This window comes from Lepus europaeus, chromosome 8 (assembly GCF_033115175.1).
Source record: "Lepus europaeus isolate LE1 chromosome 8, mLepTim1.pri, whole genome shotgun sequence".
Lineage (NCBI taxonomy): Eukaryota > Metazoa > Chordata > Mammalia > Lagomorpha > Leporidae > Lepus > Lepus europaeus.
In genome coordinates this window covers 74,298,802-74,407,692 of record NC_084834.1, presented here as the reverse complement: position 1 = coordinate 74,407,692, position 108,891 = coordinate 74,298,802, and the positions used below count along the sequence as shown (strand labels likewise).

The window sequence follows — 108,891 nt, the reverse complement described above, 5'->3', positions numbered from 1 at the left end:
AGGGCAATTCCCACATCTCTCTCTCACTAGTTAGCTAAGCTAGTCACTTAGCTCTCTAAACTTCTCAGATTTCTCCACCTGTAAGAGGAAGAGGGAGTGCACCTACCTGGGGTTGCCTTGAGGAGGAAGGACTCCGCTTGTGACCCCATAGCACAATGTATGCTGCGATGGTAGCGATTATTATGGAAGACTTTGTCAAAGAAATTCCGTTATAATGGATGGTAGAAACTGCTTTACAACACTTTTTACAAAGCATGACAGTTTCTGCATGTGTTCACAAAAGGTCTGCACTAAGATTGCCCTTGCCTTTGCCGCCGCAGCTTCTACCATTGGGACTAATTCCCCCATGCACTCCTTGATTTATTAGCACCAGCCTTCCTTTGACTTTTGAGGTGTTTGGAACAGACTTCTGTGAATATCGAGAGTTCTCTCATGGAGGTTAGCTCCAATATTCCTTCTTTTTCCCCTTTAAAAAATATTTCAAATAATACAGGGAAGTGCAGAGTCCAATAAACACACAGATTTAATAATTTTTAACATTTTACCACATTTACTTGATAGCAAAACATTATTCCTATACATACATTTTTTATTTGTATTGTTTATTTTTCCCATTTTATTTGAAAGGCAGAGAGACAGAGGCAGAGATCTTCCATCCATTGGGTCACTCCTCAAATGACTGCAACAGCCAGGACTGGTCCAGCTCAAAGTCAGGAGCACAGAAATAAATCCAGGTCTCACACGACTGGCATGGATCCAAGGACTTGAGCCATCACCTGCTGTCTTCTACGATGCACATTAGCCAGAAATCGGATTGGAAGTACAGGACCTGGAACTTGAACTAGGCACTGTAATATGGAATGTGGGCAACCCTAGTGGTGACTTAACTGCTGCACCAACCAAACAATGGTGTCTACTTTATTTCTGAAATCAGGGGTGGACATATTAATATCACATCACATGTGGTTCATGGCAGATTATGAGGGAAGAAAGGAATATTATTATATAAGGGTTATAAATCAATGAAAGATAACATTTATAAATATACTTAACAATATGGCACTCAGTTTTATTATGTATATATTTATTATACATATCAACATCCATATATGAGAGAAAATGTGCTATATCTGTGTCTTTCTTATTTCACTCAGAATAATGATCTTTAATTCCATCCATTTTGTTGCAAATGTCAGGGACTTCATTCTTTTTTATGCCTAGGCAATATTCCATTATGTATATATGTCACATTTTCTTTATTCATTCATTGATTCATTGACATCTTGGTATTCCACATTTTCACCACTGTAAATTGGACTGCTACAGATAAGGGAGTGCAGGTATTTCTTTCATATACTGGTTTCATTTCTTTAGAATCTATTCCCAGAAGTGGGGGAGCTGGGTCAAGTGGTAGGTATACTTTTAGTTTTTTGATTAATCTCCATACTGTTTTCTATAATGATGTACTAATTTGCATTCCCACTAACAGTGTACAATGGTTCCCTTTTTTCTGCAACCTCACCAACATTTGTTATTTTCTTTTGATAATAGCCATTCTAACTGGAACGTGACAGTAACCTCATTGGGGCTTTGATTTGCATTTCTCTGATACTGATACTAGGACACTGAGGAAGTTTTTCATGTTTGTTAACCATTTGTATTTCTTCTTTTCAAAAATGTTGATGTAGCATTCTTCAGTGATCTTCAGCAATGATGCTTCTTCTAGAAGAGGCCGAGTCTTCTGGTGTTGCAAATCTTTGCTTACTCTTTTGTATTGCTACCAGATTAAATGTCTTCCAGGGTAGGGGCCACGTCTTCATGCCCTTACACTGTGAATAACTCATATAAAACGCATAGTAGCTATTTGCTTGCTTCCCCATCCATAATTTGAATCCCATATTGTTAGTACCTTTCAGTGCCTGAAACAGTATTTGGCACAAAGTAGATACAGAATGAATGGCAGGCTCTCAAAACTTTCTTGAATATAATCCTGACAGGATCTCAAGAAAATGTTTGCAATTTGTAGTTTCAGGTGTCAACGACTGGATTAAGATACATCCAGAGAGATGGCAAGGCATTATTTCTGGGTGTGTCTGTGAAAGTGGCAGTGGGGTCAGAGGTAAGGAAGATTCAGATTATTCAATGTGAGCTGACACGTTCTGGTTGGTTGAAGGCATGAATAGAACAAAGGGGGCAGAGAAAAGGTGGGTTCTCTCTTGTGACATTGGGATACCCATCTTCTGCCCATGGACATTGGAACTCCAGGTTCTCTGGCCCTAGGACTTCAGAACTCAGATTAGGACCCTGATGGATTCACAGGCTTATGGCCTCAGGCTGAGAGTCACACCATACACTTCCCTGATTCTGAGGCTTTTGGACTTGGACTGAGACACACTAATAGTTTCCCAGCTTGCAAATGGTCTGTTGTGGAACTTCTCAGACTCCATTACTGTGTAAGCCAATTCTAACAAATCCCCTTTGTTTATCTTGTCTTATTGGTTTGTTTCTCTGGAACCCTTGACTAACACACTGTAGGCTTGTCAACAGAATATTTTGTCTTCTCTGGTCTGATTTTAGTTTTAAAATCAATTTTAGTATTGTCTGTCCACATTATTGCTTTTTAACACTCTTCTATTTTCATTAATGGTTTTCATCATCAGCCTTCCTGAGCTTTACTCCATGACTTCGATATGGGATATGGGTGTCCCAAGTGCAGTGGATTAAGCTGCCATGCCACAATGCTTTCCCCCAAAGATTTAAGTTTGATTTCATTTCAGGTTTTGCAGTTTCTTAGCTTTTGTAGGTTGCCAATATTACACTGAATGTAATCTGCCTCACTTTTTGATTTAAAGGTGAAGATGTGCTCATAAAAAATTCTTTGGGACATACTCTAAAATAATGATTTATAAAATCTATAATTTCTCCCTTTGAATGAATCTTCTAAAAGTCAAGGATATCTTGAAATCACTAACTGTTCTGTAACTGTATGCAATTTACTATTTTAAGTGGCTTTTAAAAATCATCTGATATAAAATAAAAACCATAGTTTTTAAACTTTTATAGGGTCAGAGAGTCCTCTGAGAATAGGATCAAAGCAATCTTAGACCCTAATATCCCAGAAGAATAAATCCACACACAATACTTCACATATATTTCAGAAGTTTCACAGATCTCATGAAGCCCATCTATATACATGTCTTAGATAGCTGATGTCTTAGACCTGTGGTCTCCAGGTTTAAAATGGTAGAAATTGTAGTGCTGTTTCCTCACATCAAAAAGGAAGAGTAGAATAAATAATCTCTGAGGTTTTTGCAGCTGGGAGTAACATACATGGAGAACAAAGTCTGTAATAAACCAACCAAGTTGTCTATGGCCATACCATCCTGAATGTGTCTGATCTCATCAGATAAACCAGCCAAGTGTGCTTATATAGAGAATGGGGTGGGTGGCTTACCAGAAAACATGAAACAATTTACAGTTATTAAATGTGAATAACTACATTAATAAAATTGTATACATTTTATGTCTCTGTGGAAGGATTGAAAATTTCCTTCAATAATTTTATTCTTTATAAAACACATAAATAAATAAAAACAATTCAACTATTAAAAGTATTTCCACATGCAAGAAGGTATTGCTAGCATCACTCTAAATTACTGGAAGCATTAACTTTGTGTTCCTTCATCTCCAAACACTAGTGGTAAAGTGAAAACTAAAATTAAGTTGGATTATGACATCATTTCCAGGGATAGACATATAAAGTCATTTCCAAACCAGAAACGCTGAGACCCCAGAGAAATGACAGAAGAGGAGTCTGCTACTGAGTTCTGCACTCAGGCCCATCTTTCTCTGAGGAGGTGTGCCAGGGAGCCGGCTGAGGATCTACATTCTCTGTTCCCACAGTTTGTTCCTCTGAGAAAGAAAATAAAAATCAAAATTAATGCTATTAAAAATATTCAAAAACCACACACATTTGGAAAGAGGAAGGTGTTAAGGAACAGGAAAGATGTAAGGAATGAAAAACAACAGCATAGTTGCATTACATTTGGTCATTAAAAAGGTATATGTATGTCACCTCATCAGAGCTCGAGAACTTTAATCCCCTGTTTGAATTGTTAGAAAAACCGTATTATACATTAACAGTATAAGCAGTACAGTTTTATTTGGGATTCATCTATTTGAGAGTCAAAATGAATCAAACATGAACTTATTTCAGTTTTTCAAAACTGTTTTCAGTTGATCTTCTGTCTAGCTGATCTGTCCATTGAAGAAAATGGGATGCTGAAGTCCCTTATTACTATTGTGCTGGAGTCTATGTCTCCCTTTAGATCAATTCACATTTGTTTTAAATAGCCAAGTACCCTGTAATGGGTGCATATATGTTTATTACAGCCACATCTCCTTCTTTAATTGATCCCTTAAACCTTATATAGTACCCTTCTTTATCTCTTTTAAGCTTTTTTGTTAAAGTCTATTTTGTCTGCTATTAGGATGGTTACACATGCTGTTTTTTGCTTTCGGTTAGCCTGGAATATCTTTTTCCATTTTCACTTTCAGTCTGCGTGTATCTTTGTTCCCTGGCCCTTGCTTAAACTCTTTCTAAGGCTTCCTCTAACGCTTTTTCAAAAGTCCCATATGTTGACTCTTGTCTCTGGTCTCACTGACTTCACCCACACAAGCCTGTTATCAGTGTGCTCAGGAAATACCACATCTCTCTCCATTCTTCCCCTGGCCATGGTTCCTCCTACTTGGAGGCTGAAGTGTTCCATCTGTCCAAAGTACTTTTCCTTCCCCCTCTTCAGTAAGCTAACACACATAACCCTTATAGATTTTAGGGAAGACTTCCTTAAAATTCCTAAAGCAAATACCTATTTTAAGCCTCATAATCTTCCTTTCATTGTTTACTTGCACTGCTGCAATTTTGCTTATTGTTTCATTTTTACTACAGATGTTTCTTTACTAACAATGGGGTTTCACCTCCAAATTCCAATGAGTCTACCTTAAGTTGAAGATCTCTTAAATTGAAAGTGTATTTAATATACCTAACTCACCCCTACTGAACAAGGCCTATTTTACAATAGTGTTGAATATCTCATGTGTCATGCTGAATACTATACTGAAAGTGATTATCAGAATGGCTATCATAGTATGCTTTCACATCATTAACTGGGGACTATCTACACTTGATTATTATCCAGACACTTTTTTAGATGGTAAGCTCTAGGAAGGCAAGGACCATGTCTGCTTCTGCTTATCAATACACCATCAGGGTCTAATATCTACACATCATAGGGGTTCAAACAGTTTTACTGACTGAATGAATGAAGTAAATGATGCAACTCTATGATCTGGCTTGTACAAAATGAATATGTTATCAGAAATACTAGCCTATTGAATTAGTAAGAATTTTTTTTTTAGCCAAAGTTGTTTTGTTTATAGGGTAGTATCTTTATTCCTTAAAAAGACTGCTATCTTTGGGGAAAGCTAAGAGTTTAAAGGGCAGAATGAAGACTTCACGTGGGATAAAGAGTGATCAGACCCTCAGTTCTATGCCTTTGAGAAATGGACTTTCTTAAAAATGCTGAGTAAGCAAACCTGTATCCTTGGCTTGCTCAGCTAAAGCATTTCTTGTCTACATTTGCCTTTTGGGACCACATATGAAAGGTAAATTCCAATCCTCATCCCCTGATTTCCGAGTATTACCTACCTGGGCAAAGGCCTAAACCCGAGTTATCAAAATAGCGAGCTGGATGAGGTGATGGTAAAGACTTTGATCTGTTATCAAAAAACCAAGATTTTGGTGACTCTTTTGGCACAGGATCTTGTAAATTCCGCTCCTTGCATTGAGAAGGTATATTTGGTCTCCTTTTACAGTCTGTTGCAATCACTTTTGGAGACTTCAGAGAATTTTCACAAGTCACATCTTTATGAGTCTCTCTCTTAAACGTTCTTTCCTTCCAAATTTTGACCTCATTGTTAAGATGATGATTGTTGCTTAAATGTAAGGGGGGAAAAAAAGAGGAGATCATAAGACTGTTAAATTCTTGAAATGTATTCACATTCAAACCCCAAGGAAAAAAAATTGTGGTTTTAATAGATACATAAGATCATTTTTACTACTTTATCACATTGACGCTTAATTTCAACCTAATGCTTCCTGTTTGGACTATTCTATAGTTTGGGAAATGCAATGGGCCTATAAAAAGCAAATAATAGGGGTAAAATTTTATGATCACGCACGGAGTCTTGAAAACAAAGTTCAAGGTAGGACATCTGAATTTGTAGTACCATGCAGAGTGGTTTATCTGTTGATACTTTATTGTAATAATTTGATACATTGGTCTTCTGGAGAAATGATCTGTTATTTTAAGAGAAATATCACACTGCTTTTCTAGGTTAAGTCGTTATAGTCTCACTGCTTCAAGGAAACACCACAAGCATTTATCTATTTCCTCCAGAGAGAAATCTGGGAAGCACCCTACAGGCCTGCTTTGTTTTCATCTCTTCCAAGTGTGCTAAAACCATCTCACACCTCTCTCTCAAATTCATTTCCTTACTGGTACCACTTAAGTTTGTGTTAAAATTATCGTTTGCCTAGACTACCACAGATTCCCAAACTGGATTCTCCTACAATACTGTAGCAGTAAAGACATCATATGGCCTAATGAGGCCCCAGTATAAAACCCTCAAGTAGAGGTAATCCTCCCATTACATTTAGGATATCACCCAGATTCCTCAGAATGCCCACAGAGCCTGTGTAATCTGGAGCCAGTTATCCCTGGTATCCCACCTTGTACCTTGGTTTCACTGCCTACACACTGGCCACAGTGAATGCCTTTCAGGCCCACCAGCTGGCTATTTTTGCTGACTCAAAGCCTGTGCATAGCTACGTCCCCATGGCCCAGAAGCCTTCCCTCTTTTTTTCCATCCACTTTTCTATTCATTTGTCAGCTCTAGTCTTAGCTAGCAGTTTCCTGATCACCATCCCTCTACCTCCAACACCTAGATAAGGTTAGAGCCCTTTTTCATAACTGAGTCTTTTCAGAATGTCCTCTTAGGGTATTGTTTTTGTCTTGTTTTACTCCAATTTTATTTGTTTTTATTTTTTATTTACTATAAAAAAGTAGTTATTTCTACAATTACTTAACACCTATTTTCTTTTCACTACATTAGCAGAATTCTTGGCACAAAGATTTTAATCATCCGTGATGGTAGAAACTACATAAATCTGTAGGATTGGTTTGTAATTCAAAAACAGGCTACAACAATGGGCTTCATGGGATCTCTGAGTATACCTCATTGACCTGTGTTTCTGGACTTGCAATGTATTTCAGCTGCCACTCAAAGGTCTTTGTTTACTTTCTTTTTTTGGCTGAGTTAAAAATATATCAGTTGGTAGAAAACAAACATTTGGAATGGTGCTATCCTATTTTTATTTCTTTTCAAAAAGACATTTGCAAAAATATGTGCATGTATCCAACCCACCACATACAGACATAAGCATAATAAATGAGCAGATCTTTACCTTAATAATTCATTCTTTTGCTTTATTAGCTGTTCATTTTGCTGCTTTAACTTAGAAATTTCCTTTTCGAGCCTTATATATTCACTTTTCAAAATAAGCGCTTTTGTGCTTTGTACAATGCCGCTGCCACCCCCACAGGTTAAGGGTTTATTTGAAGGCTGGGAATCAATATGTTCTGAAATCACTGTGGGAGGCAAATACACGCATGCGGGGGTAATTCAATTAGCTCCAAAGTTCAAAATAATGGAAACACCACTAAGTACAATAAGCACTATAACTCAGAAGACCTCAACCACCATTTTCCTGGAAGTCATCTTTGATTTCTGTCTTCTGCCTCATTTCCCCTGCCTATTCAATCATCAGTTCCAAATGTCTCCCACATATCTGGCTCACCAATATCTTTCAGCTTGACGACAACCTTTCCCTGTTAGAGCTGTCTTTTGTTGATCTAAGTTCCACACAGTGTTCACCTGGCGCTCACGATGACACAGAGATCATGTGTCAACCCCCTTTCATTCAGCCTAAGTACTGAACACATACTTGTTACACTAGATCTTAGCCAGAAGGCCAAGAAGCAATGCACACATACTTGTTAACTAAATATACCTTACAATATACTAAAGCATATACCAATGTACACATATCCACACACTCTCTCTCTCTCTATATATATATATATTAAAGCAACATAAAAGACTGCGTTTTGCAAAACGCAGGCAAAGTTGCATAAAACTGTCAGATGCTTATAAAGTAAAATCATCTATTGGATCACCAACAGTTCACAAAACAGGGATAGGGCATTTGTGGGGGAGAGATTCTCAATGTCCATTTTATTTAGAATTCAGGTGTAATTATTCATGTGCCTTAAGTTACCCAGAAATCAAGAGTAGCACCCTGACTCTTCTGTTACAAAGAATCCTTGCTTGTATTTTCATCCCTTTAAGTTTTTCAGCTAGGAGCTGTGATTATCCTGCTGTAAGACACTTGCAAAGTTCAAGCTACAATAGGTCCTAGGCAACATCTTTAACATTATGTCTAACATTTTATAAATGAATGGGACAACAATACACATAACATCATCTTATGTATTACTTAGCATTTAGAATTTTCAAACTAAGTGCTTTCACAAATTTGCTCTGATCCTTAACAACAAGTATATATATATGAGAAGGTCAGGTGCTGTACCTTTGATCTCATGTAAGTGAGGACAGTCAGTCTAGAAAAGTGTCCATTTTAGTTCAGTGGTTATTTTATTATAAAGTTGCCCCAAGTACGGGTCAGCATTCACTTATTTTTACTGTGTACCAATCATCATTTATTAGTTGCATATGGTTTTGCATCTATTAACACATGTTTGATTTTTATTGGGAAGGGCACTTCTATCATAACAGTTAAGTCATTCTTTTATAGTGAACATTGTAATACGGAAACAGCTGATGATACAAAAGTAAAATTCATATCATTCAAGAATCTACAATGGATTACAGATAACTGAGATTATAGTACACTACAAAAAGATATTACAAAATATAATCACGATTAATTCATTCTAAAACAGATCGGTGGTTAACTTAGATTTAGTCTTGAGTATCACATGTGTAATATAGGCTGAGCATCCCTTATATGCAAATTCGAAATCTAAAGTCTGGAATTTTTGAGCAGCAACATAGTGCTCAAAAAGTTTAGGATTTTGGAGCACTTTAAATTGGGGATGTTCAACAGGTGAAACCTATGCGAATATTCCAAAATCCAAAATATTTGGAAATCTGATCCAACTCATACTCAATCAGTAGTGGTCTTCAATGTCTGTGTGTTAAGAAGAAAAATGGAAAGGATCTGAAAATATGCATTTTCTACTTACTTGAGGTATCTTGGTCATGTTGATTTCTTCTTAGATTTTCTCTCAATACCCTTATAACTTCTTTTTGATATTCTACAGTGGCTTTTGTAGACTTAATTCTAGCAAGAACAATAATTAAAATATGTAAAAGTCCAGAAACTAATGTATTATTTTTAAAAATTTTATTTTTCATTTTATTTGAAAGGCAAAAAGAGAGAAACACAGAGATACAGAGATCTTCCATCTGTTGGTTCACTCCCCAAATGCCCACAACAGCCAGGCCAAACCCAGGAGCCAGGAGTCCAGAACTCAATCTAGGCTGGTGTGGGTGACAGCAACACAAGTATTCAAGCTGTTATCTGCTGTTTCCTGGAGTGTGCATCAACAGGAAGCTTTCTGATTGACATCTGGGTGTTCCAAGTGGCAACTTAATGCTGTGCCAAATGCCTGCTCCCCAGCAACTACTTTTATATGGAAGAATAAATAGGACTACTGTTAAGAATTCCTTAACATACTACATACAGACTGATGCAACCTCCATAAACCACAGTCGACGAGCCCTCAAAATATTTCTCTGGTCTCATACCCTTGCTGGCTATAACGCCATCAAATGGAAATATTCTGTTTGGTTGCAGGGACATTCCAATTTTATTAAGGCTGAGAATCATGTTCTCCTAAAATTTCTGGAAGTCTAAGAGCTACTAATTAGGTACTCAATAAAAGTTACAGGCTTCTAGAAACATAGTGAAGACAGAATTATCAGACCATGAAAGAGGAAAGTGGTTTCATTTCCACATTGTCATGAAATTAAATCCTGACTGTAACTCTGGTCTAAGATGAGAGTCAAGGGTCAAATTCTGATCACTGTTATCCAGTAGAAAGAGACATTTTATGAATTGTTGGTTTAGGTACTAATGAGCAATGAGAAGCTGTTAAACATTTTTTGCCTTTTTTCAATATTATGAATGTTTCTGCTGACTCTGTTAGCAAAACTGCTTTTTATAGACAAGGACCCAATGGATATAAGTTCTACTGAAACCAGTAGGCCTTAGCAATGGAAGGCTAGTTGACTGGCATGAAGATTCACGGAGTCCTACATTTCTGGCAGAATTAGAGTTTGTCATTAAATAGTCATTTAAGATTTATAGCAAGAATGAAGAGTTAGGAGATGGAAGACATTTTAACAAATCCTCTAAAATAAATTTCTGCTTTTACTGATTATGGACCATTTTAATTTTTTTGTATATGACTGAGAAAAAAGCAAAGATATTGTTTGTCAGAACTGTATTTTTTAGAATTTTACATATGTAATGTGGTGTATTTTTTAAAGCAAAAACAATATTTTCATGAATTGTATAGAAAGTTAACTAATTCAAAGAAACTTAGTTTAGAAAGGAAAGTTCAACTATTAAATTCATATGCAATTAAAAGACATACTCTTTTGGGGCCAGCACTGTGGTGCAGTGGGTTAAAGCCCTGGCCTGAAGCACCGGCAACCCCATATGGGCGCCGGTTCTAGTCCCCGCTGCTCCTCTTTTGATCCAGCTCTCTGCTGTGGACTTGGATAGCAGCAGAAGATTGCCCAACTCCTTGGGCCCCTGCACGTGCGTGGGGGACATGGAGTAAGTTCCTGGCTCCTGGTTTTGAATCAGCGCAGCTCTAGCCATTGTGGCCATCTAGGGAGTGAATCAGTAGATGGAAGACCTCTCTCTCTGTCTCTACCTCTCTCTGTAACTCTGTCTTTCAAATAAATTAAATAAATCTTAAAAAAAAACATACTCTTTTTCAAATTCCTTGGCATTTTTCACATTCTCTAGGTCTATTTTCACCAGCTTTGTTTTGAGATCTTCAATTTCTTCTTTATAAGGTTTAGCTCCTAAAGCAACTTTATCCTAAATTTTTCAAAAAAAAAAGGAAAAATTACTGGAGCAGTTTCAATTTCTCCAATTATAAAGAACAGTTACCTTCTTTACCTTTGATAAGAATATTTAAAAATGTAAACAACTCTAAATACTAAATATTTGAAAAACAGAAAGGTATAATAACAATTAGATATTTGATATGAAGTACATCTGAAGTACATTTAAGCTAATACGTAATTGGAGACATGATTTTTACTTCTTAAAACCATTTTTTTCCAATTAAAAAAGTAATATATTTATGAAATGAAACAAAAAAAAGTTGAACATAGTAACATGGTGGAAAAAGGAAAATCAGGAAAACAAAACAAGAATATGTTGCAGCCTCAATGTAAACATAAAGCTAGAATTGAATTTGAACTACAAAGCATTATTGAAAACATTGAAAATATTTTTTACTGAAAGATACAACCCATTGATAAAAATATGTCTATTGTGCATTCTCTTGAGTGGAAAGTAGATCTAATGGCATGCAAATTGAAAAACATTTAAACTACTATTCTTTTTTTTTAATATAAACTTTTTTTAAATTTTTTATTTGATAGGCAGAGTTAATACAGTGAGAGAGAGAGACAGAAGGAAAGGTCCTCCCTCTGTTGGTTCACCCCCCCAAAACGGTTGCCACGGATGGTGCACTGTGCCGACCCGAAGCCAGTAGCCAGGTGCCTCTCCTGGTCTCCCATGCGGGAGACTCCCTTCCTGAGCCACAGCAGAGAGCTGGGCTGGAAGAGGAGCAACCAGGACCAGAACCTGGCACCCATACGGGATGCCGGCGCCGCAGGCAGAGGATTAACCAAGTGAGCCACGGCGCCGGCCCCTAAACTACTATTCTTTCCAAACAAAACAGGTCAGATTTAGCCCAGAAAACATCAAGAGGCACCAGGTAATGGAGACCATAGATAGAAAAAGAAAACAATAAAATGCACTTAATCTAACAGTGTTATATATTTAAGCAAGAAGCACTTTTTTTTAAATTAAAGAAATGGGCATTTTAAACTATAAAGAACATTTTTGTCTTGAAAAAGTACTTTTCTAGCATGATAAAAATAATATTTTGCATGAAAATATAGTCCAAGCAATTCATTTCTAAATCACTTTTTTATATTTAGGCTTGATTTTTGAACTTCAGACACAGATAGGTAATAAAAGGGAAAAACAGAGTACCGAATTATGTTTATTCTTAGCAGGTTTTTTTTTTTTCTTTTTTTAAAAAATACTTTTATTTATAAAATGAGTTTAAGTTACCTGAAGTATTTGAACCATTTCTTTTGTTTTTTCAAGGCATTTATTTGATTCATTAACTTTGGCTTGAAGTTTTGCTATTATTTCATTCGTCATGTCAAGTTCTTTCTGCATCTTTACAATTTTGCCTTCCTTATGTATAGCACTTTCTTTAGCTTCACGTAGTGAAGTTTCTAGCTCTTGAATTCTCTATAAAAAAAAAGCACATATTCATTAGGTCAACCATGAGGAAAAAAGTACAGTACAGAAATCTGAGACAGATTATCTTATTTAGTTAATCTTTCACAGGTTACATTAAAAATTGATAGAAAAGAATTCAATCTATAGATATGTTATTTCTTTCACTTAGACTATGGTAATTTTTGGATTAAAATTTACAAAATAAATAAATTTTTCTGCATAGGTGGAAAGAGCAGGGGTTACCTTATCTACTGGTCAGCACAATGCTGAGCATACTGAACAGGTGCTTACATTTTAAATTAATTCTACTTAAAGAAAAGCATACTTGTTAACTGAAGTAATGCATGTGACATATCTTTTCCTTCAGTGTTATTAATTGGCTTTGAAATTAAAAAATATAAATAAGTGGAAAAAATTCAAAAGCATACAATGAAGAGTAAGTATCCTAATCTCAAACCTAAGTTGACTGTGAAGCAGTGACTACATTACTTTTTCAAGTGTATTCTTTCAGAAATTTCTATTTGTATCTAAGCATACCTCTTCATAGTTTATAAAAACAGTAACAGTATCATACACAGTTCTTTTTGTTAAAGACAACTGGACAGTATTTTTCCCACACCTATCCATTATCAACACATTCAGACTTTCACATTTTTTGTTTTCATAGGTACATGGCATCTCATTTCATGAGGTAGCACAAATTATTTAACCAGTCATTTATAAATGAACATTGGGGCCATTTCCACTCCTTTTTTCCCCCCAAAATAAGTTAACTTAGGATAAACTGAAATATCTGAATGTTCTCATGTGTATAAGATCATACATATACATACACTTCAAAGTTTTATGTGAAGTCTGTTTTGTTAAAAATAATTTATTTGAAAGGCAATGAGAGAGAGAGAGAGAGAGAGAGAGAGAGAGAGACAGACTACTCATCTGTTAGTTTACTCCACAAATGGTGCTAACAGCTGGGGCTGAGACAGGGTGAAGCCAGGATCTGGGAGCTCAATCCAGGTCTCCCATGTTGGTAGCAGGGACCCAATTACTCGAGCCATCACCTGCTGTCATCCGGTGTGTGTACTAGCAGGAAGCAGGCATGGGGAACAGAGCTGGGACTTGAACTCAGGCACTCTGATATCTGTGGGCATCCCATGCTGTGTGCTAACCGCTATGCCAAATGCCCACCCCAAAATCTGGTTTGTGTGTGTGTTTGTGTTTCTCATTTAGAATTTACGTTTAACAGCTGAGATATATCCCATATGGACACGATTCATTTCCTAGCTGCCCCATTTTTGATGCAGCTCCCTGTTGATGGACTGTGAAAAGCAGTGGAAGGTAGCCCAAGTACTTGGGTCCTGCCACCTATCTGGGAGACCTGGAAGAAGGTCCTGGTTCTGGCTGGGGCAATCACAGCCATCTGGGGAGTGAACAAGTGGATGGAAGATCTTTGTTGGTCTCACATCTCTCCCTCTCTCTCTGTAAGTCTGACTTTCAAATCAATCAATCAATCAATCGATAAAGAATTACTTTTCTCAAGATGGCTAGACTGTTTCAAATACTGCATTAAGTAAACCATTTTGCCCCACTGATTGGATGTTACTATTTTCTTATATTAAATTCTCATACTTCAGCAGCTGATCTTCTGAACCCTGTATTCTGTTTCACTGCTGTACTTGTTTATTTCCACATGATTATCTGATTATTCGGATTGATGCACATATTTTATTATGTTAGGACTTTCTTGGGTCTCTGAAGATGGAATTTCATCTGCTGCTCTAAATTATTGATTTCACAGATGGGTTTCATCTTTTCTCTCTTTTACCTCTACCAGCTGACTACGTTCTGTAATGATCAGAAAATCAAAACAGAACAAAGCTGTATACTGGTGATCTTCTAGTTTCCACTGGTGGTTAATTATTCATCCAATGGCTGATGTTTCATTATATTTATATTGGTAAAAATTATAAATTTCAACTTACTCTTGGGTTCCCCACTAAGTCCTTTTGTGTGCTAATAAAATAAAGCAGCATATTCACTCATGTTACAGATTCCCATGTAAGGGCAGTTAATAAAGCAATGGGTTATTAAATACATTCAATACTACAATTTTGCTCTGAACTCTGTGAGGAAGCTGTAAATCAGAAAACACCTTACAAGAAATTATATACCTCTGTGCTTAGTCGTGTAGCTCTTGATGTAACATGAGGATTCTTATAGTCTTGTGTAATAGGGTTAACATGGGTGTCAGATGCCAAGGTGACCTTCAAAGTCTGGTAGTCTTTAAACAGTTTTTTATTTTTCTCCTTTATTGATTTCAGGTCATGTTCCCACTGTTTAGATACGGTAGCACTTCTTTCTTCAAACTCTGTTGATTCATTTATTACAGCCTATTGAACAGTAAAACATAATTATATAAAAAGGTAAGAATAATTGTAAGACAATGTGTATGCTGAAATTTGTTAGTTAGAACATCCTAGTACAGCACTTTAAAATAATGTGAACACTGGGGTTCCAAGATGGTGGAATTGGAACAGGGCAGTCTGATTTATGCTGGGCGAGACTGGTGTTGGAAGAGTGGAGAGGGTGCACCCTCAGGGTCAAGCTACAAGGGAGCTGCAGTGGGAGATCCTGCGAAGGCTGTGGAAATGGCCTGGACCTGTGCAGGGGGAGCAGATACACAGCTTGGATCCTCTGCCGATACAGTGGGAGGGAGAGCTTAGTGAATTGCACCTTTTAGAGTCATAGCCAGATCCCCAAGACAGCAGGGCAACCACTCATCCAGAGATGGGGGAAAAATAAAGAAGCATGTCTCATTCCCTCCCCTGCCCTCCCTGCTACAACAGAGACCTGCAGCCAGCAGTGGGAGGGCTAATGCCATTTTTGGACACAGGCAGGGAGTGGCTGCCCCTAGCTCCTGTGCATGCATTCAGCAATTGTTTGGTTCACCCTCCACCCAAACGGTAACCACAGCAGTTCAGGAAATACTGAAGGAGACTGCCTCCACTGCACCAGTTGTACCCACCGGCAATGGGAGGGGAGGAGGAGCCATCCCCATGGAAGGGAAGTGCCACCTGTGGGACATCCCTACATGCCCAGCACAATTGGAAAGCAAGCGGGTCTGCAGTGGGTGGGTATTTTGCATGCCTGCAAACCACAGATATAACCAGAGAGAAAAAGCCGTGTTCCCCACTGACATCGAACCTGGTTCAGAGGACCGGACTCGATCCAGCAGGCTGAAACACACACAGACAACTGCTCTGGGAACACCTTAGTTTCCTTGTAGACAGGACAATTTAGTGGGGTAGAGTGGTCCCGCTGGCACTCCTCGACCCTGAGAGCCCTGGAGCTGAGACTGAGAAAACACTGTGACTGCATGAGAGGAGGCAGGGTGTGGCTGGGTTCTAGGCAACCACAGAGAGCTTCCTCACACTCTCAGAGCTCCTTGGTTACCTGCACCAGCTCATAGCAGAAGGAACTGTGCTCCCAGGAAGGACTCCACAGATCATATGTGTGGTTTGTACAACGGTGTGGATGAGTGTTAAGCACACTGGGGACTAACACCTGGACATCCTCAGCTTGGAGGAGAAGGGTTGGTCGCACCAACAGAGGTGACAATTCCTTTCCATCCAGTTAATCAGAGGAGAGATACCACACCCAACTAGGGTGTTACCCTGGATACTTGTGCCATCCTGGTACTGAAAAGAGCTCCCTGGTCATATCTACCACACACCTCTTGGTATTCACTGGTACTATAGATGTATCACTAAGCAACAAGAGCACAGTTGAAAGATAAAAGCCATCAGACAAAAAATTTTTTACCAATGCCTAAAAATAAATGTAGAAATTCCAGAATAAAGAATAAGTAAGACATGATGAGTCCCCCAAAGGAACACTACAACATTTCAATATTAGAATGTGAAGATGAAGATTGAGGAAATGCTGGAAATGGAATTAAAAAAAATAATCATCAGATTACTCAAAGGCATCCAACCAGAAGCAAATCCACAAACTAAAGAAAACTATATATGGATAACAATTTTTCCCATGAACTTGAGATCTTAAAGAGAAATCAAAATTAAATATTAGAAATGAAGAATTCAATAGATCAAATAAAAAATACAGCAGAAAGCCTTAACAACAGAGTGGGTGAGGCAGAAGAAAGAATATTGGAGCTAGAAGTTAAATCTATGGAAATTTTACAGTCAGACCAAAAACAAGAAGAAATTAGGAGACTAAACAACAGTGTTGGAGATATGTGGGATACTATCAAACAACCCACCATCTGGGTCTTAGGAGTGCCTGAAGGTGTGGAAAGACAGAAGGGCTAGTGGGCATGCTAAGTGAAATAATTACAGAAAACTTCCCTAACTTGGAGAAAGAAAGGAATGTCCAAGTACAGGAAGAACACAGAACCTCTAACAGATATGAACAGAAAAGAACTTCACCATAACACACTGTAATCAGACTTTCCATAGGAAAGCATAAAGAAAGGATTTTAAAATGTGCATGAAAGAAAGCCAGATTACCTTCTCAGTCACCTTAGACTCACAGGTGATTTCTCATCTGAAACCCTACAGGCTAGAAGACTATGGCAAGATATAGTCCAATCTTAAGAGAAAGGAAAACTGTCAACGCAGAATACTTTACCCCACAAAGCTCTCATTTATAAATGAAGGTGAAATAAAGACCTTCTGTAACAAGGAGAAATCAAAAAGGTTTGTCACCACTTGTCCAGCCTTACAAAAGATGCTTACAGATGTGCAATACGCAGAAACACAGAAAGAAAGCCATCATCATGAAAGAATGTGAAGACAGAAAACCTCCCAGTGAAAATACAAAACAAATCCAAAGCAAATGATAGGAACGTTCACGAAAATATGGCAGGGCCAAGTGGTTACTTATCAATAGTTACCTTGAATGTAAATGGCCTCAACTTTCCAGTTAAAAGATACAGACTGGCTGAATGGATTAAAAAACAAGATCCATCTATTTGCTTCCTACAAGAAACACAACACACCAACAAAGGTACATGTAGACTGAAAGTGAAAGGATGGAAAAATACTCCATGTTAATAGAAAGAAAAAAATGGCAGGTGTAGCCATCCTAATACCAGACAAAATAGACTTTAACACAAAATTGTTAAAAGAGACAAAGAAGGACACTACATAATGATCAAGGGATCGATACAACAGGAAGACGTGACAATAATAAATGTATATGCACTAAACTACAGGGCACCTGGCTAACTAAAAGAACTATTAACAGATTTAAACGGAGACACAGACTGACTCCAATACAATAGTAATGGGGGACTTCAACACCCCACTTTCATCACTGGATAGATCAATCAAACAGAAAATCAACAAAGAAACAACAGAGCTAATTGACACTATGGACCAAATGGACCTAACTGATATCCATACAACTTTGCACCCCCAGTGGCAGAATAACCTTTTTTCTCAGCAGTGCATGGAAGTTTCTCTAGGATAGACCATATAGTAGGCCATAAAAGAAGCCTCAGCAAGTTTGAAAAAAATCAAAATCATACGATGCACCTTCTCTGATCACAATGGATTGAAGCTCAAAACCAACAACTCAAAAATCTCAAGAACATATGCAAAAACATGGAGACTGAACAATATGCTCCTAAATGAAGTGAGTCACAAAAGAAATCAAAACAGAAATAAAAAAATTTTGGGAAACAAATGAAGGTAACAATATCTCATATCAAAACTTATGGGATACAGCAAAAACAGTGTTAAGAGGGAAATTTATAGCAATTAGTGCCTCCATCTAGAAACTGGAAAATCACCAAATAAGTGAGCTGTCAATACATCTCAAGGACCTAGAAAAACAACAAGAAACCAAACCCCAAATTAGTAGGAAGATAGAAATAATTAAAATTAAGGAAGAAATAAACAAAATTGAAACAAACAAACAAAAAAAACAACACAAAAGATCAATGAAGTGACAGGCTGGTTTTTTGGAAAAAAAAAAAAAAAAGATAAATAAACAGAGAACTAATCCCAGTTCTTCTCAAGCTATTCAAAACAATTGAAAAGGAGGGAATCCTCTCACACTCCTTCTATGAAGCCTGCATCTCCATAATTCCTGATCTAGAGAAAGATGACAGAGAAAGAGAACTACAGACCAAATTCCCTGATGAACATAGCTGCAAAAATCCTCAACAAAATACTAGCCAGTTGAAATCCAACAACACATCAGAAAGATCACTTAGCTGTACCAAGTGGGATTTCTCCCTGGCATGCAGGGATGGTTCAACATCCTAAAATCAATAAATGTGATAAATCACATCAACAAACTGAAGACCAAAAACCGTATGATTATCTCAATAGATACAGAGAAAGCATCTGACAAAATTCAACACCTTCATGATGAAAACCTTAAGCGAACTTGGTATAGAATGAACATTCCTCAACATAATCAAAGCAATTTATATAACAAACCCACAGCCAGCATCCTACTGAATGGGGAAAAATTGGAGGCATTTCCATTAGGATGTGGAACCAGACAAGGATGCCCACTTTCACCACTGCTCTTTAATGTAGTTCTGGAAGTTCTAGCCAGAGCCATCAGGCAAGAAAAAGAAATTTAAGGGATACAAATAAGGAAGGAAGAATTCAAACTATCCCTATTTGCTGATGACATGATTCTATATATAGGGAATCAAAAGACTCCACAAAGAGACTACTGGAATTCAATACTTTACTTCATTGGGAAAGTGGCAGGAAATCAAATCAACACACAAAAATCAGCAGCCTTTGTATACACAGATAAACCATAGCTGAGATATACATTTTAAGATCAATCCCATTCACAACAGCTCCAAAAATAATTAAATAACTTGGAATAAACTTAACCAAGGATGTCAAAGATCTCTATGATAAAAATGACAAAACATTAAAGAAAAAAATAGAAACATAAAAAAGTGGAAAATCTTCCATATTCATCTTCAACATCTTCAAAATGTTCATGTTATTGAAATCAAGTTATAGATCCAATCAAAATACCAACAACATTCTTCTCAGATACAGAATAAATGATGTTAAATTTCACATGGAAACACAAGAGACCCCATGTAGCTAAAGCAATCTTAAAACAATAAAAATAAAGTTGGAGGAATCACATTACCAGACCTCAAGACATACCACAGAGCAGTTATAATCAAAACAGCCTGGTACTGGCACAAAAACAAATGTGTAGACCAATGATAATAGAAATAGAAACTCCATAATAGAAACTCCAGAAATTAATCCACACATATACAACCAATTTACTGTTGACAAAGGAGCAAAAATAAACCCCTGGAGTCAAGGCAGTCTCTTCAACAAATGGTGTTGGGAATACTGGATCTCCACATGTAGAAGCATGAAACAAGACCCCTACTTTACACATGACACAAAAATCCACTCCAAATGGATTGTAGACCTGAATCTATGACATGATACCATCAAATTACTAGAGAACACTGGGGAAACCCTATAAAACACTGGCATAGGGAAAGACTTCTTGGAAAAGACTCCAGAAGCAAGGCAATCAAAGCCAAAATTAACAAGTGAGATTATTACATCAAACTGAGAAGCTTCTGGACTGTAAAATAAACACTTAGCAAAGTGAAGAGCAACCAACAGAATAGAAGAAAATATTTGCAAACTATGAAACTGACCAAGGATTAATAGCCAGAATCTAAAAAGAGCTCAAGAAACTCAATAACCACAAAACAATCTAGTCAAGAAACGGGCAAAGGATCTGAACAGACATTTTTCAAGAGAAGAAATTCAAATGGCCAATAGACACATGAAAAAATGTTCATGCTCCCTAGCCATCAGGGAAATGCAAATCAAAAGCATAATGAGGTTTCACCTCACCCCTGTTAGAATTGCTCTCACAGAGAAATCAACAAGCAACAAATGCTGGTAAGGATGTGGGGAGAAAGGTATCTTAATCCACTTTGCTGGGAATGTAAACTGGTACATCCAATGTGGAAGACAGTATGGAGATATCTTAGAAAGCTGAATACAGACCTACCATATGACCTAGCCATCGCACACCTGGGAATTTATCCAAAGGAAATGAAATCAGCATATGAAAGAGTGATCTGTACCTCCACGTTGATCCCAGATTAATTTATAACAGCTAACATATGGAATCAACTCAGATGTCCATCAACTGAAGACTGGATAAAGAAATTATGGCATGTATACACTATGGAACACTACAAAGCAGTTAAAAAAAAAAACTGAGATCCTTTCATTTTTTTTTTTTTTGACAGGCAGAGTGGATAGTGAGAGAGAGAGACAGAGAGAAAGGTCTTCCTTTTTGCCGTTGGTTCACCCTCCAATGGCCGCTGTGGGCGGCGCATCATGCTGATCTGAAGCCAGGAGCCAGGTGCTTCTCCTGGTCTCCCATGTGGGTGCAGGGCCCAAGGACTTGGGCCATCCTCCACTGCCTTCCTGGGCCATAGCAGAGAGCTGGCCTGGAAGAGGGGCAACCGGGATAGAATCTGGTGCCCCAACCAGGACTAGAACCCGGTGTGCCGGCGCTGCAAGGCGGAGGATTAGCCTGTTAAGCCACGGCGCCGGCCATAATTTTTTTTTTTTTTTTGACAGAGTGGATAGTGAGAGAGAGAGACAGAGAGAAAGGTCTTGAGATCCTTTCATTTGTAAGAAAATGAATGCAACTGGAAACCATTACACTTAGTGAAACAAGACAGTCACCATAAGACAAATATCATATGGTCTCTCTGATCTGTAGTAACTAAATGAGTATCTAAAATGTAATCTATAGGAGCAAAACTAACACTTTGAGATGTGATGATTTTGAACAGCCCTTGTCTTGGCTGTTAAACAGTTTTTTTTTGGTTTGTTTGATTTTATTTTTTCCTTCATTTTATCCAGTGAACTCTCTACTTAGTGTAAGGTCAATTTGATGAATATAAAAATTAACTGAAAAACTGATCTCTGTAAAACAAGAATGGGAAAAGAAGAGGGAGGACAAAGAAAGGTGGGAGGGAGGCAGGCAGGGGGGAAGAATCACCATGTTCCCAAATCTGTATATATTAAGTGCATGAAGTTATATTCCTTAAACAAAAACAAAAACAAAACAAAAACAAAAAAAAGAATGTGAACTTTTTTTTTTTTTTTTTGGTGGTTTGCACTGTTTCTGAAATTTGAGATGCTGGATGTCAATGATCACAAGAATAAGGACTGGCAAGGATTTACACTGATCTGCAGGATAATCTCAATTGATAAGATTAATACTAGCATATGGAGAACTGAAGAACTGTCCAGGTTCAAATCATTATATACTTCATGGCTGACAACGAAACACTGCATCTAACAGCAGAGCATAGTTAGTAAACTCAACAATTATCTATTCCTGCTTCATTCCAAACTTCAGTGTTTAAGGGAAAACAGCAGCTCACTGACTTTTAGTAGTTAATCTGGTGATCTGTATTTCTGTGCAGGGAATAACAGTCAATGAACACTTTTTTTACTTCCTAATTCTGGTGGGATGTACCTAATGCTCACCACAAGTGTCTTACTTGTCTCATCCGTAATATCTTTGTGACTTGACAGCTGCCTGAGGATACCTGGGGAAAGGGCTCAGTTCATATAAAACAATGAGAAGGAGCAGGGAAAGAGAGTAAGAGGATTCAGTGGAAACTGCGTATTACACACCAATATGGTTAAATTGATAAACTTAATTATCTTAAGGGAGCACAATACACTAAAGAATAGGTTTTACAAAAATCAGCTTTTTCTACAGAGCATATTTAAACAAATTAAATACCCTTAAATTAAGTCATGCTAAGCCCTCTGAAGAATGAGACAGAAAAATTAAAGCAAACAACAGAAAGAATGAGGCACAATAAAAATCAATACTTACAATTATTTTATTATTATAGAAGTTATTTACTTGACAAATGCTATCATTTTCTTTCTGGATGCCATTTTTAAGCTTTTCTTCATCAAAGTGAGTATTTAACCACTCTTCTAAAAACTGAGTCATTGCTTTCCTATTACTTAATATTTGTTGAAATTCAGCCTTTATGCTAGGGAAGTCATTTTCTGAAAAATCTTTGAGAATTTCCTGTGTGAAAAATAAACATCAAATCGCCTAAAAATTAAGGAAATTTCTATCCAAGTATCATACAAATATCAGAAAAGGGGAAAATATCTATTGGATTCTTAGTATTCTGATTTCACAGTAGACTAAGAAATACAATTCTAATTTAATACTTCATTCTAACTATTATCACAATAACATTTTAGCAGTATATGTAATAGGAGTACATTTATAAATTCTGTTAGAGTTAAACCTTGTCAAAATGAAAAATATGTGACTTACTATCACAATCAATAAAGGCTTCTGGAGGAACGTTTTCTGCCACATATAGAAGGCCTTACATCTATCTATGTTAGGAATTGGATGCCAGCCTTATGTTGCTGGCTGAGAGCAAGACATTCTATGTGGAGTTGGTAGAATAAAAAGGTTTCTGACTCCCAGTCACAGATGGACAAAGTTTTAGGAGGCATCTACAAATTTATTCTGGGGTTCCAAGAACTCCCACTTGCTAATGTTAAATCTGTTTTCCTGTGTTTGTGGAGGTCTGAAGAGCTGGTAATCTATTACTTGGCAGTCTTTATATCTGGCCAGTTGTCACTCTGTCATCTAGTTTTCATTTCTAGTCAATGACAATGGCTTTAAGTACATGGAAACATTTCTTTCTATGTGACATAAAAGCTTAAAATTTGATTAGATTTCTTTAAAATAAATTATACCTCAATATGTAGATCCAGATTCTGGTTCAATTTGAGGATCCTTACGTCTTTGGATGGGACATCATAATCTTGTTGAAGATGCTGTATTTTAATTAGCAACTCATTGTGCTTTTCCATTTCATCAATAAAAGCCATTTCAAATCTATTGGTGGATTCATGTTGTTCTTCTTTTATCTTTGCAACATGGCTTAACACATACTTGCAAAAAATAAATTAAGCAAATTAGAAGATGAAAGTTTCATCACAATTACAGGATGTTTTAGCCAGGTGGAGATCATGAAGTAAGACAAGGTCTTTCATTTTTCAGTATCCTCCATCAAGTGGGGAAGACTTTCCCCTCTTAGCATCTTGAGAGAATAAATTCCAGATCTCAACTTCTATATTTCTGATTTTCTGCTGGGTGTTTCTGCAGTTGAAAATTCAGTGCCTCCCCCTTTTCCTACCAACTTCCCTTTTACTAGTGTTCTTTTTTTATTGTTGTTAACTATACCGCTGATCACAGAGGTTTCCTACGTAGATACCAGGGATTCATTTTCAACATCTTTTGCTGACCATGACTTGGTAACTGATAAAAAAGGGTTACATGCTTCAAGATTTCCTAGCCAAACATATTTAGGTGTTCAAGGTGACAATAATTTCAACGTCACGTGTTCATGGATCTCATGAATAGTTTCTGGGTATCTGACTGCCACAATGTACGAAAGAATCGTCAGGACTTGAGGGGCTATCTGTCTAGGTGAGGCAGGAATCTGTTTCTTATTTCTTCAACTTCCACCATCCCTTAACCTCTTATAATCTGGTCTCTCCCATAACCTCTTATCTAAAATTGTTCTGGCAATGGTCACCAATGAGCCTGTTTATCACCAGATGGAGGGGCTATCTTCAGTCCATTATCTAAGATTTCTGAAACATCTGCCACTCCTGGCCACTTCTTCTTTGACATACTCTACTCTATGGAGAGCACTTGTGTGGTTCCCTCATCTCTTTGCATTTTGTAACCTTGAACTCAAGTGTTGTTTCCTTTCTGCTCTGCCTCTTGGACATTAATCTTGGTCTGAAATTCTCTTCTTACCCCAAGGCTCTTATGCTTCTGTTATGTATGTCACTAATATGTGTTCTATTATCTGTCATCTGCATGCTGATAAATCCCAGATCTTAGCCTTGACTTTTCTTCTGCCAAATGTGACTCACATCTAAATGCCTCATTTTGTTTTCTTGGATGTTTCATCATGGGTTTTCTCACCACAAAATTATCTCAAGCTAAACACCTGATTTCTCCTGCCTTACCCACTTTTCTTCACTTCCCTTTTTTCTTTATTTCTCTTAGTGGTACTACAATCTAAAAATTTAGTTAAGGACAAATCTTAGGACTCAGCCTCTCTCCCTGTCCTACACTATCAGGCACAAATCAGGCAACTACCATATTTAAGCCACTAAATATTTCCTAAATCCCTTTTGCCCTCTCCATGTCTATGAAGCTTTCTCTAGTGCCATAGTCACACATAATGTTATCTGAACCACTTAACTGCCTGTTGCCTCTGCCACTAGGCTTATCTCCCTCAAACTCATTTCTTTATTTTGTAGTGAAGCACTTAAATGGTAACCTGATCCTGTTACTACCACCAAGGAGAGTTACCTATCCATAGGCCATTATGTACAAAATGAACTCTAACCTGAACTGGTCACATTCTGGCTTCCATCATAGTACTCATCTTCTGCAATTTCTTATTGGTATATCATGTGGATAAAACCCTCATCCACTGGTTATGAGATCTTTACCATGGTGCTTGTATCAAACACCATGACACAGTTTCTGAACCCCTCAGCAGAGCTCAGATTTTGCTGAACAAATGGGTATAAGATGCTCAGAGAATCTTGCTCATACTATTCTCAGAACCATGCAAGCTTTGGTACTAAGTACATTAAATAGTGATACGCCAATTCACAAAGCAGGACTTAAATATATTGATGTTTGAAACTGAAATGTAGAGCATATTTACAGGTATATTATTAAAAGAAAGAGGTACCTTAAGTTTCTTCATGATTCTATGGAATTCCATGGAACATCTCTGGTTTGCAGTAAGAAGTTTTTGAATCTGTTTGGCTTGTGGATATGGAAGTGGCAGGTTTGCTTTTACTCTAATTGAAAGCTCTTTTTGGGTTTCAATTTCCTTCTCCAAATCAAGAGACATTCTATTCAAGTACTCATAATGATTCTCCATTTCTGAGTATCTTTTTAGAAGCTCCTAAAGGAAATTAGAATCCATTCAATGTAATAATTCATTCTAATTTAACAATAACTAGTTCTAACCCTAGAATTGTAATGAAACTTAAAACAATTTTGGTGGGCAAGAAATAAATTAAGATCTTTGTGTTTTTTTTTTTTTAAAGGGGAAACTGTAATTGATTTTGAATTATAGAAATAATATATATTTATTGTGGAAATTTAAAAAGTTTAAGCAAATACAACAAAAGAAAACCAGAAACAATCATTATCATTTTGATGCTTTTTCTTTCAGTCTTTTGAACATCCAGGATCTAAATGAGCTCTGACCAAGTCTGAAGAGAAATTTGGGTGAATTCAACCTGCTGTGTATTGTAGCTTCTATATAGTTATAGAGGGCTGTGCAAGTGAGTAAATTAAATAAGAGAAAGATTCAAACTGTATACCTGTCATTTTGGTATAGCCGCTTCACTGCTATTGTTTGCCTAGCTGTTTTCTATCCCTGTATCAGAGCTGGCCGTTAGGACCTAACTATTTCACTTTTTCACTGGGGAAATCACTGAGCTGTTTTCTCAATGACAGTAATTGCCACAAAACTTTTTAGGGGATCAAATAAAATGTGTAATGTATGTGCAATATTTAAAGTGGTATAGACACTACAGCTTGAAGGAAATAAAACTGTATAAATGTTTCTGTGTCTATGTTTGTGTCCAAATTCAGATTCTGCCAATTTATGAGCTGTGTAACCTTGGGCAACTGCTGAACAAGTTCTCTGAGCCTCAGTTTCACTGTTTACAAATGGAGCAATAAAATCCATCTCATGAGGGAAACCAACTAGCATATGGTAGACAGGCACTAAGTCTGGGCTTTATGCTTGAATGACCAAGCAGGTGGTATCCTGGTCAGAGCACAGGTAGAAGAACATGTTAAGTTCAAGTTGCTGCAACTGTGTAGTAAGTGATAGGTTTAGTCCAAGAGCTAACCAGCAGAAGAAAGAGTTTCTGTTTTCAGTAAGTTAAGTAAAAACTAGATGGTGGTCTATGTTGGAAGGGATTCCGGTCTTTGGTCTTCTGGTGTGTCACCGTACAGTATGGAGGAGCCTCTGGAATAATGACTGCTGTCAGGAATGCTAAGTGATACAGCCAACAATCCAAACACATCCTTAGGGATCATGTAGTCTAACAAGGGTCAGAGTAAATCCTGTTCTTACCTTTAGAAACTGGATACTTCTTACTATTCCCATGGCTACCTGTGTGTGCCAAGCCACCATTGCTTCTGCCTGGATTATTGAAACTGATCTTTTAAATGGTCTTCCTGCTTCCACTCTATTTTCAATGCAACAGTCAGTAACCTCTTAAAATGTAAGGTAGAGCACGTCTCTCATCTCCATGGATCTCCATCCCCTTCCTTATTACCTCAACATCCTCTGAAGGCCCCACAGCCTGCCTCCTCCCATTAACTCTCTGATCTCCTTTCTTAGCTTCCCCGCTGCCAGGCAGGATGACATTTCAGGAGCACTGGACTCACTATTTCCTCTATCTGTGATTTGCCAGACACCAGAATGGCTCAGTCGTTTACCTCTTTCAGGTAAAATCAGACTCCCATTGCTTTGTTCGTATATGTAAGTAAATATGCACATCCTTAATACCTGAACCAGATATTATTTAGAAAAATACTGAGCAGTATTTACTTGTTCCACAGAGGTTCCTTTGATTCCATTTCAGGCTTCAAAAAGCCTTTGGAACGGTTCTAATATTCATATGCTATTTTCACATGGGGCACTTACTTTTATCCTAAAGCATTTTTCTCTCAGGCTTTCTATAGGGTGTTGTTGTTGCCCATCAGCCATTAACACTTTCTCATGTTCTACTAGCTCTTTGCTGTTCTGTTGGTCCTGGTGTGGTACAAGAAATAAACAGGGTTTCAGCTATAATTATATTCACATATAATATATAACCAAATACTCAATTACATCTTATATCCATTCAGTAGTAAATGCAATATCACATTTTTAACTCAAATACAATGTTAAGATGCTCAGAAAAAATTCTGATGAGTGAAATTAAAAAATTCACTCACTGGGGGACATGGTAGGAGGAAGAAGTAGAATTGTATATATTTTAGAGGTATGATCGCTTCTTTGTAGTTGCTAATCAGTTTTAGATTTATTTCTGGTTTCTTTTCTTCAAACAAAATCTCTACATTAGAGTTACTGCTACCAACTAAACACTCTAGCAAAAACACCTGGCTTTCCATAGCATCCCAAGCCCTATTCATATATATTCTTTCCAGCATGTTGAAACAGGAAATTCATTTACTGTTTATAGTTTGCATTTCAGATCAAAAGTACGAAACATTTTCTCTCACTTGCTTATACTATTCACCACAGTATAAGTATTTGTTGAGTGAATTAAACCTGTTTATAGATTTAATTAGGGCTGATATAAAGATGATTCCCAAGGGTTAGGCATTTCTGGTGAGACTGCAAAATATTATTTTTCAAATATGAAAAGCAAAGACTTTCACAAGATTTCATACAGCTATTGTCCGAACTTTTTGTTATTTTTTAGAGGATTCAATTAGGTTTAAGACTTAGTGGGGCCAGTGTTGTGGCATAGCAGGTTAAGTCACCACCTGCAATGCTGGCATCCCAGGTGGGTGCCAGTTTGAATCCTGACTGCTGTGCTTCAGATCCAGCTCCCTGTGCCTGGGAAAGCAGGGTAGGATGGCCCAATTATTTGGGTCCTTGCACTCATGTGGGAGACCCAGATGAAGCACAGGGCTCCAGGCTTCAGCCTGACCTAGCCCTGGCCATTGCGGCCATCTTTGGAAGTGAACCAGTGGATGGAAGGTGTCTCTCATCTCTCCCTCTCTTTATGACTCTGAATTTCAAAATAAATGTAAATCTCAGAAAAAAAGTTAAAAACATAGTATTAAGGGAGACAGTCTGCTTTAACATCATTCTTAAAGATGAAAATTAAATTGTATTTTCTGAAAAACTTACTTTTTAAAATTGGTTCTTATTGTGTGAAAATTATAGTTTTCTCACTATCCTTCATTAGTTGTAGAAGCTTCCAGAAACAATCATTATCATTATTTGCAAAGTTTGATTCTTATAACTAGTTACTAGATAAGTGAAGATTCTGAACTCATTCTAGCTATCATTTTTTTAATGATTTCTCTGAACTGGTCTCTTTCCATTTTGAGAGACTCTTTTATCCTCCTCAGCTCAATGCTTTCCTTAGCTATGGTTCTGATTTTTTCAAGGTTTTCATAAGCTTTCTTAGTGAAGTGCAAGTTATCCTTATCCACACTTTGTACAGATAAATTCTGAGCCTCGTATTGCTTCTTCAATTGTTCCATTTCACTCATTTTTTAATGAGTTTTACTAACATCGTCTTTCATTTTAAGAAGTTGAAGTTCTTTTTTCTGAATTTCTTGAATCTTGAGATAATTATAAAACAATTTAGAATGCAAATAGAATTCTTTCAAGGAAGGAAAACAGAGTGTATTTGTTAGTATATACATAAACACATGTTGAATATTCCTTATAGGAAATATTTGGGACCAAGAATATTTCAGATATTGGGTATTTTTGGATTTTGGAATATTTGTACAGATTGCATTGGTCGAACATTCCTAATCTGAAAATTTGAAATCTGAAAGTTTTTGAGCATGATGTTCTTGCTCAATAAGTTTCAAATTTCAGATTTTTGGATTAAGGATGCTGAATTTGTATTTGTATCTATATGTCTATACCCTTTCTCTTTCCACAGATAATTCTGGACACAGTTACTCCCAAAAGAACAAAACAAAGCATACCTTTTTCTGCAGTTCATCGTTTGATTTATCTAAATCCCTCTGAATATTTGAAATCTGAGTTGTCCTTTCTGAAAATTTCTCTTTTAATTTACCAATAGTTTCTTGCTGATCTTTCAAATGCATATGAGCAATTTTTAGTTCCTCTTTTGTTGCCAGATCCTTTATGTTTAGAAGAAAAAGAAAAATGCTAGGATATAAAAGCATATCAGCTTTTCTTAATCATTAGCTTAAACCAAATCTTAAACATGTGGGCTCCGTTAAAAACAATCATTTAATTACCACAAAATGATAAAGTGCAGAAATAAAAAAAAAAAAAAAAAAAAAAAAAGAAATCTCCATGCTGTTTTCCACCATGGCTGCAGCTTGAACAACAGGATATAAAATTTTCCCCTTCTGCATATCCTAGCCAGCATTTAGTGCATCTACAACCAATTTATCTTTGACAAAGGAGCTAAAATCAATCCCTGGAGCAAGGACAGTCTCTTTTGGGAGACTAGGAGGAAGCACCTGGCTCCTGGCTTTGGATCGGTGCAGCATGCTGGCCATAGTAGCGGCCATTTGGGGGGGGTGAACCAATGGAAGGAAGACCTTTCTCTCTAACTCTGCCTGTCAAAAAAAAAAAAAAAAAAAAAAAAAAAAAAAAAAAAAAAAGTAGTGGGTTTACAGGATATGAAGAAGGAATACAACTCACTCTAGCTATGGTTTCCTGTAGGTTTTCTTTGAGTTGATCTCTCTCCAGTTTGAGACTCTCCTCTATTCTCTTTAACTTATCTCTTTCTTTCATTACAGATTTCATTTCTTCAAGGTTTTCATGAAGATTTTGGGCCAAATTTAAATTCTCCATTTCTATCTTATTGAGAGTTAAACTTTGGTTCTTGAGTTGTTTCTGCATCTCACTGATATCTTCTTTTAACTTAAAAAGTTGATGGTCACTTGTCTTAAGTTCTTGAATCTTAAGATAATCATAAAATAATATGTTAGGATACAGACTATTTTTAGGCAAGGATAAGTAATAGTTTTTAAATGGATTAAGACAACAGTCTTTCCATGTCACTCTCATAAGTTCAATTATTTTTGATATACCCATGTATATACATTTATAATCCCATAACCCAGATTAAAACAGAACATTTCTAGCATCCCTTTCAGTACCCATGCAACCCTTTCTGGAGGTAACCACTATTCTGACCTTTACCATCCTAGATCAGCTCCTGTTTAATCTACTTATCACAATGTGTTTATCATTGTCCTGATGAAAGGCATCTGCATTGTTTCCAGTTTTTCGCTGTACTATAGGAGGCTGCTATGGCCATTCTTCTATATGTTCTTTTATGTTAGTTAGTATGCATTCTTTTCTCTTGGGTACATACCCAAGGAGTGGAAATGCTGAGCTTTTAAGCAAGTATATATTCTGCACGAGTAAATACTGACAAGCCGCTTTCCAATGGGGCTGAGCCATGTTACATCCCTAAAGGTTTCAGGAACAAATAAATCAAATATGCATTCAAACAAGTTCCCCACAAAGTACCTTTTCTTGTAATTTAGCATTTGACTTTTCTAAATCTCTTTGCAGATTTGCAATTTCATTTGTCTTCTCAGAAACAATCTCTTGGAGTTTATCGACAGTTTCTTGGTGCTCTTTCAGATCCTTGTGAGCAATACTTAGTTCCTCTTGTTTTTTCAGATCCTTTATTATTAGAAAAATTTAAGAACAATGATATAGCTTAATGTCAATTAGTATTTTTAATCAAGAAATATTTTCTTAAAAATAGTAACATAAATTTTTCTCTTCTCATCTCCAGATATGCTACTCCTACTTTCCTGGGACAAATATATTATACAAACACTATTTTATAGCTTATTTTCCTCCTTAGAAGTTATGTTGGGCTTCCAAACAGGACATTAAAAATCTATCTATTTCTCTCTCTCTCTTTTTTTTTTGTTAAGAGTACACAGTATTTTGACATACCACTCATATATACCTAGTTTCTGTCTTAAGAACATTTAGATTGCTTTCCATTTGTAAATTACAAACTACTATAAAGAATGACCTTTTGGGAAACTTCAGGTAAGTTTATTTTGGAGCATGAAGATAAGGGCCTACTAATTTGGCCTACATAATTTGATGATTATGGAATATATTACCTTGAGAATCACATGCATATTATGTGCATTATAATACAGACTTTTCATGAACTTTTTGAAGTATCTTTATATAGTTTTCTTTATTGTAACAACTGAGTCAGTAGACACTGAATAAAATCCATAAAGTGCTGGTTACAGACTAGTAATTTTGAAAAACAATACTAACTTCTCCATTTGAAAAGTTACACTGTTTTATTCTTGCAACAATACCACTTGTTTCAAAGCAGGGTTCACTGCTATAAGGAAGTATCACATTCACTTGCTAGGAAGAGACATAGTGTAACTTACTTTAGCTTCTGTTTCTTGAAGGCACTCCCTAAGTTGGTCTCGTTCCATTTTGAGGGCTTCTTTTACTCTTTTCAGGTCATCATTTTCCTTAGTAATAAGTCTTATTTCTTCAAGATTTTCATGAAGTTTCTGAGTCAATCTTAACTTCTCCATTTCTGTACTTTCCAAAATTGAATTCTGGGACTCTAATTGCTTCTTCAATTGCTCTGTTTGATACACAGTTTCTCGGAGATCATTTTTTACTTTAATAAGTTGACATTCTTTCTCCTGAAGTTCTTGGATCTTGATATTAATCATATAACAAGTTAGAGTAGTAATAGATACAGACAAAAAATTCAACAATACTTTCCAAACTGAACAGGCACATCTTCACCTGTCTTCAATTTTAGGGTGATTCTTATCCTGTTTCATTAACAAAGGACCCAATTCAAACTCTCAGCTGCTCAGATTACAACTAAAAACAAATACATACCTGTGCTTTTAAGGCAGAATCTGAGCTTTCTAAATCCATCTGTATATTTGCTATTTCATCTGTCTTCTCTGAAATAATCTCTCTCAGTTTATCAACAGTTTCTTGGTGCTCTTTGAGGTGCATGTGTGCAATTTTTAGTTCCTCTTGTTTTTCCAGGTCCTTTATTAGACAAAGAAAAATAATACATAGAGGATAATACAATTCAAACAGTACAGAAATGTAAAGGATAAGAAGAATCATTCTACTCCTTTTCTGAGGCTTTCCTGTCCTCACTCTCTAAGCTACTTTCAGCTGTCAATTCATTCTAGGTAGACTTTGCAACTAATCCCTAACATGTCATGTGAAATCAGCGCTGCAGTTCTATCCTACTCTATATCCATGCCGTAGAACTCTATGATTGATGGCGCATTTAACCAGTTCCCACTAAAAGATAGTTAGAAATTTCCCTATTTTGTGGTTTGCTTTATTTGGTTACTGCAATTTGCTGCAATGAGTATGCTTCTATAAATATCTTTGTCCAGCTACCCAAATGTGTATATGACTGGCTACAATTGGACGTTTTAGGTTAAAAACTTAATGAAAAATGTGGAAAGTCTTAGCAAATATCCCCTACCTCCTCATGACCCCCAACCTTCCTCAAAGCTGGAACCTTTTACATTCCCATGACCCCTGCGGCCCACCGTTCCCTTAGGACACACAGTTGCAGTACTAGATGGGGAAAAGATGGTAACTCACTTTAGTTAGAATTTCTCTTAGGTATTCCTTAAGCTGGTCTCTCTCTGCTTTGAGAGTCTCCTCCATTTCCCTAAGGTCATCTCTTTCTTTTAATACAGATCTCATTTCCTCAAGGTTTTCATGGATCCTCTGTCTCAGCTGTACATTCTCCATTTCTACGTTTTCCAGTGTTGACTTCTGGGTCTCAAATTGCTCTCTCAAGTGTTCCATTTCACACATTTTTGCCTGAGATTCATTCACAGCTTTCACCTGAATATACTGCTGTTCTTTTTCTTCAAGTTCTTGGATCTGAGAAAATAAAATAAGTTAGGATATGGGCAGAGCTTTTTTTCTCTTAAGCATAAGAAAGAATTATTCATAAACTAAGGCAATCATCTTTACATTTTAGCCTACTCTTCTCTTTCAGAAAGGATATGAGAAACACAATAATCAGATGTCAATTTCCAGCTTAACAGAACCAAGCCTACTTTTGTCTACAATTTAGCATCTGAATATTCGTTACCTGGTTTGTCTTCTCTGAAATATTACTTGTACTCATATTATCTTGGCACTCAGATATGAATGCAAATAGCTTTTAGTATTTGTGTTTCCAGTTCTTTTAAGATTACAGGAAAATTAATAAAACTTAACAATGAATACAACTTAATCCTATTTTTGTATCCAAAAAGCAACAAAAGAGGGAAACTTACTTTAGCTGTAATTTCTTTCATGTTTTCTTTCAGTTGGTCTCTTTCTATTTGAAGGGCCTCCTGTATCCTTTTCAACTCATCTCTTTCCTTAATTATAATTCTTATTTCTTCTTGACTTTTTTGAAGTCTTTCGGTTAACTCAAGTTTCTCACATTCTGTATTTTGTAGTGTTGACTCCTTGGCTTCGAGAAGCTCCTTGAATTGTTCCAGTTCACTCATTTTTCCCTGAGGCTCACAAACTTCCTTTACACTAATCAGTTGTTCTGGTTTCTCATAAAGCTCTTGGATCTTAAAAATGGTAAAATAGCCAAAAATGTTTATGTATACACAAATAAACATATATTTTAAGCAAAAAAAAAAAAAAAGTAGGTTGATTTCTAAAACAATTTAGTGCATAAACACCAATCTTTATTATTGATTTATTTAAGCAGAGAGTCAGTGAGCAGGGAGGGAGAGTTAAGACAGCACGATAGTGAGAGAGCTTCCTTGTTTGCTGGTTCACTTCCCAAGTGCCAGTAACAGTTCCAGGCTGGAGACCAAAGTCAGGAGCTGGAAACTCAGTGTAGGTGGAGGAACCCAACCATCTGAATCATTACCACTATCTCTCAGGGTCTGCATGAACAGGAGACCAGAATCAGGAATGGAGCTGGGTAGAACCCAGACCCAGATACACTAATATGTGATGCAAAGGTCTTTTTATTTTTTTAAAAATGATTTCTTTATTTATTTGAAAGGCAGAGTTATATATATAGAGATGGAGAGACAGAAAAAGGGAGAGAATGTTCTATCCATTGGTTCACTCCCTGACTGGCCACACAAAGGCTGGGGCTGAGTTAGGCAGAAGCCAGGAGCCTGGGACTCCATCTGGGTCTCCCATGTAGATGGCAGGGGCCCAAGCACTTGAGCTGTTTTCTGTTGCCTACCAGGCACATTAGCAGGGGGCTGGATCAGAAGCAGAGCAGCTGAGACTTGAATTGGTGCTCATTTGGGATGCTGGCATTGCAGGTGGTGGTTTAACCCACTGCATCACAATACTGGCCCCTAAAGTTCTTAATAGGCAACTCAACCAGTAAGCCAGATATAGTTTTTCTAACCCAATGGGTCACATCCCTCGGGTATCATCTCACTGTTCCTTCACCCTCACTTACCTTTTTCTGTAATTCAACATTGGTCATTTCCAATTCCTTTTGCATGCTGGATATTTCAGTTTCCTTTGCTGAAAGATCCACTCTCAACTTATCAATAGTTTCCTCTTGTTCTTTTAGGCAACGACGAACAACTTTAAGTTCCTCTTCAGTTTCTAGGTGCTTTAAGAAATGGATAGAAAAGTTATAACCATTGTAATTCTACTTCCTAAAGTTCTCATGAAAATATACTTATAAAAAGTAAACATTGTTAAAAAACGAAAATTACTTTAGCTATGATTTCTTGTATGTCGTCTTTAAGCTGCTTGCTTTCTGACTGAAGAGCTTCTTGCAGCCTCTCCAGGTCATCTCTCTCCTTGGCCACAGATTTCACTTCATCGAGACTATCTTGAAGTCTCTCGGACAACTTCAGTTTTTCCATTTCTATTCTTACTAGTGCTGAATCTTTGGCTTTGAATTCTTCCTTCAATTTTTCCATCTCACTCATGATTTTAGTAGTCTCATCTTTTTCTTTCATACTGAACCACTGTTCCTCTTTTCCTTGAATCTGTTGAATCTTAAGAGAATCATAAAACAGTACAGTTGAGATCCAGAGATATTTTAGCGTAGGGAAAAAGGAATCAGGACATTTTCTCCAACTGTCAGGGCAGGACACAGCCATCTTTCCACCTCTCCCACTCTTCCATTATTTGGGCATTTAACTCTCCTTTATTGAAGACTCAGTGTTGTCAGCATCCTTACTAGCAGTTGTAGATAAAATAGTAAATGAGACTTATGTGCTCTCTGTCTTTCTGAGACTTACAAGTTAGGGGGAAAGACAGACATAATGCAAAATCTTACCAGGGCGTTAACATCAAATCTAGTTATTGTGAGTGATTAGGAAGGGTTTCCTAGGGATACAAAGCTTCAGTTGTGACCTGGAGGATAAGAGCATTAGATAGGCAAAGGGAGGCATGGAAGGACTACAAGTGGAGAGAGCAGAGCATCTGATGGCCATGACATGCAGAGAGCAGATGAGTGTTGCTGGGGCATGAGCAGGAAGTGTGAGCTGAAATAAGGCTGTACAGCAGCAAGGTCTGGGGTCCAGGGCTTCATGGGTCACATGCAGGACTCTGGTCTTTATTTCCATTTTATTATTGAGACAGGAAAGGAATTAAAAAAGAGCACCTGGGCTCAGAATGGGGAATGGATAAGAGAAGTGTGAATATGAACGTGGGAGACCAGTTAGAGAAAAAATCACAGTGTGAGTTGGATTAGGGTAGGCGGTGGTAGCACAGTGAGAAACAAAGTGGAGGGATTTTCACATGTGTGTGTGCACACACATACACACACAAAGAAAGAGTGGGAGAGGGAGAACTGGGAGAACTTTAACACGCAAACCCACTGATGTCAACAGGGTTGGTCACTGAATTAAGGAGTGGGTGAGAGGAAGGGATATTGGTAAGGATGACTCTCAAGTTTCTGAGTGAAGCAGTGAGGAAGACAGTAATGCCTCATGGGATGTTAGAGCAGCAGGTTTAAAGGTGGGAAGAAAATAATTCATTTTTGGCTTTCACCTTTCCTGCAATTTAGCACTGCTTTTTCTAAATCATTTTTGAATATTTAAGAAAACAAATGCCTTCTCTGAAACCTTGTGTCTCAGTTTCAATAGTTTCTTAATATTCATGAGTACTTTTAATTGTTCTGTTTCTGATCTCTTCATGATTAAGTGACATTTAAAGAATGGTAACTGTACTTTAACTATGACACAAATGCCCCCTCTCCAAAACCTTGATTTTTGTAAAATAAAATGCTAACTACATGGGAGGAAACTTACTTTAGCCAAATTTTCTTGCATGTCTTCTTTCAGTTGGTCACGTTCAAGCTGAAGTGCTTCTTTTATCAACTTAAGGTCATCTCTTTCCTTAGTTAGAGATTTTATCTCTTCATGACTTTCTTGGAGTTTCTCAGTCAACTTTTCCATTTCTATGCTGGCGGGAGTTGTGGACTCCTTGATTTTAGATTGTTCTTTCAGTAACTGCAGTTCACTCATTGTTTCCTGAGCCTCACTGACTTCTTTAACATTAGGAAGTAGCTCCTGCTCCTCAGGAAGCACTGAGATCTAGCAATATTCAGAAAATACCAAGGTTACTATGTGGAGAATATTATTGTGATTGCTAAAGTTTTATTTGAAAGGCAAAGAGGGGTGGGGGTGGAGGGAGAAGAGAACGTCTTGCATCCACTGATTTATTCCTCTAATGCCCACAGCAGTTGGGGTTGGACTAGGCTGAAGCCAGGAGCTGTGAATTCAATCCAGGTCTGTTCCTGGTTGTGGGTGGCAGGGACCCAAGTAACCTGAGCTATCAACACTACTGCCTCTAGGGTATGTACTGAAGGAGCTGCAATTAGAAGCAGAGCTGGAACTCAAACCCCAGCATCAGATATCAGAGGTGGAAGTCCTAAGTGGTATCTTAACCAGAATCACAAATGCCCACCTGTTTCCCAGCCCATCACACCCCAGCAAGTTTTGAAGGGAAAAGATCGGGGTACATTCTACAGCAATGATCTTGAACCCTCAGAGCCTACTCCTACTGTTTATTCCTTTTCCTTTGATTCTCACTGAAGCTATTCACAACTTCTCTTTCTAGTCACATTCTGTCATAACTTTCTTTCCAGCTTAGATTCAAAGTGAACCAATTCTTATTCTTTACTAATAAGGTGTTAATTCAGTCAATTGTTAGTTCCCAAATGCTACAAGTTGAGCAGATTATATATATATTTTTTGGCAGGTAGAGTTAGACAGTAAGAAAGAGAGATAGAGAGAGAAAGGTCTTCTTTCTGTTGGTTCACCCCTCAAATGGCTGCTACAGCCAGCGCAGCGCCAATTCAAAGCCAGGAGCCAGGTGCGTCCTCCTGGTCCCCCATGCAGGTGCAGGGACCCAAACACTTGGGCCATCCTCCACTGCCTTCTCGGGTCACAACAGAGAGCTGGACTGGAAGAGGAGCAACCGGGACAAGAACCCAGGGCCCATATAACCCAGTGCCCATATGGGATGCCAGCACTGCAGTTGGAGGATTAACCAAGTGAGCCACGGCGCCAGCCTCAGAACAGACTATATTCTAATATATGTAGGGTCCCATCTTCAGATGGGCCCCACTACTACTTGTCAATTTTTTCTGTGTGTACACATAGAATGCTCTTTCCCATGATTATAGGAAGTTACCATGTAATTTTGCCTATCACATTTCTCTATGTACTATACTGGAATTGAGAGATTTAAAAATTATTTATTTATTTATTTTAGAGGCAGAGATATAGAGAGATCTTCCATCCACTGGTTCAAGAGCTAGGAACTTCATTGGGACTTTCCATGTGGGTGCCAGGCGCTCAAATACTTGGGTCATCCTCTGCTGCTTTCCCTGATATATTAGTAGGGAGCTCGATCCGAAGTGGAGCAGCAAGGGCTCAAATACGCAACCATATGGCATACCAGCATTACAGGCAGTGGCTTACCTGCTGTGCCACAATGCTGGCCCTGAGGGACTTTTTTATGTGCCCACATTGGGGGAAAGAACCATGTCTTGTTTAATATCCACAGTATCAATGCTTGGCATAGTCTTTTTAAAAATAACAAAGATATATATTTTAAAGGTTTATTTATTTGAAAGGCAGATTACAGAGAGAGGAAGAGAGAGAGAGAGAGAGAGAGAGAGCTATTACCACTGCCTCCCAGAGTTTTCACTGGCAGAAATCTGGAGTTAGGAGAGCTGAAACTGTGAATCAAACCCAGGCACTTCAATGTGGGATGTTGGCTAAAGGCCTAGGTTAAATGCTCCCCAGAGTAGGCTTTTTAACACAAGTTGGCTCAGTCATGTCCAAGTCTCACCTCTAGAGCATCTAACATTATCTGGTGTTACCTAGCCCATTGATTACTTATAAGCTACCTCCTTCCACTTCAAATAGATGGTAGGATTTTAGGAAACTTGTCTACCTTGTTCCCATATTTCTATAACCTAGGACTGTGCCTGCCATATTCCACATTCAACAAATTTTGGTGCAGCAGCTGAGAAGCCACTTGGGACCTCTGCACCTCACACTGGAGGCCTGGGTTCAAGTCCTGGCTCCATTTCCAATTTCAGTTTCCTGCTAGGTACACCCTGGGAAACAGCAAATGATGGCTCAGGTACTTGGGACTCTGCTGAATGTGTGGGAGACCCAAATAATTTCTAGGCTCCTGCCTTCAGCCAGACCAAGCCCCAGCCATTGCAGGCATCTGGGAATTGTTATTGTGAATGGAAGATTTCAATCTGTGTCTCTTTGGCTTTTAAAATAAAATGAATATAAAAAAAAAATCCCTTAATTGAATGAACCATAACTTAGCTACTATTTAATGTTTATTTTTTCTTCAGCGGAGAAAGGAAGAGGTGACAGAGTACAGAAGAGAGAAAAGACTTACCTTTTGTAATTTGGTGTTGGATTTTTCTAAGTCCTCCTGAGTAATTTTCATTTGAGCTGTCTTTTCAGAAAGGCTTCTTCTTAGTTCATCAATGGTTTCTTGCTGTTCTTTTAGATTCATGTGAGCAATTTTTAGTTCTTCTTTTGTTTGTAGGCCCTTAATTAATGAGAAAGTGAAATTTAAAGAGTATTACAACAACATTATCCCAACGTTGTCTCCCTCTTTCCAATTATCTCAGTTTTTAAAGAAACATTTAATAGATGAAAGAAAACAGTGTAACTTACTGTAGCTTCAATTTCTTTTATGTATCCTTTAAGTTGGTCCCTCTCTATTTCAAATGTCTCCTGTAATTCCTTTAGATCATTTCTTTCCTTGGTTATAGAGTTCTTTTCTTTATAATTTTCTTGAAGTTTCTGAGCCAACTCAAGCCTCTCTGTTTCCATTTGTTCCAACTTTAATCCTTGGTTCTTGATTTCATTCTTTAAATTTTCCATTTCATTCATCTTTTTCTGCATTTCACTCATCTCTTCTTGAACTCTAAGAAGTTGTTGCTGTTTTTCTTGGAACTGTTCAGTCTTAAGATTTATAGTTTTTATAATTACTATTTTGCCTATATTTTCTCAAAATTCTTATGTAAATCATTAGCACAGGCCTGCCTATCACCCCAATATAAACAGGCAAGTAGCATTTATATTAAACGCACAGTGTCTTAGTGGGTTGAATAATGTCCCACACAAAACTCATGTCTACAAAGAATGTCAGAATGTGAATTTACTGTGATGAGGTAAGGACTGAGAAAACATCCTAATGGATTAGGGTGGCTCTCAATGTAACAAAGAGTGTATTTATAACAGACAAAAAAGGACACAGAGAGACAGAAAGGAACATCATATGAAGGTGGAAGCAGAGACTGCAGTGACACAGGTACAAGCGAATGAATGACAAGGTTAATTGGGAGACACCAGAAGCTAGGAAAAGCAAAGGAAGGATTCTTCTCTAGAGCCTTAAGATCATGGTACTGATGACACTTCAACTTTGAACTTCTAGAATCCAGAACATTAACAGAATAAATTTCAGTTGTTATAAGTCACCAAGTGAATGCTAATTTGTTATGACAACCCTAGGAAACTAACACAGGTTGATCAAGGAGCAAAGGTGAAAATGAGACAAAGTGAAAAAAGCAGAGACTAATATATAAAAGTAGCTACCAAATAACTATAATTTTTCATCTTTTAAAAATGGTTATCTATTGGAAACGGCAAGAATGTGAGAGAGAGAGAGAGAGAGAGACAGAGAGAGAGAGAGAGAGGTATCAATCTTCCACCCACTGGTTCATTTCCCAAATGTCTGCAACAACTAGGACTGGACCATGCTGAAGCTTGGAGCCAGGAAATTCATCCAGTTCTCCTATGTGGGTGGCAGGGACCCACGTATTTGAGCCATTATCTGCTGCTTCCCAGGTATGCATTAACAGGAGGCTGGATCAGAAGCCAAGGCAGGGCCCACACCCAGGCACTCCAATCTGGGATAGAAGCCTCCCAAGTGGTGGATTACCTTGCTGTGCCACAAGGCCTGCCCTGATTTCTTACCTTAATAAAAAGTTTAAAAATAATTTACTTTCATTGTTAGTAATATGCTTAAGGGGTGGCCCAAACAAATACTGAGGCATTACATTTCACAGGCTGTGATTTCTTTCACTTCTTTAGGAGGAGTGTGAAACAGAGACAAGGTTTTGTAAATTCAATTACATGAGAAGTGAAGGTGAAAAGAATGCAAAGAAAACACATTTTAGGAAAAAACACTATAGTGCACATGGCAATGCCCTTAGCTTATAGTGAAAATTCTCTGTGAGTAGACCTCAGAATCTCTTGGGCAAATCAGTTGGTACAGGGGTCTTTGCTCTGAAGCAGATATTACAGTATATCTTACTTCAATAAAAGAGTCTGGAAAATATAAACATCTAAGAGTTGACAGTAATGGTTAATCCTATATTTTAGAGAATGACTAATGAATCCCCACAAAGGAAGGATCTTTATTTCCTTGACCAATGACTCTCAAGTGCCTAGAACAGTGTCTAGCCATGGTAGTTCTCAATATTTGATGAGGGACTGTACTAAACAGGTTGAATGATACAAGGCTCTTTCTCACTGAATGAAGTCTCTGGAATCATATAATCCTCACAGGGAATATTACTTAAGACCACGGTATGAGTTGACAAATTTTAAAACATTAAGATCTGTACATGTGGGGATATATGTGTTATTCCTGGATTCTAGTCTACGGGCATCAAAATTTATTATCAAGAAAAGTTAAGTCAGGGAAAACTAAAAATTCACCTTTTCCTTTAGTTTTTCTTCAACTTCTGCCAGCTTCTCATAGGCCCTAGAGAGCTCTTCTTCCTTCTTTATGGTACAGTTCTTTTCTTGTACAACAATTTCTTGTTGCTTTTTTAGTTCATCGCCAAGAATTCTTAACTCTTCCTGGTTTTCAATGGTCTAGAATTAAAAATAAAAAGTTGAGATTCAGATAAATATTAGATCATATTTATGAAATCTATTAAAAATCAGTATTTGCCTCAGCCTGCAGATGAAGAAATTAAGACAAATCATATAAGCAAAGATCAACAACAAAAAGGGGTGTGTGTGTGTGTGTGTGTGAATTATTAATTTAATCACACAGACCCTAGAAATCTTTATTTTATGTCATTTCTTTATAGCTACATTTATATTCCTATTATGATAATTAGAATTGGATTTAGCATTCTATCATGACAGCTTAGCTCATTTCAGCCCCATTAGCCCAAAGAGACTATTTCTTTTTTAAAGATTTATTTATTTATTTGAAAGAGTTACAGAGATGCAGAGGCAGAGAGACAGAGAGGTCTTGCATCTGCTGGTTCATTCCCGAATGGCCGCAACAACAGGAGCTGTGCTGTGCTGGTCTGAAGCCTGGAGCCAGGAGCTTCTTCCAGGTCTCCCACCTTGGTGCAGGGACCCAAGCATTTGGGCCATCCTCTGCTGCTTTCTCAGGTGCACCAGCAGGAGCTGGACTGTAAATGGAGTAGCCAGGACTTGAACTGGTACCCACATGGGATGCCGGCACTGTAAGTGGCAGCTTTACCTGCTATGCCATAGTGTCAGCCCCAAAGGAACTATTTCTAAGCTTTCTTGACTGATAGAGATTATAGTTACGAGTTTTTTTTTTTTTTTTTTTTTATATGACAGGATGCCTTTGGTTTTGGTTACTGATCAACAGCAAGCTCAAAAATGCAGCCACCTTCTGTTGGCATAATCTGGGCTAATCCATGTATCAAGACCAAAAAAAGGAAAAAGCCCGAGAAAAGAATATACATTTATCTGCTTATGTACATTTGGTTCTTTTGGCTGAGTAGAAAATCCCAAGAAACACATAAAATTAAAACAGTACAAAAGTTCACATTCTACTGTGACCCATAGGGAATTTCTCAAAATATTAATTTCAGCATTCCCTCATGTTGCCTCTGAACAGATAAAAATATTAAAGTAAGGGTGAAAATACAGGCAAACACCACCAACAAACAACTGAAGATGAAATAAAAAATTTGCAGTAGTATAAGTAAAACCTTTAGGAACAAGTTTAATAAACTGTGTATAAGATGTGTATACTGTATACTGAAAAACCATAATATATCACTGAGAGAACAGATAAATTACAGAAAAAGATACAATGATGAATAAGCAAAAAATGTTCAAGCTCTTTAAGACATTAGGGAAGCCCAATTACAACTAGTTACAGGCCCGGTGCTGTGGCATAGCAGGTGAAGCCTCCGCTTGCAGTGCTGGCATCCCATATGGGCACCGGTTCGAGTCCCGGCTACTCCAATTTTGATTCAGTCTCTGCTGTAGCCTGGGAAAGCAGTGGAAGATGGCCCAAGTCCTTGAGCCTTTGCACTTGAAGAGATAAGAAATCTGGCGGATGCTCCTGGCTCTTGGCTTTGGACCACCACAGCTCCAGCCATTGCAGCTAATTGGGGAGTGAACCAGTGGATGGAAGACCTCTCTCTCTGCCTCTCTTTCTCTCTGTGTGTAACTTTGACTTTCAAATAAATAAATAAATCTTTAAAAAAAAAAAGTTACATATTCATTAGAATGGACAAAATTAAAAGCACAAATACATATGAAGTGTTGGTAAGTAAAGATGTAGAGTGGCCAGAAATACCTTAATTTGTTGAGGGGAATGTAAAATGGTAAAACTACTTTGGAAATCAGTTTAGCAAATTCTTATCGAGTTAAATATATACTTCTGTATGTCCCAGCAATCTATTTAGATATTTATGTTAGAAAAATAAAAAATAGGGGCCGGTGCTGTGGCACAGCAGGTTAACACACTGGCCTGAAGCGCCAGCATCAGATAAGGGCGCCGGTTCTAGTCCCGGCTGCGCCTCTTCTGATCCAGCCCTCTGCTATGGCCTGGGATAGCAGAGGAAGATAGCCCAAGTCCTTGGGCCCCTGCACCCCCATGGGAGACCCAGAGAAAGTTCCTGGCTCCTGGCTCCGGATCAGCGCAGCTCTGGCTGTTGTGGCCATCAGGGGAGTGAACCAACGGATGGAAGACGTTTCTCTCTGTCTCTACCTCTCTCTGTAACTCTTTCAAATAAATAAATCTTAAAAAAAGAAGAAAAAGGAAAAATAAGGGCCTGACAATGTAGCATAGCAGGTAAAGCTACTGCCTGTGATACTGGCATCCCAAATGGATACTGGTTCAAGTCCTAGCTGCTTCACTTCTGACCCAGCTCCCTGCTAATGTGCCTGGGACAGCAGCAGAAGATGGCCCAAGTGCTTGGGTGCCTGGCCCTCTATGTGAGACCCAGATGAAGCTTCCGGCTTCTGGCTTTAGCCTGGCCCTGCCCTGGCAGGTTGGCTATTTGGAGAATGAAACAGTGGATGGAAGATCTCTGTCTCTTCCTCTCTGCTCTCTCCCCGTCCCCTACTCTATAATTCTGCCTTTCAAATGAACAAAATAAATCTTAAAAAAAAGAAAGAGAAAAATGCTTTAAGAATGCTTACAATAGTTTTACTCAAAATAGTCAAATATTGGAAATAATCCTCATTTCCATCAATAGTAGCTGATATATTCATATAATGCAATATTACTCTGTGAAAAAAAGGAATGTAAGAAGTCAGACATAAGAGACTATACACTGAATGATTCTATCATGTAAAATTCTGGGGGAGACAGAGTTACCTGAGGTGAAAACATACCACCACAGAAAAAACTTGGAGCACAGTGGGGAGAGATGAAGAGTGGTTGGTAGGGGCACAAGGGAAGTTGTTTGGGATGGGGCTGAGAGTGTCTAGGTAGAGACATTTGTCAAAAATCACTAGATTGTATGTTTTTAACCAGATACACTTATTTCCTGTAAACTATTACCAAAAAGCAGTAAGTATATAAGAAAATAACAAAATGAATTGTGAAGCATATAGTACTAAATCCTACCATTTCAATATTTTCCTTTAGGTCGGTCTTCAACTGTTCCTTTTCTGCTGTAATATTCTCTAACCTTTGTTGGAGTTCCTTTTTCTCCTGTATTAAGGAAAGCATCTTCCTCTGTTGCTCACTTGCTTCATTGTCCTTAACATCTGCAATCAATGCTTTGGTTTTTTGGGCATCCAAATTTTGGTTTTTATCTATGTCAACCATCTAAAATATAAAGAAGTATTTCTCAAGTACTGAATGACAGTAACTATAATAATAAACACAGCCAACATTTACATGCACATTATACACGTGGTGCTATTCCCATATCTTAACATATTTAATCTTCAATATAACACCATGTGGTAGGTGTTATTATCCCATTTGACCAACCAGGAAACCGAACTTCTGAGAAGTCAAGTCACTTGCTCAAGATCACTCAGAGAAAGGTACAGCCAGGTTTTGAATCCTATCTTGCAGCACAGAATCTGTACTCCTGTGCCTGCTCAGCTATAAATGTGAACAATTATCTCAATATGTGACTTCAGTTATGTTCACTATTTCAGACCAATTATATAGTGAAAAAAGATACTTGTCTTTCCTTTCTACATATTTTCTGTCTCATACTAGTAGCATTATGGTATTTTACTACCAAAGAAGGAACAAGCAACCTTGAACACTATATTTCTCCCTGCAAAAAGCTTGAAAGCATTCCCTATCTTTCATTCCTAGAAAATCTTTATTATCAGAGGCAGTTGTACTCACGAAAAGCTGGAATTTTATAATATGCACAGGATAAAACAATTTTGATAAAACCTCTTTCACATTATAATATTATAATCGATCTTTCTTAATTTTTTTTCTTTTTTTTTTATTAAACTTTTATTTAATGAATATAAATTTCCAAAGTATAGCTCATGGGTTACAATGGCTTCCCCCTCCCAAAACTTCCCTCCCACCCACAACCCTCCCCTTTCCCGCTCCCTCTCCCCTTCCAATCACATCATGATTCATTTTCAATTCTCTTTATATACAAAAGATCAGTTTAGTATAAATTAGGTAACGATTTCAACAGTTTGCCCCCATATAGCAACACAAAGTGAAAAAAAAAATACTGTTGGAGTACTAGTTATAGCATTAAATCACAATGTACAGCACATTAAGGACAGAGATCCTACAAGATATTTTTTAAAAATTGATTAATTTTCTATGCAATTTCCAATTTAACACCAGGTTTGTTTGTTTTTTTTCATTTCCAATTATCTTTATATACAGGAGATCGATTCAGTATATAATTAGTAAAGATCTCATCAGTTTGTACCCACGCAGAAACACAAAGTGTAAAAATACTGTTTCAGTACTAGTTATAGCATCACTGCACATCAGACAACACATTAAGGGCAGATCCCACATGGGATGTAAGTACACAGTGACTCCTGTTGCTGACTTAACAATTTGACACTCCTGTTTATGGCGTCAGTAATCTCCCTAGGCTCCAGTCATGAGTTGCCAGGGCTATGGAAGCCTTTAGGGTTCGCTGACTTTGATCTTATTCCGATAGGGTCACAGTCAAAGTGGAAGTTCTCTCCTCCCTTCAGAGAAAGGTACCTCCTTCTTTGATGGCCCCGTTCTTTCCACTGGGATCTCACTCACAGAGATCTTTCATTTAGGTCTTCTTCTTTTTTTCTTTTCCATGGTATCTTGGCTTTCCATGCCTACAATGCTCTCATGGGCTCTTCAGCCAGATCCGAATGCCTTAAGGGCTGATTCTGAGGCCAGAGTGTTGTTTAGGACATCTGCCATTCTATGAGTCTGCTGTGTATCCCACTTCCCATGCTGGATCTTTCTCTCCCTTTTTGATTCTATCAGTTAGTATTAGCAGACACTTGTCTTGTTTGTGTGATCCCTTTAATTTAATTTTTATATATCACTTAAGTAAAGTATATTAGATGAATTAATTTATCCATTGGTAAGTCATCAACAAAGGTAATCTAATATACCAACTCATTTGTAAAAAAGAAGACAAAGGCTGACCTTACAATTGCTGGTTTGTAATTAGGGTCCATGATAAACATTCTGCTCTATACCAGCAATTTTTAAAAAATTTTTGTAATAGTAATCACATTAAAAAATAGATAAATGAAGGGAAAAATTATCTAATGTCACCAACTTCACACTATTGCTTCTGGAATTTTAGTATACTTCCTAACATAGTTTTTCCCCAAAGATTTTTCCTTAAATATAGCTATTATAATGAATTTATACATATTCTTTTTAGCTTATCTTTTTCCATGCTGCTGAGTAATCTTCAAATCATAATTTTTAGCAGCTTTTGATTCTCTTAAGTGAACATGGATAAACACTTAACCTTGTTATTTCTTATGGTTGGCAAAATGTTTCTGACAATGGTGAGCAGAGAAATTACATGAAAATTAAGGTGGGGAACATATAGTCTTTTAAAATCAGTTTGTCAGTTATTATAATTCAGAATTTTGCATGTTTATTCCTAAAAACAATAGTGTATGCAAACACAAAGCAGACCTGAGACAAGGTCTTTAGTGATGACATGCTTGATACATTTCAAATCTGAACTCAGCCTAGAAAGTCTTTTAGTATTTCATACCATGGCTATGAGCAAAGTACAAAAATTATTAAATAAAGAAAAAAATTTTTTATTATATAACTCAACATACTAACCAAAAACTTATAAAGTCACTGGACTTCCAGAAGGAGACGTATCAAGCAAGACTGAAAGGGAGCACTCTAAGGGGATTCATGATAGACCTACTTTGCAGCCATTTGGTGCCCAGATGAACAGAGGCGACCCTGGGAATCTCCACCTAGACCCTTTTATCACCAGGAATGCATAATTCCTGTACGAACTTGATACCACAGGAACTAACTGGTTCCAGTGAGTATAACTCTCCTTCTCCCTATCTTCTTATTCTGTCCCTTTCTCATGGAGCTCTGTAATTACATTCTGAATTGACTAAAAGAATATATTGATTGTTGTATATTCCTTTCACAAATCTATACAAAATTTTTCCCCATCATAAAAATGGAAGCTATAAATTTTCAAATGCCTTTGGACCATCATTAATCCAAACTATAAATAAGGTAAGAATACAAGATATTGAGCAAGTGAAAATGTTTTTATAGGAGACAAGGAATGAAGTACAGGGAGACATAGAGAGAAAGCTCCCTTTCCAAGGCAGGACTGGCCCCACAGAGATCTATTTATATCAGGTGGATCTTAATGAATTAATCTGAAGTACGTGTTTTTTATTTAGTAAGTTATCCTGAAGATTTTTCTTTTTGTACAATATGTCTATCTTTAAAAATATGATTATACACAAGTCAGGTGCACTTTTATACATCAACAATGAACAATCCATAGATGAAAAAAAATTGACAATAGCCCCCAAAAAGAATAAAATACTAAAAGTAAACTTAACAAAGGAAATAAAAGACTTGTATACTAACTACAAATGCTGTGGAAAGAAATTAAAGAAGATACAAATGCAAAGACATCCCATGTTCATGGATTGAAAGACTTAATAATACTGTTAAGAAGCCAATACAACCCCAAACAATCTACAAACTGAAATCCCTACCAAAACCCAATGGTGTTTTTTGCAAAAGCAGAAAAATCTACCCTAACATTCATATGGAATGTCAGTAAATCCCTAACAATGGATCTCAAAACATTGTTGGAAAAGAACAAAGCCGAAGGGCTTATACTTTCTGATTTTAAAACTTATATTAGACAGCTACAATAATCAAAATAGTACGGTGCCAGCATAAAACAAAAATGGTCTACACATCAGGTCTTTTGATGGGTTTTGTCCTTGCCTTGTAACTGAATGTGAAGCTGTTAAGATTTTTTTCTTCCCAAAATTGTGCTTAAAAACCTCAGTATCACCAGCCCTTTGGAGTTTTTGCCTCTCTTGGAGCCCCTCTCCTGGTCACTCTGCTAGGAGGTCTCTGATTTACATAAATCTTCCTTTTAAATAAAATAATAAAAAAAAAAAAGTCATAGAGACCAACAAACAGACCAGAAAGCCCAGAAATAAATACTCAAGTACATATATGGTCAAACAAGGGTGCCAACCCCATTCAAGGGGGAAAAACCAGTCTTAGCAATGGTATTGAAAAAACTGGATATGCACATGCAAAATAATAAGGTGAACCCCTCCCATACACTACATACAAAAATTAATTCAAAATGACTGAAGACCAAAACATAAAAGCTAAAACTATAAAATGTTTAGAAGAAAACATACGAAAAAGCTTCATGACAAAGATTTAGATATGGTATCAGAGCATAGGCAACAAAAGTAAAAACAGTTCATCAAAATTAAATTCTATCAAAAGACATAATCAACAGAGTGAGTCATCTATTAATAAAGAATTCATATCCAAATATATAAAGAATTCCCATAACTCAAACAACTCATATTAAAAATGATTAAAAGACTTTAATAGGCGTTTCTGCAAAGAAAATTTACAAATGGCCAACAAGCATATTGAAAGATGCCCAGTATCACTAATAATCACGAATATGTAAATATAAACAACAGTAAGATACTGCCTCACATCCATGAGGGTAGCTGCTATATAGGCAGAAATAACCTGTTGGTGAAGTTGGGGAGAAACTGGAACCTTTGTACACTGCTGATGGGAATGTAAACTGATATAGTCACTGTGGAAAACAAAATGGTGTTTCCTCAAAAAATTATAAATTGCATTATCATTTGATCTAACAATTCCATTTCTAGATATACTTCCAAAAATGAAAGCAGAATCTGCAAGAGATATTTATGCACCCATCTTCATAGCAGCATTATTCACAATAACCAAAAATTTTGATGCACCCCAATGTCCATGAAGGTGGAATGGATAGGCAAAATGTGGCAGAGGTTGAGTGTCCTTTATCTGAGATGGTTGGGACCACAAATGTTTTGATTTTAGAGTTCTAGGTTTTTGGATTAGGGATTTAATACCTGTACAACAATATGAATGAACTGAATACTGAACTATATACTTAAATATGGTTAAGGTGGTAAGTTTTATGGTATGTCTATTCTACCAGAAATTGCAAAAAAGAAAAAAAAGACTGTATACTATTCTAAGATATATGTGTATACACACACACACATATACACATACCTCAAAGATTATTTTACCAGTCTCCCAATGAAAAATGTTTTAAAATTCTAGCAGTAAATATTCTGGATTAAGGGATGAAGTACAATAAAACCACTTTTCAAAGTATGAACTAGTGCCTTTTTTGCCCTTCCCTTTCCAAACAGATTATAAGCATTTATTTTTGAAGTTATTTCAAAGACAAAGTTATTTCAAAGCTTGTAAAAATCAATGTTAGTTAATAGTGTTGCAAATAACAAATAAAATTGAGATTACCTTTGCTTACTTAAGTGTTTGAGGTTAAACAGAAAGCTTTTATACAAGAAAATGAAAACTTTGAAAATATACAAGCTTTACCTTTTGCTGTAATTCATCTTCAGTTTCTCCCATGTTTTCCTCTACATGCAAATTCCTGGCTGTTTCCTCAGAAATTTTCATTTTTAGTATGGTAATTGTTTCTTGGTGTTGTTTCAGTGACTCAAGAGCATTCCGTAATTGTTCTTGTGTATCTATGTTCTTTGTTAGATACGCAGAAAATAATTTCCATTAAAATGTGAAATAATGACAATAATTTTGCAATTACTAGTTGATCACAAATAATAAATGATGGCTCCTGCAATGTTTTCAAAGAGGCTCCAATTTTCCAAAGTTTGATAAATCAGAAGCCTTACCATATTTACTGTATCCTGAATATCACTTTTAAGTTGGTCCCTCTCTGTTTGAAGACTCTCTTGGAGTTGTCTTAGGTCATCTTTTTCTTGAGTCAATATTCTTACTTCTTCTAAGGTTTGCTGAAGTTCCTCAGCAATGAATGTTTTCTCCCTTTCTATAGTTTGCAGCCTCAAATCTCTAGTTTCTAATTGTTCCTTCAATTGTTCCATTTCATTTAACTTCTCTTGGCCTTCAGTTGTTTTTTGGTTAAGTTCTTGGGTCTTGTGAGAAAGCTATAAAATAAAGAAAAATAAACAAGTAAAAGCAAAACCAAACCCCAGAAGATTCACCCTAGTATGCAGGTATTTTTCTTTATAGGATTTTGTACCAACCTCAGTCTTCAAAGTATCTAAATTTAAACGAAATTTTTGTGCTTCTTTAGAGAGACTTCCCATTTCTTGATTCATTCTCTTATTTTCCTCTAGGACTGTATTATACTTCTGCTGAAATTCCAGATGAAGGGTCTTGAAATCTTGGAATTCTTGATTAGTGCTTTTATAATTCAACTGAATAGCTGCTAGGTCATCTTTAGTTTTTCCAATTTCTTCAAGTAAACCTTGAATTCTACTCTCCTTATCAACTACTTCAGATAACAATCTATCTTTTTCTGACGTTATCACACAGATTTCTTCAGATTTATCATTTATCTAAGGAAAAGAAATAAAACTTAGTGTTTTTAGCCATGTATGACCCACTGAAGCAATTTTCAGGGAAAAAACATTTCTCTATATAAAAAAAGTCATTTTAATTAAGAATTGACTAAAAAAGGGCAGTGTTGCTATTGTCATATTTTCCTAATTTAACCTTTCCAACTTTAGTTTGGGTGCTGTTTCCTAATGTCTTTTGGTTCTAGTAAATTGCATGATAAAAACAGTCAGTAGGAACACTCATGTCTTTGTTTTTCCCCTTTATCCTTCTAAAACGTTCTTTAACTTCGTTGTGTTGCAGGCATTTTAAGGTTTGTCTCAGAATCTGAGTTATTTTTTTCCCTAAAAGATTTCAGTGCAGTTCAGACTGCCAATAAACCTAATTCATGAATAATTTAACTAACACTTGCTTAAAATTCTTACTGAAAAAAGTATTACTTAAATTGTTGTTTAAATAATTAATCCACGTGCAGTTTATAAACAGTTCAAACACTGTGAAACATAAGGGTTGAAGAAGCTGAGAAAGAAGGCTAAAAAGGTGGCACAAGGGGAAGAGGGTCCTAATAGCCTGGTGGTTACAATCTCGTGCTTAGGAGGCAGACCTGTGTGGTTCAACTACTCTTTTTTTTTTAAAGATTTATTTTATTTATTTGAAAGACAGAACTACAGAGAGAGGTAGAGACAGAGAGAGAGGTACGTCTTCCATCTGCTGGTTCACTCCCCAGATGGCCACAACAGGCCAGGAGACAGGAGCTTCTTCTGGGTCTCCCATGTGGTGCTGGGGCCCATGGACTTGGGCCATCTTCTACTGCTATCCCAGGCCACAGCAGAGAGCTGGATAGGAAGAGGAATAGCCGGGACTAGAACCGGTGCCCATATGTGATGCCGGCACTTCAGGCCAGGGCGTTAACCCACTGCGCCACAGCACCGGCCCCTCAACTACTCTTAATGAGTTTGAGGCCGGCGCCGTGGCTTAACAGGCTAATCCTCCGCCTTGCGGCGCCAGCACACCGGGTTCTAGTCCCGGTTGGGGCTCCGGATTCTATCCCGGTTGCCCCTCTTCCAGGCCAGCTCTCTGCTATGGCCCGAGAAGGCAGTGGAGGATGGCCCCAGTACTTGGGCCCTGCACCCGCATGGGAGACCAGGAGAAGCACCTGGCTCCTGGCTTCGGATCAGCATGATGCGCCGCCCACAGCGGCCATTGGAGGGTGAACCAACGGCAAAAAGGAAGACCTTTCTCTCTGTCTCTCTCACTATCCACTCTGCCTGTCAAAAAAAAAAAAAAAAAAAAAAAAAAAAAGAGAGAGAGTTTGATAACTGTTTGTTAGGGCTAAACACAGCAACCATATTATATTTCCATAGTTCCTTAGTGTGATATTTACCGTGGAGGATGCAGTCATATTCTTGTCATTTTCTTTTAGAAAGGTAGAGAGAAAGGAAAAGCCAGGGATTTATAGTATTCATAGACCTGCAGGATTTACAGGGACTCTGACATAGTGATGTGATTATTCTAAAGACAAAACAAAACACCCAAAGGTAAAAGGAAGAGGAGGCCATGGACCTGTTTAAGTGCATTGCTGTAGGACTATATGGCTCTACATGGATTATGGTACTAAGTTTACTGTTAAATATACTTTGAAAATACAGCCTTTTTTTCATTCAGTAGGCCAAGAACAAATTAGATGAACTATATTCACTTTTACTGGTAATAAATTCAGGTGAATGTTTACAATCCATGCCTGCTACTGAAAAATATACTATTACAGAGCATTTCAGATGTAATTGCAAAGGTTTTATTTCTAGAAAATTTTTTAAGATTTTATTTTATTCATTGAGAAGTAAAGTTACAGATGCAGAAAGGAAGAGACAAAGGTCTTCTATCTGCTGTCACTCCTGAATAGGCTGCAAGGGCTGGAACCGGCCAATCTGAAGCCAGGAGCTGGGAGCTTCTTTCAGGTCTCCTATGTGGGTGCAGGGGCCTAAGAATTTGGGCCATCTTTTACTTCTTTTCTAGGCACATTAGCAGGGAGCTGGTTGGAAGAGGAGCAGCTGGGACACACACCAGCACTCATATGGGATGCTGGAGCCACAGGCAGAGGCTTCATTTACTAATCCACAGTGCCAGCCCCAAAGGTTTTAATTTCAAAACAAGGGTTAATCACTTAAAACTGTGCTTACCTCTTTTCTCAGCATTTCTATCTCAGGGAGTAATGATTTCAATTCTGAGAGTGAATTAACTTCTTTCCGCAAAGCTTTATTTTCTTCAACTTCTTTATTCACTTCTTTCTGCAGATCTGTAATCCTTTTCTCCAATTCAAAATTACAAAGCAAATCTAGGAAGTTTTGGTAAAGTAAGAGCCAATGTTGGAAAATGGGTAATCTAATTTTTAATAATTCTGGAATTACCTTTTCCAAAAATCTGTTCTACTTTACTTGAAAATATTTTTAAACTCTGATGATTTGAAGCACATAGTAATCTATGTGAAAACTGACATGAAATTATATTAAAACTTAATAATAGGTTATTAAAAACCACAGCATAATGGAATATTAATCATTAGACTATAGTTATCAGTAGGTATGTTTCTAGAGAAAGTCAGATTTGCAAAGAGATATCTGAAATTATAAAATACCTTTTGGAACTTTGCCATCTATTAGAGAGGTCAGTTTTGTTATTTCATTAAAAGCAGACTGTAATTCTTTCTCCAGGTCAACCTGCATTTTCTTTTTTGCTTCCAATTGGCTTTGCAATAACTGAACATCACTTTCCATTTGCTTGCATGTACTAGCAAGTTCTTTCTGTGGGGAGAAACACTGCATATTCACAAAAATGCACTGATCATTACAACTGCATTCTCACAAATATAAAAATTACTTACCATTTTCTCTTTCAGCTCCAGATTCTCACTTCTGAGAAAGGCTGATTCCCTCTTGGCATCTAGGGCTACAGTTTCAGCATCAAACAGAGTCTGTTTCATTTGCTTTAAGTCTTCAGTGTTTTCCTAGAGATGGTAATAGATTCAGTGAAATTTAATTTTTATAAATTTGGAAAATACTTTAGAGAACATGTACACAGATGCTATTCGTAGGTAGTCAAAAAAGGTTAAAGTACTCTAATTACCAAGTAAATGAAAAGAAATATATTTCATGAAGAAATAATTAAAACAAATTCTAGCCATATTTTTCCAGGTAGTATAGAAGTACTAGAATTTAAGAATCCTCTTTCTGGGCTGGCACCGCGGCTCACTAGGCTAGTCCTCTGCCTGCGGCACCGGCACTCTGGGTTCTAGTCCAAGTTGGGGCACCGGTTCTATCTCGGTTGCTCCTCTTCCAGTCCAGCTCTCTGCTGTGGCCCGGGAAGGCAGTGAAGGATGGCCCAAGTGGCCCAAGTGCTTGGGCCCTGCACTCGCATGGGAGACCAGGGGGAAGCACCTAGCTCCTGGCTTCGGATTGGCGCAGTGCACCGGCCGTGGCGGCCATTTGGGGGGTGAACCAATGGAAGGAAGACCTTTCTCTCGTCTAAATCTGCCTGTCAAAAAAAAAAAAAAAAAAAGAATCCTCTTTCTGATTAATAAAAGGTTAATAAAATTGTAATTTAGCTAAGTTGAAGTTCCCTTTGTCTTTTCATTTTGAGTTACTCTCTGTAACACTTGGCAGATGAGTAGTTAAGAATTAAATTTCAGGCCGACGCCGTGGCTTAACAGGCTAATCCTCCACCTTGCGGCGCCAGCACACCGGGTTCTAGTCCCGGTTGGGGCTCCGGATTCTATCCCGGTTGCCCCTCTTCCAGGCCAGCTCTCTGCTATGGCCCGGGAAGGCAGTGGAGGATGGCCCAAGTGCTTGGGCCCTGCACTCGCATGGGAGACCAGGAGAAGCACCTGGCTCCTGCCTTAGGATCAGCGCGGTGCACCGGCTGTGGCAGCCATTGGAGGGTGAACCAACGGCAAAGGAAGACCTTTCTCTCTCTCTCTCTCTCTCACTATCCACTCTGCCTGTCAAAAAAAAAAAAAAAAAAAAAATTAAATTTCAGGACATTAAAACACAAATTAAAAAAAATTAAAATCCAATAAAAAAATAGAGAAAAGGTATAAATAGGCAACTCTGAGAAGGAAAAAGGTAAACAACAAATACACAAAAAGATTGACAAACTCAATTTTAGAGGGAAGTGGAATTCAAACCTGATTTCACCTTATGTGAATTCAACTTTATGTCTATGGCAAAAAAATTAAAATATGAATGAATAAGTGAATAAGGAAAAAATAACCAAACAATTTTTAAAGAATGGGTAATTCCTGCCATTCTACGAACAGACATTCCAGGAATGTATGAAAATGTATTCCCTTTCAGGGCCTCAGATTAGTGTAATGGTTTTGTCACAAATGAAGGCAACAGAGGAGTACCAACAGGAGGTAAAATACTTAAAAAACTCAAATGAGGGGACTGGTGCTGTAGAGTAGAAGGTTAGGCCGCCACCAGTAGGGCAGAGCCATGGTCCCAAATGGGTGCTGGTTCCAGTCCTGGCTGCTCTACTTCCGATCCAGCTCCCTGCTAATGCCTGGGAAAACACAGAATATGGTCCAGGTGCTTGGACCCCTGCACCTATGTGGAAGACCCAGATGAAGCTTCTCATTCCTGGCTTCAGTCTGGCCCAGCTGTAGCCATTGTAGCCATTTGGGGAGTAAACCAGTGGATGGGTCACTCTCCTTTTCTCTCTCTTTATCTCTGCCTTTCAAGTGGTTATCTTAAAAAAAAAGCTTAAAAAATCTCAAATGAAAACCAAAGGACAGAAATCAATTTTTTAAGAGGTGTTTGTGAAAACAAGAACTGAATTGAAAATTTACTAATCAGGAAGAGTGAAAGCAGACTGAAAAGAGATGAGCAATCCTACTATACAATTCAATTTTTTTATAATTAGTATCTTCATTCTTGTAACCTTTATTGCTAATGATATTTATGAAATTTTAAGAGATCCAGTAAGAAGTTTTGTTTATTTAGCTAGTTTTTCTACATTTATTTTCTTTATTTGAAAGGCAGAGTACGCAGAGAGAGAGAACAAGAGAGAGAAAGAGAGACAGAGGGAGATATCTTCCATTCACTGGTTTACTCCCCAAATGGCTGCCAACAGCTGGGGCTAGGTCAGGTCACAGCCAGGAGCCCAGAACTCCATTAAGGTCTCTCATATGGGTTCAGGTGCCCAAGAATTTGGGCTATCCTCCACTGCTTTCCCAGGCACATTAGCAGGGAGCTGGATCAGAAGTGGAGCAGCAGGGACTGGAACTGGTGCTCACATGGGATGTGGGAATTGCAGGCAACAGCTTAACCCACTGTACCACAATCAGCCCTGAGATTTTTTTTTTTTTAAGATTTACTTATTTATTTGAAAGGCAGAGTTTACAGAAAGAGAGAGAGAGAGAGAGATCTTTCATAGATTGGTTCACTCCCAAAATGGCTGCAATGGCCAGAGTTGGGCCAGTTGCAAAGCCAGGAGCCATTAGTGTACTCTGGCCTCTCACATGGATGCAGGGGCCCAAGCACTTAGGACATCTGCTGCTTTCCCAGGCACATTAGAAGGGCATTGGGTATGCAATGGAGCAGTCAGGACTCAAACCACCACCCACAAGAGTAGTGGCTTTACCTGCTATGCCATAGCACTGGCTCCGATTCATTGTTTTTTAATGCTAAGATCTCACACCAACTAAAATCATCTAAAGCCATACATTTTTGGAAACAATACTTACTAAATTGTTAAAATAGTTACTTAAATCATAACACATATTAATGTCTATCAATGAAATGGAATTCACGTAGTCAGGTTTAACTATATCTGGTATATATTTTATGCTTCCAGTTATGTATCAATTCCAGTATAAGTGTTCATCTTAAGATCCTGTCTATACAATTCTACATGTTTATATAAAACAACTAAAAAGAATTCAAAATTCAAAATTTTTTGAATTACTGATTCTTAATGGAAACTTGTTCCTAGCTTTATGTTCAAAGAATGATATGGTCAACTCTATTAATTTTGTTTTATCTGTAAAATGGAAATGATACTAATAGTCTCTTTTTCATGTGGTTGATGATTAAATATGTAAACTGGTTACAACAATGCCTAGTATCAAGTAGACTCAATATAAGCATTTGCTATGATGATCATATGATGCTACACTATCAATGCCAATATAATGAAACAAAATAAAGTTGATTTTTACCGATGAGTACGACAAGTCCATGTTTGTAATATTTTCTGATTTCTGAGAGTCTATGTATTCCTGTAGCTTCTTAATCTGGTCTTCTTTTTCTCTAAGCAGCTCTACTTTTGAGCTCAGTTCATTCTAAAAGAATCAAATGAGAGTGAAACACAACTTAGTGTTTGATTTGAATACTTAGGGATTTAAAGAGAGGACTTTTATACAATAATTTAAATTGACACTAAAAGTCAAAATTATTAATATTTAAGAAATATAATACCTCTATTTTCTGAAATCATGTTCAATTACATGGTATATGCTTTAGTAGTTCTAGTTACTTATCAATAGAAATAACACATGATTGCTCACCTCAAGATCTTGATTATATACTTCTGCATGCTTAACTAAATTCTTTAAGTTGGAAATCTCATGAATTAGTTGCATCTGTAAGAGCATGTGAATAGGCAACAGAGCAAACCAATAGTTAATAAAGCAAAAAAAAAAAAAAAAAAAAAAAAAAAGGGTAGCATTTTTTCACTGCTGCAGAATCACCCAACATAGAAGGGACCAAGAGATTAACTGTTCAAGCTAATGCAACACAGCACCTCATTATTTAAAAATGCAAGAAACACTAACCCAAACAAAATAAAAAACCAACAAAAAAGTCTTCCAGCACTACCCAAATAACAGTTATGTCAACTGTTAATAAAGCTACAATAACATCAAAAGCAAATTAGTATACTAATACCAATTAGTAGTAAAGTGATAATCAAACTTGTAAAGAATTAGATTTTTTTTTTGGGGTAAGTTAAGTATAGAAATGCATTCATCCTTGTACATATTTTTTCCTTCTGATAAATTATTCATTTAGCTCTATGCTGACATATTTTTTAAAAAAGTTATGAGTTGGAATCTGGGTTTGGATAGTGTTCACATAGTATCTTTTCAATAAAGCTACAGAAGTATGGGATTATCAACTATTCTCTTGCCGAGTCTTACAGGAGATACCGAAAAGATATGGCTTTACTGTTTACTATGGCTTTACTGTTCAACTGTCTAAAAGTATAAAGGCTCAACTATGTTTATTAAGATTTCTTTTCTGGGACTAGTGCTGTGGTGTAGCAGGTAAAGCTGCCGCCTTTAGCGCTGGCATCCTGTATGGGTGCCGGTTCGAGACCCAGCTGCTCTACCTCTGATCTAGCGCTCTGCTGTGGCCTGGGAAAGCAGTAGAAGATGGCCCAAGTCTTTGGACCCCTGCACTTGTGTGGGAGACCTGGAAGAAGCTCCTGGCTCCTGGCTTAGGATCAGTGCAGTTCAGGCCTTTGCAGCCAACTGGGGAGTGAACCAGCAGATGGAAGCTCTCTCTCTCTCTGCCTATCCTCTCTCTGTAACTGACTTTCAAATAAATAAATCTTAAAAACAAAAAAAGATTTCATTTCTATCAAAATACCCTTCTATCAAATATTTAGGTATCAGAGAGTTTTGTGTTCAAAACAAGTAAACTACAAGTTACCAAAATAAACACCTATCCTTAGAATTACTTAGTCTTAATCAGACAAGGATTTAAAATGTAAAAGCAAGGTCCAACATAGTGCAAAAGATTTAAGAAAATCCTATCTTGGGCCGGAGCCGTGGCTCAACAGGATAATCCTCAGCCTAGCAGCGACGGCACCCCGGGTTCTAGTCCCGGTCAGGGTGCCGGATTCTGTCCTGGTTGCCCCTCTTCCAGGCCCGGGAAGTTGCTGTTGCCCGGGAGTGCAGTGGAGGATGGCCCAAGTCCTTGGGCCCTGCACCCCGTGGAGACCAGGAGAAGCACCTGGCTCCTGCCTTCAGATCAGCGCAGTGCGCCGGCCGCGGCAGCCACTGGAGGGTGAACCAACGGCAAAGGAAGACCTTTCTCTCTGTCTCTCTCTCACTGTCCACTCTGCGTGTCAAAAATAAAAATTAAAAAAAAAAATCATATCTTGCTTAAATATTTTCTGGATGCTTAATTCAGTGCTTACTAGTTTTAGATTTCAGACTAATGCTAGTGTTGATTTATTTTCCTATTTTAGGTCAGCACTGTCCAACAGAAATATAAGGTGAGCTACAAATGTAATTTACAATTTTCCAGTAGTTACATTAGAAAAACACACAAAAAATAGGTAGAATTAACCTTAATAATATATCTTTTTTTTTAAAGATTTATTTTATTTGAAAGTCAGAGTTACACAGAGAAAGAAGGAAAGGTAGAGAGAGAAAGAGGACCTCCATCCGCTGATTCACTCTCCAGATGGCCACCAAAGCTGTGCTGATCCAAAGCCAGGAGCCAGGAGCTTCTTCCTGGTCTCCCATGTTTGTGCAGGAGCCCAAGAACTTGGGCCATCTTCTACTGCTTTCCCAGGCCATAGCAGAGAGCTGGATCGGAAGTGGAGCAGCCGGGACTTGATCCAGTGCCCATATGGGATGCCAGCACTGCAGGCAGCGGCTCTACCTGCTACGCCACAGCACCAGCCCCAATGATATATCTTAACTTACTATATCCAAAATATTTTTTCTCCAAGTTATCAATATAAAAAATGAAATATTTTTAATTCAATAAAACCACTCAAGTCATTTCAGACTGGCCTCATTTAAAGTGCTCAACTGCCACCAATGGTTGGTGGCTACCTTATTATACACTATACATTAGATATCTTTATTGGTTGTAATGTAAATTTTTCCATCTTTTATCCTTTATTGCTTTCCTAATTCTAACTTTTATGTAAAAAAAAAACCACATTCACCTATAAGGAAGAATCAAAAAAATCAGCTGTAACTTTTGAAAATATTCAGCAAATAACCATTCAGAAAGAAAAAATTTCCCACTTCTCAACTGAAATAGCACTTCATGTTAATGATAGGTTCTTTCGTTAAATAAAAAAAAAAAAAGAAAAGAAAAGAAAACCTTTGATTCAGAAAAAAGCTTAAGCTCCCAATCAGGTATTATTTAAGACATGGAGCACAAAAAAGTATGTGAAAAAGGAAAAATTACTTAAACATACAATCTAAGTTAATTTTTGATAAATGAAAATACTATAGATTTCAACTATAATTTTCAGCAGGGAAGATGAAGTATTTACTCTCATACGACAAAAATCTTCAAATTGTAAAAATGACAAAATTAAATAAATCAAGTCAAAATAGCTGTATGGATAAGACTTCTTTTGTTCCTTGAGCATAATGATACATGATCTTCCTAGTTTTCCCTCTAAAATTTACTACTTACACATCATCCCAACTTTGGTGATTTTTCCAAAACCTTTGGGAAAACTGTGGAAATGATCATATGTCCTAAGGCCAAAATTTGCCTTTTACTTTCTTTTGGCTAAACTCTTCTCCAAAATGTAGGTTTTGGAACACATTTGACTCCATGTACATAGACTGATTATTTTCTTATTAACATGGAATGGATAATGCAAATCTGTTTTTGAACAGGGCATTTTATTCCATAATATTTTAAGTTTCCTCATAGAAATATAATTGTGTTCAATTAAGAATGAATGGAAGAGAAGTATTCTCCCCCTCTTCTATGGTTAAAATGGAAGAAATTGGTACGTGAAGCACAAGTGATACATTTTGTGATTTTATTGCAAGGGGCCTAAATTCAATTAATTTCAATTTTTATTATTAACTAAATAAACTAATTGTATAAGAAAAAAATCAGAAAAAATTATTACAATATTTGTACCCAAAGTTAGTTTTACTATTATTATTTAAGAAATATAAAAATTAAATGAAATTTTGGAGGCAGAAGGGACCATTGGTGGGTACCTGGTCTCTACCTGGAGAGATTCAATAACTTGTTCAATGTCTTACCAGTAATTCATGCCAGGCTTGGATTGATAGTGGGCTTGTAAAGGGAAAAACTGGGCTTAAATTTAGGTAGTTTGGCTCAAGAGACCATGCTCTTACACAGGACACTAGACCACCATCTCAATAAAACCCAGTTCTATTATTTGAAGGCCATTATTTTTTTCATGGTGTTTTGTACTATTAATATGCAAATTTCAAACCGGGTCAAATGAAGCCTTTAGAGAAATTAGACTTTTATCTCTCTGGACATATCCCTATAAAATGTTGTAATAACTTTAATTTGTGGATGGAATGGAAATAACTGTCACAAAATTCATTTTCCTTTTAAAACAGAAAAGACAGTGAGAAACTAAGCAATACTGAGGAAAAAGGACCATGTCTCAGCAGCCTAGGCAGACAGAAATCTGAAAAGCTGCTGCAAATTAACTCAGATCTTAATTATATCAAACATTGTTTCTTATTCCTAGAAGAATGAATCACTTCACAAGCATGATAATGGCTATAGATTCTTGTTCTAGAAAAATGCTTATGCATTAAAAAATTCTATAAAACATTCTCAGTGTCTGCAGAATCTAGATGAAAGACATTCTGCATTATGAAGTCTCTCAAACCATTCTAACAATCTCTGAGTCTCTACAGTCTTAGGGTGTGATGGTTTCTAGTCTATGTTCTCTTAACATGTAGTGTAACATTATATGCTTAGAAAATGTAAGTGATTTGTTTTATTTCTAAAAATTTCATTGAAATTATATTTAGTATGTTCACAATAACTCTCTTATGTGGAGAAAGAAAAACAAAATATGCAAAAGTAGCCTCTCCAGCTACTTTAATAATGTCCTAGTTAGGAACATAATTTCCAAATAAAAAAAGAAACCCATCAACATGTAGCATTCATACATAATACATAATACAGTTAGCTAATTATTAAAATTCATATTGGTCTCAGTAGGAAATGGCTATGTTTTGGGTAGCATTTATGGTATGCGCAATAAAATTCAATGTTGACAATATGTGAACTACAAGCAAGCTATTTCTTAAAAACAAATTCATCTACAGATAGATCATTAAACCCTTACACAGATAGTCTTCATTCCCTTTTCTCATGCATAATAAGCAAGCGAAACAAATACAACAACATTTAAAACAATATAAATGAATTAAATATTTCTTAAATCTTCTAAATTGTGTGTATATATGAAAAAAATGATTTAATCCTCAGTATCTCAATCTTATAAATATCCTTAAGAGAACGCTACTGCTTTTAAAAGTGTTTTTAGCTTAGTTTCATATTTCCATTTCTCTTACCTCTTGATCTTTTTCAGTTTTTCTTTCTAGAGCTTCAAATTCATCCAAATCATTCTTTTCTTTTAATTTCACTGTCAATTCTTCATTTTCTCTTCTTAGTTGTTCATAATCTAATACTAGGTTATCATATTTAGCACGAAGTGAGTTTAAATCACTTTCTAAGTTTTCCTATTATAAACAAAAATATTTTTTAGTTAGAAGGAACTCTAATTACATAATTTTTGTCACTTTAACTAAAAACTTACATAGGATTATATACTAAAATGTTGAATTATTTGGTGGCTTAGACCATTTTCTTTTTCAATATCTTTCTAACAGTCTACATTTTAGTAACTTGCTAACTTGGAATAGTATTTTGAAAGGAGTATTATTAAAAAATATCATATAAGTAAATCAAAAGTCTGCCCTATATGGCGAGTTCAACTGGGGAAATAGAGTGAATATTCGAAGCCTATCTGACCACAAATCCTTAAGCTGCTCAATAATAAAGCTAATCATTTAATTCCCCATGTGATGGCTTTGAATTCGGGAAGTTAAACATATTGTTTATTTAACTCTAAAATTCTAATGGTGGCAATTCTTACGTCCAACAAGGCCTGTTTCTATTTTCTATATCTTTATGAGTAGAGACAAACTATCAAATGTCTACTCTGCCTGTCAAAAAAAATAAATAAATAAAAATTTTTACTAGGGCTTAAAAACAAAACTGACTTCTACAGTATATTTTAGGGACACAAAAGCACTTTAGCTGTAACATTTTATAGGCATTAACTAATAGTGTCTATCACTGATGAATGGATAAAGAAAATGTGGTACATGTATACCACAGAATACCATTCAAACATCAAAAGGATGAATTCTTGTCATTGCAACACAGCAAAGGACCTCAAAATCTCATTCCTTTGTGGAATCTAAAAAGTTGATTTCACAGAAGGTATGAGTAGAATGGTAATTACCAGAGATCTGGGAGAGTAGTTGGGGAGGAAAAAGTGGGAAACGGTTGTGGTAGGGTGACTATAGATAATGATCATGTTCTGTACACTTCTCTGTCTTTAACACAAACAAAAAACTAACGGAAAGGATTTTGAGAGTGTTCACCAAAAAAGAATTTTCAGTGTTTCAGGAGACACATATATTTACTGTGATTGGACATTATACAGTGTATAGAAACATCATATGATATTCCATAAATCGGTACAATTTTTATGAGCCAGTTTAAAATAAAAAACAAAAGTAAAAATACTTCAAACTAAGAAACAATAGTGATAATAATTACCAGGAAACTCTGTAACAGCATTCCAAAAGTAAAATGAATTTTATTTAATAAATACATGCATACAACTTTTTGTCTTTGAAAATGAGCAACCTTTAAAATAAATATAGAATCAAACTCATTGAAATATTGTATATGGTATTCCTTAAAGTATTTCTTAAAGTTTTGCTAAGACCATATACAGTTGGCCTTGTGTATCTGTGAGTTCCACATCTATTGAGTTCAGCCATCTGCAGAATGAAAATGTCATTAGGCCTATGATAGTTGCATCCATACTGAACATGTACAGTCTCTTTTTTAACAGTTTTTTCCTTGTAATTATCCTCTAAAGAATATAGTATAATAGCTATTTACTAGCATTTACATTGTGTTAGATATTATAACTAATCTAAAGATGATTTAAAGTATATGGAAAGAAATGCAAATATGCAAATACTACACCATTTTATAGACAGAACTTCAGCAGCTGTGGAATTTTTTATCTGTGGGTAGACCTAGAAAATAGCCCCCACAGGTATCAAGGGATGACTGAACAACACATTCACCTCTAGTTTTCAGTTTTATCTAGGAAAATTACCCCTTGCTGATGTATCATCCTTCTACTATATGCCTGAGAATTTTGACACTTTAAAAAGCAGAAACTTTAAAAACCTCATAGATACTAAGATTTGCTGGTAAAGAGCTGGAGGCAAAGGTTTGCTATTAGCATACACCTGCTTTTTGTCAAGTTTTTATCCTCCTTGTAGATGTTTCATGGTGATCAACTACAAGTAAAGAGTGAACGAACCAGAAATGAAACCCTTCCTGAAAGTAACTCAGAGCCATAAATGTGCTACAGCAACAATAATACCCAATAACAAAATAATTTTCAAAAGAGGAATATACATTGAGTTACCTGATTTAGTATCTTTGTTGCTGAGTTCCACTCCATCTCAGTCAATGTATCAAGGGTGTTGCTGAAGATATCAGATTCTAAACAGAGTGCTATAATTAGGGGGAAAAGAAATTTTTGCAAAAATGCATTATAAAATTTCTGAAAAGTCCAAATAAAGATTACTAAAAAAATTCTGTCCAGAGGTAATTAGAAGCTCAAATTAGCTAGTATGTGCTCAGACTATGAATGTCAAAAACACAATAACAGAAATGTGATGATTTATATTATTGTGGATATTAAGATCGCTGGCTAGAATTTGTGAAAAAATATAGGATTCTTAATGCAATGTAGGTAAAGAGTACAAATTTTGAATATGAGATATTATCAGTGCAAATAGATTAAGATATCACCAAAAAATACATTATGATGCTGTAGATATAATTTTGAAACAGATTTCTATATAAATGCCATCCTTTTAGGATTAGCAAAGTTGAAGAAAGATATGACATGAATATTGTACTAATTTAATTGGATAATGATTAGATGTGTTTAATGTATTTCAACTACAGTGCACCACTGTTAAAGAGATTTGGAATAGATAACAAGAGTGTTTATTTTCTTAAAATGACTATACTTTTTATCAAAATCTCCATTGTAATTATATAAAAAAATACATATTTAATTTAAACATGCTTATCATTTTAACTGTTATTAGTTTGTCTCTATAACGAAAAGTAGTCCCACTTGAAAAAACACTTACATTCATCAATTTCTCCTAATACAGGCATGGCAGTCTTATTTGTTTTTGTTGTTACATTTTTTGGCAAATTGAATTCATTTACGTAGTTTGAGTCCTTCATTTTGTTAATTTTGCCAAAGCACCAAGTAACTCTTCTCTTTCTTTTAGCCTAAAGAAAAATGAAGTCAAAATTATCTCTTATAATTCTGGACTACAATACAATAAAAGAAGGGAACTCTAGTTTCTGTCTTGAAAAACCATTCACTAGGTAGAATTCTTATTAAGACAAATTTAATACCTTACCAGTCTAAAGATATTCCGAGATAAGAAAACAGGGGCCAGTGTTGTGGCCTAGTGGGTGAAGCCGCTGCCTACCATGCCAGCATCCCATATGGGCACTGGTTTGAATCCTGGCTGCTCTGTTCCAATCGAGCTCCCTGCTAAAGTGCCTGGGAAGGCAGTGGAGGATGGCCCAAGTGCTTGGGCCCCTGCACCCACGTGGGAGACCCAGAAGGAAGAAGCTCCTGGCTCCTGGCTTCGGATTAGACCAGCTCCAGCCATTGCGGCCATTTGGGGAGTGAACCAGCGGCTGGAAGATCTCTCTTTCTCTCTAACTCTGCCTTTCAAATAAATAAATACATAAACCTTAAAAGTAAGATACAATGGAGGGGTCAGCGCTGTGGTATAGCTGGTAAAGCCACCTCTACAGTGCCCGCATCCCATATGGGCACTGGTTCGAGTCCTGGCTGCTCCACTTCCCATCCAGCTCTCTGCTATGACCTGGGATAGCAGCAGAAGATGGCCCAAGTCCTCGGGCCTCTGCATCTGCGTGGGAGACCCGGAGGAAACACTTGGCTCCTGGCTTTGGAGCAGCACAGCTCTGGCCGTTGCAGCCAATTGGGGAGTGAACCAGTGAATGGAAGACCTCTCTCTCTCTGCCTTTCCTTCTCTCTCTGTGTAACTCTAAATTTCAAATAAAAAATATAAATTTTTCAAATCAGTCTTTAACACCAAAATAAATTTGTAAAACTACATTTAAATTTCATGTAAAATTTATTTTTATTTACTTCAAAAGCAGAGACAGCGACAGGCAGAGAGGTCTACCTGCGGGTTCACTCCCCAAATGCCTGCAACAGCAAGGGCTGGGCCAGGCTGAAGACAGGAGTGCGGAATCCAATCCAGGTCTCTCATGTGGGTGGCAGGGGCCCAACTACTTCATTCAGCATTTTGTGTCTCCTATGGTTTGCATTACCAAGAAGCTGGAATCCGGAGTGGGGCTGGGATTTGAACCCAGACACTCTGATATGGGCCACCCCAAATTTCATTTTCTAAATTTTCTAGCTAATCTGAGACTAATTTAAAAGCGATTTTTGACTCACAATGCTTAAATCTGGTGTTACACAGAAAGAACAGCTGCTGTTGCCATCGTCAATGACCCAAAGCTATACCTTTGGGTACCCAGCTATGACGGAGAAGGTAGAGATGGGGCTAATATCAAGGTAGCCCATTTGATTTTCCTTCAGTAAATGAAATCTTTCATAGGGTCCTTCATAATGTCAATTCTCTTCCAAATCGCTTGACAAAGCAAATGCCTCTACCAGTGCTCCCAATCTTGTACCTTTCTTTTACTTGAGACCTGCTCTTTCAGATACCTGTTCATCTGTCATCTCCACTGGCTCCCTCCTCCTAGCTTCACAAATACTCAAGCGTCTCTGTTTCCTTGTACTATCTTTTTAAAAAAAATTATTTATCTTTTATTTATTTATTTGAAAGGCAGAGAGACAGAGACAGTCAAAGAGAGAGAACTCAGATCTGCTGGTCTACTCCCCACTGAAGCCTGGAACCAGGAACTCAATCTAGGTTTCCCGTGGGGGTGGCAGGAGTCCAATTAGCAGGGTGTGTATTAGCAGGAAGCTTGAGTCAGGAGCCAGAGCTGCGAGTTGAACTCAGGTACACTGATGTGGGGGGTGGCTGTCTTAACTGTTGGGCCAGACACCTGCTCCCACTCTTGACTCCTTATTTGGCTCCCGCTACTCTTTTCATTTTGATCCTACCACTCCCTCATTCTTCATAGCTTGAGAGAGCCCTTTGTCTCTTGTTTCTTTTAAGATTTATTTATTTATTTGAAAGGCAGAGTTACAGAAAGGCAGAGGCAGAGGCAGAGAGAGATCTTCCATCTGCTGGTTCACTCTCTGAATGGCCGGAATGGTTGGAGCTGTGTCCATGTGAAGCCAAGAGTTATTTCTGGGTCTTCCACGTGGGAGTAGCGGCCCAGGCACTCGGGCCACATTCTATTGCTTTTCCAGGCCATAGTAGAGAGCTGGATTTGAAGTAGAGCAGCCAGGTTTCGAACTGGCACCCACATGGGATACTGGCACTGCAGGCGGTGGCTTTTATCTGCTCCGCTACAGCGCTGGCCCCTCTTGTTTCTTATTTCTTATTTTTTATCTGGCTAGTTGTCCTTTCCACTCAGGTTACTACTTTCTCTTTTTCTGTCTGCCTCTTAAGTGTTTGTGTCTTTCCAGGTTTCACAGTCAATATTTGTCTTCTTTTGATATTTTTATTTATTTTAAAGATTCATTTATTTGGGGCTGGCGCCGCGGCTCAATAGGCTAATCCTCCGCCTGTGGCGCCAGCGCACCGGGTTCTAGTCCCGGTTGGGGCACCAAATTCTGTCCCGGTTGCCCCTCTTTCAGACCAGCTCTCTGCTGTGGCCCGGGGAGTGCAGTGGAGAATGGCGCAAGTGCTTGGGCCATGCCACCCGCATGGGAGACCAGGAGGAAGCACCTGGCTCCTGGCTTCGGATCAGCGCAGTGCGCCGGCCACAGCAGCCATTGGAGGGTGAACCAACGGTAAAGGAAGACCTTTCTCTCTGTCTCTCTCTCTCTCACTGTCCACTCTGCCTGTCCAAAAAAAAAAAAAAAGATTTATTTATTTGAAAGCCAGGGTTACAGAGAGGAGAAACAGAGAGAGACAGCTTTTCTGCTGGTTCACTCCCCAAATGGCCACAACAGCTGGGCTGGACCAAGCTGATGCCAGGAGCCAGAAGCTTCTTCTGGGTCTCCCATGTAGGTGCGTGGGCCCAAGGACTAGAGTCATCTTCCACTGCTTTCTTAGGTGCGTTAGCAGAGAGAGAGCTGGATGGGAAGTGGAGCAGTTGGGAGGGACTTGAACCAGCAACCAAATGGGATGCTGGCACTGCAGAAGGTGGTCTGATTTGTTGAACCACAGCACTAGGCGCTTTTTTTTTTTTATTATTATTTACTTGGGGGCTGGCACTGTGGTGTAGCAGGTAAAGCTGCTGCCTACAGTGTTGGCATTCCATATAGGCGCCAGTTCGAGTCCCAGCTGCTCCACTTCTGATGCAGTTCTCTGCTATGGCCTAGGAAAGCAACAGAAAATGGCCCAAGTCCTTGGGCCCCTGTACTCACATGGAAGACCCGGAAGAAGCTACTGGCTCCAGTTTCTGGATTGGCGCAGCTCTGCCCGTTGCAGCCATCTGGGGATTGAACCAGTGGATGAAGACCTCTCTCTCTCTCTGCCTCTGCCTCTCTGTAACTCTGCCTTTCAAATAAAAAAATCTTTTAAAAAAATTATTTATTTGAAGGGCAGAGTGACTGAGAGAGGGGGAAAGACAGAGAGAGTTCTTCCATCTACTGATTCATTCCTAAAATGGCTGCAACAGCCAGGGCTGGGCCTCACTGAAGCCAGGACCAGGAACCATATTTGCACCTCCCACAAGATTGGCAGGGGCTGAGGCATTTGGGCTGAAGCACTTGAGCCATCCTCTACTGCTTTTCTAGGCACACTGGCAAGCAGCTGGAGAGGAAGTAAAGCAGCTGAGACTGGAATTGGCGCTCTGTTACAGAATGTTGGTGTTGCAGGTGACAGTTTACCCTGCTATGTCAAAATGCTGGTCCCAGTCAATACTCTTTTAGTTTCTTTCCTATTTCCAAGGATCATCTGATTGTATTTAATCCTTTCGGCATACTTTGAGTTGGGATCTGCTACTATATTCTTTTTATAGTTGACTTGTATACTCAGCCAATTTGGAGAAGTTGTGTCAGGCTGAATGGCCAACTGGTGGCAGGGCCCATGTCTATGACTTCACTAGCTTATCCATGTAACCACTCCACTACAATGCCTCTCAAGATGACTTGTTTTCCCCAGTATAGACTGCATGCTTTTATGCCTTACTACATGCTGCCTGTTTGCTCGAACTGGCCAGGCCTTTCCACAACCTACATTGCAAAATCTCAGTTGTATATAACTCCTTAAATCCAGTGACTTTCAGCTTAAGTCCTTTTGCTCCCAAAGCCACAGCTAGATCTTGTCATTATTTGAAACTCAAACCTAGACCTCTTGGTCTTGCTACAGCTGTTATCCCTTCACCTCATTTACTCGAGTGGTTCCATAACAGCTATTTTGCTTAACAGGGACCTGTATTTCCTTGTCACACCACTGGCCAATTCCCTCCTGGTTCTCACTCCATCATCTCAGCTTTCATTGATCAGCACCTTCAATCATTTTTGAGATCAAAATCCTCAAATTATTCAACTTATTCTGTCTCTCAAACCTATACCCACAATGTACACACAGATAAATATACCACTTTTTAAGCCCTTATCAGTCTCCTGACCATATATATGCAGAGCGATACAGGCAGAAAAGTGGCTGCCAGCATCAATCAGGTCCTTAATGCTGCTCAGCAGGACCCTTCTCTTGTCGGCTTTCTTTTCCATTTCCTAAGAAAGCTAGACTATGTCAAACCCTTGGTATCTCTTGGTAACTTGTGACCCCACTACCACTTGCCACACAGCAGAAAAGCTAAACCCATTTCACAAGTGAAATATAATCCTAAACTTAAATACTTCCCTGGAATATACTCTCCCTTCAGCTACCACATTCACCTGGTTTCCTGAACTCTGGAGCTGAACCCAGGCTCCTTTATGGATTTTTTTTCCTGTCTTTACCTAAAAATTTGGTGCTTGGGGTTTTCTACCCTTGACCCTCTATTGTTTAACAGGCCCATCTATTTCCATGGTGGTAATCTGGATCTGCAATAGTTAATGTGCAGACTAATTTTATCTCAGATCTTCTCTTATTTCCAATGGCCTGACACCTCAAACTGAAGACTTCCACGTAAAACACTAAGCAACTCCACTGCTCTTTATGGTGTTTCCTGATGGATACTGCTGCTATAGTTACCCAGCGAGCCAAGTAATGCAAATCATTCTGGACATCTCCTTCTCCCTTTCTCTGCCATCCACATCCAAAGGTTCAAAAGTCCTGGAGTCTATCTTCCAAATAGCTCTCCAGCTTATACAATTCACTCCCTTCTCCAGAGCCACAATTCCTGTAGAGACCCAACCACCCACATCTGCATGGCAGCTGCACCTTTCTAATCTGTAATTCTGATATCAACTATAAGGTTTCTCTTTATTCTTAGTATAATGTCATGAACCTTCAAGTACCTCAATGTGGTTTAATATGCCTTTGCCACCAGAACATTTTAAAGTACAAAGAATGTATCATACTTTCCCACAACTCCAAGATTTTTGAAAGGTAAGCTTCTTCCTAAAATATTTTTCCTCGCTTTCTATTGGGATATTTCCTATGTATTACTCAGTCAACCAAAAGTTCTTGATTGTCTTTTTTTTTTTTTTGACAGGCAGAGTGGACCGTGAGAGAGAGAGAGAGACAGAGAGAAAGGTCTTCCTTTTGCCGTTGGTTTACCCTCCAATGGCCGGCATGCTGTGGCCACCGCACTGATCTGAAGCCAGGAGCTTCTCCTGGTCTCCCATGTGGGTGCAGGGCCCAAGAACTTGGGCCATTCTCCACTGCCTTCCCAGGCCATAGCAGAGAGCTGGCCTGGAAGAGGGGCAACCGGGACAGAATACCAGTGCCCCGACCAGGACTAGAACCTGGTGTGCCGGTGCTGCAGGTGGAGGATTAGCCTATTGAGCCACAGCGCCAGCTGATTGTCTTCTGTGTACTTAATAGGGTGTCTTGCACATAATGCCTATTAAATATATCATTAGCTGGCACTTACTAAGGATTTGTTGTGTATAAAGTATTGGGTTAAGCACATTCTATTACCTCATTTAATTCTCACAACAACCCTATCAGGTGAGTATAAAGCTATCTCACAGATAAGGAAACTACAGAGAAGTGAATTCAAGTAATTGGCCAACATCAAGAGTTAGGAATTGACAGAACTGGGATTTAAAAGAGTTGGATAAATAAACCCCTGTTGTAGAAAAGTAAGCTTACAAACTGGAAGCCAGAATTTTGATCATCAAACTGATTTATATTCTAGATCAGTTTTCCTGAGATTAATATTTGTTTCTTTAAATAGCATTCCCATATAACCTAAAGACCTGTGGTTCCCAATCTCAATTGATTGCACTAGCATTTAAAGCCTATTGCAAATAGATTCTTTATATCCTGGACTTCTTGAATTAGAATTTCTATATATGGGAAATGAGAATTGGTATTTTTTTTAATTTTATTTTTACTTTAAGAATAATTTTATTCATTTTGAAAAACCGGGAGAGAGAAACAGAAAGATATATCTCCCAACCAATGATTCACTACCCAAAGGCAACAGGCTGAGCCTACTCCAGGCAAAGCTAGGAGCTAGCAACTCAATTTAGATCTTCCACATGGGTTTCAGGAACCCAGAAACTTAAGCCATCACTTGTGTTTCCCAGGGTTCTTGTCAGCAGGAAGCTGGAATGGGAAGTAGAGGTGGGGCTAGAACCCAGGGACTCTGGTATGGGATGCAGGTGTCCCAAGGGGTGTCTTTACCACTAGGCTAAACTTCTGCATCAGAGATCATTATTTTTAATGAACTGTTGAAGTGGTTGTTGATGAATAGGCAAATTTATAAATAACGTTCTGGGCATCATAATTATACTATATCAAAAGTAAGTACATAACTATATAGTGAATGTACAGAAATGTCAATTCTCCTCTGTCTATATCAAGTTTGAGCTGCCATCTTTTGAATTTTACCTTTAATTCCTGCTGTGATGTAAGGGAAGAAGAGGTCACCAGCATCCGTGTTAAGTTTTGAATTTTCTCATCCTGTACTTTTTGAAGCAGATCTTTTTCATCCAAAAGTTGGGCCAATTGGTCTTTCTCCATTTCCTGGGCCCGAGTCTTTATATTTACCTAAATAATATACCACTGTTAATAACATATGTAGCTAGACGAAAATTTTTTAAGTGGCTTAATATTAAATTTGTATGTGAACTATGAGAATTTTATTGAAATAAAATATATCCTGCCTGAAGAACTCCAATATTTTCTCAAACTTAAAAGTAAAATCTGTATTTCTTCTCGTATCACTATTTTGTACTCCATGTCTAAGTTTATAATAATACTGTTAAAGCAAATCTATTAATTGCCTAAGAAAATTTGAATAATAGGCAGAGAAGTCATAAAAGTAGATAACTGAATGCCAATGGCAAAAGTATAGATGGTCTCACTTTGATTGTAAGGTTACTTACTAGCTTTTAGTTCATTTTTAGAAAGGTCACTAAGATGTAAGGTTTTTACAAATGGGATCACAATAGTTAAAATAAAAAAAATTAGAATGACATGTTGAATAGGCTATATTATTGGATTGCCATCTTTGGGTTAGAAGAAAAATACAGGAGAACATGAAAATACAGAAGGTAGGTCTGAGTAACTATACATGGTCTCTCTTTTTAACCGAATTCTCTATGTATTTGTGGAAAAATTTTGTAAAAAGCATCTGTACTTGATTCATTTGAAAATCTCAAATTTTGTCCTTTGGAAATGAAAAATACATTCTAAAATAATTTCAAGAAACAGCATTTTCTACTTTAGAGTAAATTCAACTAAAATTTTTGAGTTGACTCATTTTGAAGAAGTTTTGAACTTAGGTTGTGGCAACTCAGATACTGATGAACTAATAAGCCTGTGAGCATTTGGGCAGTTCTCCTTCCTAAATTGGTCCCTACTGTTTACCAAAATAAATGACTCATACATACCTCCTCTAATTGTCTTTTAAGATCTACTATTTCTTTTCTATATCTTTTCAGGAGAGCTTCATCACTTGACACTTCATTAACATAAGGAGTATTCTTCATATATTTAGCAGTGCTGGCAAACTGGGAAAGCAATATAAATTGTAAGGTGTTTAATCCTAAAACAGTTCTCATTTAATGAATAATGTTAATTAATGAATAACCTTAATAACATTAAGGTTAATTAATTAATAAAATTGAGGTTAATTAAAAAATTAATTAAATAATAATCTTAATAACATTAAGGTTTCTTACAGTCAAGTTTCTTAAAAAAAATCAATACTATGCCCAGTTGTCTTAACATTTTTGAATATACTGGGCATTCTAGATCCTTATATCAGTGCTGTGCAACTTTGGCTGATAGTTTTCAGGAGAGTAAGGAAAAAAAAAATCACCAACAGAAAACTTGCAAGTGCAAGCTTACTGGAATCTGCCCCTTAAGGTCTAGTGCAAATGCTCTCTCTACTCTGAAGCTCCACTTACAGCCAAAAGTATCTTCCCTTTGAATCCTATTCAACTTATCAGCCATCTAACAATTATTCCAAGAAATCATGTTGAAGACATATCTCATCTGCCCTACTGATTCTGAGAAGCACAGGACTATTCTTTTCTATCTTTGCATTGCTGACAGTATTTTGATCCAGTGTTCAACAGGAGACAGCCATTTAAAGCAATGTTTCTCAGGGTATTAGTACCGGAAATAACTTTAAGTGAGTATATCTTTTATATATTTCCTTTTTTTTTTTTTAAACAGAAAATGCAAATGTTAGGTTCAGCTAGCAGGAATTTAGTAAGTTAAGTACAATAATTATAATAAATCAATATAAATAATTACAAAAAATTAATCAAAAAGTGAGTTACTTAAAAATATCAAGAAAATAGCACTGGATGTGGCAAAAAAATTGGAAGTGGGATATAAATGACTGATTCCAGGATATGTCAGTTAATAAATGTACTTAATTTTAGGTTACATTTTTGATTTTTCCCCAAAATAAGTTCACATAAAAACTAAACTCACCTGGAGAGTAGTAAGCGTTTCATCAAAAGACACCGGAGTAATTGTGCAGATAATACGTGTTTTTGCATTTCCTCCCAAGGAATTCTGAAGAATTCGTGTTAATTTGCTATCCCGATAATTTATAAAACCACTTAGCAGGAAATGATTTGGGAAGAAAAAGATTAAGAATTTTTATATAATAAAAGTTGATTCTTAAAGTAGAACACTTAAACACAGTGTTATGATGCAGATCAAGATTACTAATAAAAGGACAGTGTTGTTAGTGAGGTGGGATAAGCTGTTGCCTGCAAATCCCCCATCAAAGCACTAAGTTGTGGCTGCTCTGCTTCTGACCCAGCTCCCTGCTGATGTGCCTAGGAAAGCACTGGAAGATGATCCAAACACTTGGATTCTTGCCTTCCAAGTGGGACATCTGGATGGAGTTCAGGCTCCCAGCTTCAGCCTGGCCCAGCCCCAGCCACTGAGGCCACTTGGGGAGTGAAGCAGAGGGTCCGAGATCTCTTAATCTGTCTCTCCCTTTCTATTATTCTGCCTTTCAAATAAACCTTTTAGAAAAATTACTAAGAGGGGCTGATGCTATGGTGCAGCAGGTTAAAGCCCTGGCCTGAAGTGCTGGCATCCCATATGGGAGCCAGTTCTAGTCCCAGCTGCTCCTCTTCCGATCCATCTCTCTGCTATGGCCTGGAATAGCAGTGGAAGATGGCCCAAGTCCTTGGGCCCCTGCACCCACATGGGAGACCCGGAAGAAGCTCCTGCCTTCAAATCAGCACAGCTCTGGCCGTTGCAGCCATCTGGTGAGTGAACCAGTAGATGGAGAACCTCTCTCTCTCTCTGTCTCTACCTCTTTCTGTAACTCTTTCAAATAAATAAAATAAATCTTTAAAAAAAATTACTAATGAAAGTTGAAAGTAAAATCAGTAGGTCACTCACATTCATAGGTGTAAGATACCATACTCAGAGGATCCTCTAACTTTTAAATATATGGAAGAAACATGCTGGAGTATTCCTAAAGTATTGCAGTTTTCAGGGTAATAAATGACTTAAGAACAGGAACACACTTACCCAACTTGTCCATCACTAAGTTTCTTGATCACCTGCCCCAAAATAAATAAGCTTCGATTTATATTGCAGCCTTCTTTGAGTCGTACACCTGTATTTATTAAATAAATATGAAAAACCAAAAAATCTATATTAGATGATAAACTTTTTATTAGCAATTTATCAGAAATTAAAGGGTCAGATGCTAACGTCTATTCTTTGGATTGGATCTGAGCCCACCTTTAATATAACTGGTAGGAGCTCTCTTCCCTCCCACCTGCTAGGTGGATCAGCAAGGTTAGCATCTAAGAAGAATAGCAAAAGAAAAAAATCACTAAGAAGAGGGAGGAAAAGCCTGTTTGCTAAAAGGGCACCTCTTAACTCCTTGGTTCAAACCTACTTTTTCCCCAAATATTTTAATATAGGCAACCATGGGCTTACAACCAAATCAGTTCCAGCTTCTTTTTTTTCAACTGTTAAAATAGCTTACATGGTTCATGAGTTTAAAATAAAAAAAGAGCACACTCCAAAAAGCACCTTCTACTTTCATCCCCACTTCAGTAAGTTCCTGTCCTTCCACTAGAAGCCACTGTCATTATTTTATTCTTCCAAAGAGCTTTAAAAATATTTGTCCATACAATTTATTTTCCCCTTTGTTTTTTTAAATCAAATAGTCACAGACTATATCCACTATCTTGTACTTTGCTTTTTTCACTTGGCAAAATTATCTTGGAAAAAGACTAGTATCTTTAAAGCTCTTTCTTATATTATACAATTCCACTATATGTACATATCAGAATTTGTTTATCCAGTTCCTCACTGAAGGACATGTAGGTTTTTGATCTATTGTTTATACAAAAAACACTGTTATAATAAAGCTGAACAGATGGCATTTCACAGGTACATTAGTTAGCTATTGCTGTAATATTGCTACTGACCAAGGCAGCATAAAACAACAAGCATTTACTTCTTGCTCATGTGTAAGGATGCAGCAGTTTGGTAAATGTAGGCCAGGCTCAGTTGAATGGCTCTACATTAGGCAATAGGATGAAGTGCCATCTGCTGTTCAAATCTTTCACCTTACTTGAATTAGTCACTCTTCTTATGGTATATGGCAAGAGTACAGAGTGAGCTAAAACATTTAAGCATTATGAAATATTTATTTATACCCTTTGTCCAATTTCCTATAGCTTATCAGCCTTTCTTTTAAAGCTTCTGGACCTTGTTTAATAATTAGAAAAGTTCTTTCTCATTGCAAGTTGACTTCCTTTAATTTTTATGGTTCTTCCTTTATGTTGAATTGCTTGAGCCATTTTTAATAGATTCCCTGCTGTACAGCAGTCATGCCTGAATCCAATTTATTATTATTTTTTTCCAAATAGCAATCTGCTCACAAATAATATGCATTTTCCTTGTAAACATGAAGGGTCATCTTCATTGCATTCTAAGTTCTAAATGAATCTGGGACTCTTGCTGTACCTGTTACTCTGTTTCACTGGACTGATGTTCACACACTAGAATCACATTGCTTTCATTACTATGGTGCTATAATGTCTTAAGATCTTATAGGGCTAAATTTCTACTCAGTGATCTTTTTCAAAATTTTCTTGGTTAGTCTTGCCTATTTTGAAGTGTACATATAAAATGTACTTTTCATATTTTTATTTGGATTGTTAAATCTAGAAATTAATATAGATAGGCTGGGACAACTTTGTGATTTTGAATCTTCCTATCCATTTTTGGGGCATTTCCCACTTTTCAAAGCATTTTGTATCCTTTAGGTCTGATGAAGCTTTCCTTACAACAGTCCTATGTCATTTTTGTGCCAAGGTAATACATTTTTCAAGTTATTCCAAAATGAGTCATTTTGTCCCTGTGCATTATAACTGGTTTAGCTTATGAGAGCTACTAATATCTCTAAAGTAAATTTATTACCTTCCTTTATTTATTTCTTTATTGGGTTTTTTGGCTTTCCACTTATTCTATTATGTGGATATGGAGAATTGGACAAATTACATGCCCAGTCTTCCTCTAAAAAATTAAATCCCAAATAGCTAAATCTGGCACCAATCTTGATATTCTCCCCTAGATGAATAGAATGAATGGCATGTAACGCTGTTTTTCATATACTAAAAAAATATTCTTGGACTGATTTTGGATACTGCTCTTTTGGTGCATACCATGGTCATCTATAACCTTTGAGATTCAGTCCATATAAATTTTGGAAGAGCAAAGATGTCACAAAACATTTTGCATATGTGGTAATAAGGATTCTGCAACCCTACAATCAGAACGTTAGTACTGGAAGAACACTTCCCATTAACTTTCTTTTCTTTCTTAATCTTTTTAGGAATTATGAAGATTTAGATAGCTTTCACAGTACCCCCATGGACTTTTCAGCTACATAATCCTATCAATTACAAGGTTTTAAGTTTTTAAATGATGTTAAAGTAGCCCAACATAAACAATTAGCCAGATAATAGATGCTAATTTTTATGTTAGAGACTTTTGTCAAAAATTATTATTATTTAGAAACCTTATCAGTTTGTAAAAATACTTTGTCGGTCCCCCCCACTTTTTTTTAGCCAATAAAAGAATAGGAAGAAGACACCAAGACTAATGTATTTCATGGGTTTTCATTACCTTCAGCTCCTGTTTGAGCAGCTCTCTCACTGCCTGCAAGATCAACCAAATTCTGCAAGATAGATGAAAATAAATCTTTAGGAAGGGTAATTTGAAATAGTAAAATTCAAACTACTGACAGGACATTTTAAATATATGGCATATCTGAATATCCCATCTGTATCCTTATCCCCTATCTCACTGTTTAGGCATTTCCCTTTCTCTCTGACTTGGACTGGTCTGCACACTTTGTTACCTCCTATTTTTTGCATCCTCTATAATGCTGACAGACTTTTGTTTCCTACACTAAATCCAAAATTCCACCATGACAAACATGATTCTTTACAACTTGGCACATGTAACAGCAGTTTTTGTTGTCCCTTTTGTTTAATTAGTACTATTGTCCTAGTATGCCCTTAATCCTTTTTCAGGAACAAACTATTCAAGCTAAGATCTAATGAAAAAGAGGAAGCCAGTCATGTCAAGACCAAGGGAAACTGTACTTTAGATAGGACACGAAGCAGAATGTGCTTGGTGTGTTTTACTCAAGAAAGAGAGGGGCTGGTGTTATGGTGCAGGGGTTAAACTGCTGCTTGGAACGCTCGCATATCATGTAGAAGTGCTGTTTCAAGTCCCAGCTGCTCCTTATCCAGCTTCCTGCTAATTAGCCTGGGAAGGCAGTGGATAATGGCTCAAGTTCTTAGGTCCCTGTCACCCACGTAGGACATTTGGAGTTCCTGGCTCCTGGCATTTGCCTGGGCCCAGCTGTGGCCACTGTATGATTCTGGGGAATGAACCAGTGGATGATGGATCTCTTTGTCGCTCTTTCAAAAATAATCTAGAAAGGGTACTGTGGTACAGTTGGTAAAGTGAAGATAGTAAAGACTAAAAAAGATAAATAGGTAGGGCCAGATTATACAAGATTTTATAAGCAAGATCAATTAACTCTGAATTTTCTAAATGCACTGGAAATGCATTGGAGGGTTTATGAAAGGTAACTACAGAACCTGATTTAACTTTCTAAAGTACCAACTCTGGGTGGAGAATGGATTGAAAAGAGGCGTGAGAGGTTGGGGGCTGGCGCTGTGGTGCAGCGAGTTAAAAGCCCTGGCCTGAAGCGCCAGCATCCCATATGGGCACCGGCTCTAGTCCCGGCTGCTCCTCTTCTGATTATCTCTCTGCTGTGGCCTGGGATAGCAGTAGAAGATGGCCCAAGTCCTTGGGCCCCTACACCCACATGGGGAGACCCGGAAGAAGCTCCTGGCTCCTGGCTTTGGATTGGCATAGCTCCGGCCGTTGAGGCCATCTGGAGAATGAACCAGCGGATGGAAGACCTCTCTCTCTGTCTCTCCTCTCTCTGTGTAACTCTGACTTTCAAATAAATAAATAAATCTTAAAAGAAAAAAAAAGAAGCTATGAATGAGAACTCAGAGACTGTGAGTAAGTATGTGGCAGTCATTGACAAAGAAATGATGACAGAATGTCTGTGAGCAAGAATTTGAAATAACGAAAGGCTATAGAAGACTCCCAGGATTTTGTTAGAAGACACAGAAAGGACCAGGGAAGGATCAGAGCTAAGCGAATGTGGCTATTTTCATCATTCCAAGGCCAGGAGACCATCAGGAAGCAACAGAAGATGACTCCCTGGGGAATATTCTTTCCAGGATTATTATAGTAAGTGGGAAGCTGAAGGGCTGGCCCAGAAACACGGTCTACAGATGGCATAATTTAAATTTTCTCTTAATAGTTTGGTTTTAAAACTCCAGACATACTCAGTGATCAAGGGATTTGAGAAAAATCACCAAAGAGATACCTGAGTTATGTTGGGATTATTAAAATCCAAATTATTAAAAATTAAAATTATAGGGAATTATCACAGACTAGGATGGGAAAACAAAACAGGTTAGATTTTGTTTCTTTGCTGTTAAACAAGATGAAAGTCTACTAAAAAAGTGACATGCTTTAACAGCCAAAGAAGTACAATGAATTTAGGACTGGATACTTTTACGTAACATAAAAATGAATAAGCTTTGTATTTTCTTATTGTAAAGAAGAAAAAACTTGAATAATATCATTTATGTTTTAATCATCCTACCTAGATTTTTGTTGATCACACGAATCTAAAATTATATGAGCTGAGATTAAAAAAATTCTCAAATTCTAAAATTAAACACTTCAGTGTGTCTAGAAAGAAAAATCCTGCTTTGTTGGTGGTTAGGCAAAGCCTCAGCCTCAGCCTCACCTTTTTCAGTTCCTACATCTAAATTTTAGGAAAGCAGCCATAATCTAACAGGAAGAAGGATTTTCTGCCTTCTTCTTCCTGAAATATTTCAGCTAGGAATCTGATACTACTGACAAGACTAGGTAAACTGCCAATTTGAAGATTTTATTTTCCTATTTAGTTAACAATTATTGAACCAAATATCTAGCAGCTACATTAAATTGTGTTGGCTTCCATGGTGCATCATGATGGTTCTGTAATACTCACCAAATGGGAAACCTTGATAGACCCTTCACAATTAGATGGCTCGCCTTTTTCTCTGCTTTCTAAAATCTGCACAGAAAAGACAACTTGTAAAAAAATTAGTGCATTCTTATGTGGAAAGAACAATAGAAAAATAAAATTACCTACCATCCTAAAAATAGTATGAGAACGACTGCTTCTTTGATTCATTTTGGTAATTCCATAATGTCTGTTCTCTGTAAAAAGGGTTAGATTTTAGCAACATAATATATTAAAGACTAAAGGAAAACATTAATTTTTTAGTCTATTAATAAAAGGTGTGATTGGAAGACTATTTTGTTGTAATAATTTAAAGTGTGATTTATAAGTTTTTTTTTGAATGTTCTGAAAAATAAGAGTACAACATAGTCTTACTTTCTCCTTTTGTTATCCATTTCAAAGCCATTTCTGATGTATAAACAACTTCTTCGGTAAGATCAGCAACATATACATTCCTCTGAAACAAGTTTAATTTTGGAAGGATTAGAGAAATAGGCGTCACACAAAAGATGCGAACTACCATAGATTCACTTGTGGAAGTTAAAAGTAGAATATGGAATCATTATTTCCAAGCACATTTATTTCCTATACCAAAGCACACCAAATTCTAATCTATTTTGATCTTGCTATTTTTAGGCACTTAGCTCAAAATATTAGAGCTATCTATATTTTAAAATTATACATAGATACTGCTTAAAATATGGATCTCTATAACAAAAAGACTAACCACAGAAATAGGAGATGCTTAAAAAAAATAGGAATTAAAGGTAAATATTCAAGAACAATAATCCTCTCAACTGAGACTGTATTAAAGCCACCATAACCCTGTTACTTACATTGATGTCCTCCCGAATTATTAAAGGCTTCATTTTTTCAGTGTTACAGAGTAAATCTGTAATGGTTTCATTGTATATCTCCATGTAAGACACACGCAGAAGAAATTCCCTATCAGGGAACTAACAGGAAAAATAATGTGAAAACATAGGAAAGCATCCATTTATAAAAACGTAAAATTGAATGCTTAAGTGCTAAAACTAAAGCATTAAGAAGGGAAATTATTTCTATACAAAAAGCACGATTCATGGTTCCTACTGACAATAATAAATGCAAAGATACAGAAGCTCTGTTTCAAAAATAGTAACAAGTATGCTATGATGAAATTCTGAGAGCACCTAGTCCAACTCTCTAGGCTCAAAATAAAACCGCACCAGTGAATTTTATCTTCATATAACTATTAATTTAAAACCAACTCTTACCTAATTAGGTTGTATATTTGGTCATCTTCTCTTTTACCTACTTCTATTTTTTATTGTTCTATAATAAACACCAATAGATAAACAAAAGCAAGGAGGAGCTAACGACTTTGAAACGATTTTCCTGGTACTTAATGCTTAGTTTTTATTGAGATTATTACTGTTGCAGGATTTAAGAGAAAGAATTTTAAATTCTAAAAAGGTAATATGCCATGTCTTCCTTCTTTCTCCAAGGAACTTAAGTGAAAATCTACCTCTAGTCATCATTACAAGAGAAAAACACAAGATTATTATCTAAATCTAATCGTTGCTTTTCCCTGTATATACTATGAATTCAGCTAGCTTAGTTACCTTCTTAATTTTTTGGAAAATGTCATGAATTGCCCTGGGTATAACTCCCAAACAGTCTTCTGAACCCATCATTGTGTGTGTTTTTCCTGAAGCAGTCTGCCCATAGGCAAATATGGTACCTGCAAGAACAAAGCACACCCATGCAAGATTAAAATAAGTCTACACCAGGTAAAGCTATCGATGTGTTGAACAAATATCCAAGACTAAAATGTCATACAGCATTAAGTGAATACAAACCATTATAGCCTTGTATGGCAGAGTCAATGATTGGTACTGCTATTTCCTCATACACATTTTTTGTGGTTTCATTACTGTGAAAGACACGATCTAAACACACATACAAAAAAAAAAAAAAAAGACACAGAAATTAAACAAATCAACTGTAACTTCTTCCTGAATTATTAATTACCCCCCCCCAAACAAAATTGTCAAGATCTATGATAAAATATTTAAGACTCAGTATTTTCTGGTTTTCTGTAAGTATGCTTCCCTAAGGTAAAATGTGTTGGCTCTCACATACAAAAAAATACACCACAAGTCAACTACCCTATGTGTCTGCAAGTAACAGGACATAGTGGTTGCTTAAGGGGCCTTGGAACCTGACTAAGTGCAAATCCTGGTTCTGCCACTTATAAGCTGTGTGGCCTTGAGCAAGGTGGTTACTGTCTCCACACCTCTGCCCCTTTAGGCAAATGAGCATATATTATTTTTCTGATAGACTTCTTATGGGCATCTAGTTAATACTTAGAAAATTATTGGAGAAATTTTTAATTTTTAAAATATATCTAACTAGAAGGCTTAGCTCAAACTAAATCAAGGATTGCAGACATTTGGGGGGAGAAAGTGCCAAAGTTAGAGGTAATGAGCAGTCGTCTAGCAGCCAAAGGCTGGGTTTAGGTTAGCATTTGTACTAATGAGTTCACCAGACTGGAGTCTGAGTCTCTGCTTTCATTAACTCACTAAAAACAGACCACTCTTTCAGTGGTGGCATCACAATAAAAAGTTCACAGAAAATGGATTTATACATCTAGTAGAGAAATGTACTGGCTTACAGTAAGAAATTCAGTAATCACTGCCACACAACTGACCAGTTGGCCTAAGTAAATGGGACACTGGAAGTCCAGGTGAAGCCTGCTTAGCGGTCGTGCCTTCAGAGTAAAGGGAGTGACTCAAGTCTTAATGCCATCCACCTCATGCCAGTGGATGAGTCCAAAGCTCAATGGGCACTATAGGCACCAAAAACCTATAGCACCTGAGTCTGAATGTGTGGGCATCCTTTATTCTTGGTCTTAGAATCTCTAGCACATATTGTTTTACCTTTCAAAAAATTACATTCATATTACCGAAGACTCCTTTACCTGGAGTCATTTTGCTTTTTCTCTCCTATATATCTCTGCTATAAACGTTGTAGGTTGGCTTCTAGCTTTCCACTAAGGTGACACTCTAATTACTCCATGCCTAAGGCTGTCTGGTGGACCTCACTATTGCTCTGCGACGCCTCAGCAGTAACATGGTGGGGTGGCTACAACACAGACAGTATCCTGAGTCTTCCACTTGCCGGCTCTCTGACTCTGGGCCTCTGTACCTCAGCTCTGTTAAAATGAGGAAAGCAACAGTACCTGCTACACAGACTGGTTAAGAGGATTAAATAAATTAACATACATAAGACTTAGAAAGTATCTGTCACATCATTAGCACCATGTATATGTTAAGTCAATAAGGAAATCAACCTATGACCTCCGAGGCCCGCAGGTCCTTTTGGCTGTCAATCATCCTTCAGGTCTGCAGACACCCAGACTAAGTTAGATCCCTTTAAGTAAACTCCCACAAGCTTATTTCATCCCAAGTTTAGTGCCTTTCCTTCTACCATACAAGAAGCTCCACCAAAGTGGGGGTGAGTTCCTGGTGAATTCCAGCAAAAGCATACATTAAGCTGAAAGCTCTTAAAGAGGACTTGCCAAGTAACATACTTTGGGCTCATGGAGTTTCAGATCACTAATGAATAAGAGGACAGAATGTCACTTTCAGTCATGAGGTACTATGGTTTTAACTGAATTTCAAATATTAATTTATTATTTTACTCTTCATATACAATGGATAAACAATTTGTTTCCAGTGAAGTGGTATTGATATGTAACAACAAATCTAATATTCCTGATAAGTCTTTTGCACTTTCATTACTGAATAGATAACTAGTTTCTGATGCCATTGTACGCTTACCAAAACTGAAGGATTTACTCCCATCAACTTGATAAATAGCATTATTGTCAGTTTTCCAGTAGACTTGAGTAGCCTCACCAAGTTCTTCCTCTCTGAAAGAATAAAAACACTGCATTTTAGCATAACTGGTAACAGCAGTCATGTTATAGGAAGGATCACCTGAAATACTTCATCTTCCAGAGTATTTTAAAATAGGGTAGTAACATATTACATATAATAGGAAACCAACCTTGGAAGGTTTGACTCTCTTAGGCTGGGCTTCAACAAACTCCTTCCTTTGCTCACATCCTCTCCCTCAATCCTGGCATTGAAGGGAGTCACAGACCAACCCTGACAATGTCCCCCTTGCTAACACCCTTAAAAACCTTTTGGGACCTTCTGAAATCCTTAGCACAAGGCACAAGATCCCTGGATCATATTCTCTCTTAAAAGTCATCTTTCTCTAAATTCCAACACATACCCTAAGCTCTACACAAACCAACCCATCTGAAGGTCTCCCTAAAACCACAGACCTAAGCTGTGTGTGCCTGGAATCCCATGACTTTCCTTTCATCGGAATAACTGGCCTATCCTTCCATTCCCAAACAGTGTCAGCACTTTCCTGACACCAGCCTACTGCACGCACCCAGACTGTCGTCTCTCTGATGGGCTCACGACTCCAGCAAACATCCCTCACCTGCCCATCACAAGGCCTGCCACAAAGTACTGCACTGATTCCCTTGTGTAGCTGTCTTCTCCCACATGAGCTCCTTACAAACAAGAACTTCGCAGTCTGCACACTGTCACTGATGCAACACTGAGTGGCGGTGAACAATAATTTCTCAAATACAAAAAAACGTTAGCATTCCGGGCCGAGGGCCAGAGGCTAGGAAGTGCAAAGGCTTCATTTATTTCCTTTCCTGCTTCTCTCCGCAGCATACCGTCACCCAACGTTCAGTTTATTTTGTTTCCCCAGTGAAAAGATGAGAGATGAACAGAGTAACGACCGTGGAGACCGTTCAGCATGCAAATCAAAGTCCATATTCACAAATATTCACTCAGTGAAGGGGGTCTTCAGCGCCTGCAGAATGCAACGCGAGCAGCGGACGAGCCCTCGCCCTCAGGGAGGTCGGGGGCAGGCAGACGGCTGTAAAATGACTGACCGACGGTGACAGGAAGCCAGTCTCCCACAGGACCTCGCCAGGGCGTGCGGTGGGGCCGGGAGCGAGCAGCCGGGAAAGCCGGCGCTGCGCAGGCCGACGGCCTTCTCCCTCAGCGAACCCGAATTAGCAGCCTAAAAGGGGTCACGCGGCTGGAATGTGTCTTCTAAATCTCGGATCCTTCCCGGTCACTTTACACACCGCGGCACGAAGCGGGCGAGCGGGAGCGACCGCGGAGCCGGGAAGCCGCGGCTCTGCGAAACCACCGCGTGTCCCGGCCCCCTTACCTGCTGTTGAGCGGCCGCACTCGCACGCAGACGGCCACGGCTGCTTCCTCCGCCATCCCGCCAGGCCGCGTCTCCAAGGACCGTGAAGACGCTCCGCTCGGCAGGAGCTTCTAGGCCGAGAGCCGCCCCGCCTTCAAGTTTAAAATTTCCCAAACGCCGCGTCCGATTGAGCCGCGGCCTCGTGACGTCACGGCGCGTTCCATCAGCGGCGCGGCGCGGGGGAGCGCCAGGCTGAAGGCGCGCCCACAGCTAGAGGGCGGAGGAGTTCGAAGGGCGCGGAGGAGGCGGTCGCAGGGAGGGGTTGCAGGGAGCTGGCGGAGTCGTCCTGGTAATAGCTGGGATATCTGTTATCTGCTAAGAGACGCTCGGCACCATTCTCCCACTCGCCTAGGAGCGGCTTGCAATATGTATCAGAAATGAGGCAGGTATTTATTTTTCCCGAAGAAGGATACTACTACACTATTAATGAAAAAACTCACTTTCCAATTCATAAACCCAAGAAGCTTGTGCTCCTCAGAAACTTTCAGGTTAGGTTTTTTTTTTTTTTTCTTCTATTACTCCTGTTTCTATTGCCTGTAAGTTCTTAAGAGGCCTAGGGGAAAGAGTTACTTATGAATGGAAAAATTCAGTTAGTGGTGTGTTGAAAGTTTTATTAACCGAAAAGGGAAAGTGATCCTAAATAATTCTTTCTCAGAAAGAAGGTGTAGTTTTCCTTTGTTTTAAATATGTGTCACAGTAAAGAGGTAACATTTTCTTTAGGAGTGATTTCAGTGTCTCCGCTCTCATTTTTGATTAAGGATCATTTCCTTCACCAAAAATATGGCCTGCACTTTCTAATAATTGTTCATTATTTAGAGGCGTCTACTGATTTAGTAAAGCTGTTTAGGAATGTAATTTGTCAATATCAATAAAACCAAAGACATATGCTCTTTATGTAGGCAATGCTACTCTTAGGAGTTTATATGTAGGGACTGGTGCTGTGGCACAGGGTTTAAGCCACACTTGCAATGCTGGCATCCCATTTTGGAGTGCTGGTTTGAGTTCTGAGTGCTGCACACTTCCAATCCAACTTCCTGCTGATGTGCCTGGGAAAGCACCAGAAGATGGCCCAGGTATTTGGGCCCCTGCCACCCATGTCAGAGACCCAGATGGAGTTACTGGCTCATAGCCCAGGCTTGGCCCATGCCTGGCAGTTTTGGCCATTTGACGAGTGAACCAGCAAACGGCAGATCTCTCTGTCTCTCCCTCTTTCTCTGTTACTCTGCCTTTCAAGTAAATAAGGAAATAAATCTTTAAAAAAGTATATCTAGATATATTTGAAGAAATCTGTACAATATGCACAAAGACTACTAATTTCAGCATTGGTTACAGGAATAAATGACAAAACACGTTTAATGCCAATAAATATGAAACAAGTTTAATGGATGGTACCATATCTATAGCTAGTGGAAAGCTTGTAGCCAGTTAAAAGAATGATACAGCTCTTTATGTGTGCCTTAGAAAGCTATCTAAGATGTTTCACAGATGGTCCTATTTTATGTTTGTAAAGGGTATTTATATGTTTAGCTATGCATACATAGTTTCTAAAGAGATACTCAGAATATGTTTAATTTCCTTAAGGGGAGTGAGAGAATAGATCCATCTTTCACTCTATTATTTTATAATTAATAACACTTTTAACCACATAAATGCTACGTAGTTGCTTTCAATTGAAATAAACTTGTTCATAGATAAGGATAATAAGTAAAAGTGTCTAATCATTCAAGATTTGTTTTGGTTAACCAGCTATGAGCTGTAGAGTTTTTTTTTATTGCTAAACTGTGAAGACGTTGGGCTGTAGCTAATAAGATAATACAGTTAGTGAAGGTATATTTTAACATTTTTTAGAATTAGTGATGGGCAAATACTGCATAGTTGAAGCGAAGGAGCCTCTGAGGAGGAAGACAGGACGTGTAATCATGAACGTCTGTGACAAGATGAGAGGCCTGACTCCAGTGCAGAGAAGAGGCACTGGTCGCCCACAGTTGCACTTGCTACCACGGCTTTGCGGTCACCCCAACAGGTAACACTGAGGATTTACTCTCTGGACCAGGCTCTCTTTTGCATGCTCTATATCCATGTTTTCATCTCACTTTCTAAATTGATTCATCTTGCGCCAAATAGAGCTCTAGGCTCAGGAGGCTCTACCATGAACTGCATAGACAAGTCATTTCCTCTGATAGAGCTGTGAGTTGCTTAGAAGAGATGGATAATGCGCACGAATCAAGCTCCTCTCTCTTTCTCCATGCTGATGAGTATTGTGAGGAAAAATGAAATGGAATCAGAACAGAGAGTGATACGATTGGAGTAGTGGTGCTAATGTTTATGAAACATTCTTGTGGCACAAAGCAGAAAATACCAAATAGCCATATAAGTAAAATCTGATGGGAGCAGAAGCCACTTTAGATGGGATGTTCAAAAAAGGCATAGGGAGGTGACCTCTGAGGACATAGCTATATGATAAGAATTGGCCAAACTTTGGAGGTGGTAAGAGAGACGGCTTACAGAGGAACAAGTTAGTGAAGGAACCCAAGGCTTGCCTGAACTTGTCACATGCCTAAGGTGCAGAAAGGAGGCCCTGTAGGTAGAGCGTGTGGGGCAATGGAGAGAGGTGGGTGCACCAAGTCCTAGTGACCTTGAGACTGTGTATAAAACTGTGGTTTGTACTCTCATGGTGAGGGGAAGCCTAGGGAAGGTTTTAAGCAAGGGAGAAAAATCTCTTCAAACAAGACTTTACCTTTTCACTCTGAAAGTGGAAGCTTCTGTAAGATATTCTGCATAAGCTCCTGGCAGCCTAGCTACCTACTTGCACCTGTACCAACATATCTGGCTTCCAGGTTATAATAGTTAGACAATGGCTTGTCCTCCACTCTGAGGATGCCTGCATAGGTGCACTACATCCTGTCCCATCCTTCTCTTTATCCCGCACTGTCATTTTCTTGTGTCCTAATAAACACATCTCATCAGCAAACCTATGATTTGTTTTCTCCCATCTCGTACAACTAATAGATATTGCCGGCTTAAAATATTTAATACCAAATTCATAATTTTATCCCCCATATCTGCGTGGTTAGCAGTTTTTAGCATCTCACTTGATGAGGAGCTCATCCTTTCACTTACCTGGGTGACACCCTGCAGTCATGCTACTCAGCTTCTGTTCTATCAAGGTATGTATTCAATGCACTTGAAAATTCTGTTGGGGCTATCTTCAGAATGTTCCAGAATATGTACATTTATCAACACTTCTGCTTTCCACTGGTCCAAAATGCCATCATCTCTCTGAGCTCATATCTGTTTCTATCCTTGCCACTCCCCCTGCCAGTCTGCTCAACATGACAATTTGAGTGATCCTATTCACATATATTAAGTCAGGTCATGTCACTCCTCTCTCAGAATAAAATCCAGAATCTTTCATTGTCTCTCAAGCCTCTTAAGCTTTTGCACCCTTGTTACTTATCTAGCCTTCCCTCCTGTAATTCTCCTCTTTGCTTTCTCTTCTACAGGCACAGAGGCCTCTTGGCACTTTCTTGAATCCTCTGAAAGCCTCTGCATGGGGTATCCTTTCTGACTGGTAGATTGTTGCCCCAGATATCTATGTTGGCCTCCTTCCTTTGATTCTAGTCTCTGTTCAAATGCCAGCTCTCGAGTTCTCTCTGTATAAAATAGAACTGCCTTGTCTGTCATTTCTGTTCCTTCATTTTCTTCTTTAAATATATCACTTATGTTTTTCAGAAATACAAGTACAAATGTGTTGATTTACATATACATTATCTGTTTCCTCCCACTAGAATATCAACTCTGTGCTGTTAATGATGCAGTTTTTTTTTTTTTTTTGAAAGTCAGAGTTACACAGAGAGAGGAGAGGCAGAGAGAGAGAGAGAGAGAGGGGTCTTCCATCTGATGGTTCACTCACCAATTGGCCACAACAGCCGGAACTGCACCAATCCGAAGCCAGGAGCCAGGAGCCAGGAGCTTCTTCCCTGTCTCCCATGAGGGTGCAGGAGCCCAAGGACTTGGGCCATCTTGTACTGCTTTCCCAGGCCACAGCAGAGAGTTGGAGTGGAAGTGGAGCAGCCAGGACTAGAACTGGCGCCCATATGGGATGCCAGCGATTCAGGCCATGGAGTTAACCCACTGAGCCACAGCCCCGGCCCCAGTGATGCAGTTTTGTTTACTCTTTCTCTGGATCTAGAAAGATGCTTAACAGAGTAAACCTTCAATTAAAAATTGATTACTCAATTGCTCAGCAGATCATTATTGGCATATTTATTTATTTATTTATTTAATTTTTTGACAGGCAGAGTGGACAGTGAGGGAGAGAGACAGAGAGAAAGGTCTTCTTTTGCCGTTGGTTCACTCTCCAATGGCTGGCTCACTGTGCTGATCCGAAGCCAGGAGCCAGGTGCTTCTCCTGGTCTCCCATGCGGGTGCAGGGCACAATGACTTGGGTCATCCTCCACTGCATTCCTGGGCTACAGCAGAGAGCTGGCCTGGAAGAGGGGCAACTGGGACAGAATCCAGCGCCCTGACTGGGACTAGAACCTGGTGTGCCATTGCCGCAGGCGGAGGATTAGCCTATTGAGCCGCGGCGCCAGCTGGCATAATTTTTTAAAAGATATTTGGAATACACATATATTCCTTTCGAGGGTGAGAATTAAATTGGAAAATAACCTAGATTGAATATAATTTCATAGCTATTAATTCTAGAACCATGTGAATATTAATTAGTTTCAAGTTAAAAAAGTAGTTAATAGATAAAAAAACAAAATATAATATATATTTATAAAATAGAATCTACTCAGTCAAGATTTGTTTTGGTTATCTGTAAAGTAATATGGACTACTCATTTTTTAATAGTTAAACTGCCAAGGTACTGGACCGCATCTAGTAATTTGGAGTTAAGGGAGGTGTGGTTTGATTTAAAATGAGTGGTCATGGAAAGCATAAAGATTAAATGACTTGTCTGAAGTTATGGAACTTCTGGAAAGAGAGGGTTAAAATTTGATTGCATACCGTTTCTCTGGTAGTTAAAATTTTTGTAGATTAAATTTTTCCTTCTCTGAAAAATTAAAATATGCCATGATCAAACCATTCAAATAGCACAAGAAGATTCATAGGGAAAAATTTTCTTTGTACATTTGACCCTTTTTACCCCTTTGTACATTTGCCTCTCTGTAGGCAACTACTGTTTCTTAAAGTGTTCTCAAAATAATCTACAAAGAGGCACATATATATGTATCTTTTTCTAGGTTGTATATCTTTTAACATAAATAGGTACCTGCTATTCTTGCTGTAGTGCACATGGCTTTACATGTGATCCTTATGTAAGTATTTTAATTTTGTTTGGAAGGAAAGTGGATTTATGAGGTAAGTTAATGGTATACTCTTCCATGTTGATGTTTCAGTTATTGGGTTTTTTCCTGCACTGTGTAATTTATGTTAAGCTGCAGAGGGCACTGTAATCACAGCAAAAAGCACGGCATAGTGCTGGATAGTGTTTTGTAGATCTTGAATGTGGTACAAATTTTAGCATTTGGAGAAGCTCCTGGTACTGAAAATACACAACTCAAATCACTCATCTGTACTCATTTTGTGTATGTCACATAAAAGTAATTGCAATGTATCTTTATACTATGCCATCTCCAATAACAGGAGTAATTTTTAAGACTTATTTATTTATTTGAGAGTCAGATTTACACAGAGAGAGGAGGAGAGGCAGAAAGAGAGAGAGAGAGAGAGAGAGAGAGAGAGAGAGGTCTTCCATCCACTGGTTCACTCCCCAATCGGCCTCAACGGCTGGAGCTGCACTGATCCGAAGCCATGAGCCAGGAGCTTCTTCTGGGTCTCCCACATGGGTGCAGGGGTAAGGACTTGGGCCATCGTCTACTATTTTTCCAGGCCATAGCAGAGAGCTGGATTGGAAGTGGAGCAGCCAGGACTCGAAACAGAGCAATAGGAGCAATTTTAAAAATCGTTATTTAAAAATGTTTTGATTAACATGTAATATGTGTACATCTTCATGGCCTACAGTGCAATGTTTCAATACATATATATGGCACCAACTGATCAGATTAGGAATTTAGCATTTTAATTTACTTATCTTTTGCTTGGAATCTACTAGTTCTTCTCTTCCAGTTCTCATAGAGTATATAATATATTGTTGTTAATTTTATTCATGCCAATGTATTATGGAATACTAGAACTTGTTAATTCTGAATGACAGTGTTATTCAAGAATGGTTTCCTGGGATCCGCGCTGTGGCTCACTTTGTTAATCCTTCGCCTGCGGCACCAACATCCCATATGGATGCGGGGTTCTAGTCCCGGTTGCTCCTCTTCCAGTCCAGCTCTCTGCTGTGACCCGGGAGTGCAGTGGAGAATGACCCAAGTGCTTGGCCCCTGCACCCACATGGGAGACCAGGAGGAAGCACCTGGCTCCTGGCTTCGGATTGGTGCAGTGCCCCGGCTGTAGCAGCCACTTGTGGGGTGAACCAGTGAAAGGAAGACCTTTCTCTCTGTCTCCCTCTCTCTCACTGTCTAACTCTGCCTGTCAAAATAAAAAAAAATTAAAAAAAGAATGATTTCCCGACATTTGCAGCAAAATGAATGGAACTAGAGTTCATTATGCTAATAAAATAAGCCAGACACAGAAGGGAAAACATCAGAAGTTCTCTCTCAAATGTGGAAGTTAAAGTAAGTAGATTTGAACTTTGAATGCTTATTAATAGAGATTGGCACAGGTGGGAAGGGATAGAGGAAGTTGTATAATGAGTACCAATGGAAATAATTTTTGTTTAGCTGATGCTGTGCTAAATTTCTAAGCATAATTCTTGTGTTCAATTTGGAAACATCTATTTGTAATGATCACAGGTATAGTATCTCTTTCCTTTTAATCATGGTTACTAAGAATTTGTGTAGTATCACAGAAACTGCTCTGACTGAGTCATTCTGACACCCCCACTTAGAAGCTACTCCACACTGGAAAAGCATTTGTCTCTTTGAGACACCATTTTCTCAAGCACCAAATGCAGAATAGGGTGAGAAGATTTTTTAAAAACTGTGTTTTATTTTATTTTTTTTAATTTTTTTTTTTTTAATTTTTGACAGGCAGAGTGGACAGTGAGAGAGAGAGAGACAGAGAGAAAGGTCTTCCTTTTGCCGTTGGTTCACCCTCCAATGGCCGCCGCGGTAGCGCGCTGCGGCCGGCGCACCGCGCTGTTCCGATGGCAGGAGCCAGGTGCTTATCCTGGTCTCCCATGGGGTGCAGAGCCCAAACACTTGGGCCATCCTCCACTGCACTCCCTGGCCACAGCAGAGAGCTGGCCTGGAAGAGGGGCAACCGGGACAGGATCGGTGCCCCGACCGGGACTAGAACCCGGTGTGCCGGCGCCGCAAGGCGGAGGATTAGCCTGTTGAGCCACGGCGCCGGCCATGTGTTTTATTTTATTAAGATAAACAAATTTCATGTATTTCACACACATAGTTTAAGGAACACAGTGATGCTTCCCACCCCCTCCTCCCTCCCACCCATGCTCTCACACTTCCTCCTCCTTCCTCTCTTATTCTGTCTCTTGATTTTTACAGTGACCTACTTTTGGTTTAGTTTATACTCATGCGATTAACCTACACTAAGTAAAGAGTTCAACAAATAGTAAGAAGCAAAAAACATTGTTCTTCAACAGTAGAGACAAGACAACAGTAGAGACATATATATATATATGTATGTGTGTATATACACATACATATATATATATACTTACATATACTATAATTTTTATCCAGTCACCAGCTGATGGGGACATGTGGGTTGATTCCATATCTTTTTTTTTTTTTTGACAGGCAGAGTGGACAGTGAAAGAGAGAGGACAGAGAGAAAGGTCTTCCTTTTCCGTTGGTTCACCCCCCAAATTGTCTACAATAAATAGGGGGTACAGATAACTTTCTTATGCTCATTTCATTTTTTGGGTAAATTCCCAGGGACGGGTTGGCTGGATCATATAGATCTGTTTTCAGCTCTCTGAGCTATCACCATACTGTGTTCCTCAATGACTATACTAGTTTACATTCTCATTGGTGCCACTTCTAGGCCTGGCTAGTACAAACTTCACGGCTGCACTTTTCCTCCATCATCCATGGTGCACACCCTTTCTTTTTTTCCTCATTGACTATTCCAAACCTTAGCCACTTTCCTCAAGCCCAGGCACTGTCCTCATCTTTACCAAGAGACCGAGACCATCAGCCTAGGTGTTTTACTTCTTCCAACTCCCCTACCCTCTCTCCTGTTTGCCAACAGATTTCTATCCTCACTAATTCCTGTTTTTATGACTTCCACAGTGTGTGTGTGTGTGTGTATGTGGGTGTGGGGGGGCATCTGTCATGTGTGAGGAGTGTCCTTCCATTGATGTCTATGATTCTTTTCTTCTTTTCAGTCTTCTCCAGGACTTTGTCCCTGCAATTAATTCAGTCTGTATTTCATAAAAATGCTAGACAACAATAGAAAGAAGAAACGTGTAATTCCACTGTTCTAAAACAAGTTTCTAAAGTTGTCAAGAGAATGTTCTATCACCCACTCATCAAAATTCATCTTCTCTGAAGTGTCCTATGCTAATTTTCTTTTTGACATCTTCTTGAATGTATACAAGAAGTCAATATGGGTAGATAACCATGCACTTTTGTATTTTAAGAGGAGAATCATTCTATACTTACTGCTCTAAAATGTGCTTATTGCTCTAGCAAATCACATGTGTTCCTTCTTTTTGATTTCCTGCATAATATTTAAGTATATGGAGGCACTGTAGTTTATTCAGTTATTCCTGTATGGGTATTTAGATTGTTTCCAGTTTAAAAAGCCTACTTGTAATATAAAATATGCCTGCACATATCTTTACTTCTTTGTGTTTTTGTTTTTATAGACTAGTTTGCTAGAAGTTGAAGTCCTCAAATGATAAGCTTGGTTTGAATTATAGCAAATGTTACCACGTTACTTTCCAAATAGTTTATACCAATTATACTGTAACCAAGAGTATGTGAGTGTCCACTTATTCACTGTCACTGGATATTATAAATATAGTACCTCAATTTTTTATCCATTTTAAAAGGAAAAATAATATTTTATAATTGCTATACTTTGTAATTCCCAGACTACTTGTAGGGTCAAGTAACTCTTCATTGATTATTTGTAATATTTATGTGTTAACTTTTGAGTAATCCATTTGGATTGAATAATACTTTGCTCATTTTTTCATCTGGATTATCTTTCCTTACTGATTTGTTGGAATGCTTTACCTATTATAGGTTACTTATCTGGCAGGCATTTCCATCTGGCTCATCTTTTGTCTGAAATTCTTCTTGGCTTCTTTTGTTCATTTAGGAAGTCCTCCATGATTCAAGGTTCTAAAAATATTATGGTACTTTTTTTACTTTTGTGATTTTATGTCTTACACTTACAAATTTATTTCTTCCCTATAGTTTTTTTTTAACTCCCTGTAGTGACTCCACCTTTTCAGTTTATAAACATTTCAGATTTTCTCACAGTATATAAACCTTCCTCTCTCTAGTTGTTAACCTTCCATCCACCTGACGGCCTCTCTTATTTCCTTCTTTATAAACTGAGTTCACTGCTTCCATTTCCTCACTTTCCAATAAATCTTTCAACTTTTTAAATTTGGCTTGAATTCTGTCATCATTTTAATAAAATTTCTCTTCTCGGGTTATAATGAGTAAGTCACTGGATAATGCAGGCATCGTTCCAGTGCTTTGACGTTTCTACAGCCTTGTGTGGGTGTTTGGTGGAATCTCAACAGGGTTGCTTTGATTTCCTTCCCTCTCTGTAGGGCATTCACCACACCTCTCATCAAGAGGTGGATTCTGTTCTGTCTGTCTTTACTATAATCTTGAGGATAGTTACATTGCTTATACTATGGCTGGCTGACTTCCTGGTTTAAAATGGAACGTCCAGACCTCTTAACAGCTAGGCCCAGGGCTGGCACCATTGATTCCCACCACATTGTATTGTGCTGAACTTAGAACAGGGGGAGACCACATGGAGGAGCCCCAGTGTGCCACACACATAAGTGAAGCTTCTTGGCCTTTGAGGGGAATCCTTTGGCAATACTGGCAACCTAGTGAGTTATCCTGGCTAATATAAAGTAGAGTAAAAGAACCTTACAACTGTGTCTGGTTGACCATACAAATGATGAGAAATAATAAAATTCAGTCTTTTTCATAGTTTGACAAATATATAGGATTTTGTAACTATCACCAGAAGCATGATTTGTACCTAAATTCCTTATTTCTGGAATTTGTAAAATTTATTATTTCCTTGGTTTAGATTTTATGAAATTTACCCTAGAAAATGTAGTTTCATGTACTCAAATTGTTCCAAATAGTTACTAGTAATGACTCCTTTCCTAAAAAGTTCTTTTGTCCTGCTCCTTTGTAGTCAGTGCACCTAAGGTTTGGAAACCACTGACCTGTACTGTATATTTTATTTTTAAAGCTTGCTATTCATTTTTATTTGTTTGAAGAGCAGAGTGACTGAGAGAGAGGAAAAGACCTTTCATCTGTTGATTCACTAACCCAGTGCTCACAACAGCCTTAGCTGGGCCAGGCTGAGGCCAGGAACCTGGAATTCCATCCAGGCCTCCTTTGTGGTTAGTAGGGACCCAAGTGCTTGAGCCATCATCTGCTGCCTCCAAGCGAGTGCATTAGCAGGAAGTTGGATTGGAAGCTGTGGTAGGAGGTGATTCCAGGTACTCTGATTTGGGAACTTACCTTAGCACAACACCTGTCCCTGTATTGTGTATTTTAATTTGTCTTTTCCAGGATGACATAATGGAATCACATCATTGCTAGCTTTTTTTGAACTTGACTTCATTCACTTAGAGCAATAAATTTGAGACTCATGTTGTTTTATCAGCACTTAGTTCATTTTCATTGTTAAGTAGGATTCTGTTCTTTGAATACATCATAATATTTTTGTTAAATTCACTTGCCGCTGGCGCCATGGCTCAATAGGCTAATCCTCCGCCTGTGGCGCTGGCACACCAGGTTCTAGCCCCAGTGGGGGTGCCGAATTCTGTCCTGGTCGTTCCTCTTCCTGTCCAGCTCTCTGAGTGGCCTGGGAGTGCAGTGGAGGATGGCCCAAGTCCTTGGGCCCTGCACCCACATGGGAGACCAGGAGAAGCACCTGGCTCCTGCCTTCGGATCAGCGCAGTGCGCCGGCTGCAGCATGCTGGCCGTAGCGGCCACTGGCGGGGTGAACCAACGGAAAAAGGAAGACCTTTCCTTCTGTCTCTCTTTCTCACTGTCCACTCTGCCTGTCAAAAATAAAATAAAAAATTCACTTTCCAGCTGAAGGACATTTAGGTTGTTTAAGTGTTTGACATTTTTGAATGAAGCTGCCATAAACAGTTTTGTGCAGGATTTTGTTTCACAATACTTTTTATGTTTCTTGAGTAAAATACTTAAATTTAATTTTATGAGAAATTGCCGAACTCTAAAAGTGGCTGTGCATTATATTCCTTTCTGTGATAAATGAGAGTTCCATTTGCTTCACATCCTACCCTGCTTTGATATTGTCAGTTACAAAGAAAGAAAAAGAACAACACCTAACTGTTCTAATAGGTTTTAATGACATCTTATTGTGGTTTTCATTAATGATCAATAATGCCAAGCATATTTTCACATGCATATGTACCATTGCTAAATCTTCCTGGTGAAGCATCTATTCAAATGTTTTGCTTACTTTTGAGACTGAAGAATTCTTTATATTTTTGTATTGAAGTCCTTTATCAAATATGTGATTTGCCTGTTTGTTCTGCTGGTTTATGGTGTACCTGAACAGTGTTTTTCTCTTATCTTTGTTTTTCATTCAGTAAATGTTTGTAATTTTGGTGAAGCACAGATTATCATTTTTTTCTTTTATAGATTGTATTTTGTTGTCATATCTATGAATTTCTTGCTGAACTTAGGATCACAAAGGTTTCTCCTTAAAGTCTAATACATTTACATTTTAAAGTAGGTCTATGGTCTATTTTGAATTAAATTTTATATGAGGTGTGAGTTATGAATCAATGCTCACTTTATTGACATGTGTACAGTCATTTATTCAGGCACCATTTGTTTTAAAGATTATCTTATCTCCATCGAATTGCCTTTGTAACTTTGTTTAGAAAATAATTTGATATTTTTATATGGGATTATTTATGGACTCTATTCCATTCCATTGTTGTATTTGTCCCAAATCTGTATCTCTAATACAAAAATCTCACCTAAGCTTTAGACATGTATGTCTAACTCTTTCCTGGACATAGGTGAACATCCCATAGTTATCTCAAAGTTTCAAAAACTAGCCTCATATTTTTCAATAAATGAGGTCTGTCTCCTATGTTATAGTTTTTAGTTGGTTCAACAGCAATCAGGTTCTTTCAGGGAAAATTGGAAGTTATTTTTAACTCCAGATCTTGCTCAGAGCCTGCAACCAATCAACTAGTCCTTTGAGTTGTTTCCTCCTAAATAGTTTTCGTATCCTTATGTCACTGATGTGTTTCGGGCTCTCCTTTCTGTGACAAGCTCCTATATTTTTCCCTTCCAGAATCAGTTCAAACATCATCATCCAATAAGCCTCTAGATTTTTATCCTTGGAGTTTCTATCCCACTTTATGTAGTACTTATGACTTTGAACATCATATTTCCTATTAGGCAGTAAGCTCTTTGAAAGTAGGATTCTGTCTCATTTTCCTTATATTCCAGTTTGTTAAATTATTAAAACGTTTGATGTATTTCCTTTTGAAGTGTTGGTTGATGACAGTTAGTTTGCCCTCAATAACTCTGTGATATCATAAGAAATGCAACAAATGAAATATTTATAAAAAATGGTTCTGTTTTTCTTAATAATTGTTCCCCAAAGATATTATTTCTGTATTGAGAGAAGTAGCTAAAAATTCCCATAAAGTTACTGCCTAACTGAAAGTGGTAATAATTGTTTCACTATAACTAGAGTGGCCCTGATGAAGACTTTTTTTAAGGTGGGTAATATGAAGTCTCTGGAAGAATGTGTGCTAGTAGTATTGTGAGCTACATCAGTTTATTCCTGGATCCATGAAGGGTATTGCAGACATAAGTAGTAGAACAAATTCACAAGCAGAGAATGTACTTTACATTTTCAATGGTGGATAAAAATTATTATTATTATTATTTTTCACAGGCAGAGTTAGACAGTGAGAGAGAGAGAGAGACAGAGAGAAAGGACTTCCTTCCCTTGGGTCACCCCCCAAAATGGCTGCCATGGCCAGCGCTGCACCGATCCAAAGCCAGGAGCCAGGTGCTTCCTCCGGGTCTGCCATGGGGTGCAGGGCCCAAGCACTTGGGCCATCCTCCACTGCCTACCCAGGCCACAGCGGAGAGCCGGACTGGAAGAGCAGCAACCGGGACAGAACTGGCGCCCAACTGGGACTAGAACCCGGAGTACCGGCGCCACAGGCGGAGGATTAGCCTAGTGAGCTGTGGTGCTGGCCAAAAATTATTCCTTTGATTGCAAGTTCAATGTTCTTTTTTGATTGCATCTTGGAATTTTATAGCCTTTAATGTATACATCATCGTACAAGAGGATACACTGAATTTTATAATAAAACATTTATTAAATTTTGTGCTCTGTACGATCTACTCGCCAGGAAAACACTCCGTTTTCACTTTATGGTTACTTTTATTTCTGTAAGCAGTTTCTAAACATAACTGTTCAGTTTGGCTTTTGAAGTTATTTTCTGGATATTTTAGCAAATATATGTGTGAGGTAGTATGAATTTTTTTGGTGTGTAGAGTAATAATGTTCTAAGTTTATTTGAGAACCTCATAAGGGATCTCACCCCAGAAAAATCTTGAGTTCTTCACTAGAGTGTCCAGTCCATTGTTTAGTTTTCAGTTTCTGCTAAAAAAGTTTGTAATTTGACTTTTCTGAGATAACTGTGATATTGTGAGGAAATATTGGAGTTAACTAAAAGTAAAAACAAATCCCAAGGAATCCATAAAAAACAACTCATTCCTTTACAAGGGTACTTCAAAAAGTTTGTAGAAAAACAGAAATAAAAAACTTTTCATAGACGTTGAAAGTCTTTGCACAAACATGAAATCCTGTCATTTGCAACAAAATGCATGAAACTGGAAAACATTATACTTAGTGAATTAAGCCAGTCCCAAGGGAGACAGATACCATATGTTCTCCCTGATCTGTGGTAACTAATAGAGCACCTAAATGGCAATCTGTAGAAGTGAAATTGACACTTTGAGAAGCAATGACTTGAACAGCCCTTTTCCTGACTGTTGAGGAACAGTTTTTTTTTTCCTCTTCTTCATACTATTTGTTGAACTTTTCACTTAACATAGAGCTAATCATATGTGTATAAAGTCAATTGAAAATTGATCTCATTAAAAATTAGAGAATAGAGAGGGAAGAGGATGTTTGAAACTGTAAGCTGTATAGTTCTCATACATTCCTACGGATTTACCTCTTCTTCTTTTTTAAATTTTTTTTGACAGGCAGAGTTAGACAGTGAGAGAGAGAGACAGAGAGAAAGGTCTTCCTTCCGTTGATTCACCCCCCAAAATGGCCACCACGGCTGGTGTGGGACACTGATCCGAAGCCAGGAGCCAGATGCTTCCTCCTGGTCTCCCATGCAGGTGCAGGGCCCAAACACTTGGGTCATCCTCCACTGCCTTCCCGGGCTACAGCAAAGAGCTGTACTGGAAGAGGAGCAACCAGGATAGAATCCGGGGCCCCAACCAGGACTGGAACCCGGAGTGCTGGCACTGCAGGTGGAGGATTAGCCAATTGAGCCGTGGCGCTGGCCCGGATTTACTTTTATGAGTAAAGTTTTTAAACTTGCCATGGAACCTCAAATCCCATTAAATTAGGTGGTAAAATTGCCATCTTAAGTCTTTTTTTTTTTTTTTTTAAGATTTGTTTTATTTATTTGAAAGAGTTACAGAGAGAGATAGAGAGAGGTCTTCCATCTGCTGGTTCACTCCCCAATTGGCTGCAATGGCTGGAGCTGTGCCGATCTGAAGACAGGATCTAGGAGCTTCTTCCAGTTCTTCCACATGGGTACAGGGGCCCAAGAACCTGGGTCATCTTCTGCTATCCCAGGCCACAGCAGAGAGCTGGACTGGAAGAGGAGCAGCCGGTACTAGAACTGGCACTCATATGGGATGCTGGCACTTTAGGCCACTGTACCACAGCGCCATCCCCCATCTTAAGTCTTAAAGTGACCATATTAAGTTTTAAAGTGAGCATATAAAATAGGATTAAGTGTTAAAAGGATTATATAAATAAGATCAAATATTTGGTATTAATAGTGGGTAGAATTAAAAAGAAGAGAATGTTTTATAGCAAGATGACTCAAAATTTAAAAATTTCCACAGGTTATAACATACCCAGGTGTGGTTATAGGTTAACCCACTAGGTTTCTTCAGAGTAGGAACTATTCCTTTGGGATAAACAAATTATATTGGTCTGCTCATCCTGCTGTAAGGAGCATATTTCTGGCTTCTGTACTTCTGCTTGCTTGCTTGCTTGATAATGGCCAAGGCCACCAGGAAGTGGTTTCTGCCTTCAAAAACTTCCCACAACTGCAACTTGGGCTGTCTTCTCCAGACTTGCTCTGAAACAGGCAGTTGCCAGCTGGCTAATAAAGACTCCTAATTTTATCTGAAAGGTCTCACTGGGTTTTAAATCGGTGTGCCCCACAACAGTTCCAACAAGGGAAGCAGTCCATAGAGCAGATTCATAGAATGACAATCGCTTTAAACAGAACTCTGATCTCAGAATCAGCTCTTAAGGCATTCTGGTCTGCCTGAAAAGCTCATGAGAGCATTTCAGGCATGGAAAGCCAAGACACTGTGGCAAAAAAATGTCCTACATGAAGGATCACTGTGAGAGTGACCCCAGTGGAAAGATGTGCCATCAAAGAAGGATGTACTTTTCTCTGAAGCGAGGAGAGAACTTCCACTTTGCTTATGGCCTTGTCTAAATACTGACAGAGATTGTGGATTCCAAAGCCTTCTGTAGCCTTGGCAGCTCGTGTCAAGAGCCTCAGGTGATCACTGACATCATACATAAGAGTGTTAATTGTTAAATTAACAACAGGAGTAACTGCCCATGTAGGACTTCTGTCCTCAATGAGCTGTATTATGAGAATTATCTGTAAAATTTGTTATCAGTTTTTTTTTTTTGTGCATGTGTGTGGTAATTGTTGAAATCTTTACTTAGTATAGAGTTGGTCTTCTGTGTATAAAGTTAATTGAAAGTCAATGGAGAATGACACTGGGAATAAGAGAGGGAGGAGGTAGAGGGGTGAGAGTGGAGGTGGGAGGGTGGGTATGATGGGGAAGAATCACTATATTCTAAAGCTGTACTTGTGAAATTTGTACTCATTAAATAAAAGATTTCTTTGGGAAAAACATAGAAGATTGAGTTACTTGCCATTGAACCAGCAAAGATTACAGGTTCGATGCTTCCTCTCCTTTGCTACTGCTTTCAAAAAGGGTTCACCTAGCATCCATTTGGATAATTAAACTTTTCTGACACAATTCACCCTTTATTTTTTCTTCAAAGTCTATCTAGTAGGGACCAGTGTTGTGATGTAGCATGTATGCCACCTTTGACATGCTTGGGGTTCCTGCTGCTCTACTTCCAATTTAGCTTGCTGCTAATGGCCTGAGAAAACAGTGGAAGATGGTCTAAGACCCTGGGTCCCTGCCACCCATGTGGGAGACCAAGATGAAGCTCCTAGCTCCTGACTTCAATCTGGCCCAGCCCTCTTGAGTCCATTTAATGTGTGAAACAGCGGATGGAAGTTTCTCTGTCTCTGTCTTTGTCTCTTCCTCTCTTTGTGTTATTATGCCTTTCAAATAAATAAATAAGTAAATCTTTTAAAAAGAATCTATCTAGTAAATATTTTAGGCTCTGTTGCAACTATTGAGTTGGCTATTATAGCACAGAAGCAGCCATAGGCAAAATTCAAACGAATGGGTGTAAGGATATTCTAATAAAACTTTATTTATAGACAACTAAACTTGAGTTTCATGTATTTGTTACATATCTTGGAGTATTATTTTTGTTTCCTTTTTAAGAAAATGTGGTATATATATATATATATATATATATATACAGTGTAATATTATTCGACTATAACTTGAGAAATTCTATTTTTAGCAGCAAAATGGTTGGAGCTGGAGGACACCATATTGAATAAAATAATCTAGACACAGCAAGACAAATTCCATATGGTTTCTATCATGTGTGGGAACTAAAATTAAAAAACTCAATAAATTGTTAAGAATTATATGCTATCATAATTTTATTGATTTGTGACTATTTTAAAATGTACTTTATGTGAGTGAAGTTGGCTATCTTTTCATTGTATTATTGTTTATAGCTTTTTTCTATTTTCCTGCTGGACTATGTTCTTTTTACTTTTTATTTGCTGAATGTTTTATTTAGTAGAGCCATTAAATTTCTGACTGTACTGTAAATTAAAAATATGTTATCAATAATGATAAATAATTCTAAAATATAAAAACAATCATTGTGGTTTCTGGGCCATTCAGAAGTGGATGGCAGGTGGGATTTCACCACTGGGTGCTTTAAGGGATCTATTTTCAATGTTGACATTAGTTGCAATTTGTCTATAATTTATATATGTTTTATGTACATGGGAAAAGGAGAAAGCCTCCATTTTATATCAAGAAGCTCTTTAGATTATTAAAAATTTCAGCTTATTTAGCACACTATTAATTTTATGGCTTGTAGGTTAGGCTAGAAAGTTCTTTGAAGACCAACTTTTTCATTATTTCTCTCCTGTGTTTTCTTTCATTTGTTCCCTTGCATTAAATAATAATAAACAAATGTTCTTGGATAAGAAGCAAATACATTCATGAAATGTCAACAGCTTTTGAACCATCTGTTTTTGAAAGAGAGTTTGATTAGCACCCTAGGACAATCAAACCATTTTAGCTGTGGGTGTGCTAACTTAAAGAGGAAAAAGAAAGTACCATTAAACAGTGATGGGAATGACTGTTGATGAGAGCACATTTCATTTGGAAAAGGATGCAGATAACAAAATGTAATTATTTAAAGGCTTCTGATAAGTTATCCTTCTTACAATTTTTATGTTAATTTTGATAAAAATATTAAAGGTAGGCAGGACATGTGAGGAGAAAGAGCTGGGAAAGTTACTGTAGGTTTATATAACTCAAATCTGAAAATCTGTGTTATTCATTCTCAATTGGTGTCCTGAAGCATGCATGCTATAAGTCTACCACAACATGGAACCATATTTTTCTCATTGAGCTTCAGTTAAAACTGAGAATGGAAACTATTTTAGCAATGTGTGGCAGACTGATCCCACAGCCATGAGTGCATAGGATGGAGGGAAGTCAATCATACCCAGTAAAGCTACAATAAAAAAGATGTGGTGGTGAGTGGGCACAACTTGCTGCAAAGAACACATGGAGATGGCATCCAGCACCATGCTGGCACTAAGAAAAGCTTATGTTTACGGCAAGAAGTGAGAATTTGGTTCAGTATGTTTATGGTTTGGAAATCATGTCAGTAAACACTTCTACTCAAACAGCAAGATGGTGTTGAGGGTCATCCAAGGGAAAACTGTGAAAATATGTAGCTACAATTGCGTTTGTTTGAATTACAGTATTTAAAGTGTGTCATGGTCTAAATAAGTGGTTTTTATTTTTTGACATTGTCACTGTTGGGAAGTTGAGTGGTAAAATTTTTTGTTGTAAGCCTAGCCTCACGTGCTTTGCAGGGTGTTTATCATCCCTTATGCCACCCAACAGTATCTGTCAGCTAGTGTGACAATCAAAACATCTTCACACTCTTGTAAATGCCTCCTAGAGGTATTGTATCACTACTCTTGGTACAGAAATACTGGTTTAAATAATGAAATGTGTCTCAGTCCATTTTGTGTTGTTTTAACAAAATTTCGGATGCTGGGCTCTTTATAAAGAGAAGACATTTATTTAGCTGACAGTTTTGGAGGCTGAAAGTGAAAGGTTAGGTGACCTCATTTGTTCAGCTTCCAGTGAGGGCCTTTGGCTTCATCGCAATATCACATATGACATTATATTCAGAAATCAGTGAGTCAACAAGGCCAACCGCACTTAATAGCAATCTGTCCTTATGGTAACTGATCCAGTACCTTGAAATCTAATGCATTCCGTTGAGATGAGCATTAGTCTTTTCCAAGAGTGGTGCTCCCAATGACCTAATCATACCTCAGTACTGTCACATTGGGGTTTAAGCTCCCAGCATATGAAACTTTTGGGGACAAATCATATCTTATTTTTCTATGATGCCAACATTATTCACACTATAAGTTTGCTGGGCATCTTGTTGGATAGATGGCTTATACACAACTAGAGTTTGACATCTTGGCAATGACACATAAGTATATGAATTATTTCTTTTCTCCTTCAGATAAGCAAAGTAAAAGAGATACTTTTAATAAAAGATATTCTTTCCCTAAAATTAAATTTATTCTCTCCTTTTTACCTAAAAGTGGCATACAAAAAGATTGTTTATTTCCATTTTTTTTTTTTTGACAAGCAGAGTGGACAGTGAGAGAGAGAGAGAGACAGAGAGAAAGGTCTTCCTTTACCATTGGTTCACCCTCCAATGGCCGCTGCAGCCGGCGCACCATGCTGAACCTAAGCCAGGAGCCAGGTGCTTCTCCTGGTATCCCATGTGAGTGCAGGGCCCAAGGACTTGGGCCATCCTCCACTGTACTCCCAGGCCACAGCAGAGAGCTGGACAGGAAGAGGAGCGACTGGGACAGAATCTGGCGCCCCGACCGGGGCTAGAACCCGGGGTGTCAGCGCTGCAGGCGGAGGATTAGCCTATTGAGCCACGGCGCTGGCCTTTTATGGCCATTTCTAATAAGCACAACTTTTAATTAACTTCAATAAATTGATCCTGCTTTTCCTTTTTGCATGCTACAAATTGTATTTTTCCTATACCACATGTCAGCCCTTCAGGTATTTAAGTATGGATTCATAGAATTATTAAAAAACAAAGGACAAAGCATATGAGACACAAAACTTTAGGCCAGAGGACATGGGGATGTGACACCAGTCATGTATACATCAAGAATCAGTTGTACATTTACTGTGTACAGATGCACATTCCTTTCCCAGCATATGTTGAGACTTCACCAGATGTAAACCTTATTAATCCTATTATTTATGTGCTGAGAACCAGTTTTTTTCTTTAAAGGGGAATATTCACATCCTTTAGCTAGATTTACTGTTTTCTCACCCCTCAGCTTCTTTCTTTTCAAGGATTTCTTGGTTCTTGTCCTTTTCCTCCTCCCTTACTGAGAACTGCTTTTTGTGTACTTCTTAGTTATCCCATTCCTTACTTACAAGACAGTATACAACTGTTTGCACCGATCCAAAGTCTTGGCAAACAACTGAAGTAATTCCCCTCCCTGCTTACAGTCTTTATTGTTAAATCCTGTTTAGGGGCTGGTACTGTGGTGGAGCAGGTAAAGCCACCACCTGCAGAGCCAGCATCCCATATGGGTGCTGGTTCAATTCCTGGCTGCTCCACTTCAGATCTAGCTTTCTGCTATGGCCCAGGAAAGCAATGGAAGGTGTCCCAAGTCCTTGGGTCCCTGTACCCACATGGGAGACCCAGAGTAAGCTGCTGGCTCCTGGCTTCAGATGGACTGAACTCTGGCCGTTGCGGCCAATTGGGGAGTGAACCAGCGGATGGAAGACCTCTCTCTCTCTCTGCCTCTCTTCTCTCTGTGTAACTCTGACTTTCAAATAAATAAACAATCTCTAAAAAAAAAAACTTGTTTGAAATCTGTAGGACCTTAGAACACAATTCCAAGACTACTTGGATTGTATATATTTATGGGCTGCAACTCTAAACAAACCCAAATGAACTACTTGTTTTTAAATTGATTTGTCCCTCTGTTTCTCTTAAGGGTTAACAGCTTTTATAGGTAAACCATTGCTGTTATTTAGTTTAGATGGACTAATGCTTCATGTAGATTGTATCCATATAATTCAATGTGCTTGTTGCCCTCATCTAAGCACACTATTCCTTGTTGATGTTGTTTCTAAAGTATGACATCCAGAATTAAGCCAAGTAATGTGCTGGTGATTATCAGCTTCTTGTGGGTTTACATACAATGACCTACTTTGATGTGGATATTAACTTCTTTTTAGTGCAAATGAAGAAGAGTATTATTTTTAACTATTTTAGATACCTTGAGTTATTTTTGCTTAAGACTGCATTTTTTTTAAAGATTTATTTTATTTATTTGAAAGGAAGAGTTACAGAGAGGCAGAGGCACACACAGAGAGAAAGAGGTCTTCCATCCGTTGGTTCACTCCCTAGATGGCTGCAATGGCTAGAGCTGCGCCGATCCAAAGCCAGGAGCCAAGAGCTTCTTCTGGGTCTCCCACACAGGTGCAGGGGCCAAAGGACTTGGGCCATCTTCTGCTGTTTTCCAGGCATATTAGCAAGGAGCTGGATCAGAAGTGGACCTGCTGAGACATGAACCGGAGCCCATAAGGGATACCGGCATTGCAGACTGGGACTTTAACCTGCTGCACCACAGTGTTGACCCGAAGACTGAACATTTGATCAAGTAAAATTTCCTTGGTTATTTTTGTTGGAAAAGCTGTTGGTACATTTATTTTTTTATCTTATACTTTTGTTATTGTAAATTTGTTCCTATGTTTCAAACTTTAACTTTCCAATTTATCTCTTATTGATTTTTAGCTTATTTCAACCTATTAAAGAAGTTTGAATTCCAGTTATGTCACCTATTATATTAATCATCTCATGCTTGAGTCAAACACAATTCTGAGAAGCATGACTTTTATGTCTAAGTTATCAACCAAATGTTGGACAGGGAAGAGCAAAGGAATAAGTTGCTAGTGTTATACAATATAGTTCAAAATATATTTTTCTTTCATTATTTATATATTTTTATTTTTAGTATTTTATTTTTTTTAAAAAAATATTTATTTATTAGAAAGTCAGAGTTTCAGAGAGGGAGAGGCAGAGGCAGGAAGAGAGAATCATCTGCTGGTTCACTCCCCAAATGCCCAAAACAGACAGGGCTGGGCCAGGCTGAAGTCAGGAACCAGGAGCTTCTTCTGGGACTCCCACATGGGTGCAGAGGCCCAAGGAGTTGGGCCATCTTCTGCTGCTTTCCCAGGCAGGGAGCAGGATTGGATGTGAAGCAGACAGGACTTGAACTGGCGCCCATATCAGATGCTGGCACTGCAGATTGGGGCTTAACCCGCTATGCCATAGCACCAGCACCCTTCAGTATAAATTTTATGAACAAATAAAAGGAAGAAGTGCCATGACTCAATTATAAAGTAATGTGAAGGGGAAATGTTGATTATTTGATTTGATAAATATGTATTATACACATGTATTGAAATGCCACGCTCAGCCCATAAATATGTGTAATTATTGTTAGTAAAAAATTTACAAAAGTCTTAAAAAGTGTAGAGTTCTATAACAAATTACTAGAGAATTTTTTTCTGAGCCAATACTTATTAATCAACATTCTATTTATTATTTTTAATAATCAATATGTAGATTTTTCATCCAGTTCATACCTCTGAATCTGAACGTATGAATGGATGATGTAGATTTTCCTAAGTTCCTTTTCAAATCAACACATA

The 108,891-nt window shown here is 37.9% G+C and overlaps 1 protein-coding gene across 2 annotated transcripts; it reads right to left on the bottom strand.

Annotated features, from left to right (window-relative positions):
- Nucleotides 1–520: 520 nt before the first annotated feature.
- CENPE (centromere protein E) lies at nt 521–86,252 on the bottom strand. Of its 2 annotated transcripts, XM_062199797.1 has the most exons (49): nt 86,129–86,252; nt 84,703–84,794; nt 82,720–82,809; nt 82,483–82,601; nt 81,715–81,834; nt 81,254–81,335; nt 81,008–81,075; nt 80,864–80,929; nt 78,397–78,448; nt 75,778–75,865; nt 74,716–74,845; nt 73,662–73,781; nt 72,658–72,816; nt 65,662–65,809; nt 64,923–65,011; nt 62,755–62,922; nt 57,985–58,059; nt 57,637–57,759; nt 54,304–54,426; nt 54,058–54,223; nt 53,603–53,757; nt 51,110–51,424; nt 50,738–51,010; nt 50,424–50,582; nt 44,943–45,146; nt 41,804–41,962; nt 39,752–40,042; nt 39,468–39,623; nt 36,848–37,132; nt 35,300–35,587; nt 35,035–35,193; nt 33,887–34,174; nt 33,198–33,485; nt 32,463–32,621; nt 31,991–32,272; nt 31,086–31,244; nt 30,249–30,509; nt 29,558–29,716; nt 27,522–27,629; nt 25,539–25,757; nt 23,512–23,709; nt 22,616–22,819; nt 14,875–15,093; nt 12,530–12,715; nt 11,145–11,257; nt 9,387–9,484; nt 7,526–7,709; nt 5,708–5,994; nt 521–3,912 (listed from the first exon to the last, which is right to left on the bottom strand). In XM_062199797.1, exons 1-49 carry the CDS (start codon nt 86,182–86,184, stop codon nt 3,818–3,820), a joined length of 8,085 nt encoding a protein of 2,694 aa, XP_062055781.1. In that variant the 5' UTR covers nt 86,185–86,252; the 3' UTR covers nt 521–3,817. The 2 variants fall into 2 exon arrangements, with proteins under 2 accessions (XP_062055781.1, XP_062055782.1); XM_062199798.1 differs by lacking the exon at nt 57,985–58,059.
- Between the last annotated feature and the right edge of the window lie 22,639 nt (nt 86,253–108,891).

Coding starts and splice junctions, on each gene's coding strand:
- CENPE (XM_062199797.1), bottom strand. CDS start 86,184: ATGGCGGAGGAAGCAGCCGTGGCCGTCTGCGTGCGAGTGCGGCCGCTC. Junction 81,835..82,482: donor TTTTCCAAAAAATTAAGAAG/GTAACTAAGCTA, acceptor TTTTCCTGTTAG/TTCCCTGATAGGGAATTTCT. Junction 73,782..74,715: donor AAACGCTTACTACTCTCCAG/GTGAGTTTAGTT, acceptor TTGCTTTCCCAG/TTTGCCAGCACTGCTAAATA.